This window comes from Oryctolagus cuniculus, chromosome 13 (genome assembly GCF_051225735.1).
Source record: "Oryctolagus cuniculus isolate XC-2025 breed Fujian yellow rabbit chromosome 13, ASM5122573v1, whole genome shotgun sequence".
NCBI classification, from domain to species: domain Eukaryota; kingdom Metazoa; phylum Chordata; class Mammalia; order Lagomorpha; family Leporidae; genus Oryctolagus; species Oryctolagus cuniculus.
The window spans coordinates 39,573,487-39,695,382 of NC_142879.1; the positions used below are offsets into that span (position 1 = coordinate 39,573,487).

A 121,896-nucleotide genomic window follows, 5' to 3' on the forward strand; every position below is an offset into this window, starting at 1 on the left:
AGTAAACTATGAGATGGGATATTTCTCTCTCCGCCTTTCAAATAAATTAAAAAAAAAAAATCATTTCATTGTTGTAGTATATTACCATGGGTGGCATCTTAGATTTGATGAAGAAATGTCCTCATTTTCCCTATCACTAAATCGCTGCTCAGTTTTGTCTTCTCATTTGAGATATAGTTGGATGTAAAGGTCTTTCCTATAGAAGAGGAGCTGCTCCTTTTTAACTTATCATTAAATCTTGAGTACCACATTCAGCCTTTTGAAAGGTCATTTTCACTGTACACACTTTCCTGAAAGAGTTCATTATTCACCATTTACAGTGGACTGACTGCCAGCAAAAGTCTTCAGATTTTACTGTGTGATCTAATGGGTTACTTTTGAGAATAGATGAAACCTGATTTCCTTTGATAAACACAAAGTCTACCATTTATTTAACCAACACCTTCCCCTGACCCCAGTGAATCAGCAAAATATATAGATACCCCTTTCTGGGGAGGAGAGTGGATCTTTTTTTGCTAGGGACTCTAATTTGATCTTCACACCATCTCTGGAGTTGTAAGGGGGTGATTTTTATGTTAGATGTGTATCATAAGAGCTTTATTGTCACTCAAGTCTTGGAAAAATGAGTGAAGGAATAGTAGAATAAAAGCTGGTTTGATTTGTTTAAAAAAGATTTTATTTACTTATTTGAAAAGCAGAATTACAGAGAGGGTGGGGGAGACAGTGGTCTTCCATGTGCCAGTTCTTTCTCCAAATGGCCGCATTGCCGGAGCCAGGAGCTTCCTGCAGGTTTCCTGCATGGGTGCAGGGGCCCAAACACTGGGCCAACCTCTGCTGCTTTCCCAGGCACATTAGCAAGCAACTGAATTGGAGAGGAGTAGCTGGGACTGAGACAGGAACAGGTGCCCGTATGGGATGCTGGGGCCGCGGGTGGCGACCTAATCTACACAATAGTGCTGGCCCCAGCTGATTTGATTTTCAGTGTTACTCATGGAAATTTTGGACTTGGGGTTGTAGTAAGAGCTGCTGGTTCAGGTCTCCAAACTCACGTACGTGACATTTTAGATTTTGGCCATAAATAAGTCAAGGTTCACTCCAGAAATCTAACAAAATAGCTTTTTTAAAAAAACAAAGATCAACTCGAGAGTGAGTCTGTCCTCATAGCACTTTAATATTTTTGGAAATAACAAAGTCATTGTTCTTTGAATACATTAAAACAATTAGAAGTAAACATTTTCATTCTTCACAGTACATCCATTATTAGAAGCAATTAATTTTTCTAAAAATATTAATTTATTTATTTGAAAGGCAGATTTACAGAGAGGCAGAGGCAGAGAGAGAGGTCTTCCATCCGCTGGTTCGCTCCCCAGATGGCTGCAATGGCCAGAGCTGAGCTGATCCGAAACCAGGAGCTTCTTCCAGGTCTCCCACCTGGGCGCAGGGGCCCAAGCACTTGGACCATCTTCCACTGTTTTCCAAGGCCATCAGCAGGGAACTGGATTGAGGTGGAGCAGCTGGAACTCAACTCGACCGGCACCCGCACAGGATGCCAGAGCTACAGGTGGAAGCTTAACCTACCGTGCCACAGCACCAGCCCAGAAGTATTAATTTTGACTTAAAGTCTATAAAGGGGGTTGGTGGATAGAACAGTTACAAGTCTATTGAATAGCATTTAAATTGGTTGAATTATGTAAGTGGGAATTCTGACAGTCTTAATTATTCAATTAGAATAGAAAGCATTAGGATTGTGGAATTAATAGATTCAGAGACATGGGAATCTCATTAAAATTAAGCTTTTTAATAAAGGTGCCTGTTCTTTTCTGTGGTTGTATTTTACTGTTTGGATTTTTATTGGAAAAATCATAAAAGGGAAAAAGCAACACTAAGAATTTGTTCAGGGATTCTATATTTCTGTTACTGTCCTTAATACTTGTTTTCTGAAAATATAGATGAACAATTTTATTAATTGCATTGAGAATGTATACAGATGGGGCCAGCATTGTGGCATAACGGGTAAAGCCACTGCCTGCTGTGTCAGCATCCCATATGGGCGCTGGTTCAAATCCTGACTGCTCCACTTCTGATCCAGCTCTCTGCTATGGCCTGGGAAAGCAGTGAAAGGTGGCCCAAGTCCTTGGGCCCCTGCGCCTGTGTGCAGAGACCCCGAGCAAGCTCCTGGCTCCTGGCTTCAGATCAGCGCAGCTCTGGCCGCTGCAGCCATTGGGGAATGAACCAATGGACGGAAGACCTTTCTCTCTGTCTCTCCCTCTCACTGTCTGTAACTCTACCTCTCAAATAAATAAATAAAATCTTTGAAAAAAATAAATGTAAATAAATAAACCTTTAAAAAAAATAAAAAAATGTAAACGGAATTAGATCTAGATGATTTTAAAATTCATAGCAAGATGTGGCGGATTAAATGAAATGTCTTCTTTCTTTTTTCCCCTCAGGTTCTTGGTCAGGAGACTATAGATTTATTGGCCTTCAGCTCCGTGGCAGAACTGGAGTCGCTGGGTTTGGAGAGGCTCAAGTGTGGACTGCTGGCCCTGGGACTGAAATGTGGGGGCACTCTGCAGGAGCGGGCGTCGAGGCTCTTCTCTGTCAGAGGACTGGCGAGGGAGCAGATCGACCCAGCTTTATTTGCCAAGCCTGTGAAAGGGAAGAAGAAATGAACTGGACCCGAGCTGGCTTCCTGTTTCTTTATATTCTGCCACTTAGAACCTGCCTAACGTGGACTCTCAGCCAATATTCGTATTGTTAATAAAAACTAACTTTTTAATAACTCAATTCTAACTCTCTTTTCATTATTGCATGTGTGGTATTATTGTGTGAGACCATTAGGCCCTGAAGTTTTTTTTGTGAGGTTTTTTTATATTAATAAGTATAGAGCTATTCAGATTTTTGGCTTCATACTGTGTCATTTAGGTAAGTTGTATTTTCAAGGAATTTATACATTTGACCCCTCGGAGTCAGGTTCATAGAGTTATCCACAGCAGTAACTTTTTTTTTTAAGGTTTACTTATTTGAAAGGCAGAGTTAAAGAGAGGCAGAGAGAAAGAGAGAGAGGTCTTCCATCCACTGGTTCACTCCCCAGATGGCCACAGTGGCTGGAGCTGTGCCAATCCAAAGCCAGGAGCCAGGAGCTTCCTCTGGATCTCCCATGATGGTGCATGGACCCAAGGACTTGGGCCATCTTCCGTTGCTTTCCCAGGCCATATCGGAGAGCTGGATCAGAAGTGGACCATCTGGTACTCGAACCAGTGCCCATATGGGATGCCAGCACTGCAGGTGGTGTCTTTACCCGCAGTGCCATAGCGCCGGCCCCTACAATAATTGCTTCTTACCCTTCTAATTGTCACAGCTGTTTGAAAACTTCTTTCTTCTGTTTTAAAAAATATTTCTTTATCTGAAAGGCAGTAATTGACATCTTCCATCCACTGATTCACTCACCAAATGGACCCAGTGGCTAGGACTGGTCTAGGCCAAAGCCAGTAGCCATTTGGGTCTCCCACATGGATGGCAGGGGCCCAATTACTTGGACTAATCCTACTGCCTTCCCAGACACAGGAAGCTGGATGGGAGGTGGAGCAGCTGGGACTGCGGTGCTCTGGTAGAGGTGCCAGCATTGCAAGCAGCAGCTGAAATCACCGCCACAAGGCTGGCCCTCGCCTTGTTTTTTTTTTTTTTTTTTTTTTTTTTAACATTTTACTGGCGCCAGCACTATGGTGCAGAAGAGAGGGAGAGAGATATCTTCCACCTGCTGGTTCTGTCCCTAAATGGCTGCAACAGCCTGGGCTGAATGAAGGTGAAGCCAGGAGCTTCTTCCGGGTCTCACAGGTAGGTGCAGGGGCCCAAGGACTTGGGCCATCTTCCATTGCTTTCCCAGGCTGTAGCAGAGAGCTGGATTGGAAGTGGAGCAGCCAGGACTTGAACCTGTGCCCATATGGGATGCTGGCATTTAGGTGGTGACTTAACCCATTACACCACAGTGCTAGCCCTGGCCCTGCTTTTTTTATATATATATATATATTTGGTACTTGTCTATCCTGCTTGGTCTGACTCAGGAGTTCATCAGTTTTGTTGATCTGATTTTTAAAAACTCAGCTTAAGACTATTTTTCTCAATTGTTTTCTATTTCACATCTTTATTTCCTTTCTTTCACTTGCTTTTTTTCGTTAGCTGGTTTTTAAAAGATTGATTTATTTATTTTGAAAGTCAGTTATAGAGAGAGAGGGAGAGATCTTCCATCTGCTGTTTCACTCTCCAGATGGCTACAGTGGCCAGTGCTGGCCCAGGCCAAAGCCAGGAGCGTCTTCCACATCTCCCGTGGGGATGCAGGGGCCCAAGGACTTGGGGCCATTTTCCACTGCTTTTCCAAGCACATTAGCAGGGAGCTGGACTGGAACTGGAGCAGCCACTACTTTAGCTACTTGAAAATTTTAATGTGTTATATTTTCATTATGATTCAGCTTTTTTTTTTTTTTTTTTTTTTTTTTTTGACAGGCAGAGTGGACAGTGAGAGAGAGAGAAAGGTCTTCCTTTTGCCGTTGGTTCACCCTCCAATGGCCGCCGCGGCCGGCGCACCGCGCTGATCCGATGGCAGGAGCCAGGAGCCAGGTGCTTTTCCTGGTCTCCCATGGGGTGCAGGGCCCAAGCACCTGGGCCATCCTCCACTGCACTCCCTGGCCACAGCAGAGAGCTGGCCTGGAAGAGGGGCAACCGGGACAGAATCCGGCGCCCCAACCGGGACTAGAATCTGGTGTGCCGGCGCCGCTGGGCGGAGGATTAGCCTAGTGAGACGCGGCGCCGGCCCATGATTCAGCTCTTAAGTATTGCTTGGTTTCCTCATTTGAGTATCTGCTCTTGTTTGATTAACAAAACTTGTTTTTTTCCCCTAAATGTCTCATTATGACTTGAGTTTTACTTTAATTCCACTGAGGTCAGAAAATGTCAGTACTTGGTTTTATTGAGATAGTGTTTTGGGTGCCAGTGCTGCAGCATAGCGGGTAAAGCTGCCAGCTGCAGTGCCAGCATCCCATATGGGTGTGGGTTTGAGTCCCGGCTATCCCACTTCTGATCCAGCTCTCTGCTATGGCCTGGGAAAGCAGTACAAGATGGCCCAGGTCCTTGGGCCCCTGCACCCACGCTGGAAACCCGGAAGAGACTTCCCGCTCCTGAGTTCAAATCAGATCAGCTCTGGCCGTTGTGGCCAACTGGGGAGTGGACCAGAGGATGGAAGACCTCTCTCTCTCTCTCTCTCTCTCTCTCTCTCTCTCGCTTCCTCTCCTCTGTGTAACTCAGACTTTCAAATAAATAAATAAATCTTTAAAAAAAGAAAGAGAGATAGTGTTCTGACCCAGTTTATGGTCTGTCTTGGTGAATGTCCTGTGGACGGTTGAGAAGAGTATCTGTTCCAAATGGCTGGGTGACTGTGTTGTATCATGTCAATTAGGCTAGCTGGTTGGATTTTGTTTATTTCTATGAAGTGCTAAGAGAGAGTGTTAAAATCTTCCATTATAAGGCCAGCACTGTGGCACAGTAGATTAATCCTCTGCCTGCGGTACCTGCATCCCATATGGGCACCAGTTTGAGTCTCGGCTGCTCCTCTTCTAATCCAGCTCTCTGCTGTGGCCTGGGAAAGCAGTAGAAGAAGATGGTCCTGGTCCTTGGGCCCCTGCACCCATGTGGGAGACCCGGAAGAAGCTCCTGGCTCCTGGCTCCTGGCTTTGGATCAGCGCGGCTCCAGCTGTTGCAGCCATCTGGGGAGTGAACCAGTGGATGGAAGACCTCGCTTCCTTTCACTGTCTGTAACTCTACCTGTCAAATAAATAAATAAAATCTCTTTTCCCATATGGGATGCTGGGTCATAGGCTGTGGCTTTACCCGCTATGCCATGCCAGCCCCGTGACTTCCATTTTCCCTGGAATATTGGTCCCAAGGGCCTTCAAGTCACCAGTTGGTGGATTGCCGACCCACCTACTTCCCAGTGGTGTTTCCTCAGGCCCCACGAGCTTCCTGAGCATCCGTTCCCTGGTCTCGCTAGGGTTGTCAGGGTCAAATCAAACACTAGCAGCTCAGGCACTGGAGACCACATCTAAGGCAGGGCAGTGAGCACGGCAGGACAGTCTGTGTACAGAGGAATCCACGCTGCCCTCAGCTGTGTGATCCAATGGAATCTGCCAGGTGTCACACAGCTACAAGGCAGGCGGCTCTCCCGCAGGGACTCAATGCACGCCAGGTTGGCACAGGGACAGAAGCAAGTGTGAGGTCTGGGCTCTGAGAGTCCCAGACTTGGGTTCACCAGGGCGGGGCTGGGGGACCTTACTTGAGGTCTCTGTGTACATTCCTGGATGGAGCTATCAGACATAGCTGACATTTCTAGGATGTGATAAATGAACCATTTAAGACTAAGGCATCTTGAATTGAAAATGTAGCAAAGAATTAGAACTTCGACAAATGCCAGTGAAAACAGGACTACGATGTTGGCTATTGCACTGGGCCCTAACTTTCGTTCCCTCGGTTTACCACGCTGTAGTGGAGGACAGCGATGTCCATTAGTCTGAGAAGGTGTGCCATGATTCTGCCTGTGAAAGTTCTGTTTATCTTGGAAGACAGCCCACATGCTACCAACTGAAGTCTCAGAAAGGAAACAGCAGGCTCGTTAGGAAGTGTATTCTGCAGATCTGTAGTCTCCAAACTTGACTATGTTTTACTTACTTGAGGGTTCCTGTCCACTGGTTCACTCCCCAAATGTCCACAACAGCCAGGACTGGGTCAGGCTGAAGCTGAGAGCCAAGAACTCAACCTGGCTCTCTCACAAGGGTGGCAGGGACCCAACTGCTTGAGCCATCACCTGCTGCCTCCCAGGGTCTGCACAGGAAGGAAGCTGGAACTGGGAGCCAGAGCCAGGAATTGAACTCCAGCACTCCAGTGTGGGATGCAAGTGTCTAACTGGCCTCTGAACCACGAGGTCAAACACCCACCGCTGCACAGTCCATCCACTGTGCACGTCAGTGAGACACTTGAAGGGGCACACCCTGGACAGTGTCCCTCCACTTGGATCCCATGTCCCTCTGAATACAAGCCCACGTGCCTGCGATGGCCAGCAGGCCTCTCCCCTGCTGACCTCACTCCATCTCAGCCATAGTGGCCTTGCTGCGGCTCCCCACTCCCAAAGCTCAGCCCATTTCTCTGCTTGGAACAGCTTTCCCCAGGTGTCCACAGGACAGCTTCCTCACCGCGTACTCTGATTTCAAATGGCAACAACGCCCTCCTCCCCGTGCCTCCGCCACACACACACACACACACCCCTCTGTCTCCTGGGGTGTATTTCCCGGTACTTACTATCAATGGCGGTGCTTTTTATCATACCTATTAAATGTCCCTCCATCCCTGTAGACAGGGTGGGTTTTGTCTGTTTTGTTAGTTCATAGAAAGTGCTTCATAAGTTTTTGTTGACTGAACTAAAATACTGCTGTGTTAATATGTTGTATTTCATAAAACAGTAAACAAATAGAACTCAAAATATGCTCACCATCCCTCAGTGAATCATAGAGCACATCAAGGCGTTCAAGGGTATTTCAAAAAGTCCATGGAGGGGCCAGCACGGTGGCACAGTGAGTAAAGCCGCCGCCTGCAGTGCCGGCATCCCATATGGGCACAGGTTCAAGTCCTGGCTACTCCACTTCCAATCCAGCTCTCTGCTATGGCCTGGGAAAGCAGGAAAAGATGGCCCAAGTGCTTGGGCCCCTGCACCCATGTGGGAGACCCCAAAGAAGCTCCTGGCTTCTGGCTTTGAATCGACGCAGCTCTGGCCCTTGCAGTCATCTGGGGAGTGAACCAGTGGATGGAAGACCTCTCTCTCTCTCTCTCTCTCTCTGCCTCTGCCTCTGCCTCTCTGTAACTCTACCTTTCAAATAAAAAAAAAAAATCTTTATTTTAAAAAGTATATTTTGTTGCTAACACACAGACACACAACTATGTACCTACTTTGAACTTCTGCTTATAGAAATGGATGCCTTCATAGGTTGTTGAAGAAAATGAGTGTAGCTGTTTTACCAAAATAAAATCTAGGCGGGCAGTGGGTGTTTGGGGTAGAGATACCACTTGGGACACATGCAGCCCATATCTGAGCCTGAGTTGAGTCCCATCGGCTCCCAATTCCATCTTCCTGCACTGCACACCTGGGAGGCAGCTGATGGCGCCCAAGTAGTTGGGTCCTCGCTACCCCCATGGGAGGCCTGGATGGAGTTCCCTGCTCCTGGCTTCAGCCTGGCCCCAGGCCCAGCTGTTGCAGGCATTTGGGGAGTAAACCAGTGAATGAGAGATCTGTGGCTTTCTCGCTTTCAAATAAATTAAATAAATAAATAAATAACAATTTTTTTTTCTAAAAACCTGGGAGCAACTTGCAGAGTGAGCATGAATGGCAATTCTGTGGAAAGGGGGTCTGTTGATGACTTGCTCTCCACCAGCCAACATCAGAGGCCACCTGTTTCCATGAGGAAGACGCTGCCTGTGGCCTGTAGGGGGCGCTGTGCACCAACAAATGCAAGCAGAGCAGGGTGGCTGCTTGGGGAGGAGGTGGGCCGGAGACCTGAAGAGCCCGGCCTGACTCGCCCCGCTAGGTCTGTGTTGGCAGTGCCAAGTGGCAGGCAGATGGTTAGGAGCAGCTGGCCCGGCTTTGATAAGACTTTTTTTTTTTTTTTTATGACTCCCGAATTCTCAGATTTCACTTCAGTTTTCACTCTATAAGTCATGAATAAGTCATTGACAGACTTGCGGAGCATCCCGTAACATTTCTACTTCTCACCAAACAGCTCCGTCCTAACCATTTGCCGTTGGTTTCTGCTGGAGGAATCTGAGCATCCTGATGTTTGCAACCATTGCTTTATTTTTGTGTTATCAAAAATGGCAGAAGTTTTCGAATCTACTTTCGGAGCTGTGTATTACAAAGCTCTGATGTATTGATTTCCAACGGCTGCCTGCATGTCACCTTAGTGACAAGGATCTACACTGAGGCTATGTTCAACTCCGTCACGACCAGCGACCTACACTGCTCTTCTATCAGCCAGCAGGGGGCCTCTGCCCGGAGCACACGTCCCGTCTGTTTCTTTGAAAGCTTGGTCACAGCTTGCATGAATGGGACTGCAGGAGAGAGAGAGAGAGAGAGAGAGAGAGAGAGAGAGAGAGAGAGAGAGAGAGAGAGAGAGAGAGAGAGGAGAGAGAGAGAGAGAGAGAATCAGGCTAGGAGATGGGGACACAACCCCGGCCTCTGCCCTGGCAGATGATAGAAACAATGGCTGATTCTGCTGAAGTTCATCACCCAAAGCAGGGGTCCAGGCAGATGGGATCCCCAGTCAGCCTTCCTCCCCCTCGTCAGTTTGCAGTAGGGAAGCTCCTCCAATGGCCTGGGAATCCCAAGTGAGCACAGGGAGGAGAGCCTACATGCCAGACTCCTCCTGGAGTTGGCAGATCTGATTTCTGGGCCTGCCCTGGGGGTGGGGCATGGGGGACAGCTCCCTGTCTGGGATGTCCTTTCCTGCTGTGCCTCGAGGGGGCTCCAGGCTTGACTTCACTGAACGCCCCAGTGCGCTGGCTGATGGACGTCACCATCAGTGAATGCCAGCCTGTGATTCAGAAAACAAGGGTTTGGTTTCTTTCTTTTTCTTTTTTTTTTTTTTTTTAAGTCACAGTTATTTCCTTGAATATCATGGTTCTACATAAGACTGTACTTATTACAGGGTTCCTGGATGAAAGTAGATCCGAAAGCTTCTGCCATTTGGAGACATGAATTTTGGGGAAATGGACAGTGCATGGCTGAGTCAAGTAGGGGAAAAGGAGGAAAATGACGCTGAAATACAATGAATGCTGCACCTGTTCTAAGGTTAAGAGTGCAGATATTGGTTAAGACACCGGCTAAAGGCCAGCGTCGCGGCTCACTAGGCTAATCCTCCCCGCCTTGCAGCACCGGCACACCGGGTTCTAGTCCCGGTCAGGGCGCCGGATTCTGTCCCGGTTGCCCCTCTTCCAGGCCAGCTCTCTGCTGTGGCCAGGGAGTGCAGTGGAGGATGGCCCAAGTGCTTGGGCCCTGCACCCCATGGGAGACCAGGAGAAGCACCTGGCTCCTGGCTTCAGATCAGCGCGGTGCGCTGGTCGCAGCGCGCCGGCCGTTGGAAGGTGAACCAATGGCAAAGGAAGACCTTTCTCTCTCTTTCTCTCTGTCTCTCTCTCTCACTATCCACTCTGCCTGTCAAAAAAAATTTTTTTTAATTAAAAAAAAAGGCCGGCGCCGCGGCTCACTAGGCTAATCCTCCGCCTAGCGGCGCCGGCACACCGGGTTCTAGTCCCGGTTGGGGCGCCGGATTCTGTCCCGGTTGCCCCTCTTCCAGGCCAGCTCTCTGCTGTGGCCAGGGAGTGCAGTGGAGGATGGCCCAAGTGCTTGGGCCCTGCACCCCATGGGAGACCAGGAAAAGCACCTGGCTCCTGGCTCCTGCCATCGGATCAGCGCGGTGTGCCGGCCGCAGTGCGCCGGCCACGGCGGCCATTGGAGGGTGAACCAACGGCAAAAGGAAGACCTTTCTCTCTGTCTCTCTCTCTCACTGTCCACTCTGCCTGTCAAAAAATAAAAAATAAATAAATAAAATTTTTTAAAAAGATTAAAAAAAAAAACCAGGTTTAAAAAAAAAAAGAGACACCAGCTAAGATACCTGCATCCCATATCGGATGGTACCTGGGTTTGATTCCCAGCTCTGGCTCCTGACTCCTGCTCCTGCTGATGCTGATCCTGGGAGGTAGCAGCTGATGGCTCAAGCAGTTGGGTCCCTGCCACCCACACGGGAAACCAGGATTGTGTTCCAGTTCATGGCTTTGGCTATTGGAGGCATTTGGGGAGTGAGTCAGCAGATAGGAGTTTCTCTCTCACTCACTCTCAAGTAAAAATGATCTATTAAAATGTTGTGTATGGAGCAGGTGTTCCGCATAATGGGTCAAGCTGCAGCTTGGGATGCCTGCATCCCATCTTGGAGCACCTGGTGTGAGTCCTAGCTGCTCTGCTTCCCACCAGCTCTCCGCTAGTGTGCATCCTGGGAGGCAGCAAATGGTGGCTCGTGTACTTGGGTCCCTGCCACCCCCTTGGAGACCCAGATGGAGTTCCAGGCTTCTGGCTTCAGTCTGGCCTAGTTCTTGCTGTAGCAGGCATTTGCAGAGTGAACTAGCAAGCAGAAGACCTCTCTCTCTCTCTCTCTCTGTTTCTATGCCTTTTAAACAAAAATTTAAAAAAGGTGGATAGATAGATAAAGTTGTAAGGAGACAAAAAGAGGAAAGAAAATTGTAGGATTCTAGATGAAATTAATTTTTTAAAAGAGTAATTTATTTGAAAGTCAGAGTTATACAGAGAGAGAAGAAGAGGCGGCGGCGGTGGGGGGGGGGGTGTCTTCCATCCACTGGTTCAATCACCAAATGGCTGAAAAGGCTGGAGCTGTGCCGATCTGAAGCCAGGAGCCAGTAGCTTCTTCCGGGCCTTCCACATGGGTGCAGGGGCTTAAGGCTTGGGCCATCTTCTACTGCTTTCCCAGGTCATAGCAGAGAGCTGGATTGGAAGTGGAGCAGCTGGGACTCGAACTGGTGCCCACATGGGATGCCGGCACTGCAGGCGGTGTCTTTACCCACTACGCCACAGCACTGGCCTCGTGAAATTAATTTAATATTCCCCCTTCTCTTCAAGTTTCAAAATAATCAGAAATCAGGCTGCTTGGGTGCTGTCGGCATAGTAAGGCAGGAGCAATGTGGAACAGGCGGCCTCTGTCCACCCTCCCTGGCCTAGCTGGCTGTGACTTACCCTTCACACATCAGGGGGACCAGACCTCCCCGGCTACACTAAACCTAGACACACTTCATTTTCTCTCAGGGTGGCCTGTTCTTTTCCTTCTTAGCACTTATTTCCCCCTTCTGGAACCAGATGGCTTGAGAGTAAATCTCAGGTTCAATCTAGGAACAAGTGACTTCACCACTCTACCTCAGCTTCCACCTCTATAAAATGGGGACAATGACTGCGTCCTCTGAGAGGGCTTTGAAGAGGAGTTCACGAATTGGCACTTGTAAAGGCACTGTAGTTTTGGTTTATGGTAAGTGCCACAGAAGTGCTGGCTGTGATTATTGTATAATAGAACACCATCCATGTACTCATTAAACACCATGTGTTTGAGGGGCCAGTGCTGTGGCGCAGTAGGCTAAGCCTCCACCTGCAGCACCGGCATCCCAAATGTCCCCGCTGCTCCTCTTCCAGTCCAGCTCTCTGCTGTACCTGGGAAGGCAGTGGAGGGTGGCCCAAGTGCTTGGGCTCCTGCACCCACGTGGGAGACCAGGAGGAGCTCCTGACTCCTGGCTTCAGTTTGGCTCGGCTCCGGGTGTTGTGGCCATTTGGGGAGTGAACCAGCAGACAGAAGACTTTTCTCTTTCTCTATCTCTGCTTGTCAAATAAACAAATAAATCTTAAAAACAAACACACACTGTGAGAGCAGAGGGTTGAGTCTGACACCCTGAGGGGAGCGGGACCTCACCAGCTACAGTCCCTCAGGGTGCCGCACGGTGGCAGCACTGTCCGAGCCCGCCGTGCTGGCTCTTCATTCCTCATCCCAGAGATGTCCAGAGTCAGTGTTCCTCTCACCTTCCAGGGGGACCGCAGGGGGCGTCCGCCTAGGAGGCAGACTTGTCTGAGGCTCTCAGTAGGTGGATGCAGGCAGAACTCAGCTTCACAACTCCAGCATTTATGCACTAGAAACAACGGAAAACCAAGTCAGTTTTTTTCTGATTAAAAAAGACTCCCAGGGGCTGGTGCTGTGCACAGCGGGCTAAGCCTCCATGTGTGATACACGTATGCCTTATGGGCGCTAGTTTGGGTCTCTGCTGTTCCACTTCCAACCAAGCTCCCTGCTAATGCACCTGGGAAAGCAGCAAAAGACGGCCCAAGTGCTTGGGCCCTGCACCCACGTGGGAGACCAGGATGAAGCTCCTGGCTCAGCCCTGGCCTTGCAGCCATCTGGGGAATAAACCAGTGGATAGAAGATCTCTCTCTCTCTCACTCTGTCTCACTCTGACTCTCAAATAAAGAAATATATCTTTTTTTTTATCTTTTATTTAATGAATATAAATTTCCAAAGTACGACTCATGGGTTACAATGGCTTCCCCCCCCCATACCGTCCCTCCCACCCACAACCCTCCCCTTTCCCACTCCCTCTCCCCTTCCATTCACATCAAGATTCATTTTCGATTATCTTAATATACAGAAGATCAGCTTCGTATACCTTAAGTAAGGATTTCAACAGTTTGCTCCCACACAGAAACATAAAGTGAAAAATAATAGATGATTTTTTTTAAATGATGATGAAATCAGATCAGACCTCTTGTCATGTTTTTTTTTTTTTTACAGAAGATCAGTTTAGTGTACATTAAGTAAAGATTTCAATCGTTTGCACCCCCATAGAAACACAAAGTGAAATATACTGTTTGAGTACTCGTTATAGCATTAAGCCTCAGTGTACAGCACATTAAGGACAGAGATCCTACATGAGGAGTAAGTGCACAGTGACTCCTGTTGTTGACTTTACAAATTGACACTCCTGTTTATGGCATCAGTAATCTCCCTATGCACCAGTCATGAGTTTCCAAGGCTATGGAAGCCCCTTGAATTCTCCGACTCTTATCTTGTTTAGACACGGTCATAGTCAAAGTGGAGGTTCTCTCCTCCCTTCAGAGAAAGGCACCTCCCTCTTTGAAGACCTGTTCTTTCCACTGGGATCTCACTCACAGAGATCTTTTTGCCAGAGTGTCTTGGCTTTCCATGCCTGAAATACTCTCATGGGCTTTTCAGCCAGATCCGAGTGCCTTTAGGGCTGATTCTGAGGCCAGAGTGCTATTTAGGACATCCGCCATTCTATGAGTCTGCTGAGTATCTCACTTCCCATGTTGGATCACTCTCCCCTTTATTTATTCTATCGGTTAGTGTTAGCAGATACTAGACTTGTTTATGTGCTCCCTTTGACTCTTAGTCCTTTCATTATGATCAATTGTGAACTGAAATTGATCACTTGGAATAGTGAGATGGCATTGGCACATGCCACCTTGATGGGATTGAATTGGAATCCCCTGGTATGTTTCCAACTCTACCAATTGGGGCAAGTCAGCCCGAGCATGCCCCAAATTATACATCTCTTCCCTCTCTTATTCCCACTCTTATGTTTAACAGGGATCACATTTCAGTTAATTTCAACACTTAAGAATAACTGTGTGATAATTACAGAATTAAACCAGTCATATTAAGTAGAACAGACAAAAAAAAATACTATGAGGGATAATGTATTAAGTTGTCCATTAGCAGTCAGGGCTATGCTGATCAAGTCACCATTTCTCATAGTGTCCATTTCACTTCAGGAGGTTTCCTTTTTGGTGTTCAGTCAGTTGTCACCGATCAGGGAGAACATATGGTATTTGTCCCTTTGGGACTGGCTTACTTCACTCAGCATGATGTGTTCCAGATTCCTCCATTTTGTTGCAAATGACTGGATTTCGTTGTTTCTTACTGCGGTATAGTATTCTAAAGAATACATATCCCATAATTCAAATAAAGAAATATATCTTAAAAAAAAAAAAAGAAAAAGAAAAAGCTCCCAGAAAATTTTCTGGAAAAATATATAAAGAATATAAAGTGAAATTAAAATCTCCCAGATGTCCTCAACTCAGTAATCATCAGTATGAAATACTTTGGTAAAAATCTGTGTTTGCTTTCTGTGCATGCTGACAGGGCCCATGCATTATAAATGATGGCGCATGTTCCTTTTTTTTTTTTTTTAAGATTTTATTTATTTATTTGAGAGGCAGAGTTACAGACAGTGAGAGGGAGAGACAGAGAGAGAGAGAGAGGTCTTCCTTCCACTGGTTCACTCCCCCGATGACCGCAAGGGCCAGAACTGTGCCGATCCGAAGCCAGGAGCCATGAGCTTCCTCCGGGTCTCCCACGCAGGTGCAGGGGCCCAAGGACCTGGGCCATCCTCTACTGCTTTCCCAGGCCATAGCAGAGAGCTGGATTGAAAGAGGAGCAACCGGGACTAGAACTGGTACCCATATGTGATCATGGCACGTAGGTGGAGGATTAATCTACTGCGCCATGGCGCTGGCCCCAGCATGTTCCTTTTAAACTTAACAAAATACAGTATGACAGTGTGAGCTATTTTCATGGTGTTTAAAGTTCTAACCATGTTTTTTTTTTTACAGATTTATTTATTTATTTGAAAGAGTAACACAGAAAGAGAAGGAGAGGCAGAGAGAGAGAGAGAGAGAGAGAGAGAGAGAGAGAGAGAGGTGTCTTCCATTTGCTGGTTCACTCCCCTGTTGGCCACAATAGTCAGAGCTGCGCCAATCTGAAGCCAGGAGCCAGGAGCTTCTTCCTGGTCTCCCACGTGGGCACAGGGGCCCAAGGACTTGGGTCATCTTCCACTGCTTTCCCAGGCCATAGCAGAGAGCTAGATCGGAAATGGAGCAGCCAGGACTCAAACCGGTGCCCATATGGGACGCTGGCACTGTAGGCGGCAGCTTTACCCATTATGCCACAGTGCCGGCCCCCTGACTGTGGTTGTTAATGGTGCTCTGAGAATTCTTTTCATGCAGGTTCCATCATTTCATCTTTATTTATGTAGGGCTTTTGCCATTTTCTTACTGGCATGCACCATTTTTCTTAATTTTTTTGAAACTTGTATAAAAGCTGTTTAACATCTTGTTACATCAACCTTTGTCTGAATCTCAAATCATTTCCCAGGACATTCACAAAAGGAGACTCACGGGGGCAGGGCTACGAATATTTTTAAGATCCTTGATACGTTTGACAGGTTAAAAACCCCAAATCCCATATGTGACGTGCACTAGAATCGGAAGGTTCCCGAGCACCCACGGGACACCGCAAGTGGAAAGTTCCACACCTGATGTCACCTGATGGGACCCAGTCAAAACACAGGTGCTCTACACAGATGATACTTCAGGATCTGTGTGCAAAGGTGTAAAGGAAACATAAATAAAATTTATGCTTAGACTTGGGCCGCATTCCCAAGATACCTCATTATGTGTGTGCAAATATTCCATAATACAAAAATAAATCTGGAACCAGAACCACTTCTGGTCCTGAGCAGTTTGCCTGAGGAAGTCTCAGTCTGTTCCGGTTCCTGTACAAAGAGGAGGCACCTGGACCACGCCCGCACGGCCCTGTCATCAATGCTGACTGCTAACCTTTCAAAAGAACGTTCTGCCAATGCGGTGCTTCCTGCTGCTCCCCCCAGCAGGTCAGGCTGCGTGCTCCACCGTGGGGGTCCTGGCTCAAGACCGGGGGCTTGGGCCGGGACCGCGGCTCAGTTGGCTAATCTTCCGCCTGCGGCGCCGGCACCCCAGGTTCTAGTCCTGGTTGGGGCACCAGATTCTGTCCCAGTTGCTCCTCTTCCAGTCCAGCTCTCTGCTGTGGCCCGGGAGTGCAGTGGAGGATGGCCCAAGTGCTTGGGCCCTGCACCCTCATGGGAGACCAGGAAGAAGCACCTGGCTCCTGGCTTTAGATCAGAACAGCGTGCCGGTCGTAGCGGCCATTAGGGGAGTGAACCAGCGGAAGGAAGACCTTTCTCTCTGTCTCTCTCTCACTGTCTAACTCTGCCTGTTTAAATAAATAAATAAATAAATAAATAAATGGCTGCGGGCTCGGGCCAGCACCTCTGGGAGTGCTCCTTTTCTCTTTCTTTTTTTACTTATTTACTTCACAGGCAGAGAAGCAGATAGAGAGACGTGATGAAAGAGGGAGAGAGAGAGCACACTCCCATCAATGCCTGCAACAGCTGGGGCTGGGCTGGACCAAAGCCAGGAACCAAGAACTCGGGAGATTGCTCTTGTGTGTGTGTGTGTGTGTGTGTGTGTGTCAGAATCCTGATTACTTAAGTCATTGCTGCCTCCCAGGGGTCTGCACTGACAGGAAGCTGAGTCAGGAACCGGAGCCGGGTAGCCCGCTCAGGCACTCCAATGCGGGCCCTAACCAGCAGCTTAACTGCCAGGCCCAAGGCACGGCTCCCGTCTCTTATTTGCTAACGGTGCTTCTCATGTTGTGGGAACTGCTTAAGAGCTACTCGGTGATTTAAACAGCCCTGCAAAGGTTCTATCATCATCCCCTCCTCACTCTGGAGATGTGGACACTCAGGCATGGAGGGCAGCCCAAGGTCACCTGGCTCGTGGAGTGGCGGCTCGGGACCCAGTGGGCTTGACCAGCCCTGCACACGGCCTGGGTGTGGATGCCGGGGCCCCCTGGAAGCGGGGGACAGTGGAGGCTGAAGGAGGGCATGTGCGTAGGAAGAAGCCAAAGTGCCTGATTCGGGTCCCAGCCACATGGTTTCTGACTTGATGCCTCATTGCTTTTAGGCGCCGTCTTACTTCTTTGGGTGCCCTGGTTCGTTGGGGCTTGTCGGTCCACAGTGCGGCACAGACCTGCAGCCTGGGGCTCGAGCGGAGCCAGGTGAGATGGGGTTCACCCCCTCCAGCCGCTGGCCTTCTCCAATCCCAGCCTCAGCTGTGCCTTCAGCAGGCACGGGCCGGCCCCTGAGGAAGGAAGGGCTGAAATCTGCTCGCCGGGAAGCTAATGAGAATCCACATTAGCGTTAGCACGGCCTGGGCCAGCCACACTTAGCACCTGTGCACTGTTTACCAAGCCTGTGTACTGAACGCTCACCTCCCTGGGGGTGGGGTGGGAGGATCCTCCTGTTTGCCCAGCTTCCCAGGTGTCTGAGGACGCACAGGTGCTGGGTAACTGCGCGTAGGGCGGGCCAGCTCCCGGATTACGAGATTGGACCCAGAGATCAAGGTGCTCAGGGGGCGGCCTAGGCTGCGCAGGAGCCCTGGGTTCAAATCCCACGGGGGCCCTGACCTTGAGGACATGACAGCCAGGCTGCACTACCTCGGACGACGTTAGTTTGAGGGTTTTGGCTTTAGTGTCCCTTTTTTTTCTTAAGAGGCTGGATTCTTTTCCTTTCTTTTCTTTTTTAAAATTAATTAATTTATTTGAAAGGCAGAGTTACAGACAGGCAGAGGCAGAGAAAGAGAAAGAGAGAGAAAGGTCTTCCATCCACTGGTTCACTCCCCAGATGGCTGCAACAGCTGGAGCTGGGCCAGTCTGAAGCCAGGAGCCAGGAGTTTCTTCCTGGTCTCCCATGCGGGTGCAGGGGGCCCAAGCACTTGGGCCATCTTCCACTGCTTTCCAGGCCATAGCACAGAGCTGGATCAGAAGTGGAGCAGCTGGGCCTTGAACCGGCGTCACAGGAGGCTTTACCTGCTTCGGCCCCAGCCTCAGTGCCCCTTTTCAAAGGCCTCCATTGTTTCGAGGGGAGAACCAGGAGTGTATGTGGAAGCAAGCAGCCCCTAGACGGAAAGCACAAGCACTGAGTTTGGGGCTGGGACCAGGGAGCCGCAGGGCCCCTCATCAGCTCCCCGCTTCCGTCGTCTGAGGACAGCTGACAGCTCCAGGGTTGACTCCCCCGTCCCTTGCCGATGCTGTTCCTAAATTGGGTGCAGCCCACCTGACTGGGCTCTCCGCTGTGGGAAGCTGAGGTGCAGACACTGCGGGCGGTCTGCCTGGAAATGTCCCTCACTGGGCCGAGGCTGAGCTCCAGGCCGCTGTGGGACCACCCCCCCTCCCCCGCCGCCGCCAAGTTGAGAAGCGTCAGGTGTAGTTGAGAAGCGGCAAGGTGACAGAAGGCGCAGGGCGTCAGAGGAGGTCTTATCCGCTGCAGTCCCTCCGGGAGCACTGTTTGAACCCTTTCCTCCTGCAACCTCATTTTCTGGCTTTCCCTGCGTGTTCCAGGGCCTCAGCTGGGCCCCCTGCTCTCCTTGGGGTGGGGACCAGTGCGAGGTCAGTGAGGCACTCACCTTGGATGCAAAACTTAAAGGAGCACGAGGGATGGGAGTTCAGCAAAGAGGTTAAGGCACCCCTTGGGATGCCCTGGGTTCAAGGCCCAGCTCTGTTTCCAATTCCAGCTTCCTGCTAATGCACACCCTGCGAGACAGCAGGTGATGGATGGCGCAAGCCCTTGGGGCCCCTGCCACTCTCACGGGAGACCTGGATTGCTTTCCTGGCTCCTGGCCTGGCTCTGGCTGTCGAGTGCACTTGGGGAGTGAACCCTTGGATGGGAAACGTTTGTCAGAGTGACAGAGAGTGAGCGACAGCGTTAGTTCCTGGGAGCGGAGGCCCCAGCCCCAGTGACGCCTTGTGTTGTCCACAACCCTGACCGACACCTTGACTGCGGCCACGCGGCTCAACGGCTCCTGGTTCCTGAGGGGACGACTGCTCGCCAAGCCAGAGGTAGTTCGCTGCACAGCAGTCTTTCTCACCTCTGGAGAGTCCTCGTGGGCTTCTCCGTAGAGCTCCCAATTGCCCTCCTCCTCCTCTGCCCCCCCACCCCGGTGATGGCAGCTGCTCTCGACCCGGCCCCCCCCCGGGGCCCAGGCGCCACTGTGTGGCCCAGGGCCTGCCCCCACGCATCTATGCAGAGTTCCCAACCCTGTCTTCTGCTGGGCTTCCCCTGGCTCTGCATGACTCAGAACCTGAGGTCTGCCCTCTGGAAGCCTGGACCCAGGCCCCTCGCTGGCGCCGATCCAGGAAGCCCAGCGTCTCCCTCCGCGCCATCCGGATGGCTCGGCCTCCTCCCACTCCCTACTGCGCCTGCCTCCTGGCCTCCATCCTCCTGCCCACACAAGGCCACGAGAGCTTCAGGGCAAAGCGGAGCCTGCTGGTGTGGTCCCCAACCCCACACTGTTGATGACTACTCGGGGGGTCAACAAGGACCTCCCTGGCCCCCTCACGGGTTCTTTTTTTTTTTTTTTTTTTTAACATTTATTCTATTTACTAGAAAGACAGAGTGACACAGAGAGGAGAGACAGGGAGACAGAGAGACACCTTTCATCTCTTGGTTCACTCCCCAAATGACAGTGACAGAAGCCAGGAGCCTGGAGCTCCATCTGGGTCTCCCACGTGGGTGGCAGGGCGCCAGGTACTTGGGTCACCTTCTGCTATTTCCCAGGTGCATGAGCAGGGTGCTGGATCAGAAGCAGAGCAGCTGGGACTCGAGCCGATGCTGATACGGGGTGCCTGTGTCGTAGACTGCAGCTCAATTCAGTGCACCACGACAGCCCCTGTTTTGTTTCCATTAAGGAAAGGGTCACTAATTAAATTTTAGAATTTATTTCAAGTTTATATGAAAAGCTACAATAGCTGGGGCTGGGTCAAGGCCAAGCCAGGAGCCTGGAACTCATCCCCAGGGATGGCAGGGACCCAACTCTCTGAGCCCCCACCTGCTGCCTCCCAAGGTGCACATTAGTGAGAAACTGGAACTGGAAGTAGAACTGGGACTGAACCCCAGGCACTCCGGCAGGGGAGGAAGCATCTCACGTAGCATCTTACCTGCTGGACCAAACACCGGCCTTACCTAACAACAGGTTGGTTTGTTTATCTGAAAGGCAGAGTTACAGAAAGAGGGAGAGACAGAGAGAGAGAGAGGGAGTCTTCCATCTGCTGGTTCACTCCCCCAGTGTCCGCAACAACCAGAGCAGGCCTAGTTTGCACACTGGAGCCAGGAGCTTCATCCAGGTCTCCCATGTGGATGGCAGGGGCCCACGCACTGCCTTCTCAGGCACATTAGCAGGGAGCCGAACAGGAAGTGGAACAGCCGGGACTCAAATCAGTGCCCACATGGGATGCCAGCATTGCAAGCCGCAGCTTAACCTGCGGCACCACAGCTCTGGCCCCAAGAATAGGTTCTGGTAGTGGAGACCCACAGGCCTTTCCCCAAGGAAACAGGTGATGACATGGGTTGTCCTCTTTGAAGAGCTGACTCTAGAGTAAACAAAGGTTACCTGGGAACATAAAATGCTTAAAAGCCATTATTTGGGGCCTGCGTTATGGTACAGCGGGTTAAGATGCTGCTTGCAACTCTGGCATCCCATATTAGAGGGCTCATTTGAGTCCAGCTGGTCTGCTTCTGCTCCAGCTTCCTGAAAATGCACCTGGGAATACATCAGAAGATGGTCCACATTCTCGGGCCCTGTCACCCATGTGGGAGACCAGGATAGAGTTCCTGACTCCTAGCTTTGGTCTGGTCCAGCCCTGATTGTTGTAACCCTTTGGGGAATTAACCAAGTGACAGAAGATCTCTCTCTCTGTCACTCTGCCTTTTTTTTTTTTTTAAAGTTTCTTTTGATTCCATTTTCTGGGTACCAGCGCTGTGGTGTAGTGGGTAAAGCCTTTGCCTGCAGCTCCAGTGTCCCACATAGGCGCTGGTTCAAGTCCTGGGTACTCCTGATTCAGCTCCCTGTTCATGTGCCTGGGAAAGCAGTAGAAGATGGCCCAAGTGCTCAGGCCCCTGCACCCACATGGGAGACCCAGAAGAAGCTCCTGGCTCCTGACGTTGGATCAGCCCAACTATGGCCATTGTGGCCATTTGGGGAGTGAACCAGCAGATTGAAGATTTTCTCTCTCTCTGTAACTCTGCCTTTCAAATAAATAAATAAATATTAAATCCATTTTCCATGAAGCTTTTTTTAAAGATTTATTTATTTATTTATTTGAAAGAGTTAGAGAGAGGGAGAGAGAAGTCTTCCATCTGCTGGTTCACTCCACAAATGGCTGCATTGCTGGGGCTGGGCCCAGCCAAAGCCAGGAGCCAGGAGCCAGGAGCTTCTTCCAGATGTCTCATGTGGGTGCAGGGGCCCAAGGACTTGGGCCATCTTCTACTGCTTTCCCAGGTGTGTTAGCAGGGAGCTGGATCTGAAATGGAGCAGCTGAGACTTGAACCAGTGCCCATATGGGATGCCGGCACTGCAGGCAACAGCTTTACCAGTTACACCATGAGGCCATGGTGTATTTCTAAATTCCATTTTTTTCTACAAACATTTTAAAGTCTTGTGTTAAGTGAGTAAACCAAGCTGCAGGACATTATGTGCAGTGTTATCCCAACCACATGAGAAAGGAAACAATGCGAAATAGAGGTGGGTATCTGCCGTTCCCCCTCTTCGTGGAGGAACGACAAAGGACCCTGCCTAGGTTTCTTATCCGAGTCACGGCACCATTATGTCGCTCCCCCTCTTCGTGGAGGAACGACACAGGACCCTGCGCTGTTCTTTTGTCTGCTCGGCCCTCCCCGGGTTTGCTGCTGGTTCTTCCCGGGTTGGCTACCGTCCCCTCCACCTCCGTGGAAGGGCGGTTCCCCCTGCCACTTTCCCCACTTCCGCAGGGGAGCGGCACACCGCACCGCCGGCCGGCTCTCTCGGGGGCTGCACAGGTGTTCCTTCAGATAGATGTTCCCCTTAGATGTTCCTGGTGCATGTTGTCTCTCTCCTCCTTTATAGTCCTCTTCCACCAATCCCAACTCTGCTACCCACACGCCGAGTACGCTGCTCTCCTCCAATCAGGAGCAGGTCCTGCTATTTATTGGTTGAACTGGAGGCAGCTATGTAGAAGCTGTTTCCTCCTCTCCCAGCGCCATATTGTGGGAGAGCAGATGCATAGAATAAGTCTTAATTCGAGTAACAGTCTAGTCCCTGTTGCTCCCCACAGGTATCTGGCCTCACTACTTAGACACTGGGGAGGAAGCCCAAATCCCACACTGGAGGTCCTGGGTTTGATTCCCAGCTCGGGCTTCTGACTCCAGCTTCCTGCTATTGCAGACCCTGGCAAGCAGGGTAATGGCTCGAGTAGCTGGGTCCCTGCCACCCACGTAGAAGACCTGGATTACATTCTCAGCCTGGGACTTCAGCCAGGGCCAGCCCTAACCATTGTGGACATTTGAGGAGTGAACCAGGAAATGGGCACTCCCTCTCTGTCTCTCTGCCTCACAAAATAAATAAAAACTTAAAAATATTGAAAAAGAATGAAAATATTCTATTTCTGCAGGTATATGTGAATGCATATCCATTTATGGAAAAAATGAAGGATGCACAGCAGAATGATAGCAGTGGCTACTTAGCTGGGGAGAATGTAAAGGGAGGCAGAGAACATCAAGAGGTTTCAGAACAGGGGAGCTCAGTTTGATCCTTGTTGTTTAAATCTTCCACGGTGAAAATTTATTTGCTTAATTTAAAAATGATATATAATGTTCCTTATTCGTTTCCAGGATTTAAAATCAACTTACAAACAAGAGACTGAACGGAATGTAAAGGTTCCCAGCTGTGACTTCAAAACAAGGAAATAGACGGTGAGGTCGGGAGAACAGCGACAGAAGAGTAAGTGGGTACTGAAGGTGTTTGGTTTGTCTCTTGGTCCTGGAGCCCTAAGAGGCCCCAAGTCATCGTCTTGTTTCACCTAGCAAGTCGCCGAAATGTTTCCTGAAGCTTGCGGAGCAAACAAAGAGATTTTAGTACTGTCATATGTTGCTTATGTCGGGGCGTATTTGGAGAAACGCTTCCCTGGGCTGTTTTGTCAGCGTGTGAACATCATGGAGTGTACTTACACAGAGGATCAGCACACGCTGTGTGTTAGTCTACCACGCGACCATCAGGAGATGCACACACACACACTCATCTTCCGAAAACTCATCAGCTCCCACCAGGAGCCTCTTAGAGCTCCAAGACCAAGAGGCAAGCCAAATGCTACAAGGACAGCTTGGAGTTGAACTGCAGAGGAAGCAAAAAGTGTTTCCAGGAGGTGTCGGAGCTTGGTGGCTACAGTGTCACATTCCCTAATAAACACGCAGGAAGGGGGTAAGACAGGCCCGTGTGGAGGGCAAAAGCTCGTTTCCTCCCTGTGATAGCTGCGGCTGAGCTGCTGATAAAATGCTGCCCTGGCTGGGGAGGGGTCTGTCCCAGCAGGACAGGGCTTATCCCAGCCATTCCCAAATGACCCCATATTCATTATTTTGTATTCTGTTTACCCAGCCCAGCTTTCCAATTACCTGTCAGAATGTGCAAATCCTGCTTCCCGCCTTATCAGCCCCTCTCTGAGATTAGGGAAGCGGTAATGACCCTTATTATCAATAGGGCCCTACTCAGGCTCTCCCTCCTCCCTCCCAGCTCAGTACCCCCAGGGTCTCCCAGGGTCTTCACAGAATTTTGCCTCTAGAACAGAGCTAGCCTGAAGACAAGCAGAGGGAGTGGGCATCATGCAGGGTTGGGGAAGAGTGCCCCGGGGGAGGGGAGGTGGCAGGGCCAGGAGGGGCATTCCTCCAGGCACCGTGTTCTCACACCTGGGCTTGAGCCAACGCAGGCACAGGCTCAGTCGTCCAGGGATGTATGAATCACAGCGCTGCTTTGGTGAAGCTAAGCAGAGGTTAGGAGAGGAACTTCTGGCTGGCTGTCCTTTCCTTTGCCAAGCATTGAGTTTGTTATTGTTTTGTCACTTTGAAATTGTATGGATTGATGGGTAGTTTGCAATGAATACTGGCTATTATCTGAACTAAGAGCTCACATCTCTAATTTCCCATTTCAAATTTCTTAGAGAATAAAGGCTCCTTCATATCTCTCTCTCTCTCTCTCTCTCTCTCTCTCTCTTTCTCTCCCTTCCTCCCTCCCTCCCTCCACCACATACCCAGCAGGCACTGTGCTTGATTGTAGAATGGAACAAGAGGGTCCTCCTGCGTGGAGTGGGTGCTCTGTTGGGACAGCTACACGAGCTCTGTGATGCCAGGGTTGGTGGCACCCGACAGCCTCAGGGAGAGAGGGCAACAGTCAGAACATTAGGGAAGGAGTTTCATGATGGAAGTAGAATTTATGCTGAGACTTGCCAGTTAAGACATATTTTTTAAAAATATTGATTGATTGATTTGAAAGGCAAAGAGAGACAGAGACCAAGATGGAGAGAAATCTTCCATTGGCTGGTTCTCTTCCCAGATGGCCACAACTGCCAAGTCTTGGCCAGGCTGAAACCAGGAGCCAGGAACTCCATCCTGGTCTCCTGCCAGGGCCCATGTACTTGGGTCATCTTCCGCTGCCTTCCCAGGCGCATTAGCAGGAAGCTGGATCAGAAGCAAAGCAGCCAGGACTCGAATTGTGTCCTGTTAAGCGATGCTGGCATTGCAAACAGCAGCTTAACCTGCCGTGCCTAATGCTGGTGGCTAATGAGAAACATTTTAAAGGTGAAGAAGAGATAGAGGGCGTTTAGGCACAGGGAAAAGAATGAGCAAACAGATGGGTCTCCGGGACATGCACGGAGAGGCCAGAATGCTAGGAGAGGCTTTGGTGACAGCAGCAGCGCGTGGGCTGAAGGCCCGGCTGGAGCTTCCAGGCTGGCTCAAGAGGAGCAGCCTCTGTCTGTAATAGGGGTGAGGCGGGCACCACGGTGCACAGCATGGAAACACCAGGGTCGGGGCCACCAGGCAGAGGGGCGGCCCGGAACCAGCACATGGGCTCCCGCCTCCTACACAGATATTAAAACTGGAGGGAAAGACACAAAAGAATTTTTTGCAAGAGCAAGAAGTAATAGAGAAGGTACCGAAATTTTCAGGAAGGTGGAGACAATTACAGTTTGACGGACCCACTGACCTACAGAGTCAACTTTAGAGCATTAAATACTTGTTGCTTAATTTGTATGCAACATGATTCTGTTCTGAGTACTTATTTAAAGAAGGAAGAAAAATTCTTTTATGGCTGATGTTGTGGTACAGTGGGTTTTGCTGCCGCCCGCAACACCAAATCCCCTACCAATCAGAGTCCCTTTTGCAAGGCCCGGTGACACTGCTTCCAATCCAGCTCTCTCTCTCTTTTTAAAAATATTTATTATTTATTGAACTGAAAGGAGAGTTACAGAGAGGGAGAGGAGAGACAGAGGGAGGGAGGTCTTCCATTTGCTGGCTCATTTCCCAAATGGCTGCAATGACCTATGCTGGGCCAGGCCAAAGCCAGGAGCTAGGAGATTATTCCAGGTCTCCCATTTGGGTGCAGGGGCCTAGGGTCCTGAGCCATCCTCCACTGCTTTCCCAGGTGCATTAGCAAGGAGGTGGATCAAAAGTGGAGCAGCTGGGACTCAACCACACAGGATGCCAGCTTCCCATAGGTGGCAGCTTTACTTACTTTGCCACAGTGCCAGCCCCATCAAGTACATTTAAAAAATTCTTTCTGTGCACCTGTTTTCAATCTCAGAATTTTCATCAAATCCAGAAAAGACTTCAAGGAAACAAACAGGGGCTCGTGCTGTGGTACAGCAGGTTAAAGCCCTGGCCTGAAGCGCCGGCATCCCATATGGGTGCCAGTTCTCATCCTGGCTGCTCCTCTTCTGATCCAGCTCTCTGCTATGGCCTGGGAAAGCAGTAGAAGATGGCTCAAGTCCTTGCGCCCCTGCACCTGCGTGGGAGACACGGAGGAGGCTCCTGGCTCCTGGCTTCAGATTGGCGCAGCTCCAGCCATTGCAGCAATTTGGGTAGTGAACCAGCAGATGGAAGACCTCTCTCTGTCTCTACCTCTCTCTGTAACTCTGTCTTTCAAATAAATAAAATAAATCTTAAAAAAAAAAAAAAAACAACAACAACAACAACAAAACAGTTTTTTCCCAGTTGTTTTCTTTCATCTCATCACAGGCTATCAGGGAACTAGGGCATCATCTAGAAGGGCCAGGGTGCACCTGTGTCGGTGGTGGGATTTCCTTTGCACTTGAACATTCTGACAGCCTCCTCAACAACCCCAACTCCACAGCGCTGCCACAGGCCCCCCACACCCTAGCCTTACTGCCCCTGCTTCTCAAACCTCACCAGCAGTGTGGCTCCTGGACGCTGCCTCCTCCACGTCTACTCAGGAGGCCTGGGTTGGGGTCCAGGAACCCACACTTACACAGGCTCAGACCCAGAGCTGCTGGGAGGCAGGGGTGCCGGAACCACGGGGCTGTGGAACAGCTGTCTGGTGGCTGAAGGAGGTGAGGAACAGAGATGCCAGCCCCAGAGCTCAGGGTGCAGCTTGCACTGGGCTCTGCCATGGCCCAGCTGTGTGGAACAGCCGGGCCAGGTGCCGCCAGGGCAGGGAGAGGCTGCCCGAGTCGCAGGACATGGTGCGGAGAGGACCGCTGAGCGGAGCAGTCTGGGTTATCTAAAGGCCATCTGGGCTGGAGGAGACTGGGTCCTAAGTGCCTCTGGCCTCAGCCAGCAAAACAAATAGCATGGAGAGCATTCCCATTCGCATTCGCATATGGCATCAGCCCAGTGACCCTCAGAGAATTCCCAGCACAATAAAAAGAATCTTTGCAACATTTAAAACCCCGTCACCCTACAGGTGAGTCAACAGTCTGGGCTGCTTCCACCCAGCTGTCTCTGGGATCCAGGGGTCTGGGCCAGACAGCTTTATGGGGAGGGGTCCCTGGTCTGCAAACATCTGCCCTCCCAGGGCAGCAGAAGAGGCTGTTTTGCCAGTGTCCAGCTTCTCCAGCCTGACCTGACCCCAGACCCCTTCCTCTGCTCGACAAAGGGCGGCTGCCCTCCCTCCTGCCCACTAATCTGCCCATTGTCAACAGCCTCCCAATCCACATTTGGAAGCTTCTCTTGGCTGTTAGCTAATTGCCCAATTACTTTATTTCCCTAGCAAAACTCTTCAGGCGGCTAGGAATCCACATTCGGAAGCCCTGGCCTGTGTCTTGGGAAAGCCTCAGAAGTCTGGGAGATCGGCCCTCTGTTTGTCTGTCTGTTTCTCCTGTACCTCCCCGCCCCCGCCCAGACGTGGCCCCTGGGTTAACTGAGTCTCCAGCCACCTGGGGCTGGTGGCTGAGCCTGGCTGGCTTCAGGGGGCACTGGAAGCAGGCCGAGGGTGGAAGACCCCACTTTGTGTGGGTCTCAATCACTAACTCGGGGACGTTATCCTCTCTCTGAGCCTCACTTCCACTTTGCACTGAAACTTGAGGACAAGAGCGTGGTCTGCATAGTCCGTTTCAGCTGCAAGCTTCCTGATTGCGCAGACTCACAGGGGCACAGAGGAGCTGGGGCACCTGCTAGATGAACCCTCTGTTGGTGCTAACTGCTCCCAGACACCCCACCAAGAGAGCACCCCACAATCAGAGGGATCTCTTTCCCAACGATGAACCGACTGCCCAGGATCCCAGAGGTCCCAGGACCCTGCGAAGCAGGCAGAATTGGTCTGCAGAGAGGCTGGACGTTGACTGGGTAGTTCCAGTGACTGTGGAGCCCAGGGAGGGCTCAGTCCCAGGCTTGCCTCTGTGCTAACAGGCTAACCCAGAAGCACCAGCAAGACTTCTAGGGGAGGCAAGGAGTGGAGCAGGGGAGGGTCCCTCTGCATTGCTGTCTCCTCTGGAAAATGAGTTTGCGGTTTAGCTGGTCAGTTACACCAGTGTAGGGGGACTCCTGACCAACCAGCGACGCCCTGCGATGCGCAGACCTGAGACGTCTCCTAGGCAGGAGGCATCTGCCAGTCAGAGAAGCAGTGGCACCAAGGGCCTGGGACAGCAGGTCCCTACAGGACCGCAACAGTGGTCCGCGAGGTCTCCCTGTGCATTGAGATGCTGGGGCTTGGGAGGGGGTGTGGCATGCAAGGGCAGCCTGAGTGTCAGATCCTTGGCACCGCTCCGGCTTAAGCCGCTCCGCTGGGGCTCCTCTCACCCCGCAGCAAGGCTGGGGGGCTTCTGCATGTTTACGGAACACCAGCCCCAAACAGCTACCAGGGCCTCAGGCCACCGGGCCTCGGTCGCCTGTAAATGTGACACTTCTGCACCTTTTGGCCTGACTTAAGACCCAAATGTTTGCACCAAGTAAGTCCTCTCCCTGCTAATCACTTGCAAAGAGAGGGCTCAGCTACTCTTGGAGGAAGGCTACACTTGTCACAAAGAGGGGCCAGATGCAGCCTCGTATTGCAGCGGACGTTCAGACTATGAGATACGAGCTCCAAGAGGGGATGTGAACGCCTCCTTGTGAGTCACACAATTTCCTGGGGAAAGGAGAGGGGCGCAGACAAGCAGCTGAAGCCAGGATTCTGTACTTCCCTAAGATTCCCTCCCCACCCCACCCCGGGGGTCAGCTGCCAGGATTCTGTGCTGCTTCTTACCTCTTACCGCCACACGTGACCGAATTCCTGTCTCCTTCCCTTCCACGTAGACTAGTGGTCTGGCCTTGGGAAGGGCATGGGACAGCTTTGTGCCCCAGTTTCGTGGGCAGCACAGCACAGCAGGTGCAGCTGCCACTCGGGACACGCACATCCCCTATCAGAGCACTGGCTCCTGTCCCTGCTGTTCCACTCCTCACCTAGATTCCTCTTACTGTGCCTGAAAAGGTGGCAGATAGTAAACCAAGTACTCGGGCGCCCGCCACCCACCTGGGAGAGCTGCACGGAGTTTCAGAATCCTGGCTTCAGCTGGGCCCAACTCCAGTTGTTGTGAGCATCTGGGGAGCAAACCACTGGTTGATGGCCGGCGCCGCGGCTCACTAGGCTAATCCTCCGCCTAGCGGCGCCGGCACCCGGGTTCTAGTCCCGGTTGCTCCTCTTCCAGTCCAGCTCTCTGCTGTGGCCCGGGAGTGCAGTGGAGGATGGCCCAAGTGCTTGGGCCCTGCACCTGCATGGGAGATCAGGAGAAGCACCTGGCTCCTGGCTTCAGATCAGTGCAGTGCGCCGGCTGCAGCGGCCATTGGAGGGTGAACCAACAGAAAAAGGAAGGCCTTTCTCTCTGTCTCTCTCTCTCACTGTCCACTCTGCCTGTCAAAAAAAAAAAAAAAAAGGCACTAGTTGAGCGATCTCTCTTTCAAATAAAATTTTAAAAATTAGAAAAAGAAATAATAATGGCAACTCTCTACCCCAGTGCTTGGGGGGTAGAGTTAATCACACCCATAAGCAAGCCTGGTCCCTCGCACTGTCAGTCAGAGATCATCGTCAGTGTTCTTATTCCTCCCCTCATCCAGGTCTAAGCCCCCTCACATACTGCTGGAGTCCCTCCATGCCTCTGCAGATGCAAATGCATGTGGACGGGGACATGAAGGGCAAGGTGTGCACAGGGGCCTTATTCCAGCAAAGGAGTGATGGCAGACCATCGAGACGCAGCTACGTGTCTGGATAAGTTCCAAGAATGCAATGTTTGAGGCGAGGCCCACATCAATCTACATGGCAAAACACAGCTACTGAGTCTATACCAGGAATGAGAGCGCTCCGCTTGGTCAAAGCTGAATGGAGCAATCCCGATAGGCTTGAGGGATTTGTTCAAAAACAACTTGGTTATATTAAAACCACTGATGCAGACAACGCTGGAAGTTTGCTGAGTTCAGGACCTTCCCTTCCGGTGAGTGCCCCCCCCCCCCCCGCTCTGATCCCTCTCCTCAAATTTGTGTCTGTATTTCCTTGCATTTGTCCCGGGCAAAAACCACTGTGCAGGACACGGCACATGATGTCTCTCATGTAGCAGAAACTCCGCCCAAGCACCGGCAGGGCCTCTCTCCTGCCTGGCACGCGGGAGGAGGACAGAGGCAGAGGGTGACACGAGTGACCTGGTCATCACAAAGCATAGCCACAACGGGGTCAGAACGCCCGCCTCACTGGGAAGAGCGGCCAGGGTGCTCAGCCCACTCTCGTCCTCCTCCACCATCCACTCGCCTACCCCCGACAGAATACGGGATGACATTGTCAAGTTGCAGGAAGGGCTTCCTCCTGCACATCCGCAAACCCCCTGTGCCAGCAGGGACCCCTGGAGCCAACCACCGACCTGCATTCACCTCCAAGCCAGCAGGTCCCTTCACCTCTGCTGCAGCACTATGACGGATACACCTGCTCCTCACACTGTCTGATCACCTCTTCAGAGCACGGAACAATGCCCAGCACAGAGTGGGCATTCAAGGCTGCGTGCTGCCCCTGTTCCTGAGGGTTTTAGGAAGCCCCAACCTTGGGAACACAGACTTCAGGCAGAGACTAACGATACAGCAAACCCAAATAGAGCTTGCACCAGTTGCCCAGCCCTGGGCCAAACAGCTCCCATGTATTGAGCCAAAGAACCTTCTTCCTAACCGTGGAGGTAGCCCCGATTACCATCCCTCCACTCCTTCACCTGAGCCAATGGAGGCACTGAGAAACTGGGTATACTAGCCGGTCAAACGTCAAGTAAGCAGCAGATCCCATATGTAAAGGCAGCCATTCCGGAATGAGGGTTTGAGGAGGCACTGGGGGTCTCCCACTCCAAGGGGCCCCCAGCGCCTGTGGCTTCCTGATTCCTGTCCCTTATCCTATGTCTAGGAACAACCTGGACTCCAGCTGAGCACCAGTGTTGAGAGCGGCCTGGCCAGAATCCTGCGGCTCTCTGCATGGGAGTCTCACCCTGGGCTGAGTCACTGACAAGACACTTGCAGGGTTGCTTTCCCTGGGACTGCCAGGTTCCCTCCTTCCTCTGTCATGGGTGAGGTCGAGGGCTGTGACACAGCCCTAAGGGACCTATGCAGAGCAGAAGAACAAAGGGGAGCTTGCAAGGGCTGAACGGTGGCATGGGATGGCGCAAGGGGCTTCTGTGACAGCGGGCAGAGCCGGCAGGAATGCATAACCCTTTCACTCCTTGCTTCTTGGTGAACAAACCTACACCCAGACCGGCCTCCAGGAAGATTAAGCAGCTGGCTGATGGGACTCTCCTTTCCATCTAAGAGACTCGGTTTCTCATAGACCAGGACTAGGGTAGAGCCCAGGATATGGAACAGGCACTAAAAATGTTGAGCTGAGACAGCACGCCCGAGTGGCATCCACACCGCTCTTTGAGTCTTTTCCAGACAGCCCCCTCCTCAGGGCTCAGGGACCTGTCTGGCTGCTGGGCTCCCAGGAGGTCTGAGGGGTGTGACCTCCCTCCCTCCCTTCCTCACTCCCTCCCACCACCCCAGGCCAGCCCAGGCCCGGCTATAAAGCTGGCCCAGCCCTGGCTCTCAGCACACGCAGCTGCACCCCAGGCCCTCCTGCAACCTCTGAGACAGAGCACCATGTGGCCCCTGTGGCTCTGCTGGGCACTGTGGCTTCTGCCCCAGGCCGGGCCCGGATTGGCCCTGACCGGGGAGCAGATCCTGGACAGCCTGCTGCAGCAGCTGCACCTCCGCCAGGCGCCCGTCCTGGACAGAGCCGACGTGGAGGGCCTGGCCATCCCTGCCCATGTGAGGGCCCAGTACCTGGCCCTGCTGCAACACAGCCGCCGAGACCGCTCCCGCGGGAAGAGGTTCAGCCTCAGCCAGAGCTTCCGAGGTGAGCCCCTGCCCGGCTGCCCTGGGCCCAGGGGTGGTGTCGGAGGGCCCTGCTTTGTGGACTCTGGCGAGGTCCATGGAGCCCCGTGCAGTGAGGAGGAGCCGTGGCTGGGAGGATGGCAGCCTGGGCCATCTGGACTCTGGCTGTGCACAGAAGGTGCCCTCGTGGCCAGGACCATGGACAGGAGGAGAGCCCAGCGGGACACAGGCAGGACCTGCTGGGGCCCCATTCTCCCCCGGAGCACTCTGGTCTGGGCCTGTCTGGGAGCATCTCCCTGCCACCTGGTCCTCTGGGACATCTGCCTTCTGTCTCCCCTTGCTGTGCGCACTGGGGACAGAGGTGTGTTTGAAAAAATACTTGAATCAAAGGCCAAGTTACTCCCGTTGGGGCCAACCCAGCCCCTGCGCTGGGAGCCACCCCCAGGGCTTCCAAGGCCAGCAGCCTGCAGGAGGGTTCTGAGCCTCAGCCTCTCCCCTGAGGGGACCTTGGCAGCCCTCCTGCTGGGTGCAGATGGCCAGGCCCGAGGGCGTCCTCAGCTATCTGGCCATGCCCAGAGCGCCCGCTGACCCCGCTCCTGTCCCCAGAGGTGGTGGGCAAGTTCCTGCTGTCGGACGCCTCCACGCACCTGCTGGTATTCGGCATGGAGAAGCGGCTGCCGCCCAACAGCGAGCTGGTGCAGGCCGTGCTGCGGCTCTTCCAGGAGCCGGTCCCCAAGGCGGCGCTGCGCAGGCACGGGCTGTCCCCGCGCCACGCCCGGGCGCGGGTCACCATCGAGTGGCTGCGCGTCCGTGAGGACGGCTCCAACCGCACCTCCCTCATCGACTCCAGGTGGGAGTCGCGGCGGGGACGGCGGGGGTAGGGAGGTGCGCCGGCCCGGGGGCGGGGGGGGGGGGGGCAGAAGGGTGCGGCGCGGGGGTGGGGGGGGCGGGTAGGGAGCGTGGGCGTGCAGCGCCAGAGGGGCCGCCCTGGGCCTTCGGGACTGCGCGGCCCAGCCCCGACCGCTCAGACTGGGCTCTGTCTCAGGCTGGTGTCCCTCCACGAGAGCGGCTGGAAGACCTTCGACGTGACCGAGGCCGTGACCTTCTGGCAGCAGCTAGGCCAGCCCCGGCAGCCGCTGCTGCTGGTGGTGTCTGTGCACAGGGAGCACCTGGGTCCCGGGGCATCCAGCGCACACAAGCTGGTGCGTTTTGCCCCGCAGGGGGAGCCTGGCGGCGTGCAGGGCGAGCCTCAGCTGGAGCTGCATACCCTGGACCTCAAGGATTACGGGTAGGTGCCAGGTGGACGCGGTGAATGGGAGTCCAGGCCCCTGTCCCCTGGGCTGGCTGCTGGGGCGGGGCAGCGGGGCGGTCTTCTAGTGGTAGAAGTTTTATCAGTTATTGAAAAACATCTGAAATTTTTCAGGGGACTTTCATGTTGTCGTTGAATCATGCATTTGATTGCAGTCTTCTGTTTTTATTTACTGTTCTCCATGATGAGTCTTTGGAAGAACATTAGCGTTAGTTACCAGGGTTGAACACCTTCCTCCGGGTTTTGGCGACTGCCCTCTTCCTGGGACAAAGGAACTCTTCAGAGCAGACAGTGCTGTGTGCGGCAGGCTGCCCCTTGCCTGTGGATTCTGCATTGTGGTTTCAGCCAGCCTCGGATGGCCAATATTCAGAATAAAAATACAGCTGGAACGGACATGTAGAGACTTTTCCTCTTGCCAGTACTCCCTAAACAATATAGTAGAACAGCTAGAGATGAGGCATCTACATGACATTATTATAAGTAATCTAGAGGGGCCAGCGCCGTGGCTCACTTGGCTAATCCTCCGCCTGCGCCTCAGCATCCCATATGCACGCTGGGTTCTGTCCCGGTTGCTCCTCTTCCAGTCCAGCTCTCTGCTGTGGCCCGGGAAGGCATCTGGAGGATGGCACCAGTGCTTGGGTGCCTTCACCCGCATGGGAGACCAGGAGGAAGCACCTGGCTCCTTGCTTTGGATCGGCGCAGCGCTGGCTGGCCTTAGCGGCCATTTGGGGTGTGAACCAACGGAAGCAAGACCTTTCTCTCTGTCTCTGTCTCTCTCTTTCTCTCTCTCTCTCTCTCTCTCTCACTGTCTTACTGTATCTGTCAAATAAATTTAAAAAATAAGTAATCTAGAGATGATTTAAAGCATACAGAATTGCATGTGTTATATGCAAATACTATGCCATTTTATTTAAGGGACTTGAGCACTGGTAGAGTTTGTTATCCAAGCGGGGGGGGGGGGGGGGGAGGGGAGTCCTGGAACCCATCCCCCATGGATACCACTACACAAGTCCAGCTCTGCCTTCAGCCTGCTGCAGCCTCCTGTCATGTCACCGAGCACATCGGGGTCTCCGTGCCCGACACGGTTCACCTGAGGATGAAATGAAGGTGTCACCTGAGATAACATCTGGGAAGCACCTGGCTCCCTCAACAAACCGTGGCTGATTTATCCTTGATGTTTGTTCATCCTCTATCATAAATACCCAACTTTGTGAACCTAATGAGAGAAGGGTCATCATAAGCCTCCCTCCCAGATGCCCCACTTCTGGGTCTCCTGCCCTCAGCTGGCCTCTGACCCTTCCTCTCTTTGTCCCCACAGAGCTCAGGGCAATTGTGACCCTGAGGTGCCACTGACCGAGGGCACCCGCTGCTGCCGCCAGGAGATGTTCGTGGACCTGCAGGGGATGAAGTGGGCCGAGAACTGGATCCTGGAGCCCCCAGGCTTCGTGGCCCACGAGTGTGTGGGCAGCTGCCGGCAGCTGCCAGAGCCCCTGTCTTTCAAGTGGCCGTTTCTGGGGCCACGGCGGTGCATCGCCTCGGAGACTGCCGCATTGCCCATGATCGTCAGCATCCAGGAGGGAGGCAGGACCAGGCCCCGGGTGGTCAGCCTGCCCAACATGAGGGTGAAGCAGTGCAGCTGTGCCTCGGACGGGGCACCTGTGCCCAGTAGGCTGGAGCCATAGCCTCCCCAGTGTAGCTCCTGAGGCCTCTGCCCAGACACGGCCATAGCGGCAGTCTTAACGTAGGTCTTATCTGTATACTTAGTTACCACTGTCCCAATTTAGTGCCCCCATGTAGCCTTTGCCCTGTGTTCTTCCACTTCCTGTCCTTGTCCACCGCCCATCCTAAGCACTTACGTGAGTAAAGAATGCAGCTGTAGTGGGAAACCCTGGCCTGCTTATTAAAGGACCAAGCTGAGCAATGGACAGATGTTCCGCGGAGAAGTTCTGTTCTCTGGCTGGTTAATTCTCAACTGAGTGTGGGACAGCAAAACCTTATGACGAGAACTGAGGAAGCTGAACTGGTTTACTCTATTCTATGGTGAAACAAAGGAACAAAAATCCCTGCTTCTCCTAGACAGGGAGAATGTCTGAAAAAGAGGCCCCTGTCCTCCCAGATACTGACCCCTTCGGGACTGTTGTAAACACACCCAAGTTCCCTCTCCCCAGATAGGGTACCAGGAGGAAGGCTGAGGGCTTCTGGCTGGGGCAGTGGGCATGGAACCAGGCACTTGACTTCTGCGTCTGGTGGGGCTGCACGATGGGACTTCAAGCACATGCAGAAGACTTTGGGCCACCACATTCTCTTGAAAAGGGAGGAGTGGGCTCCGGCTGCAAGACCTCATTGCTGCTAGGACCTGCCCTGCCCTTCAGAAACTCAGCACTGAGGGTGCTGCCCTGTTGTAGGGAACTTAGCACCAAAGACCACTGGTCTTTACATTTTTTCTTTTTAATGTAGCAAAAACAACTGAAGGTAGAAAAGCCGAATAAATAAAGCAAAACGATGTTTCACTCAGTGTATTTAATTTCTGGCACTCCTTACAGAGGAGAGAAGGGAGCAATATTGGGGAATGAAAGCAACGTAGTGATCTCAAGACAGGGTGGACCAAAGACCCCCCAGCTTCTAGAGGGCGTTGAAGATGCTAATAACTACATTTAAAGTTTTCATTTCGGATTTTTCTCTTTTCCCACACAAGTCTCATTCCAAAGGGAGTCTTGCATGCTCTTTGAAAGCACTTTAACCCTGCACTGGTGGCCATGAGAACCGGTGTGTGTGTGTGCGACAGCGGTGTGGGAAGCAAGTTAACCTTCACTAAACACTTCCTGTGAACCAAGGCACTAAGCTAGGCAAGGTCATGTCCATTCTTCCACAATTCTTGTAACTATCCCTTGTGGTAGGTGCTGTTACTCCCATTTTCCAGGTGAAAAAACTGTGGCTGAGTCCATACAAATGTGTTGGATTTCTACACTGTAGAATGGGTAATAAATAAACTTTCCCACCCTATTCCCTGGTCTGTGTTTTGCTGATGACACAGGCATTTGGTTAAAATCTCATTTGAAAGCTGTCATATCTGGCAATTCCCCTCCATATACCCTTCCCCAAGAGTTGGGTTTCTTTCTGCCTGGCTATGGAGAAAGTTTTGCCTCTAGCTCGTAGACTATGTCTTACCCAGAAAGCTAATTAATACCAACTGAACAGTGGAAGAAAAATGGAATTTAAAAATGTCAACATCCAGGACTTGAGGACACAACTAGAGTATTGTGGAGGGGCGTGCGCTGTGGTGTGGCGTGTAAAGCCTCCACCTGCAGTGCCGGCTTCCCATATGGGCACCAGTTCTAGTCCCGGCTGCTGCACTTCTGATCCAGCTCTCTGCTATGGCCTGGGAAAGCAGTAAAGCAGTAGAAGACGACCCAAGTCCTTGGGCCCCTGCTCCCGAATGGGAGACCTGGAAGAAGCTCTTGGCTCCTGGCTTTGGATGAGCGCAACTCCAGCTGTTGTGGCCAACTGGGGTGTGAACAAGCGGATGGAAGACCTCTCTCTCCCACTCTCTCTCTCTCACTGTCCGTAACTCTACCTCTCAAATAAATAACTAGGGGCCAGCACCGTGGCTCACTTGGTTAATCCTCCACCTATGGCGCCGGCATCCCATATGGGCACCAGTTTCTAGTCCCGGTTGCTCCTCTTCCAGTCCAGCTCTCTGCTGTGACCCAGGAAGGCAGTAGAGGATGGCCCAGGTGCTTGGTGCACCCGCATGGGAGACCAAGAGGAAGCACCTGGCTCCTTGCTTTGGATCGGTGCAGCCCCAGCCGTGGCGGCCATTTGGGGAGTGAACCAATGGAAGGAAGATCTTTGTCTCTCTCTCTCACTGTCTATAACTCTACCTGTCAAATACAAAATAAATAAATGAATAAAATCTTTTTAAAAATAAAAAGAATTCTTCTAGCCACTCTGCGCTCTATCTGTGGCTCTGAAAGGGCTGTGGACCCCAGCCAGTCGCTTGCAATCAGTGGTAAAAATGGGCCTGCTGAACCAGGCTAAAAACCCAGGAGACCGGCTTCAGCTCAGACTGTGAGGATGTGCTCCTTAGCGCAGGGGAACGTGTGGAAGGAAGGCAGAATGTTCTCTCCAAAGACATCCATGTCCTGATCCTTGGAGACTGCGAGTGTGTTACATGGCAAAAGGAACTTTGCAGATAAAATTATGGTCAGGAACATAAAACAGACTATTTTGGATTATCTAATACCTTACTGCAGGAGCCCTTCCAGGTGTAGACTTCCCCTGGCTGGAGCTGTGAGAGATGACATAGACATGTAGGTCAGGGCGCTATGCTGGTAGGCGCTAGGGTATAACAGGTAAAGCCATTGCCTGTGATGCCAGCATCCCTTATGGGCACCTGTTCAAGTCCTGGCTGCTCCACTTCTGATCCAGCTCCCTGTTAATGCACCGGGGAAAGCAGCAGAGGATGGTCCAAATGCTTGGGCCCCTGCACCTCCATGGAAGACCTGGAAGAAGCTCGTGGCTCCTGGATGCAGATCATCCCCGGCACTGCCCTTGTGTTCATTTGAGGAGTGAACCAGCAGATGGAGACCTCTCTGTCTCTGCCTCTCCTCCCTCTCTCTCTCTCTAACTCTTTCAAATAAATAAACCTTTTTTTTTTTTTCCTTAAAACAAAGTGTGAGGCGTGAGAAGGACTCGACCTGGCATTGCTGGTTTGAAGGAAGCCATGAGTCGGGGAAACTGAGTGGCTTCTAAAAGGTGAAACAACTCCCTGCCGACAGCCAGTAAGGAAGGGGGCGTGCAGACGCACATTCTGAAACACCTGAGTCTGGCTGGCTCTTCTCCCACAGAGCCTCAAGCTGAGAGCCCTGACCGGGTGGCTGATCAGGAGCAAAGAACCGGCTGAGCCTACTCAGACTCCTTACCTACAAAACGTGAGACAGTTAAGACCGAGCAGGATGCCCACAGCCGATATCGGAGTGCCTGGGGGGAGTCCCAGCTCTGCTCCTGACTCAAGCTGAGACAGCAATGATGGTCAGGTTCCTGCACCCAATAGAAGATGAAGATTGGACTCCTGGTTTCCACCTGGCCCACCCCCAGCTGTTGCTGGCATTTTGGGAGTGAACTAATGGATGGAAGATGCCTTTCAAATAGATGAAAATAAATATTTGATCATATATAAATAAAAATCAGGTTTAAGATGTCTCTGTCTAGGGGCCAGCACTGTGGCATAGTGGGTTAAGCCACCGCCTGCAGTGCCAGCATCCCATGTGGGCTCCGGTTCTAGTCCTGGCTGCTCCACTTCTGATCCAGCTCTCTGCTATGGCCTGAGAAAGCAGTGGAAGATGCCCAAGTCCTTGGGCCCCTGCAACTAGGTGGGAACCTGGAAGAAACTCCTGGCTCCTGGCAGCTCCTGCCGTTGTGGGAGTGAACCAGTGGATGGAAGACCTCTCTCTCTCTCTCTCTCTGCCTCTCCTTCTGTGTAACTCTTTCAAGTAAATAAATAAATCTTTAAAAAAAAATGTGTCTTACTGCATAGAAAAATAAATGTAGAGTTATACTCCACAGGGCCACATGGTTCCATTTAATTGGGATTACAGGCAGTGTTTCCTTTTCCACTGGATGCAATTCCTGATCTCTTCACAATATGCATGTGTTATTTGTATAACAAAAATAAATGCAAAAAAAAAAGTATGCCAGACACGCCAGCCCCCGTGAGCTTCCTGCATCACAGAGGGCTTGGGTGGGGTCAATTCTCAGAAGGGATGGGCCTGCTACTTAGAGATAAGCAGGGAGGGAGGGCCCAAGGCCTGAGATCTAGGAACCTGGGCAAGTGAACAGAGGTGCGGCCTCGTCCACTTTGCCAGAGACAGCAGGCAGGAGACGGCAGTGGGCCGGGAGGGGGAGGGAGGAGGCAGGGCAGATGCTCCCTGCGAGCGCTGGCTAAGAGGGCCGCAGCGGAGGGGCCGGGGAGGCAAGTCCTCCTCGGTCTCTAAGGACGGCTGAGGCCCACCGCCAGAAGTAAAAATACGCAACCGCCGCAGCGGGGTTGACGCCAACTTCCGGCCTAGGGCAGGGGGCTCCCAGCAGGCGGAGCGGCCAGCTTCCCTGGGCCGCAGCCAAGGTCCCGCCCGCTTGTTGCGAGCGGAGGAGGCGGGCGCACAGCCCAGGCGCGGCTGCCGATTGGCCCTCCCCGAGCCGCCGACTGCTGATTGGTCGCCAGGGTGTGGCGGGGCCACGTGGCCTGCAGCGTCGTCTGCGGCCCGCGCATCCCGCGGGGAGTGAGGGGGGTCGCGGGACCGCGTCAGGGGGTGATCCCAGCCTCGGCTGGAAGCTGCTGGGAGCTCCCCGGATCCGGCCTCGTCGACGCGCCGCGGGCGGGCCCCGCACTCTCCGGCCTTCTTGGGCCGGCGCCGAGCGGGTTGCTGCGGGGAGACGCGAGCCAGGCACCATGAGCGTGGGCTTCATCGGCGCCGGCCAGTTGGCCTGTGCGCTGGCGCGGGGCTTCACGGCGGCAGGTAGGCGCGTGGCGGCAGGCGTGGTAAACGGTCCTCCGCGTGGATGATTTGAGGCCAGTGGGGTTGATGAGACAGCTGTTAAGCGCAGGTGCGTCTTTGGTGCGCGCGGGAGGTTGACGGGGTGACAGAACCTGGCACTGCAGGCGACTGTGGGTTTTGATTCTGCGATCCCGGGGAAGGCGTGGGAACGGGGCGGGTCTGATCCCCCGCTGAGAAGGCATGAATTCTGCAGGCATCCTGTCGGCTCACAAGATAATGGCCAGTTCCCCGGAAATGGACCTGCCCACGGTGTCTGCGCTCAGGGTAGGCGGGGCAGGGGGTGTGGGGGAGCGCGAGGGGGCTCAGGCCACGGATGGCTGGAGCTGAGCTGAGTCTGGCCGGGCCGTGGCGCCGCTCACCTCCCCAGCTGCAGCCTCACACAACTCTTCCACCTTCCCCGGGGCAGCGCTTGGGGTGGGACATAAAGGGAACCCAGCGAAGGACTCATTTTCCCTCAGACCAGAGTTGTGTGATTTTACAGTCTGAGCTCACCCGGAGGCTGCTTCTTCATGTAGAATAATAGCCGCTTTGTTGTTACTCCAAGGCACAAAGAGGAAAGAACGCTGCAAATGAGTTGTTTCTCTTTCCACATAAAATCCCGACTCTTCACCCAAACTCTGAGCCCTGGGGGAGAGGGTGGGTAATGAGGCAGGGGACAGGGTGACTGCCTAGGATGGGCTGGTGTTCCCAGCGCGGGGAGACTCTGCTCCTCAGTTGGCCGTCTTCTGGCCCACATGGAGGCCGTATGGTCAGATGAACAAGGAGCTGGAGTTGGAGTAGGGCCTGACCCACCTCTGCCCCACCCACTGGGTGCTGACGTGTCTGCTTCCCTGTGCCACGTTCCACCATGCAGAGGGTGCATTAGGTGTTGGAACACTGTGTGTGTAGGGGGGGAATAGCTGCTTCCTGGTTGCCATGGAGAAGTTTTACAGGACTTCTGCCTGTGCTTACTTGTCCAGTAGCAGCAGTGGAAAACTTTGTGTCAGTTGAGGGTACTGGGCAAGGAATTGCAGGCTGCAGCTGGCAGAGTGAGCTTGGTGAGGGTTCAGCTGCTCCAGGGAGGCCTGGGCCCAGCCAGGCTGCCCCAGCTCAGTAAGCCTGGCCATCTCCTACTGCAGAAGATGGGTGTGAACCTGACCCGCAGCAACAAGGAGACCGTGAGGCACAGTGACGTCCTGTTCCTGGCCGTGAAGCCGCACATCATCCCCTTCATCCTGGACGAGATCGGGGCCGACGTGCAGCCCAGGCACATCGTGGTCTCCTGTGCAGCCGGGGTCACCATCAGCTCTGTGGAGAAGGTGCCCTTCTTAGCTCTCATGCCCCTGGGAGTGGCCGCCGATGGGTGGGTGCTGGCGGCAGCAGGGGGCGCGGGCCACTCACTGGGCCCTGTGTCTTGCTGCAGAAGCTGATGGCCTTCCAGCCGGCCCCCAAAGTGATCCGCTGCATGACCAACACACCTGTGCTGGTGCGGGAGGGTGCCACAGTGTACGCCACGGGCACCCACGCGCTCGTGGAGGACGGCCAGCTCCTGGAGCAGCTCATGAGCAGTGTGGGCTTCTGCACCGAGGTGGAGGAGGACCTGATCGACGCCATCACAGGGCTCAGCGGCAGTGGGCCTGCCTATGTGAGGCCTTGCCTGCTCTCAGCTTTCCGGGAGCCTGGGCAGCGGGAGGGGCTAGGATGTGGCTGGCCGGTGGAGGAAGCTGACCCTCGGAGCTAGGTCCAGTCTCAGAAAAAGCAGACCTGGGGAGGGCATTGAGTGCCTGCTTCCTGGGGCTCAGAGAGTGTCTCCACAGGCGTTCATGGCCGTGGACGCGTTGGCTGACGGCGGGGTGAAGATGGGTCTGCCGCGGCGCCTGGCAGTACGACTGGGGGCCCAGGCCTTGCTGGTCAGTATCTTTCCCCTGCACTTTTGGGATCAGGGTGTGAGATGTGATTCCTGTGGGTCACCGAGTTGGGGGCAAGGCTGGGTTAGGAAGCTGGGACAAGGATGGGGCAGGTGCAGTGGGTATGGGGCAGCGTGTCCCAAGTGCACCAGCGGCGCCCTCCCCTACTGCTCCCTTCCTGCCACAGGGAGCTGCCAAGATGCTGCTGGACTCGGAGGATCATCCAGGCCAGCTCAAGGACAACGTCTGCTCCCCCGGGGGGGCCACCATCCACGCCCTGCACTTCCTGGAGAGTGGGGGCTTCCGCTCTCTGCTCATCAATGCGGTCGAGGCGTCCTGTATTCGAACACGGTGGGTCCAGCTCACACTCATTCACACTCCCTGGGCTGGGCTCCGCCTGGCAGAACCTGCTGCCTGGGGTCCCGTTAGTGGTGCTGGAGTCTGTGCTGTTTTTAGCCACAGCCTGTTAGATTTGGTTCCGCTAAGGGTCTGCGGACATCACTTACTTCTCACCACGTTTCTGATCGCTGGGATTCATTTTGATTTGTAAACGAGGAAGTTAGGACTCATTTTCCAAGGTCAAACAGCTATTAAGTGATGGAGGCAGGCTCCAACTTCAAGTCTGTGGCTCCAGACCTGTAATTTCCCACACTCTTTCTTCATAGGATCACAGATAGTGCTTACCGCTCTGTCTAGCTCAGAGCAACCGGGATAAACCAGGGAGGAGGAGCTGGCAGGAGCATCTGGTGTGGGCTCCGAGCCTTGGTGGTTGTCAGAGAACAGGGGCTGGGGGTTCCCTGGTTGTGGCCTGAATCTGGGCTCTGTCTGCAGAGAGCTGCAGTCCATGGCTGACCAAGAAAAGATCTCCCCGGCTGCGCTGAAGAAGACGCTGCTGGACAGAGTGAAGCTGGAGTCCCCCATGGTGTCCACACTGGCCCCCTCCAGCACAGGGAAGCTCCTCACGAGAAATGTGGCCCCCGGGGGCAAGAAGGACTGAGGCCGCCCCTGTGCCCCAGAGCCCTCGGCCCCGCCCCGCCACGCCACCACCCCTGCGCTGTGCAGGGAGGGGCAGGGCGCTTGGAGGTCTTCGCGGTGAAAACTCCTTTACTGTTGAGACTGAGAAGCCCTGCTTTCCCGCTGTCGCGTGGTGGAAGCTCAGACACAGCCCTGCACACCTCCCACCGCTGGCTCAGGCCGGGCACTGAATTCAAGTCAGAACCCGGCTCGCTGGCAGGGTCGGGCAGGGCCCTCAGTGCGTCCTCCAGGCGGAGCCCAGGGCGGGCCTGTCTACTGCCGAGAATAAGCGTGCTAGGACTTCTGGGAATCGATCCGTGAAGTGAGCAACCTAAGATGATCACAGTCAGTCAGGGTATGGAATTAGACCGTGCTTGTATTTAACTCTTGCTTTAAAAGTATACCATTGGAGAAAGGCTACTCCTAAATTTAGCTGCTTTAATAAAGTTTATTTTTCATTATCCTGAGTTTCTCGTGCTTCATCCAAGGCATCATTGTAAAGAACTGTCAGGTCCTCGCTACCTCTGTGGGAGCGTGCCATCCACGGAGGCAAGACGTGGCGTCCTAGGGTGGGCCGAGGCGAATGGCAGAGCTGTGCAGCGGCCCTGCCGGGGTCTGGGCAGTAGCCAGACGAGGGCACCGAGGGGAGCGCTGTCGGCCCCGCACAGCCTGTGACACAACTGCTCTCTGAAGGAGAAGTGTTCTTTTTCTCTAATCTTTCCTAGGAATGTCAGAGGCCTGGCAGGGAAGCCGCGTGCCCCTGCTGTGCTGCTGATTGGTGGGGGGGCTGCGTCCCTACCCACAGACCCCTGCCAGCCTCCCAGAAGCCAAGGCTGGGGCACAGCACCCTGAGCTCGAGGCTGGTGCTCATCCACAGGAGCGTGCTGCCTGCATGCCGCAAGGCTTTGGTGAGGAGGCGTGGGCGGGGCCAGCGCCAGGACAGCGGGTTAAGCTTCTGATGCCGGCATCCCCTGTCAGAGTGCCAATTCGAGTCCTGGAACTCTGCTTCTGATCCAGGTTCCCACTAATGTGCCTGAGAAGGCAGTGGGCAGTGATCAAGTAGAGGGCTGCCTGTCACCCGTGTGGGAGACTGGGATGGAGTTCCTGGCTCCTGGCTCTCGCCTGGCCAGCCCTGGCTGTTTGTGGGCATTTGGGAAGTAAACGAGCAGATGGAAGATGTGTTTCCCCTCCCTTTCTGTCAGTCTTCCTTTTGAATAAATAAGTATTAAAAAGAGGGAAAAGGCATGGGCACTGACCTGGGCATCAGCGTGAGCTCAGCTCTTACATCTTGTCACTTCCAGAAACGCCACCGCCTTGGAGAAGTCCTAGATGCTCTGACCTGCATGGCTCATCCCTCATAGATACGGAGGCCAAGCTTCAGCAGCAGGTTCTGGTGGGTCTTCAGTGAGACCACATGGACTTGCTCAACAGAACGTCTAGAACATGATGGACCCCTCCCCCCAGCTGAGGGGAGCAGAGCCTTCCTGTTCCTCCCACCTCGCCAGGGCAGCCCAGCGCTCCAGCCAAATCTGACAGCCCCTGGAGAGCTCCTCCCAGCGACAGCAAGCCCAATACTCACAACTCTTTTGTCAGCACTTTGTGTACCACCTCATCCTGGCCATAGGCACTGCTTATAATCATGTATTTTTTTTCCCAGAAGAGTAAAGGAAAGCTCAAAAGAGGTTAAATAATTTGCCCTAAAAGATAGGAATAAACATTTCACCAAAGTAGATCTGCACGTGTGGAGCAGCACGTGAACCTTTTAGGGGAAATGCAAAGCAAAACCCGCTGAGATGCTACACACTCACTGGTGCGATTATTTTTGGTTAAATAAGACAATAACAAATGTCAGAATATGGAGACATTGCAGCCCTCATGCATTGCTGACCGCGATGCAAACCGGTCCAGCCACTTTGAGAAAACAGCCTGGCAGCTCCTCCAAAGATTAAACAGTAACTCTAGGATCCAGTCATTCCACTCCTAGGCAGGTACCCACGAGAAAGGAAGCACGTGCCCACACAAAGCCTTGCAGTGAGTGCGCGTGACAGCATTACTCAGAATAGCCCACGTGGCACAGCAGGCTAAGCCACCACTTTGGACACCTGTATGTCATATTGGAGTCCTGGCTCCAGGCTTCCCATCCAGCTCCCTGCTAATGCACTGGGAGGCCTACCACCCACGTGGGAGACAGATGGAGTTCTGGGCTCCTGACTTACCTGGCCATTGTGGCCTACTGGGGAGTGAACTAGCGGATGGAAGGTCTCTCTGTAACTCAAATAAAATAAATCAATAAAGGAGGGAGGGAGGGAGGGAGGGAGGGAGGGAGGGAGGGAAGGGAGGAAGGAAGGAAGGAAGGAAGGAAGGAAGGAAGGAAGGAAGGAAGGAAGGAAGGAAGGAGAGAAAAGAAAGGGGCCAGCACTGTGGCGCAGTGGGTTAAAGCCCTGGCCTGAAGCGCTGGCATCCCATATGGGCGTCGGTTCTAGTCCCGGCTGCTCCTCTTCCAATCCAGCTCTCTGCTATGGCCTGGGAAAACAGTAGAAGATGGCCCAAGTCCTTGGGCCCCTGCACCCGCGTGGGAGACCCAGAAGAAGCTTCTGGCTCCGGATCAGCGCAGCTCCGGCCTTTGTGGCCATCTGGGGAGTGAACCAGCAGATAGAAGATCTCTCTCTCTGTCTCTACCTCTCTCTGTAACTCTGTCTTTGAAATAAATAAAATAAACCTTTAAAAAAAAGAAAAGAAAAGAAAAGAAAACCCTACCTCTTAATCATCAGGGGCTGGCACTGTTACGTAGCAGGTAAAGCCTCCGCCTGCAGTGCTAGTATCCCAATGGGTGCCAGTTCAAGTCCTGGCTGCTCCACTTCTGATCCAGCTCTTGGCTGTGGCCTGGGAAAGTAGTAGAAGATGGCCCAAGTCCTTGGGCCCCTGCACCCATGTGGGAGACCTGGAATAAGCTCCTGGCTCCTGGCTCCAGATTGGCGTAGCTCCTGCCGTTCTAGCCAGTTGGGGAGTGAACCAGTGGATGGAAGACCTCTCTCTCTTTCTGCCTCTGCCTCTCTATAACTCTGCCTTTCAGGTAAAATCTTTAAAAAAAAAAAAAAAAGAAAGAAAGAACGAAAGAAGCCAGTCACAGAAGGCTACATCTTATTCCATTCATATGAAACATCCACAAAACGCAAATGTAGAGACAGAAGCAGTGGTTGCCAGGGCTGGAGTGGGAGTAGGAAGAGCAGTTTCTGTTTGAAGCAATCAGAATGATTCAAATCAAGATCATGGTGAAGATGCGACTCAGTATTTGCAAGGCACTTCAAAAAGTTCATGTAGAGGCCGGCGCTGCAGCTCACTAGGCTAATCGTCTGCCTGCGGCACTGGCACACCGGGTTCTAGTCCTGGTCGGGGCGCCGGATTCTGTCCCGGTTGCTCCTCTTCCAGGCCAGCTCTCTGCTGTGGCCTGGGAGTGCGGTGGAGGATGGCCCAGGTCCTTGGGCCCTGCACCCGCATGGGAGACCAGGAGGAAGCACCTGGCTCCTGGCTTCAGATCAGTGCAGTGCGCCAGCCGCAACGGGCTGGCCATAGTGGCCACTTGGGTGGGGGTGGGGGGTGAACCAGGAAAAAGGAAGACCTTTTTCTCTGTCTCTCTCTCTCACTGTCTAACTCTGCCTGTTAAAAAAAAAAAAAAATTTCATGGAGAAATGGAATTCAAAGGTAAGTTCATTTCAGTGTAAAATTTTTTGAATTCAATCTGTGCATGGTTTTCTGATAATATGCACCCCATGAACTTTCTGAAGTACTCTCACACATAGTCATTGAATTGTGGGTTTTTTTTTTTTAATTGTGTTTATTTATTTGAAAGGTGGAAAGAGATTTTCCATTTGCTAGTTCACTCCCCAAATGTTTGCAACAGCTGAGGCTGGGCCAGGATGAAGCCACGAGCCAGGAGCTTCATCTGGGTCTCCCATGTGGGTGCAAGGCCAGCACTCGGCTCATCTGCTGCTGCTTTCCCAGTGCATTAGCAGGGAGCTAGATCAGAAGTTGAGCAAGGCCAGCGCCGCGGCTCACTAGGCTAATCCTCCACCTAGCGGCGCCGGCACACTGGGTTCTAGTCCCGGTCGGGGCGCTGGATTCTGTCCCGGTTGCCCCTCTTCCAGGCCAGCCCTCTGCTGTGGCCAGGGAGTGCAGTGGAGGATGGCCCAGGTACTTGGGCCCTGCAACCCCTGGGAGACCAGGAAAAGCACCTGGCTCCTGGCTCCTGCCATTGGATCAGCGCGGTGCGCCGGCCGCAGCACTGGCCGCGGCGGCCATTGGAGGGTGAACCAACAGCAAAGGAAGAAAAAAAAAAAAAAAAGAAATTGAGCAGCCAGGACTTGAACCAGCACCTGTATGGGATGCTGGTGTCGCAAAGCCCAAACTATGTGCTTAAAAAGGTGAATTTTACCCTTGAATGTAATGTAAATTACATTCAAAGGTTTTAAAAAATAAACTGCCCAGATCTCTTAAAAGAAACATATATTTATTTATTTGAAGGGCAAATGACAGAAAGAAGAGACAAACACATACACAGATCTTCCATCTGGTGGCTCACTTTCCAAAGGCCAGCAACCCCAGGGCTGGGCAGGCTGAAGCCAGGAGCCTGGAACTCCATCTGGGTCTCCCACGTGGGTGCCAGGAAGCAGGGAGTGGAGCCATCCTGTGCTGCCTTCCCTGGCACGTGAGCAAAAGTCTGCAGCAGAGCAGCTGGGACTTGAACCAGGCGCTCTGACATGGACGCTGTCAGCCCAGGCAGCAGCTTACCCTGCTGCACCACCGTGCCCGCCCCTTGCCCAGGTCTTAACACAGTATTTTTTTTTTTTTTTTTTTTTTTACAGGCAGAGTGGACAGTGAGTGAGAGAGACAGAGAGAAAGGTCTTCCTTTGCTGTTGGTTCACCCTCCAATGGCCGCCGCGGCCGGTGCGCTGCGGCCGGCACACCGCGCTGATCTGAAGCCAGGAGCCAGGTGCTTCTCCTGGTCTCCCATGGGGTGCAGGGCCCAAGCACCTGGGCCATCCTCCACTGCACTCCCTGGCCACAGCAGAGAGCTGGCCTGGAAGAGGGGCAACCGGGACAGAATCCAGCGCCCCGACCGGGACTAGAACCCGGTGTGCCGGCGCTGCAGGCGGAGGATTAGCCTAGGGAGCCGCGGCGCCGGCCTTAATACAGTATTAAGTCCGGCCCGCGTTCGCACTCACCTCTTACCCGAATGCCGTCCTTTCTGCACTCATCCTGCTGGCCGCCCTCATCTTCCTCTCCACCGCTGCAAGACCACCCCTGCCCAGGCCTAAATCCACGAAAATACATTTCCTGAGCACCTACTCACTGCCAGGCCCCAGCTTACCTCTTGGTGCCTGGGGTTGGCCTGGCTCAGGCGAGCCATCACCTGCCAAGGACCACTGCCCTCCACTTCGGAATTTCCACAGGGTAGGGTCAGGGCCAGATTTGACCCAGGGTGACTGGAGCCCTGGCCCTCCCCCAGGGAAAAGTCAGAGGGTCGCTCCTTCCAGAACAGCACTTCCGGTCCCCTCCCCACTGCCAGAGCTGGGGTCTGAATCAGGGCTGGCAACTCCCGGAGGGTGTCCAAGGCGCCCCCGTCCCCGCCCCCTCTCCTGTCAGGCCCTGGGCAGAGATCCCAGAGCTGGCTCCCGGTGCCCCCAGGGAAGGCACCGATAGGGCTGGGGGAGGGGCGGCGCCGATGAGGTACCCAGTGCGTGCTGCTGCACCTGTCACGTGGTCTGCGAGGCCCATGTTCCTCCTGGGTGGAGGGTAGCTGTGGACACAGAGAGACGTGGCAGACATAGCAGCAAGAGGACGAGGCGAGCAGAGAGGGCGAGAGACCAGGGAGTCAGCCGCGGGGGAAGTGAGCTCTCAGCGGTGTGAGGCCGACCTCACCACCACACCAGGAGTCCTCACAGCCCGGGCTGGACAGGCACCCCGTGCGGGTGTCTCACCGGTCCAGGCTCAGTGGCTACCCTGAGCAGGCTCTGCTCCGGGGTGTGTGTGGGGGGTGGCACCTGGCCAACCTCTGCCACATCTATCCCCAGCTGGGGGCCGGGTGGCTCTGCTGCAGCACCAGCCTGCCTGGCCGCCAGGCACACGGCCGGCCGCGGAAGCTGAGCCGCCGTCTCCTCTGTGCTAGCATAGCCTCCGCCCAGTGCGCGTCCAGTGCGGGTCCAGTGCGCGTCACTGCCGTCTGTTGCCCAGGGAGACGCCGCCAAAGGCACGCAGTGGGCAGCACTTAGCGCTCCTGGTGAGAGCAGCACCCGATCCACACTCCCTGACCACTGCTCCCTGCTGCCCTCAGTCCCCGGGGCTCAGGACCCCAGAGGAAGCGTCCCCGTTTCCTGCCTGTTTTGCTCTTCTGCCCCAAGTGTTAAGGACACTTCTTTAGGGAAATGAGGTTGAGGCTGACTTCTCCCTTGCATGCTTGCTTTATTTTACTCTTGGATGTTAGTTGACTTATTTTTTTCCACAATTACTCACTCTGGGCCCTGTGGGAACACAAACACACCCTCCTCTGGTCCCCGCAACCCACGTGACTGTTGCTAAGCAACGCTCCCCAGAGGGCTGCGTTTTCCCTCCCCATTCCCCCAATGTTCTGCGAGCCTCATCAAACCATCAAAGCCTGCGCTCTGCTTTTACCAACAAAGCGTCTGGACCGAAGTGGACATTGTTGTCACCATGTGAAATCAGTAACATTTTGAAAATGAAACGCACCGCTTTTCAAGGCCCGTTCCTTGGCCGGCGCCGAGGCTCACTAGGCTAATCCTCTGCCTGAGGCGCCGACACCCGGGTTCTAGTCCCAGTCTGGGCGCCGGATTCTGTCCCGGTTGCCCCTCTTCCAGGCCAGCTCTCTGCTGTGGCCCGAGAGTGCAGTGGAGGATGGCCCAAGTGCTTGGGCCCTGCACCTGCATGGGAGACCAGAAGCACCTGGCTCCTGGCTTCAGATCAGCGCGGTGCGCCGGCCACAGCGGCCATTGGGGAGTGAACCAACGATAAAGGAAGACCTTTCCCTCTGTCTCTCTCTCTCTCACTGTCCACTCTGCCTGCCTGTTTAAAAAAAAAAAAAAAAAAAAAAAAAAAAAAAAAAAAAAAAAAAAAAGCCTGTTCCAGTGTGGCTAGCACAATATCTTAACGCAAAAAAGAGAGAATGCAAGATTCAACTTGGGGCCGGCACTCTGGCATAGCGGTCAAGCTGCCGCCTGCAGCTGGCATTCCATATGGGCACTGGTTCAAGACCCAGCTCCACCTCCGATCCAGCTCCCTGCTAATGTGCTTGGGAACACAGCATAAGATGGCCCAAGTGCTTGGGTCCCTGCACCCATGTGGAGACCTAGATGAAGCTCCTGGCTCCTGGCTTCAGCCTGGCCAGCTCTGGCCATTGTGACCATCAGTAGATGGAAGATATATCTCTCTCTCTCTCTCTCTCTCTCTCTCTCTGGCTCTGCTTCTCTCTCTGTAACTCCGACTTGCAAATAAGTAAATAAATCTTTTTTAATTTTTTTTTTTTATTTTTGATAGGCAGAGTGGACAGTGAGAGAGAGAGAGACAGAGAGAAAGGTCTTCCTTTGCCGTTGGTTCACCCTCCAATGGCCGCCGCTGCAGCCGGCGCACCGCGCTGATCCGATGGCAGGAGCCAGGATCCAGGTGCTTTTCCTGGTCTCCCATGGGGTGCAGGGCCCAAGCACCTGGGCCATCCTCCACTGCACTCCCTGGCCATAGCAGAGAGCTGGCCTGGAAGAGGGGCAACCGGGACAGAATCCGGTGCCCCGACCGGGACTAGAACCCGGTGTGCCGGCGCCGCAAGGTGGAGGATTAGCCTATTGAGCCACGGCGCCGGCTCAATAAATCTTTTTTAAAAATTAGATAAACTCTAGAAGCTCTAGAAGGATTCAACAAGCAACCAACAAAAGGGGTCTCCATTCTGGGGGAGAGGCAGGAGGCCGTGGCAGATGGAGCAGGACAGGAGCGAGGCATTGCATCACACACCCTGGGTCCTGTGTGGAGTTAGGAGTCACGCGAGACTGTTGCTTAGTCACAGGTTAGTTGGGCCATGCCCAGGCCGTGCCATACTCCTGCAGAGCCCCTGGCCCTGAGATGATCAAGGCTGGCCCCTGGGGCTCCCACCCTGGTGTAGGGCTGGGTCCAGAACCCTCAAGCAAAGATGAGCAGAAGGGTACCCTCTGCCCACCTCTTCTTTCCTCCTAAGGCCACCTTCTGTGCAGCTGGTCCCCAGGGTGGACTGGGAGCGCCCACCTAAGCCTCCTCTCCAACAACACCCCCAACATCCACACTGCAGGCTCACCTGCTGTTCACCTGCCTCCCCCACCAGCCTGGGAGCTCCAGGGGCCTGGGCTGGGCTGGGCTGGGCTGGAGCTGGTGCCCATCATCTGTTAATGGGATTGGAATGCCTGCTGTCAGTCCTGGAAGGGCTCGTAAGCACAGCACAGCTGCGCGTGCTAGCCAGAGACACAGCTGAAGGCAAGCATCGGTGAGGACAGCGCCCCTGCCTGCCTGCCTGCCTGCGTGTCAGGTGTGCCTCCTTAGGCCTCTGGTCACTGGGCTGACACCCCGTGCAGCTCCCAGCCTGCTCTTGGGCCCGAGGCTCCGGGGTTCGGAAGCCATTCTGTTACGCAGTCTTGCGAGTCCCATGGGCTGGGTGTGAATTCCTGGCCTGGCCTGGCCTCTCTGTCTCAGGGAACCTGGATCAGTGTAGCCCACACCTGCCCAGTTGGCTGCCCGAGAGCCTGTTCAGGGCGTGGACCCCTTGAAGACATCCTGCCAACTCTTACAGCTCTGGGCGTCTTCGGGTAAGAGGGAAGCAGTTGAGGGCCGTGTGGGAGAAGCAGGGCTGGAGAGCAGTCAGTGCACAACCGTTTTAGGAGGAGTTCTGTGGGTGAATGCTCTCTCTGAGAACAGAAGCAGCTGGGAAGGCGCGGTGGTGGCTGGGTGACTGAGAGGGGTGTGCCTCGTGGGTACCGTCCCACCCTGAAGCCGCATATATGTGAATATGACATTGGAATTTCACTTGCAGTGAAAAAAGAGTGGCAAAGAACGCTCTTTTTCTGTTAGATTAGTTAACACATTTCTGGTAACAGAGAGAGCCACGGCCCTCACTGGCTGTGTGACCTCAGGCGAGTCTGAGTCTACTTCCTTTTCAATGTGTTACTGTTTCATTAAAGTGGGAAACAAGTAGCCCTGGCAGGTGCTCCCAGGGTGGCCAGTGGATTTGCCTGAAGCCCTTGAGGTCGCCTGGGTCACCACGCAGCTTGGAGACAGCTCGGCAGCTGACTATGTGGCGAGGTCCCCCGTTCCCTAACACGGGCGGCCGGCTCGTGGTTCCGGTGGAGCACGGCTCCGGATGTAGAAAGCCCCTTACCAAAGACGTGTTTCCCTCCTATGGGCCAGGCTCAGTATTATGCATGCAGGACACACGATCTCCTGCAGTCTTCTTTATTTCTTAAAGATTTATTTATTTGAAAGGCAGAGTTACAGAGACAGGTTCACTCTCCAAACGGCTGCAGATGCTGAGGCTGGGCCAGGCCGAAGCCAGGAGTCAGGAGCTTCCTCCAGCTCTCCTGTGTGAGTAGCAGGGGCCCGAGCTGTCGGGCCATCATTGCTGCTTTTCCAGGCCATTGGCAGGGAGCTGGATCAGAAGTAGAGCAGCTGGGACTCTGTGGCTTAACACCACAACACCAGCCTCAGTCTCTGCTTTTTTATATAATTTTTATTTATTTGAGTGACATGAAGAGGAAGCTCTCGTCAGCTGGTTTGCTCTTCAAATGCCCACAACCTTGCAGTCCCACTGGGAGCTGGAAACTTGATTCAGGTCTTCCACGTGAGTGGCAGGAGCCCACTCACTTAAGCCACCCCCGCTGTCTCCCAGAGCCTGCTCTGGCAGGAAGCTGGGGTCAGCAGCCGGAGCTGGGTGAACCCAGGCACTTCACTGTGGGCCGTGGGCATCTGAGCCACTGTCTTACCCACTAGGCCCAACACCACCCTCATGGAATCTTAATTATGATGTGGTTGTCACTTTCCAGTTACACTCACGGGGAAACTGAGGCTTGGACAAGTTAGGAACACAGCCAATGAGGGTGAGGCAAATCCAGGCCCAACGCTGAGCTGTGCTGCCTCAGTTTGGCTCTGCCAGCCCACTGCCTTCAAAGGGCGGGCACTCGGGAGCACAAGGAGCAACTGGAGAAACAGGCTGGGTCGGGGCCAGTGCTGTGGCATAGCAGGTGGAGCCGCCACCATCAGTGCCAGCATCCCTTATGGGCACCGGTTCAAGTCCTGGCTGCTCCACTTCTGATCCAGCTCTCTGCTGTGGCCTGGGAAAGCAGTAGAGGATAGCCCAAGTGCTTGGGCCCCTGCACTTATGTGGCAGACCTGGAGGAAGCTTCTGGCTTCAGATTGGCACAGCCGGTGGGGCCACCTGGGGAGTGAACCAGCGGGTGGAAGACCTCTCACAGCCTTCCACAGTGGTGGGGGCCTTGTTCCCAAGGGCACTGAGAAGTCTGGGGAGGTGGAGACCTCATTCCTGTCTGAGAAATTTTTTTCAAGTTAATGGAAATAAGTCTTTATTAAGTAACTTTTAATATCAGAAAACTAAAAAACTCATAATTCTCTTTATAATAACAGTGCTTTGGCCATCTTAAGTTAAAGGCTCTTCATCATAAAATATGTGGTTTTAAACTTAAATTGAATTTATAATCCCTAGGACATCCCGACATATATATAACAAGAGTGCAGTAAAATTAGCAAAATACTGAATTACATTGATAATTTATCATTCTTCATTTGTGGTTTTTAGAAACAGTACACACATCTAATATATATAGATTCCTTGGCTTATTAGTTGCAGCGGGATGCCGGTGCTGCAGGTGGTGGCTTTACCCGCTATGCCACGTGCTGGACCCAACACACCCTCAATTATCAACCAATACAGGTGCATCCCAAAGCCCTTCCTGAAATAGGAAAACCCAGGTGGCCATTTCCATATTCACCAAGCGAGGCACTGGATAGGAATTCACAACTGAGATAATTGCAGTCCTTGATCCCTGAGAAATTTTTTTAAAGGCTTATTTATGTATTTAAGAGGCAGTTACAGAGAGAGAGAGACATGGAGAGAGAGGTCTTTCATCTGCTGGTTCACTCCCCAAATGGCCACAATGACCAGAGCTGGGCCAATCTGAAGTCAGGAGCTTCTTCCTGGTCTCCCAAGCAGGTGCAGGGGCCCAAGGACTTGGGCCATTCTCCACCGCCTTCCAAGGCCACAGCAGAGAGCTGGATTGGAAGTGGAGCAGCCGGGACTCGAACCGGCGCCCATATGGGATGCCGGCACCGCAGGTGGCGGCTTTACCCACTACGCCACAGCACCAGCCCATGCCTGAGAAATTGAGCGGAAGGAAAAAGAAGCGATCTTCTGTGGAGCTCCTTCCAACGCCATTACCCCCCCCCCCCCACAGTTCCCCTGTGTCCTCAGCCTGCCTGCCCTGCGCCCCACTGGCTTGCCCACCTCCTCTCCCTCCCCCATGCCCAGCCACCCGGGTCCTTGGCACCCTGCATGGTGGGGTATTTTCTCATGAACGCAATGCTGTGGTCTGTTGTAGCACTTTTGAGCTGACAAGATGCTGTCATCCTGTCCCACAGGACCCCACACCCCTCTGGGACATGGGGCTGGGAGGCATCCCCATCTCACACACAGGAGCACTGGGCACGTGTACAAGGCCACTGGGGAGCTAGCGCCTCCCCAGCTTCTGGATCAAGTCCTCCTGCCAATTCTCCCCATCAACTCACGCCCGAGCCCTCAAGGGCAGCACTGGTGGCTCCTTAAAATGCTCCATCAGCCGCCCCAGGTGCCCAGTCCATGTGTCCCCACGGCCCAGCGACAGAAGAAAGACCCCTGGCCACGAGAGGGCGCCAGGAGCCAACCGTTGAGTCCCAGCGAAACCCCAGAGGCCTGGGTCCTGGAAGACAACGGAATCAAAACACATGGCCAGCTTGGCGTCCGCCGGCCAGGTGTGGCAGGTAATTTCGTGCATCCACACAGCCAAGGAAAGTGCCTGGATCCATTCTCACCCCCTCCAGGACTGGCAGGCCCACAGAAACCTGCAAACCTTAGCCTGGCACTGCAAGTGTCCACCGTGTTCAGGGCCCTCGTGGGTCACCTGTTCAGGGGCCACCAGTGTCGCTCGGGAGCACCCTTGAACGTCACTTCATTAACTCAGGAGCTGCTCTGTGAAGTGAGGCTGAGCAGTCCCCAAGGAAGGGCGGAGAGGAGGAGGAAGTGAGCTAGGGCTCCGCCTGGCGGCTGCTGTGTTTACTACAGTTATTGAGGAGCCTGGGGCTCCAAGAGCTGAAAGGAGCTGCCGCCAAGGCTGAGGGGCGGAGGGCCAGGAATCAGGCTCCGGCTGGGTGGGCCCTGGGCTGTCGTTTCCCACTGGTTCCAGATGGGGTTCTTAACGCAATCGAGTGTCTGCCTTTTGAATTAAGGGAATGGAGGGGAAGCAAGCATGTATTAGATTCCATTTCCAACCTCATTACCCTCAACTCGGCAAAAGGCCCGCTCAGCCTGAACCCCAGACCTACCCTAACCCCGTGCGTTTCTGCTCACCATCGTCTCCTCCCTGTCTCTGCCCCATGGCAGACTCTCAGCTCCCTCCCCAGACCTCTCTGGCAGCTCCACTGCAGACTCAGGCCTCGGCCAGGTGTGGGAGCCACTGCCCGGGCACTGTCCTGGGAGCTGGACAAATACTTGGTAAAGTGAGTTGGCAGGGGCTGGCACTGTGGCACTGTGGGTTAAGTCTTCATTTCATAGCAGAGTCCTGAGGTCCTGCCACCCACATCGGAAGCCCAGATAGGGGGCCTGGCCCAGCCCTAACTGTTCATCTGGGGAATGAACCAATGGGTGGAAGCCCTCTCCCTCTTCCCCTCCCCCTCCTTCCACCTTCCTCCTCCCCCTCCCCCCTCCCTCCCTCTCTTTTCCATCCCTCTGCCTTTCAAATAAACAAATCTTGTTTAAGGAGTGATTTAAGCTGATTGTAGCCAGTAGCCAACATTCCCAGGTGTCCAAGGTGCTAGCCCAGGTAACCTACACTTATCCAGGTCTTATTTTGGGCACTTGAAGTATAAATTATTCACATACCAGCCCCGATGCAAAGGTGTCACTACCTGAGACATTCGGGTCAGCCCTGGGACGTGGCGGTGAAGGGAAGCTGGAGGTGACCACAGGTGAGAAGGCAGGGAGTGGGGGTGGGGGGATTGTGTGTTGGCCTGCCTAGACACGTGCATGTGCTCAGCTGTAGAGGTTAGCTGAGATGAGATGCGAACCACCTGCCTCAGTCCCACTTGAATACATTGATTCATTGAGTCACTTATTCAGTCTTCACGTTGAGCACCTACTATGTGCCAGACCCAGAGCTAAAAACAACCAGACTTGATTGCATTGTCCCCTAATGGCTTTCCCAGTCTGGCAGGAAGCACAGGGCTATGAAGAAACCATTGCCAAGTCCATGCAACAAGACAAGGCATGCGGGCTTAGGGCTCCCCTGAGCAGAGCCGGGGTTGGGGAAGCCTCAGTGAAAGCCACTGTGTGTTTGGAAAGATGCGGGGCTGAGGGGCGGGGCTGGCTAAGGAGTGGCCCTCCTGTGACGGGCACTCCCTGTGTCCACGGGTGCTGTGGGCACCATGTCAGGGCGGGTGAGGTCTTTCCCACTGTGAGTGTGAGGGGAGAGGAGTGTGTGTGGCTGGGGCTGGCAGGGACTGGGCGACAGACTGAGTGGTGGGAGAGGCTGGACCTGGAAGACTCTGGGTTTGGCCTGTTGGAAGGCAGGTGCAGCTCCCAGAGCTGGGGAAGCAGAGAGGGATGGAGCCTTGGTGTTTGCCTATGAAAGCAGACTCTGTGTGGGACACCAGTACCTGTGTCTTGTAGCTGGCGCGTGGGGAAAGGGTGAGGGGGCTGGTGGAAGAGGGTAATCTCCCAGGCTTCAGGACCCCTGGCTCCCCCAGGTCACCCAAGTGTCCCTTGCTTGGTTAAAGATCCGTCTGTCGGTGGGAGACCAGGAGAAGCACCTGGCTCCTGGCTTCGGATCAGCATGCCGGCCGCGGCAGCCATTGGAGGGTGAACCAACGGCAGAAAAGGAAGACCTTTGTCTCTGTCTCTCTCTCTCACTATCCACTCTGTCAAAAAAAAAAAAAAAAAAAAAAAACAAAACAAAACAAAACACCTCAGTCTGTCAGCCATGCAGATCAGCAGCACTTCCTCCTGTCTGTGGGCTGCGCCATTTTTGGCCCTTAATGGGGATTAGTAGGTCCTTAATGGGATGGTTGACCCATGAGATGGGGGCAGGTGAGGGAGAAGCAGGTGCCGAGGCTGGCCAAGGCTTCCATGACCTGCCCTGGAAAGTACTGGAAAAAGATGGAGTGCTACACCTGGGGCTGGGCCCCCGCTGGCCTGCAGTTGGCCGCCTCCTGCCTGTGTCCTCCCGTGGTCTGTGGATATACCTGTGTCCTGATCTCCTGATCTCTTCTTAAAAGGACCCTGGTGGTGTTGGGTCAGGGACCCCCCAGCAGGCTCATTGCCACTGAATTTCTTGTGTAAGGATCCTCTGTCGGTCAGCCCCATTTGGAGGGACTGCAGTTAGGGCTTGACACAGGGACTTGGGAGTCTGGGGCTCCTGGAGATTCCAGGGCTGAGGGGAGGGGAGGAGAGGGCCCGCGGAAGCTGAGGGGCGCTGGTGGGGGCCGGGCAAGCTGGGAGAGCAGGAGCCTGGAGAGGTGGTGGCTGCTCAGCTGGCACTGAAAGGCCCTGAGCACTGAACCGCTGACCCCTAGACCCAGAGCGCCAGCCCAGGGCTCCTCAACCCCACCAGCGCCAGAGGCGCCGTCTCCTGCTTCTGCCCTGTGTGGAATCTGCCTCTGGCTGCTCCCACCTGGTGGGAGGCCCGTGAGACCTGCACAGGCTGTGTTGCATCACTGCGCACGGCCTGGGGCTCTCGGGTGCCAGGCAGGAGGCCCGACCCTTCCCAGGGACCTGCATCTCCCATTAACGAGGGCAAAGCGTTTCCCGGGATGCAGCCAAGCCCACGCTGTGGGGTTCGTTGTCCAGCGCCACCCAGGGAAAGGACCAGACACGTGGCCAAGCTCATGCCTGCAGCCCGCTCACAACACAGACGGCTTCTGTTTACTCCATTGCTCTGGGCACCAGCCCAGCACCCCCGGAACCCTCCGTGGAAACTGCCGGCAGCAGGAAGGGTGAGCATCGGGCAGACATTTCTCAGATGGCTCCTAGTTGGTGGGGACAGCGTGGTGTAGGTGTGGAAGCCAGAGGGTCCTGAGCGTGGTGCAGATCATACCCCGTGGTCCAGAGAGGGTCCCACGGCCCTGCACGGCCACTCCCCGGCAGTCCCCCTTAGCCGCTGCTCAAGGCACAAAGGTGCACTCTGGTCTCCCTCCCACGCTGACCCACAATAGGGCTCCCTGGTGCTCGGATCCCAGGCGGGGCTGTCCCAGCCAGATGGGTGACTGCTCCCAGCCTCCAAGCTGCCTGCTGCTGTCCCCATCACTTTTGGGAAGCCCCCGGCAGGAAGTTGTAGCACATGTTGGGCAGGGAGAGGCTAGCCCCCCATTAGCCGGGGGACCTGCTTCCTCCTCCCCCTCCTTGGGATTTGGCTTTTAATTGCAGTCCCTAGGCGCAGGGCCTCCCAGGCTGAGCCACGAAGACTCAGCTTTTTAATTTGATTCTTGTGCTCCCGGAAGGAAAGCCTGCGGGCCCGGCATGGATGGGGCAGGGGGGCAGGGGGCAGGGCTCAGGGCCTGGGCCTGGATGCTTGACCCCAGCCCAGCTCTACCACCAACAGGGGCCAGTCCAGTAGGCCTCAGTTTCCCCATCTGTGAAATGAGGTCTCAGACCAAAGCTTCCTCCCAGCGCCTTCCCCGCTCCCCACTCCCCACGTGGGCAGCTCTGCAGCTTCCCTGACCTCTCTCTGTTTCTCAGCTTTCATCTGTCACTGGAATGATAAAAATACCCTCCTTGCCGCCTGTCTCTGATCCCGGCACCGGCCGTGCCGGGGGAGGGGTGCCTCTCCACCCCCCCCCCCCCCCCGCTCAGTTCCTCTCTGTCTCATCCACCTCCTCCCCTCCCCCAAGCCCTAGCCGCTAGGCACGCCCCTGAGTGTCCCTTCTGCCCCTGTCCCTGGTGTCTCCCCACTCCTGCTGTTCCCACCTGCCCCAGGACCCCACCAGGTTCGTGGGTGTGGCCCCCTGGACTTGCCCTGGCTTCTCAGACTGCACCTGTCCAATCTTCTCCCCCTCCCTGAGTGTCCTGCCCTGCCCCCGCCTCCAGGACAGTGCCAGCCTGGTCAGCGCCCGGGTCAGGAAGTCCAGCTTCTGGCCCCAGTAATCGGTTCAGAGAGGGAACAGACGGCTACACTTGTTCTTCAGTGGGCTAAGGCTAGTCCAAAGAGAGTTCAAGAGAAGGCCAGGATGGATCAGCTGAGTGGAGGGAGAGCCAGAGACTGTGTGCAGTGCTTGTAGAATCAGCGAGCCTCGCTCTCCACTAAGTGTATGCAAGTCAGGGGTTGTTCCTGTAGACAGGGAAGGAAATCCAGGTCCTGGCCATTACCGGTCACGGAGGGGAGGGCAGTTGCTGGAGCCAGTCTCCTAGCTGGGGGCCAGTGCTGTGGTGTACCGGGTAAAGCCACCGCCTGCACTGCCGGCATCCCATATAGGAGCCAGTTTGAGTCCTGGGTACTCCACTTCCGATCCAGATCTCTGCTGTTGCCTGGGAAAGCAGAAGATGGCCCAAGTCCCTGGGCCTCTGCACCCATGTGGGAGACTTAGAAAAAAGCTCCTGGCTCCTGGCTTTGGATTGGAGTAGCTCCGGCCATTGCAGCTAACTGGGAAGTGAACCAGCGGATAGAAGACCTCTCTCTCTCTCTCTCTCTCTGCCTCTCCTCCTTCTCTCTGTGTAACTCTTTCAAGTAAATAAATAAATCTTAAAAACAACAACAACAACAACAACAACAGGGAAACAATTGGCAGGCAACAGAGAAAGCGTCTGGTGCAAGAAGAGAGCAGCAGAGTGCCCGAGCGGGACACTGGCTTCAGGAAGTGTCCTGGGTTTCTAAGGCATTGGTGTCTGTTCACTGGGTCATCCTACTGGGGGTGCCCATTGGATAGGGGGTCTCACATACGTATGTTGACTGGCTTGGGGCTCAAGGAAACAGCGAGGGTCTCCAGGAGACTGTCTGTCTCTTAAGGGCTCAGCCCCCTCCTCTGCTAGCTCTGGGTGGAAGATTGCAACTAACTTGAAGACGCGATTTAAAACCACAAGGTCACATGAGATAGCCAGGGTCTCTTGGAGCCGGTCCAACTCTCCCCTCTCAGCCCCTCCCCTGCCAGCTGAGGGTGAAAGGCTGCAGCCGCCGGGAAGGTGTGATTTCAGGCTGCAAGGTCACAGGTGCAGCACAAGAGGCTGTTAGTGGGGGAGACGCCAGTCGGCCTGGAGACAGCTTTCCAGCCACAGCCGACAGCTCGCATGTGTAGGATGTTCTACCTACGTCTGCAGGGGCCCACAGACCCCAGCCCCGCTGGGCAGCCTCATGGAAGACATTGAATGTATGGCTAAAAAGGGAGATCCAACTGTGAAAATCGACTCCCTGTGCCCCAAATCTAAAGTGCTGACCCACATCCTTGTGTCAACGATTGTTCTAATAATCAGCTTTTTAAATTGTTGATGTAAGCAGTTGAAATAACGTCCAATCACTATGTAATAAGAACGTCAACAACAAAAAGATGTGTCCCACAGGCATCACGGCTACTAGAATCTGAATGCATTTGAGTCCTAGCTGCTTGTATTGCTGAACCAAGACCTTGACCAAGTCTTGGCCCAGTCAAGGTCCTTGCTTCATTCTCTGTCAGCTAGCCCCAATCACTGTAGAACTTTCCGTTCCCTTCCCAGTTTGTAGGGCTTTAGATACAATAGAGAAATACAAAGTTAACAGAATAATTTGGTTTTTGTGTTGCAAAGCCCATGTAAGAGAAGGCACAGCCCACACTTGATCTGAGGAATTAGCCCCAGGGTGGTTGCTGGAGGCCAGCCCACACTCAGTGTCGGGTCAGGAAACCAGGACACCTGGTCCTTCTGCCCTGAGGTTCCACTCCCTACACATCTAAGTGTAGGGTATGCTGCAGCCAAGGAGGAAGAACAGAGAAGACGGGATGAGAGCTACTCCACGGCCAGGGTCTCAGTCCTGGGAGCTGACTCGACCAGCTGATTGTCAGAGGAAGCAAATGCCAGACCCCGTGGAGAGCACAGCGTTTGCCCCTTAGCAGTCAGTATGCTCCATCTGACCTGGTGCCCTGGAACACTTCAGACACACACCCAGAAGCCAAGTCCCCTGGGGCCACACAGGCACCTATGGCTCCAGCCTACTGGGCACAGGTGCCCCGTCCGAGGCACAGCTGCACTGCTTCACCCTCATGTTGGGCAGGCTGACCACCCGGGGCCTGGTCCTGCCTCCCTCCTGGATGCTGACGATCATGGGCAATGCGGCAGTCTCCGAGGCGATGCACCGCCGTGGCCCCAGAAACGGCCACTTGAAAGACAGGGGCTCTGGCAGCTGCCGGCAGCTGCCCACACACTCGTGGGCCACGAAGCCTGGGGGCTCCAGGATCCAGTTCTCGGCCCACTTCATCCCCTGCAGGTCCATGAACATCTCCTGGCGGCAGCAGCGGGTGCCCTCGGTCAGTGGCACCTCAGGGTCACAATTGCCCTGAGCTCTGTGGGGACAAAGAGAGGCAGGGTCAGAGGGCAGCTGAGGGCAGGAGACCCAGAAGGTTCCAGCTTAGTGTATGCTGGATGTAAGGGCAGGTGTTACGGAGCAGCAGGTGAAGCGGCCATTTGCGGAGCTGGCCTCCCACGTCAGGGTGCCGTTCAAGTCCTGGCTCTGCTGCTTTCAGTCTAGGTCCTGCTGATGCACCTGGAAAGCAGGTACTCGGGTCCCTTCCATCCCTGTGGGAAACCAGGGTGGAGTTCCTGCTGCTGGCTTCAGCCTGGCCGGGTTCTAGCTGTTTGGGAGTGAAACTGAATATAGAAGATCTCTCTCCCACCCACCCACCCCCCTTTTTTTTTCTTTTTGTCATTCTGTCTATCAAATAAATACATAAAATAAATGTTTTTAAAGAAGGTAGATATTTGTGATGAAGACCTACAAATAACTTACAAACAAGAAAGTGCCATTTACTGGGGCCTCCCAAGAGGGGAAGAACTGTGCACCTGTTGTCTCATTCCTCCCCCATAAAACTGAGCTGCCCACTTCAAAATAAGTTTAATGCCCTATATGTCTTTGTATTTGAGATCCACAGATTGGCTTATTGCACCTACCCATAATCCTTGAGGTCCAGGATATGCAGGTCCAGCTGCGGCTCCCCCTGCGGGGCAAAACGCACCAGCCTGTGTGCGCTGGACACTCCAGGGCCCACGTGCTCCCTGTGCACAGACACCAGCAGCAGCAGCGGCTGACGGGGCTGGCCTAGCTGCTGCCAGAAGGTCACGGCCTCGGTCACGTCGAAGGTCTTCCAGCCGCTCTCGTGGAGGGACACCAGCCTGAGACAGAGCCCAGTCTGAGCGGTCGGGGCTGGGCCGCGCAGTCCCGAAGGCAGGGGTGGGGGTGGGGTGGCGCTGCACGCCCACGCTCCCTACCCGCCCCCCCACCCCAGCCCGGCGCACCCTTCTGCCCGCCCCCCGCCCCCGAGCCCGGCGCACCTCCCTACCCCCGCCGCCCCCGCCGCGACTCCCACCTGGAGTCGATGAGGGAGGTGCGGTTGGAGCCGTCCTCACGGACGCGCAACCACTCGATGGTGACCCGCGCCCGGGCATGGCGCGGGGACAGCCCGTGCCTGCGCAGCGCCGCCTTGGGGACCGGCTCCTGGAAGAGCCGCAGCACGGCCTGCACCAGCTCGCTGTTGGGCGGCAGCCGCTTCTCCATGCTGAACACCAGCAGGTGCGTGGAGGCGTCCGACAGCAGGAACTTGCCCACCACCTCTGGGGACAGGAGCGGGGTCTGCGGGCGCTCTGGGCACGGCCAGGTAGCTGAGGACGCCCTCGGGCCTGGCCATCTGCACCCAGCAGGAGGGCTGCCAAGGTCCCCTCAGGGGAGAGGCTGAGGCTCAGAACCCTCCTGCAGGCTGCTGGCCTTGGAAGCCCTGGGGGTGGCTCCCAGCACAGGGGCTGGGTTGGCCCCAACGGGAGTAACTTGGCCTTTGACTCAAGTATTTTCCCAAACTCACCTCTGTCCCCACCCAGTGTCTGCAGTGCGCACAGCAAGGGGAGACAGAAGGCAGATGTCCCAGAGGACCAGGTGGCAGGGAGATGCTCCCAGACAAGCTCAGACCAGAGTGCTCCGGGGGAGAACGGGGCCCCAGCAGGTCCTGCCTGTGTCCCGCTCGGCTCTCCTCCTGTCCATGGTCCTGGCCACGAGGGCACCTTCTGTGCACAGCCAGAGTCCAGATGGCCCAGGCTGCCATCCTCCCAGCCACGGCTCCTCCTCACCACATGGTGGTGGTGGGAGGGAGGGAGGGAGGTCACACCCTTTGACCTCCTGGGAGCCCAGCAGCCAGACAGGTCCCTGAGCCCTGAGGAGGGGGCTGTCTGGACTGAAGGCAGCTGCCTACTACTATCTGTTCAATGGCCCTGAGCCCCTTCTTCACCTTCAGTGTTAAGGTCAAAAGCTCATTTCCTGGGAGCTGGCGCCATGGCGCAGTCGGCATCCCATATGGGTGCCAGTTCTAGTCCTGGCTGTTCCTCTTCCAATCCAGCTCTCTGCTGTTGCCTGGGAAGGCAGTAGAAGATGGCCCAAGTCCTTGGGCCCCTGCACCCACGTGGGAGACCCAGAAGAAGCTCCTGGCTCCTGGCTTCAGATTGGCGCAGCTCCTGCCGTTGGATTGGCGCAGCTCCTGCCGTTGTGGCCATTTGGGAAGTGAACCAGCGGATGGAAGACCTTTCTCTCTCTCTCTCCCTCTCACTGTCTGTAACTCTACCTCTCAAATAAATAAAAGCTTTCAAAAAAAAAAAAAAAAAAAAAGCTCATTTTGAAGAGGTGGGGACTCTCATCTCTGCCCCCAGCCAGCCCCAGGTTGCTCAGGTGCTCTCTGTGGGCAGAGAGTCCTGTTGCTTGCTGCCCCCAGACCCTAGCAGGAGCTCAACTGCCCCATCAGCCTCAATGCTCCGGGAGCTGGCCTGCCTGCAGACATGAGCATCCCCGGCCCGAGCCCAGAAGGCTCATGGGGACCCAGGCTGTTGGTCCTTGCTGTGGATTTGTCCCTACAACTTCTCCACTGCCGGGCAGGGGCATTCCTCCACAGGAGTGACTGGTGGTGCTGACGCGTTCCGTCCAATAAGGAGCCGCATCCTCTCCCTCCTCCTGCGGCTGTTCGTAGAGTTCAGAGTTGGCCGTCTACCCTTTTCCCTTGATTTTTGAGCAGAGAGAAGGGAGCCTCTGCGTGGCCACAACTTCCCCAAGTTCACACAACTCGTGCTCTGCTCCACGTCGGAGGTTGGCCATTCCCAGCCCAGAGTGCTTTCCCCGCCCTCACACTGCTTGCTGCCAAATCCTGCCCTGACCCCCTGAGGCCAGCCAGGTGGACTTAGTCCAGGTGACCGGGTCTGGGCAGGGGGCCAAGGGGCCACCCCCCATCCAGAGGCTTCCCCTACACAGAGGCCCCCTCTCCTGAGTGTCGATTTGGCGGCTGGTTGAAGCCAGGGGTAGAGGTACCAGGTAAAATAAATGGAGCCACCTGCATCTACTGATGCCAGCAGATTATTGGCTGTTTTTCTGAGGCTTAGATTTTACCACAGTCCTTCCTACATTTCTATTTGCCAAACCTGCAACCCTAGCCAGGGGCCAGAAGAAGAAATCTGGTGTGGATTGAGGCCTGCTCCAGGGCTGAACTGTTGTCAGGGAGCAGGCACCCCACCCTTTGTTATGTAGAAGGAGCCACTGGGCAGCCTTGGGCTTGAGGTGCTAAGGTGGTCTCACAGGGGCGTCTCCTGCCTCAGGGCTGATTTGGACCTGGCCTGGACCCAGAGCTAAGAGGGTGAAGGGTTGGGGATACAGATGAGGAGCAGGGCTATGTGCTCCTGACCACTTCCTGCCCTTGGAGGCCAGGATTTGACCCCAGCCAGGGACCAGACTGCCAGGTGAGGGCCATGGGAAAACACAGAGGTCAGAGGTCAGCCTGCGGCCTGAAGGATTGGGAAAGGGATGAGCTGGACCCAGGCCTGAGCGCCTATAATTGGGGCCCTCTGACAGGCCTCTGGGTGGACCTTCCCTGGGGCCCAGGAGGGTAGGGGACAAGGCAGGAATAAGGACCCACTTTTTTTTTTTTTCAATATTTAGTTATTTATTTGGAAGGCGTAGTGACAGATTAAGAGGTAGAGACACACAGAAAGAGAACTTGCATCCATCCACTGGTTCACACTCCCCAAATGGCTGCAACAGCCAAGTCTGGTTCAGACCAAAGCCAGGAGCCAAGAACTCCATCCTGGTCTCCCACGTGGGTGGGTGGCAGGGGCCCAAGTGCCTGGGCTGTCTTCCGCTGCCCTCCCAGGTGCATCAGCAGGGCAAGCAGGATTCTAAGCAGTGCTCTGGTACGAGTTGAGAACGTTGCCCTACACACTGTGCATGTCAGCCCCGGGACACACATTCTGTTTGTCAGGTCTGTTCTTTGACAAGGAGGAGTTCAGGGGCAGGTGTTGTGGTGCAGTGGGTCAAGCTGCTGCATAGGATGCCTGCGTCCCATGTCCCTTAGCAGAGTGTCTGGGTTCGAGACCTGCTTCTGCCTGCTGCGTCTCACTCTCATGCACACTCCATCCACCGTGAGGCCCCCACCAGAGCCAGTGCCACGCCATTTGCACTTTCAGCTTCCAAAACTTAGAGCTTCATAAACCTCTCTTTGAAATAAAGTACCCAGTCTTGGGCATTTTATCACAGAAGTAGAAAGCACCAACACCTTTTCCAGGGGCCGTGTCCTCCAGGAGGTCTGGGGGCCGGAGGGGGTTGGTCGTCCTGATTCCAAAGGCCAAAGTCACCGTCAGTTCCTTTACCGCTTCCTTCTGCTCCAACTCCCCAACTTGCAGGCTGCAGTTGTGCCAGAATTTTTGTTCTGTTCTGGGTTTTTGCCCTGATTTTAGAGATGTATCTCAGGAGTGTGACTTTCCCAGTCTCGGCTGTGTGCCTCTCTGGCCAAGCTTCCACTCAGATCCTAGCGAAAGCACGTGAGAACTGGCAGGAACTGCAATCTACAAGAGTAACATGTACCCAACACAAGCACGCCTCCGGACGAGGCAGAACACAACAGGCTGAGTTTCACTTCGCTTGGCTGGTTCTCTTCAGGGTTCATGTACCCCTGTGCTCCAGCTGCCCATGAACCACTTCCCGTTGGGGAAAGCACCTCAAAAGCGAGCAGCCAGAGTGTTGATGCCGCCTCTTCCCTGGTCTATGCAGTGTAAATGTGCAGGAAAGCCCGTGCCCCGAGTAAACAGCCCCGTGACCATGGGGCTGTGCCAGCCGTGCTCTGCCCGCTGCTGTGGGCTCAGCCCTGCCCCTGCCTTGCACCACCCCCCACCCGAGGGCTGCTCCTCACCCCTAGCAGCCTGCAAACCCCAGCTGTCCAGGCTTTGGAAAATCAAATCAGAACTGCCCTGTTAGGGCACGGCTGTATCCAGGGTTTTCTTTGGTGGAGGCAGGGCGGGGAGGGGGGATGGTATGATCAGGTGACAGTATCAGGCTCTCACTGGCTCCCCAAACAGAAAATGCTCCAAATGGAAAACCCTCACACAAACCAGTCTCTCTGCCTAAACCTTGCCCAGAAGAAGAAACTTCTAGAAGACATCCATCACCAGATCTCCTCTTCCTACCTCCCTTTCGCTTCAGTTCATTCAGTGTTTGTTGATTTTTCCCCTTTTTGGGGTAGCGTGGAGACAAGGAGGCCACGGCAAGGACGGCAAGGTCAGGTGCAGGGTGGGGTCCCTCTGCAAAGGGGCCCAAATGCCCCCCCCTCCCCGGGCCTGCTCCACCCTGTCCCACACCAGGGAGGCACTGGCCTCATCCCTGCTCTCCCAATATGTTTCTCACTCACTCTGCCCTGTCCCTTTCACGGGGAGGCTCAGAGCAGTGAGACCCTGGCCTAAAGCCACAAGAGCGCCTGAGGGGATGGATCCTGGCCCAGTGACCTTGGACATGTTCAACACCAGCCTGCACCTTGTTGGGAACATTCGTAACATCTGTGCCATGAGCTCATAGTGAGGGCCAAGTGATCACCAAGCAGAGGCCCAGGGTCAGCGGCCAGACAGCATCAACTACTGACGGCTCCTTCCTGCCCCTCTTTTCAGAAGCCTGCCTCTCCGGGACTCCTGGCACTGCCCCATCCCATACCAGAGCACCTGCTTGTCCCACCACTGCTTTGAATCCAGCTTCCTGCTAGTGCAGAACCTGGGAGGCAGCAGATGCTGGCTCAAAAACTCGGGTCCCTGACAACCACATGGGAGACTTCGATGGAATTCCAGCCTGGCCTGGCCCCAGCTTTGGGGGACATTTGGGGAGTGAATCAGTAGATGGAAGTTGTCTCTCTCTTCCTTTAAAATAAAGAAAAATAAAGGCTTTGTGGTGTAGTGGGTTAAGCCACAGCCTGCAGCTCCAGGATCCTATATGGTCACCGGTTCAAGTTCCGGCTGTTCCACTTCCGATCCAGCTCCCTGCTAAAGCACCTGGGAAAGCAGTGAAGGGTGGCCCAGGTGCTTGGGCCCCTGCACCCACATGAGAGACCTGGAAAAAGCTCCTGGCCCCTGGCTTCAGTGTGGCCCAGCTCCAATTGTTGCAGCCATTGGAGACTGGACCAGCAGGTGGAAGATCTCTCTCTCCCTCTGTAATTCAAATAAAGAAAAAAATAAATCTTAAAAAAAAAGTGACTTAAAAAGAAAAAGAACATCCTTCTTTGTTTAAAGAAAGGAGAGTCCTGCCTCACACAGTTGCCTGTCACAGTGGGGTTCGTTGGCTTGTCCCAAGGCTTGTCCCAAGCCACACAGCCACACAGTCGGGACTGAACTCCGGGCTCACACTTGCCCAGGGGAGGCTGCCCGAGCTGAAGCCTGAACTGAAATGTGCTCCTAGTTCCTGGGGCTGGCAGCGGGGAGTGGGGGAAGGAGGGAGTTGATGATGTGCGGCAGCCCGGGGTGTCTGAGTCTGGTCTGGTCTGGCCTTGGGGTGTTTCCTGAGCACTCACAGGAGTCTCTGCCCCTGAGCAGGCAGGGGACAGCTGCCTCTCTGCTGAGCCCTCCCAGACGCTGCGCCCTAACCTGAAGGAGACCTCTTCTGGACTCCCTACCAGGCCCAGAGCCCCTTTATTTCCCAGCTTAGGCCTGGGTCCAGCTCAACCCTGCGGAGAGGCTCAGGATGACCTCGGGCTGGGGTCAAATCCCAGCTGGGAGGGACAGAACAGCTTCCCCACCCTGGCCTCAGGCCCAGCCCCACCCCCAGGGCTTCCGCTCGCTGCCTCTCCTGCATGACAAAGGGCGAGCAGCCCTCCCTCCGACAGTGTGGGGTGAAGGGCCTCCAATCCACACTCACTTTCTTCTGGCTGCTCGCCCAATTCATTTAATTCCCCAGCAGAACTCTTGAACCCATCTGGAGTGCACTTGCAGGACGGAGACCTATGTTTGCAGAGGGATATTAGCCGCCCGCTGTCTGCGCTATTTGCTTTCTGTCTGTCCCTGTGATCCCCTGGCCAGGCACATACCCAGCAATCCCCTGCATCTGTGACATCTCACCTTCTGCCCAGCCCTGGCCAGGAAGGCCCCAGGGTCTGATGTGCAGGTTGCAAACAGCTGGAGGTCGTGGAAGAGCCTGGCCTGCTGCCCCCCCCCCCCCCCCCCCCCGCCTTTCTAAAGCACTCGGTGGCTCCAGGGGCCAACCTTTCCCAGCCGCATCCCAGGCTCCTCCCTCCAGCTGGAGGCCGCATTCAAACGTCTTTTGACACTTCAGGTTCAGCCAGGCTCCATACCCGGGAGTCAGTCTGGATTCTGCCCTATCCATATCCCTCAGAGTCCATCCCTAGCAAGTCCCTTGGGTCCAAACACATCTTGCATCCATTCCCGACCCTCCATTGCCTGCCAGGGCAATGCGACTGCCTTGTCCCACTCCCATTCCCCAGCCCACAGCCAAGGGTAGGCTGTAGCGGACATTAACTAGAAAGTGGGCTCTCTTAGTCAAAATCATCCAAAAACTAACTCAGAATGGATCACAGTGGGGCCAATGCTGTGGCTCAGCAGGTTATGCTACCACCTGTGATGCCGGCATCCCTTAAGGGCACAGGTTCGAGCCTCAGCTGCTCTACTCCCTGTTAATCCATCTGGTTCAAATGCTTGGATCCCTGTCACCCATGTGGGAGACTCAGATGAAGCTCCTGGCTTCTGCCTTTGGTCAGGCTGTTGCAGCTATTTGGGGAGTGAACCAGCAGATCGAAGATTTCTCTGACTTATCTGTCACTCTGCCTTTCAAATTAATAAATAAATATTTTATAAAAACAATAGATCATAGGGGCCGGCGCTGTGGTGTAGCGGGTAAAGCTGCTGCCTACAGTGGCAGCATCCCATATGGGTGCCGGTTAGAGTCCTGGCTGCTCCACTTCTGATCCAGCTCACTGATGGCCTGGTAAAGCAGTAGAAGATGGCCCAAGTACTTGGGCCCCTGTACCTGTGTGGGAGACCCAGAAGAAGCTCCTGACTCCTGGCTCCTGGCTCTGGATCAGCCCAGCTCTGGCCATTGCAGCCATTTGGGGAGTGAACCAGCAGATAGAAGACCTCTCCCTCTCTCCCTCTGCTTCTCTGTAATGCTGCCTTTCAAATACATAAATAAATCTTTAAAAAAAAATCATAGATCTAAAGGTAAAACTATGAAACTCCTAGAATATAGAAAACACAAATCACCTGGGGTTTGGCAATGACTTTTTAGATACAACACCAAAGGTATGATTGATGAAAAAAAAAATAAGCTAGATTGCATAAAATTAACTTCTGCTCTGCAAAAGATATGGCCAAGAGAATGAGAAGACAAGCTATAGACTGGGAGAAAGTATTTGTAGAAGACATATCTGATAAATGACTGTTAATCAAAATATACAAATATGGGTGCCAGTGCTGTGGTGTACGGGTTAAGCCGCTACCTGTGATGCTAGCATCCCATGTGGGTAGCCAGTTTGAGTCCTGGCTGCTCCATTTCCAATCCAGCTCCCAGCTAATGTGCCTGGGAAAGTGACAGAGAATGGCCCAAGTGCTTGGACTCCTGCCACCCACATGGGAGACCTGGATGGAGCTCCAGGCTCCTGGCTTCAGCCTGGGCCAGGCTCAGGCTCAGCTCCAGCCACTGTGGCCATTTGGGGAGTGAACCAGTGGATGGAAGATCAATCTCTCTCTTTGTAAGGTTTCAAATGAATAAAAAGACCTTTATAGGCAACAATTTGATGCTACTACCCAACTATTAGAATGGCCAAAATCCAAAACACTGACAACACCAAGGGCTGGTGAGGATGTGGAGCAACTAGACCACTTACTCATCACTGGTGGAAACGTGAAATGGAACAACCATTTTGGAAGACAGTTTGGCTGTTTCTTACTCAATGAAATATACTCCAGCCACAAGATGTAGCAATAATCATGCTCCTTGGTAGTTACCCAAATGAACTAAAACTTATGCTCACACAAAACCTGCAAGTGTGTGTTTGTCGCAGCTTTATCCGTAACTGTCAAAACTTGGACGATGCCCTTCAGTGGGATAAGTAAACTGTGGCGCATCCAGACGATGGAATGTTATTTAGCACCAAAGAAAAAAAATGAGCGATCCAGCCATGGAAAGACGCAGAGGGAGCTTAAAGGCATGTTACTGTGAAAGCAGTCAATCTAAAAAGGCTACACTCTCTCTGATTCCAAGTCTGTGACATTTTGGAAAAGGCAAAACTATGGAGACAGTAGCAAGATCTGTGTTTGCAGGGGTGGGGGGAGACAGGAGGAGCAGGCAGAACATGGGGGTTTAGGGCCCAGAAACTGCCCTGCAGGTCCACGACATCATACACGTGTCCCAATCCCCACGGCTCCAACACCGAGGCTGACACTGATAGGCCAGCGTGGGTTCACTGACTGTAACAAGTGCAACGCCGGGGCGGGGGTGTTGACAGTGGGGACATCAGGCACTTGGGGAGTAGGAGGTACATGGAAATCTTTGGTACCTTCTGCTCAATTTTACTGCAAACCTAAAACAGCTCTAAAAAAAAAACAAAGTATGTATTCAAAAAGGAAGACACCCTGCGAGGGCTTCTTCTTGCACTCTGGAAAGAATTCAAAATTCTTTCCCATGTGCATGCCGCCCAGGCTGAGCCGGGCCAGGTGTCCCCTCGGATCCCATCTCTGTTCAGGTTCAGCCTGAGGACTGGCCCCACGGCCTCCCCCACACGCCACGCCTGTCCCCTCAGGGCTTTTCATGAGCTGTTTCTTCTGCCAGCAAGGCCCTTTCTCCAGACTTTGGCAGGATTTGCTAATTTTTTTAAAAAAGATTTATTTTATTTATTTGAAAGACGGAGTTACAGAGAGAGGTAGAGAGAGAGAGGTCTTCCATCTGCTGGTTCACTCCCTAGATGGCCGCAACTGCTGGAGCTGAGCTGATCTGAAGCCAGGAGCCAGGAGCTTCTTCTGAGTCTCCCACGTAGGCGCAGGGGCCCAAGGATTTGGGCCATCTGCTGTCCCAGGCCATAGCAGAGAGCTGGACGGGAAGTGGAGGAGCAGGGACTTGAACTGGCTCCCATATAGGATGCTGGCAGTGCAGGCGGTGGCTTTAACCTGCTGTGCCACAACCCCAGATTCACTAATTCTTATCACTCAGATCAAATGTCACTTCCTCCGAAAGCCCTCTCTTGCCCATGCATGGATGTCTGTGTCCCTTCCCGCTCCTCTTCCCCTTTTATCCTCCAGTTTGTCTGCTTTGTGGCACTGAGTACTGCACACATTTCCTCCATCTCGTAGCTTAACCATTTACTCTACCCCCGCAGGTGTGTGCTTCCACAAGCTCAGCCCATCTGTGCAATGTCCTTGTGCCAAGACAACACCCAGTTCCTGGCAGGTTCAAAACCAAAATTTGTTGAAGGAATGAACAAAACGATGAGAGTTTTAGCTATGCAAGCCTAAACTACGGGGAGAGAGAGGCAAGGGAGCTGGGCTGCTCTCTGGACAAGGCCTCCCCAGGCCGGGAGCCACCGTGGGCCACCTCCCCAGGAGCCCTCTGCACACCAGTCCAGGGCTCAGTCCAGCAAGGGAAAGAATGCCAGGTCCACACAGTGGCCTCAGGCAGCTCTGCCCTGTGGGGCTGACTACCACCTGCTGGCTCTGTCTTGGTGAGGGGCAGGCCCAGCTTTTTGTTTGAGTGTGAGATTCCGCAGAGGGCTGCCATGTGGGCAGGTCCTTGCTGAAATGAGGCAGGCAGGGGGCTGGTGTGAGCAGAGGCTGCTCAGAGAGACCCCTGCCTAGGAGTCTGGCCCTGTCACTACCTCCTAGACAGACACTTCTGCCTTCTGGGCCCGAGGGACAGACAGGTGCTGCACCTCCATCAGAAGTTTGTGCCCACTCCCCCAGAGCAGGAAAGCTGCCCAGGGTGGCAGAGAAGGCAAGTGGGGCAAGCCGTCGGTGGACAGTGGGGAAGAGGGTTAAGTCAGGCCCATCCTCCCAGTCCCCGGATCCAGGACGCTGACCAGGCAGGCTGGCACTGTCCTGGAAGTGGGGGCGGGGGAGGACACTCGGGGAGGGGGAGAAGATTGGACAGGTGCAGTCTGAGAAGCCAGGGCAAGTCCAGGGGGCCACACCCACGAACCTGGTGGGGTCCTGGGGCAGGTGGGAACAGCAGGAGTGGGGAGACACCAGGGACAGGGGCAGAAGGGACACTCAGGGGCGTGCCTAGCGGCTAGGGCTTGGGGGAGGGGAGGAGGTGGATGGGACAGAGAGGAACTGAGGGGGGGGGGCGGAGAGGCACCCCTCCCCCGGCACGGCCGGTGCGGGGATCAGGGACAGGCAGCAAGGAGGGTATTTTTATCATTCCAGTGACAGATGAAAGCTGAGAAACAGAGAGAGGTCAGGGAAGCTGCAGAGCTGCCCACGTGGGGAGTGGGGAGCGGGGAAGGCGCTGGGAGGAAGCTTTGGTCTGAGCCCTTGTTTTGCGGATGCGGGAACCCAAGCGTGCGTGGCGTGCACCCCGGGACGGAGGCTAATGAGGCAGCCCACGACCCGGCTACCGTGCCGGGAGCGCGCGGAGCCATGGGGCTGGACGGGGCTGAGCGCCCCTGGCTCGGCTCCGGGGAGCTCTGGCCGTGCGGCGGCCCGCGTCGGGGGCCGGATGCTGGGCCTCAGGGTTCCACGGTCCCCGCTCCTGACAACTGCAGGGGCTGCCCCAGCGGCGTTGCAGACAGAGCTCCCCGACCTCCGCCCACCAGCGCGGGACCCAGAGCCCGTCGGCGAAATTCAGAGCAACACAGGGACCTTCCCGCGCCGCGTGCGCCGGGGTCCTAGCCCCTGGACGCCAGCACACGGCGGAGAGGGGCGTTGGGGCCGCTCGGGCGCGGGCGCAGGCTCAGACTCAGGCTCAGGCTCAGGCTCAGGCTCCGGCTCCAAATTGGGCAAGAGGCGGCCGCGGCTGTGCGCATGTGCAGGAGACGTCCGAGTTTCACTTTGTAACTTTTAAGTGGTGGGGACGTCGCCCCGCCCGGCCAGGTGCGGAAGGACATCTGTCCCCGCTGCCACCGCCGCAGGTAAAGTGGAAGGGGCGCCGGGGAGGGGCGCCGGGGAGGGGCAGGGGCGCCGGGGAGGGGCAGGAAGCAGCCGCCGGAGCCCGGGGTCTGCCGCCAGCCTCGGCGTTCCGCGCTTGCAAGCCAGGGGGACTCCGGGGCGCCCCGCGTTCGGCCCCGCGCTCCTCGGGACCCCTGACAGCTTCTCCGAGGCTGCGGCTCTCCGCCTTGGCGGCCGATCTTGCCTCTTCCCCAGTCCCGTCTCTGGGGTTTGTGGGCTGGAGTCGGACCTTGCCACCGGGCCAGGAGCACGACCCCGGGTGTTTTTCCGTTCCCAACCCTGGGCGAGGCAGGGTTGGGAAGAGGCCGGGCGGGCGAGGAGCCTGCTGACGCGGGGATGGCTCGGGCCCTTCGTGGCCGCTGCCTGCAGCCCTGCCGCGGCCGGGGGCGGGAGGCCGGGCTTTTGGGGAGGGGAAGGTCAGCAGGGAGAACGAGGGGCGCTCTGCCCAGAAACCGAATCCGCAGAGGTTCTAGCACCTGGTCCACCCCAGGCGCCCTGAAGGGCAGGGGGCCGCTGTGCGGGGACCTGCACTTCCCCGATCTCTGCCCGCGCGGCCGCTCAGCCCCCATGGCCCACGGCTTTGTCCTGCTCCTACCTGTTGAGGGTTTGGAGCTAAGCTGGGAGATGGTGGTCACCAGTTCACACGCGGGGGACACAAGGAAGCATCCTGGGGCTTCCCTGCCTGGCTGCCGAGGCTTGTGGACACTCACGGTCACCCCCAGGGGAAAAGTAGCCCTCCTTCCCCTCCCCTATGGCCCTCTGTCTTCCTTCTCTCTGACCCCTGCCAGGGCACCCTCAGGCCTGCTGTACCTTAAGGTGGATGTGGACAAAAGCCAAACCCTCCTTTTCCCTCCACGTACCCCTGTCACCTGCTTACTGTTGGGGCAGATGCCTGTCTGGGTTTTTGGGGGCCCCTGTTTGCTGCTGCATTTCTATTAGCCTGAGAGGTGGGGCCAGGCCCAGAGCTGAGTGCTTTACAAGGATTGTCTCAGGTGTGGGCCGGCAGCAGCATCAGAAAAAGCCCATGACTCCCCTTTTATGGAGAAGGAAGCCAAGGCCGGGAGTGGTTAAGCTGATTGAGTGGTGCCTGATGCTGAGACCCGACCCCAGAGCCTGCTCACAGAACCCGCAGCAGGCCGGGCTGCCTCCTGGGTCTGCACCACCTGCTGCTCCAGGTTCAAGTGCAGGCTCCTGCTCATGACAGTGCACAGGAGAAGTTTGTGTTTGCAACTTTGTGAAGCGCCTGCAAGATTAGAATGAGCTTCTGAGGCAGAAGGGCCAGAGCTGCTAAGGAAATTCAAAGACTTGGTGGTGATCCAGGTGCCCGGAGTTGGCACAGGGCCGTTTTTGCCAGAACCTGTAATGCCCCCACACTTGCTGCAGCCTGTTGCTCGTGTTTCTGGAAGGGAGGCTTGGAGATCGCCCAGTGAGCTTAGAGCTGGGCCTTGCTGCCGGCTCAGGTGGACAGGGTGCGTGGTGCTGGTTTACTTACTTGGCAAGTTGAGAAGAGCTGTTGGGTTCAGCCCTATTCTGCAGGCCACAGTCAGCCTCTTGGGTGCTCCTGGGCTGAGCTTTGGGTTGGGGGCCCGAGTTCAGAAAGCAACTCTTGGCTTCACCTTGGGGCATAAGTTGGGGCGGCGATGACGGAAGAAGAGATGCATGCTTTCTGGAAGGCACGGGTAGTGACTGGCATTCCCACGTGGTTCACACACACGCAGCAGTGTCGGTGGGGGCGGGGGCTGAGCCCGCTGGGGAAGACCCACAGTGTGGCCCATGCAAGCCAGAGGGGCCCAGATGCCTCAGCAGAGTCTGGACACGTCGTCCGTCTCGGGGTCAGGGATGGGCTGTGCCCTGGCTGAAAGTTCTGAGAGACGCAGTGGACCCCCAAAGGCGTGCCCTCCCCTGGTGCCTGCGTCCTGGGGCCAGGCCGGCTTCCCTGCCTGTTTCTCATCAAACTTGTTAAGCCCACGTTGGGGAGCCTGCTGGGCCAGAGCGAAGTGATTGAGAGGAGGCGCAGGCCGGCCTGCCTTCCCGCCCCTCTGCCACCGCAGGAAGCAGCTTCGACCAAGGGCCCTGGCCCCCACCCGGCACCGCCCCGGCCGCCGCGGCCTGCTGGGGACAGTGCGCCCTCTGTGAGCATTTGGTGAGGGTGTTTTTTCCTTTCCACTCACTTTTCAAGCCTTCCCTGTTTTCAGCTGAGTGCCTGATTCTGGCCTCGGGAGCAAAGTCCTCCCTAGCAGCCGCAGTCCCGGGGCCTGTGTGAGGCCTGACCTGGAGGTCTCGCTGAAGCCCACAGCCACCAGTGCATCTGGAGGTGAGGACCCTTCCTTTCGCCCCAGCAGGGCCCCCAGCCGTGGATGCTGTGGGTGAGGAGGAGTGGGCAGCTCAGGGGTGCACCCACCGAAGGGAGCCACTTCTGTGAGTTTAGGGGAGACCCAGGGAGGAGGGAGCCCACTGGGGGGCACAGGAGCTCCATGGGAGCATCTGAGTCCTACGTTTGCGCAGGGGGAATGTGCGGAGGGGGTTTCCATCCAGGACCCTTAAGCTGGAGAAGGGCAGTGCCCCTGTCCCCCTCGGGGCAGGGACGGCTGTGGAGGCTGGGACCGCAGGACACGAGTGGCAGGCCCGGGGCCAGGCTCCTGGCTCCCGGCTCCGGAGGTGGCCAGCGCTGCCTTTGCCTTTCTCTGCTCCCGCTGAGGGCCTCTCTCATGGACCTGCCCCGGCGTCTGGGAAGTGTGGGACAGGCCTTGACTTCAGCGCGGGCGCAGTGCTGCATCCCAGTGGTGCCCCTGGTGGGGTTGCGGGGAGGGAAGCTGCCTGTCGTGCTTCACATCCCTGCCGTCACGACCCCTGCCACCTACAGCGCCTGAGGAAGTGACTGGGCCTTCCGGGCAGCCTTCCCATGCCCTCGGGACTGCCACCTACCCACCCATGCTTCCTGCACTTCCTGTGGGTGGGTGCACCTGCCCGTGTGTTGTCAACAGCTGTGTTCGCTTTGGAAATACGGGGCCTTCTTGGAGCCCTTGAGGAGGGCCTGAGACTTCCTTCCTGTCCCCGTCCACGCCCTTGGCTGCCCCCTCTGCCTTCTCCACTGTCCTCTCATGCTCTCTGGCTGCCCCCTCTGAAGCCAGGTGCTTGGTTTCAGTGAGTTCACACCTGTTTGTGAGTCGCCTGGTGTGGAAGGAAAAGAGTGTGTTGTCTGGGAACTGGTTGAGACTCTGTTCTATCTTGGGGCTGGTTTGTCAAACTCTGAGCCGCAGTTTCCAGGTGCATGGGATTGGCCCATCCCTGAGGCCCCACCTCTGATGTCCTGTGACAGCAGCAGTGAGTGAGGTCTTGTCTGTGGCTCCGACGGATCAACATCAGCCTCGCTGCTCCCTCCCCCTGGGTCGCATCTGTGTTGTCCTCTTCCCTGCCTTCGTGTCCCCAGCCCCTGTCCCACAGGACCCCAGCAGCAGTCCCTGAGGCCAGAGGAACTCCAACAGCTTCTGTCCCTGCCACCTCCTTTCTCCCTGTTTGCCTTCCTGGAGATCCGCCCACTGTGTCTCGAGTGAGCCATTTGCGCCGGCCATCTGACTCTCTGGGACTCTTCCTACAATGGAACTATTCTCTGCGGCCACTGCCAGGCACGCGAAGGGCCAGTGTCCAGCTCTCCCTGGTCCTGGGTTGCCGGCCCCTGCAGGAGCCACGGAGCAGCTCCAGCCCTGACCACCTGCATCGTTCTGTTCTCCAGGGAGGGCAGGCGCCATGACCGACTCCCCATTTCTGGATCTGTGGCAGCCCCAGGCCGTGTCCATCCGGGAGCGCCTGGGCCTCGGGGACCAGCCCAACGACTCCTACTGCTACAACTCGGCCAAAAACAGCACCGTGCTGCAGGGGGTCACCTTCGGCGGCGTCCCCACCGTCCTGCTCATAGACGTCAGCTGCTTCCTGGTGAGAGCTTGGGTGGGCAGGTCCCCTCTTTACTCGTCTGTCTGAATCCTCCAGCCAGGGCTCTGGGGGAGACACGGGTGAGGAGTCAGACACACATCCCTGGGCTTACGTCCCAGTTCTGCTGCATTCCAGCTGTTAGGAAAATGGAGGTAACGATTCCTACCCAGGAGAATTTTGGAGAGGTCTGGCCAAGCCCTGGATGTGGAGAAGACATCCAGCCGCCCCTGGATTGCTCCAAGGCCCTTGGGAAGGGTCCCTCTCAGAGCGCTGCAGGTGTCAGCGTCACCACCAGTTCCCCTCTAGGATCCCTTGGGGCCCTGTGTCTCAGAGTTGACCTTAGTCCTCGTTCAGCATAAAACTTTTGTTCACAGAGAGCCCCTCAATTTGAAATATGTTCTTCCTTGTACGGCCCTGGCTAGTTGGGACTTCCTGGGGTTAAAGTGCACTTGCTGTTCCCAGATGCCTGTGGGAGGGTCGGGCACTCCTGATGCCATCTCCTAACATGGAACAGAGGCTGGGTGGGGGAAGCTGGGGAGGGGGAGTAAGGGGGAGTTCCTGAGGGAACGGGGCCCTCAGAGGCAGGAAGGAAGGGCAGCGGTCACAAGTTTGCTGGCCTCAAACATGTTCATCAGAAGGGGGCGGGGGGTTCCCCTTCTCTTCCTGTGTTTTGTTCCTGGGTGTAAGAACCACATGATCTTGAGTTTTGCTGCATTGTTGCTCCTTTCCGGACTGGGGACCTGCAGGCCACCCACTTTGCTTTCCTGGAAAAGGGCTCTGTCCGTACCACACGGACCCATTTCTCAGAGCTCCAGTCTGCTGTCAGTGGAGAGCCCTGTGGTATACATCAGTCTTGGTGGAGAAGCAGGGCCAGGCAGGGCGCTGGCGGTGGATTTGGGAGTCGGATTCATGGAGGGGGTGGCCCAGGTCTCCAGGGTGACGACAGAGTCGGGAGAGGGGACCTGGCGGAGATGGTATGGCTACAGAAGGGCTCGAGAGTGTCCCCCTCTGGTGCAGTGAGCTGGGCTGGGTGGGTTTGTACTGCAGGAACCTAGCGGACTGTGGGGGAGGTGACAGGGCCAGGAGGGCCTGGGGAACACGGACGTGTGAGAGGTGTCCACACCCCATGTGCCAAGACAGTAGCTGTCCCAGGCAGGCTGCCATGACTCACCTGCCTCTGAGCGACCAGCACTGACTTCCTGATTCACCTGGAGATGCGACCCTCCCCTTAAAACCCCAGTTTCTGACTGGAGCTAATTTTGGGGTCCCTTTCCACCTCCCTGGTCAGAGAGCCGAGGTGGGAGTGGGGAGCAGGCTGGAATTTGTGGATTTCTAGAACCAGGGGATAAAGAGAGACCTTCAGCTGAGCTGCCTGTGGGAGACCTGAATTCGGAGAAACCGGGCCACTCCTGGCTCAGCCTGGGGATGCTCTGCTACCTCTGTTCTTAACTAAAAATGAAATTATGCAAGGAGGGGGCCAACCCTGCCCCCTGGCTCAGGGCCTGCTGGCGGTGGGTCAGGGCCTCAGTGCTGACACTGCCTTGAGAGCAAAGCACAGAGCTGATGCGCTTGGCTGGGCAGGCTCCAGCACTGAGCGCCTGGGTGCTGGGAGCAGCACATCAGGCCCCTGGGCTGTGTGACCTTGGGTAGCTAGACGCCCTCTCTGGGCCTGGGTGACCTCCTGCTAGCCCTGCTGAGCCTGGGCAGGGGTCTCCTCTGTTAGAACGTCGGATGGATTTTGACTTGGTTTCTTTTCTGCTTCTAGATTTTAATCGGGGTTTTTTCCATCATTAGAAGGAGATTCTGGGATTATGGCCGCATCGCCCTGGTGTCAGAAACAGACAGGTAAGAAAGGCAGGGAGCCTACGCTGTGGGCGTGTGTGTGTCTCTGTGTATGTGTTAGATACACACACACACACACACACACACCACACACATACTCTGGAGTGGGCCGGGTGCTTGCAAGGCCCGCTGTGCAGCCAGCGCCCACACTTGACTGTGGCAGTAGCCTGTGTTCCCTGAGGTTGTGTCCTGTCCACTCCTCGCCTCAGACCCTGAGGTCACCCCGTTGCCTTCACTGTGCTCCTACACAAATCAAGGCCCAGGCGCCCAGCTCTCTCGGGGCTTTCTGGCTGGGCCGTGGCTGTGACTGAGGAAACTGTTCCCTTAGGGCTTTCGGGGTAACTGAGGGAATCTTGCTTTCTGTCTAGGACTCAGGGCGGGGGCTGGCGGAGCGCGTCATGGAGAGCAGCTGGGCCGTAGGGAGCTGCCCGGCTGGGTCAGGGCGGGGATTGCGGGCTCCACGCTGCCAGCTCTTTGTTCCCTGCTTGTTCCCTGCCTCCGAGTGGGAAAGAACTCCCGGTCTGCTCTGCGCAACCGGACTTTCCAGCTGCAGCTGGCCGTTGCACATGCCGGATCTTGTGTCAGATGCAGCAACAAGAAGCTCGTGGGGGAGAAGTCAGGGAGGCTGGGAAGGTGGTTACTTAGTATCAAAGAGGAGGCTTGCACAGGCTCCTGTGGAGGTGTGGCCCATGGGGTGTCCCCCTCTCTCCCGGAAAGAGGAGGTATGTCTGTAAGTGCACTTCCTTCCCCAAGTTCTCTCTTCTGGCATTGGTGAAAGCCCAAGGGGATGACCTTGAAGTTGGGGGAGAACCTTCTGGCACGTCTGCTGTGCCTGTGACCTGTTCAGCCTTGAGCAGGCCAAGTGTACCTGGGCTTCAGGAGGCCCTGCCGCTTCCCTGGCTGAGATCTCGGCCGGCCGAGTCCCCACGCCACCTGGGGTCTGTCTCCTCCCTCACTCCCCCGTGGAGTGAGTATGAGATAATGGCTGGGTAAGTGCTCTGAAAGTGAAGTTGTGTCATGTTTTATGCCATTCGAGGAGGGACTGTGGAGCCAGGAGCAGGGGATAGAGACGAGTAAGCAGTCACATATTGAAGATGCCTTGGCCGGCGCCGCGGCTCACTAGGCTAATCCTCCGCCTGCGGCGCCAGCACACCAGGTTCTAGTCCCAGTTGGGGCGCCGGATTCTGTCCCGGTTGCCCCTCTTCCAGGCCAGCTCTCTGCTGTGGCCAGGGAGTGCAGTGGAGGATGGCCCAAGTGCTTGGGCCCAGCACCCCATGGGAGACCAGGAAAAGCACCTGGCTCCTGGCTCCTGCCATCGGATCAGCGCGGTGCGCCGGCCGCAGCGCGCCGGCCGTGGCGGCCATTGGAGGGTGAACCAACGGCAAAGGAAGACCTTTCTCTCTGTCTCTCTCTCTCACTGTCCACTCTGCCTGTCAAAAAATAAAAAAAATAAAATAAAATAAAAAAAGAAGATGCCTCTACATCCGAGAGAACAGGGGATCTTCCCGGGGTGCTGGGGGGGGGGTCCGGTCAAGGTGCCGCAGCTCAGCAACTCTAGCGTCTGCGTGCTGGCATTTTCTCACCTCTGACATTGGGATGCATCTTGTGATCGGTGGTGATCAGTCTAATTGGCAGGATTTTATTTCTTACTGGTTCATAAAATAGTTACGTACTGTACACATGTGGTGTCTTGGATGTGGGGAATGCAGTACTCATTCTCAGCTTTATTTGCTATGTTATGAAATGCATTGTGAGCAGACAACACTTTGAAGTCACTTTAGGTGGACGAGTTCCAGAGGCTGAAGGGTGTGGGCTCAGGGAAGGCTTTGAGCCCGTGTAATCACCCCAGGTAACAGAGCTTTGCGCGGCACCTGGGAACCAGCATTTCCCTCATCTCACTTCCCACATGGGAGGCTGCTGGCTTTGGTCCTGAGCCCTGAGAGGCAGCAAAGTCCTGGACATCATTTCTGGATTTTTTTTTACAATTGTATTTTTTTTTTCTTTTATGTCTCTAGTGAGTCCAGATACCAGAGATTGTCATCAACTTCCTCCTCAGGGCAGCAAGACTTTGAAAATGAGCTGGTTGGTATCCCAGGCATGGTCATGGCTGGGGGTGGGGACTGGCCGTGGTGATGGGCGGGGCGGGGGGGGCAGCTGTCCTCTTGGTTCCACAGTGAATTTAGTCCCTGAGTAGCAAGTTCTGGGGAAAGCACCTTTCTGAACTTGGAAGAATCCCCGGGGGGAGCCTGCAGCTCCATGAATGTGAAAGCAAAATGGGCACAGCACCCCCTGGGCTTTGGCTCTTACCACACCTGTGACTTTGGTGGCAGTTAATTATTGACTGGTCTGCTAGATTAGGAGCCAAGTGTGGGCAGGGGCCCTGCCTGCTCCTGCTCTGTTCTCTACTGGGACCTGGCAGGGGCTTAGTCATTGTTGAATGAATGATAGGCAAATATTTGTCTTTTTCCAGACTAGGAGCAGCACCTCTCTGGCGAGGATTAAAGGTGGGAAGGACAATAGAACCCCCAGATACGCCTTTTCCTCTCTGAACCCCACTCCACGGGGCAGTCCAGAGCCATAGGCTGGACTCTTCTCTTCTGTCCCACCGCTCATTTCAGTCACTTTGAAACCATCAGACGTGCGCCTGTGTGCTGTCTCCTGATGTCACCTGGGGCTTCAGTGATTCTACAAGTTGTAGAGCTTGAGAGATTTTCTCAAGAATTCTAGGCAGGGCATGCAAGTGGCAAAGGACTGGTTCTCTGTCATGACTGGGCGGGGGCAGCTGGCAGGAACAGGGCAGAGATACAAGAGGAGGAAAGTGGTTACTTAGTATCAAAGAGGAGGCTGACACCTGCCTCCCGGGCACAGGTGTTAGAAGCTGATCCCCACTCTCTTTGCAGGGATGCTGCCCCTGGCTGACTGCCATCTTCCGTCTGCAGTGAGTACCACAGGCAGCTGTTGGGGCCTCTGCTGGGGCCTGACTGTTTGGGTATTTGGCCAGCTGGGGAAAGAGCCGAGGTGCTGATCCTAAGATGGAGTCTCCTGGATATGTCTCAGTTCAGGTCCCAGACAGGACGTGGGGGCTGAGAACGAAGGTGACTCAGGCAGCCCTCAGCATCGGGGACACTGGGAAAAGAGGCCTTGAGGATGGGAGCCTCGGTGCTGGAGGGCACGCAGAGCCTGCTGCAGGTGGATCCCATGGGTTCTTGAAGGTGGTCATGAACTTTATGTCAAGCTACTCAGTGGAAACCCTGTGTTCATCTTTTTTTTTTTTTTTTTTTTTAAGATTTATTTGCTTACTTGAAAGGCAGAGTGCAGAGAAGGGGAAAGACACACACACACACAGAGAGAGAGAGAGAGAGAGAGAGAGAGAAAGAGAGAAAGACAGAGATAGAGATAAAGATATCTTCCACCTGCTGGTTCACTCCCCAAATGTCTTCAACAGCCAGGGTTAGGCCAGGCTGAAGCCAGGAGCCTGGAACTCCCTCTGGGTCTCTCATATGGGTGGCTGGCAGAAACCCGAGTACGTGGGCCATCATCTGCTGCCTTCCCAAGTGCATCAGCAGGGAGCTGGATGGGAAGCGCGGAGCAGCCAGCGCTCCATCCAGGTGCTGTGATGGGGGGTGTGGGCACCCCAGGCAGAGGTGTAACCTGCTGCACCACAGCGCCCGCCCGGCACCTGTTCCTCTGTCATAATCCTGCCTAAGATGACTTATTATTCTATTTAACACATTCCTTGTGGACGGAAGCTCTTCTAGGCAGGTTTCCATGTCTTTGAAGTAGTGGAAAGTGGAGAAATAAAATACAGTAAGCTCATTTGGTTTTTCTCAAAACTTGGGGTCCATGGAGAGAAGTCTGAAAGATGTGTCTGGTGATTAAGCGCTGGTGAAAGTCGTCTCTCGTGGCAGGAGCTGGGAGTCGGGGCCCAGATATGGGTCCTGGTCTGTCCCCTTGCCCCATTCCTTTGCATCTAAGGAGGCTTTTTTCTAGGGGGTGTGTTAAGTTGCACAGCACCAAGAACAGGAAAATGCAGCCGGTTAAGCTACCAGCAGCTGTAGCTGCAGGTGCGGCCCATTTACGAGGTGTTGAAATAGGAAAAGGGCATCTTAGAATTGATGAACAATGGGGGTTGCAGGACCCTGGGTTACTCCCTCTCCCTGGGCCTCAGTTTCCCCAGCTAGCAGAGGAGGCTGAGGATAACCCACGCTTTAGTAAGTCAGGTTAACCAGTACATGATGGGGGAGGGGTGCTGTGTATGGGCAGGTTGGCCAGGGCTTGTCCCCGAGACAGAGGCCTGTGGGAAGAGCCGGTGGACTGAGCAGCTGGCCGAGCCTGGACTCTGAGTTGGCCCAGAGCCTCCTAGCACTGGCACAGAGGGGTGGAGCAGATTGCCTCCCCTCCCTGGGGCTGGGGGAGTAGAAGACCGGGTTCACCTCTCTCGCCCAGTGGCCTGAGGGGAGCCAGGGGACTGGGTGGGGCCTGGGGCTGGACAGATCCCAGCCACATTCGGCATGAGACCAGCAGCCGTCTGGCTGTGGAGCAGGAGGTGCAGTCTGGGATGCAGTTCATACGCCTCGCCTCTGGCTCGGAGTGGTGGCCGTGCCTCCGCCCTGGGCGTGGTGAAGGGGCTGAAGGGCCGGGCTCCGGTACACCGCAGCCCTGCTGTGACCCTCCACTTGTTTGCTTTCTTCACACGTGAAAACACAGAGGGCTTAGTTTCTAGGACTGCCGTGGGGACTGGACGGGGTGATCTAGGCGAGGCCCCAGGGTGCCTGTCCTGTGCTTGCTAAGGTGGTGCCTGTGTCTCCGGCAGCGATGACCAGATTCTGCAGTGGTGTGGGGAGGACGCCATCCACTACCTGTCCTTCCAGAGACACATCATCTTCCTGCTGGTGCTGCTCAGCCTCCTGTCCCTGTGCGTCATCCTGCCCGTCAACCTCTCGGGAGACCTGCTAGGTGAGCTCCTGTCCCTGCCTGCGCGCCTGGGACCCGGGGTGGGGGGCACAGCTCTCGGGAGGGGGCCCGTGGCGGCCAGCCTTTCTGGTGGGGGAAGGTGTCTGGAGGTGACCATCTGGTTACAGATCTGGGAAAAAATGTGGCCGGTGCCCCGGCTCACTAGGCTAATCCTCCGCCTTGTGGCGCCGGCACACCGGGTTCTAGTCCCGGTCGGAGTGCCGGATTCTGTCCCGGTTGCCCCTCTTCCAGGCCAGCTCTCTGCTATGGCCAGGGAGTGCAGTGGAGGATGGCCCAAGTACTTGGGCCCTGCACCCCATGGGAGACCAGGATAAGCACCTGGCTCCTGCCTTTGGATAGGCGCGGTGCGCCGGCCGCAGTGCGCCGGCGGCGGCCATTGGAGGGTGAACCAACGGCAAAGGAAGACCTTTCTCTCTGTCTCTCTCTCTCTCACTGTCCACTCTGCCTGTCAAAAAAAAATCTGGAAAAAAATGTACCCCAAACTCGGGATAAGAGCTAGGGCCCCTAATATCAGTTTTTAGTCCTATCTAAATAGTAGGGAAAAACCCCAAGACTTAGAGAACCGGGGACTTTAGGTGGGTGTTTTCTACTTTCTCGCTCTCACCCAAATTAGGAGGTAGCAGTTGGGGGTGCCGGGGGATGTCGGTGGTGCTCAGTGGAATCCGAGTGTGGCTGTGGGTACCCGCAGGCATCCGCCGCCTGAAACACCGTCCTGCGCCCACTTAGGGTGTCCCTCGTGCCCAGCCTTGGAGTTGGCAACAGCTTAGGGTGTTTGCCGTTTTCTTGAAACATCTTCAAAACAAAACAGAACACCTGAAGGCAAGATGAGTCCCCTGCCTTCGCCCGCGACAGTGAGTTGAGAAGTTGCTGGAGGCACCTTGCAGTAGGCAGGAGCCCCGACTGGGCCTGGCGTCCCTGCACTGGGCACTGATTCTCCTCTGAGTTCCGTGCACCAAGGCCAGCCCCTCCTGCTCCTGCGCTGCGGGCCTGCCACTAAGTCTCTGCTTCCCGGCAGACAAGGACCCTTACAGCTTCGGGAGGACGACGATAGCAAACCTGCAGACCGAGTGAGTGTCGGTGTCTGCCGCGGGCTGGAGGGGGTGCGTGGCTGGGTCCCGGCGGAAGGAAGGCCCTGGAGCCCCAGGGCCGCCGGAGGAGGCCTGGAGCAGTAGGCTGGGGTCTGCAAGCCGCTGCGGCTGCCGTGCCCCTGGGCCTGGGCCTGGAACACCGCAGGCTGCTGCCATGGCTGGAGGAGGGGGCTCCAGAACAGGGAGGCCCCGGGGATCTGGAGTTCATTTGTCAGCACTGGCACTCTCGGTGTTCCTGGTGGGCAGAGGGGGGTAGGCCACACGGCCTCTGTTGGAGGCACCTGTTGGGGTGAAGCTATTCGCCCCCCGGTTCAGGGCCCGCTGGGAGCACCCTGGCCCCGCCACTGCTGACGCAGGCGATGTCCCCTCAGCAACGACCTCCTCTGGCTGCACACCGTCTTTGCCGTCGTTTACCTCCTGCTCACCGTGGGCTTCATGTGGCACCACACCCGGTCCATCAAGTACAAGGAGGAGAGCCTGGTGCGTGTGGCTGGGGGCTGGGGAGGGAAGGGCGTCGCAGCCCGAGACCGCGGTGCCAGGACAGCACCAGCCAGCCTGCACACTCGTGCTCCCACTGGGCTGTGACAGGCTTTTTTCATGTTTTAATTTCCTGGTAGGTTGTTGTAAATTTGGAACACCCCACCCCCCCACCCCCGGGCCCCACCCCGTCCTTTGCCCTTTGACCTGTGGGGTCTGGGCAGTGCTTGCTGAAGTTAAGTAAAGAAGTGTGGGGTGAGAGCAGCCCCTTTGCCTCACAGCTTGGCGGGACGGGGAGTTTGTGCCACGTGGGGCCCTGCATGGGGCCTGCTCTGATCTGCTGGGGGACCCCATTTGAGTAACTTCCTCCCCCGAGTGCCCTCTCCATCTCCTGCCACGCAGAGGGGCTCCCGCGCATTTCCAGTGCTGCCTTGGGAGAGGCTTGGCTGGGGTGGGAGCCTGGCCCCTCGCGCTGGCCGGCTCCCATGACTTTCCTCGCTGCTGCTGCCTCCTGCAGGTGAGGCGGACCCTGTTCATCACCGGACTCCCCAGGGAGGCCAAGAAGGAGACTGTGGAGAGCCACTTCCGGTGAGCAGGACTCCTGGATGGAAGGGTTGCTGAGTCTCTTCCAAGTGGGGCCGCCACAGTCCCTCAGGCAGGCACCTTACAGGAGCCCTTGCACCTTCTACCTGGCATCCAGGTGACATCAGAGAAGGACCTGGCCCTGCCACGCTGGTGTCAAATGGCTGCCATGTGCTGGCTCTGCTGGGACTGTGAGAGAGACGAGGCTGGGGTGGCCCCAGTGCAGGCTGGGAGAGGCACAGTATAGGGGGAGAAAACGTCCCCCCCCCTCCAGGTTCTCAGTGACACCTGAGGGAGTCACCTTGCAGAAAAGGGACATGGGAGTGGAGGCTGTGTGCCAGCCTGCAGGGTGGGAGCCTGAGCCGGGGCAGGGCCTCAAGGCCACGTGTGTCTGCGGGTTCATCCAGAGCCGCCTCTCCCGCAGCCCCCGGGGAGTGTGGGCACCAGCAGCGGCTGTGGGTGGAGGATGGCTTGGAGACTGGGAGGAAGGCCTGGCATCCTTGTGGGAGTAACGACTGGTGCTGGGCTGGGGGTCTAGTGCCCAGAGGGCTCCCGGATACCATGCTAGAGGACTCGAAGACCTGCCTTGAACGCTGCGGATCAGTTCACTGGGCGCAACCACTCACTTGTTGTCTGCATAGGTTCCATTTAATTTTGTGCTGCTTATGAGGAAAGCACTCAATGAGTTATTAGATATTAATAGAATCATGCAGTGGATGTTGAAAATGCATTCTTCAGAAACCCCAAGTGATGTAGAGATGCTCACTTAGATGCGAATACTCGATACGGAAATCGTGTTGCCCAGAGTCGCCTGCTGTGTACCGTCTGGAAACCGTAGTCCCACTTAGCTGTGCATTGAGCAGAAAAGAGTCCCCTGCACCCCAAACATCATTGAGTCCCTCTCTCCCTGTTCAGGAAGCTTCTTAGCTCTGCTGTGGTCTGTGGGGAGTGGTGCGTGGATTGCTTAAACTGCGGCTCGCTCTCAGTGCTCTTATGGGGACCTAAGACTGTTCCACTGATTTTTTTTTTTTTTTTTTTTTGGACAGGCAGAGTGGACAGTGAGAGAGAGAGACAGAGAGAAAGGTCTTCCTTTGCCGTTGGTTCACCCTCCAATGGCCGCCGCGGCCGGTGCGCTGCGGCCGGCGCATCGCGCTGATCTGATGGCAGGAGTCAGATACTTATCCTGGTCTCCCATGGGGTGCAGGGCCCAAGTACTTGGGCCATCCTCCACTGCACTCCCTGGCCACAGCAGAGAGCTGGCCTGGAAGAGGGGCAACCGGGACAGAATCCGGCGTCCCGACCGGGACTAGAACCGGGTGTGCCGGCGCCACAAGGCGGAGGATTAGCCTAGTGAGCCGCAGCGCCGGCCTCCATTGATTTTTAAAAAAAAATTTTTTTTTGTTAAGATTTGTTGATTTATTTGAAAGGCAGATTTAGAAGGAGAGTGAGAGAGTGCTTCCATCCACTGGTTCACTCTCCAAATGGCTGCAATGGCTGAGGCTGGGATAGGCTGAAGCCAGGAGCCTGGAACTAGCTGGATTGGAAGTGGAGTAGCTTAACCCCCACCCCACAGTGCTGGCCCCTGCCCCAGTAATTGAGTGACTGACATGTATGTGGGCTGTGTCTCTCGTAAAATGTGAGTTTGTCCAGGCTCTGTTCCCAGCACCTAGAATAGTAATAGGTTGCGATTTATTTATTTGTTTATTTTTAATATTTATTTGAGGGGCCTGCACGGTGGCACACTAGGTTAATCCTCCGCCTGCGGCACCAGCATCCCATATGGGTGCCGGGTTCTAGTCCCGATTGCTCTTCTTCCAGTCCAGCTCTCTGCTGTGGCCCGGGAGGGCAGTGGAGGATGGCCCAAGTGCTTGGGCCCTGCACCCGCATGGGAGATCGGGAAGAAGCACCTGATTCCTGGCTTTAGATTGACGCAGCGCGCCGGCCGCAGTGGCCATTTGGGGGGTGAACCAACAGAAGGAAGACCTTTCTCTCTGTCTCTCTCTCACTGTCTGTAACTCTACCTTTCAAATAAAAAAATAAAAATCTTAAAAAATATTTATTAATTTGAAAGGCAGAGTTAGAAAGGGAGAGAGAAATCTTTTATCTATTGGTTTGCTCCCCACAATGGCTGGGGCTTGGCCAGGTTGAAGCCAGGTCTCTCTCGGGTGCAGCTGCCCAAGCACTTGGGCCATCCTCTGCTGCTTTCTCAGGTGCATTAGCAGGGAGCTGTATTAGAAGTGGAGCAACTGGCACATTAACCAGTGCCCATATGAGATGCCGGCATCTTGGGCTGTGGCTTTACCTGCAGTGCCACAGTGCCGGCCCCATGTAGGTTGGGATTTATGTGGTTCTGTGTTTGTGGTGAGGGGGTGATGCGTGGGGGCTATGACCATTGACCTTGGGCACAAGCCGCTTCACCTCTGTGGGCCTCCACTTTCTCATCTGTAAAATGAGGGCAAAACCTCACAGATTATGATGAGGATAAATAAATCAGATCGCGACGACACCTGGTCAACGGCGAGTATGTATTTTGTGGTTGTTGCTATGTGCATAGACGTTTTCTGGTTTGAGAATCTCTTGCTTTCCTTAGACCCTCTAAAAGGTCTGTGACGTTCAAAAAGGTTACAGCCTTGGTAGTGCTTCAGCGATGGCCTGGCAGGTGCTGACCTGGAGCAGACGATGACTCTGCTGGGGTGGTCGGAGGGGAAGGGAGCCCGCTGGCTGAAAGCCGAGTGGGTGGAAGCATCCCCACCACCAGCAGTGACTGCGTACCCTTGAGAAAGGCCTATTTGTGTTAAATTCCAAACTGCTTCCCTCTGGGAGAATAAAGAGTGAGGCGGTCTCGGACGGCCCAGAAGCAAGCTTGGAGATGAGGGCACTCTCCTGCTGAGGGTTCTCTTTTACAATGGCTGCTTTTGCTTCTGGCCGGCGCTGGCCCCAGAGACGCGTACCCCACGTGTGAGGTGCTGGATGTGCAGTTGTGCTACAACGTGGCCAAGCTGATCTACCTGTGCAGAGAGAGGTAAGGGAGCGGCGGTAGGCAGGCTGGGTGCTTTCCAGCCCCGCCCCCTGCCCTGATGCCCACCTGCTCTTGCTGGCCCAGGGTCCCCCAGCTGGGAGGGGAAGAGGGGGGTGCCCTGCCTCCTTGTTTTGGAAAGCTGTTCTCTCTTGGCCACTGGTGGTTGAGCCATAGATGTGGGGTCCGAGCCACAGGACTGGATCTGAAGTTTGTGCCCCTCAACTCCCCCCCCCCCCCCACCCTGCAGAAAGAAGACCGAGAAGAGCCTGGCCTATTACACAAACCTGCAGGTGAAGAGCGGCCGGCCCACCCTCATCAACCCCAAGCCCTGTGGCCAGTTCTGCTGCTGCGAAGTCCGCGGGTGTGAGCGGGTAAGGGCCCCGCGGCCTCCCCCGCTGGGAGTGGGTCCCCGACCCCAGCACGGGGCCGCCTCACCCCCCGGGGCTGTGTCTGCCGGCAGGAGGATGCCATCTCTTACTACACACGCCTGAAGGAGAGGCTGCTGGAGAGGATCACCGAGGAGGAACGCCGGGTCCAGGACCAGCCCCTCGGGATGGCCTTTGTCACTTTCCAGGAGAAGTCCATGGCCACCTAGTGAGTGTGGGCATCCCGGGCCCTAGCTTGGCCGACTCCCTGTCCCCCTCTCTTGGGTAGAGATGGTGCCACCTTCACTCCTTGTGTATGAGACAGCTGGTAGGGGCTGGGCATGGGCGGTGCACATGGACTGGGCAATTCTAGCTGACCCCTCCTGGATTGCTATGCCACCAGGCTCTTGCCAGCAGCCCCAGGGGTCCATCCCGGTGGCTCTGTGCCCCATACTCTGCCCCCTCCTCTGCAGGTACCTGCTCGGGAATGCAGGGCCTCCTCCTGTCTCTGGCCCCTGCCTCCCACAGATGACACACTGCGGGAGAAGGCCTCTGGTCTGCTTCAGGGCACCCTTGACTGCGGAAGCCTGGAGCTCAAAGCTCATCAAGTGTCCCCTCACCCTGGGAGCAGCAGGGGCTGGGGTGGGGATAAAGGTGCAGAAAGGGCAATCCGGTGCCCCCTCCCCAGCCCTCGCTGGGTCAGGCATGGTGGCCCTGGGGACCGTCTCCCAAGGTTCCCTGCAGGAGTAGTAGGAGATGGTTCTCTTTTTCGAAGATTTATTTTATCTATTCTAAAGGCAGTTACAGAGAGAAAGAGCTCTTCCACATGCTGGCTCATACCCCACATGGCTGCAATGGCCAGGGCTGGGCCAGGCTGAAGCCTGAAATTATCCATGTAGGAACATGGATGACATGGGACCGAGCATTCGGGCCACCTGCTGCTGCTTTCCCTGGCACATTAGCTGGGAGCTGGATGGAAAGCAGGGAGCCAGGACTGGAACCAGCGCTCTGATCTGGGGTGCCATTGTTGCACACGGCAGCGCAGCTCAGTGCACCGCAGCGCTGGCCCAGGAAGGGTGTTCTGTTACTGGAGTCAGGGCTGGCGGCTTCTTCTTAGGAGGCTAAAGAGGGAGCGAGGGGGAGCCACTGAGACGAGATGGCTGAGGCGGGAGTGCTGCGGAGGGAAGTTAGGGAGTAGGACGTGTGGTCTGGTGCTGTTCTCGGGGCCGGGCCCCCAGAGAAGGAATGGGAAGGAGAAGGCACTGGGCTTGCAGCAGGGTTGAGTCAGAGCTGCAGCTGCGTGGGCAGAGTGGAGGGGCTGGGCCCTAGAGGAGCCCTGTGTTGGGGGAGCTGGGCTCAGACCAGTAGTGGCACGGCACCTGCCTTGGAGAAGCCTCCCTTTCCTTACCTGCAGGTGCAGACGGTGCGCTCTTGGCTGCAGGGTTGTCCTGAGGGTGTACGGAGTTGCCATGCTGTCCCTCTTTGGGAGTGTTCATTATAGCGATAGAACAGGAAGGAAAGATCCGGTGTCTCAGCGCCGGCCCTCTCCCCGGTCTGTGTCTGCCACGAGTGTGCGTGGTGCCCCAGCCACGTCTGCCTTTCCACAGCATCCTGAAAGACTTCAACGCCTGCAAGTGCCAGGGCCTCCACTGCAAAGGGGAGCCCCAGCCGTCCTCCTGCAGCAGGGAGCTGCGCACCTCCCAGTGGGCCGTCACCTTCGCTGCATACCCTGAAGACATCTGCTGGTGAGCTCCGGGGCTGGGGAGGGGGCCTCGAGAGGCCTGGGCTCCTGGCGGGGGCTGGCGTGTCCCCTGGAGCACAGGTACAAGCTGACCTTGTGTGTCACAATGACTGGGTGTCTGCCCCTGGTGCGTCCCTCCCTTGTGACTCCCTGGCCAGCAGAAATGTGATACAAGCTGCCCATGTCATTTAAAATTTCCCAGGAGTCTTGCTGGAAAGTGAAAGGAAACAGTTGCAATTAATTTTCATCCTGTATCTCTCCCAGTACAGTGTGTCTCTTATCTGCAAGGGATACATTCCCAGACTCCGGGGGATGCCTGCGATTGTGGGTAGCAGCAAGCCCCATTTGTATAGCACTCTTACACTCTCTGGGGTACCCAAATTGCCAGCATTACCACTCCTGTGCCTCTGGGCCATTATTAAGGAGATGAGGGTCACTTGAACGCGGTAAGCACTGTACCACTGTGACGGTAGCCCTGACAACCCAGGCAGTGATTAAGTGGCTAGTGGACAGATAGTGAATATACTGGACAAGGAGTGATTCACATCCCAGACACTGAGATTTCATCATACTGCTCAGAACAACGTGCAACTTAGAACATGCATGTTTATTTCTGGAATTTTCCATGAACATTTTTGGACCTCAGTTGCCTGGGCTGAAACCATGGAAGATGACACAGCAGATAATGGAGGACTACTGAATACTCAAAATGTTAATCATCTCAACATAGAATCAACTTTGTTTATTTAGGGTTTTTTTTTTTTTAAGATTTATTTTTTTATTTGAAAGAGTTACACAGAAAGGAGAGGCAGAGAGAGAGAAGTCTTCCATCCAATGGTTCACTCCCCAATTGGCTGCAACAGCCGGAGCTGTGGTGATATGAAGCCAGGAGCCAGGTCTCCCACGTGGGTGCAGGGGCCCAAGGACTTGGGCCATCTTCTACTGCCTTCCCAGGCCATAGCAGAGAGCTGGATTGGAAGTGGAGCAGCTGGATCTCGAACCGGCACCCATATGGGATGCCGGCGCTTTAGGCCATGGCATTAGCCCACTGTGCCACAGCACTGGCCCCTGGTGTTTTTTGTTTTTTTTTGTTTTTTTTTTTTTTTTTTGACAGGCAGAGTGGACAGTGAGAGAGAGAGAGAGAAAGGTCTTCCTTTGCCGTTGGTTCACCCTCCAATGGCCGCCGCGGCCAGCGCTGCGGCCGGCGCACCGCGCTGATCTGATGGCAGGAGCCAGGTACCTATCTTGGTCCCCCATGGGGTGCAGGGCCCAAGCACTTGGGCCATCTTCCATTGCACTCCCGGGCCACAGCAGAGAGCTGGCCTGGAAGAGGGGCAACCGGGATAGAATCCAGTGCCCTGACCGGGACTAGAATCCGGTGTGCCGGCGCCGCAAGGCAGAGGATTAGCCTAGTGAGCCACGGCGCCGGCTCCCTGTTTGTTTTTTAAACACTCCTTTTCATGTTGTTTTGGGAGTTTGTGTCTTTTACTCCCGAGTGCCTCTCAGTTTAGACCAGTGACTTTCCAAGTGGCTGTGGCTATCATTTTGGACAGTGCAGTCTGAGGTTGGGCAGCAGCCTGGGGTCAGGCTGGTGAGGGGCCCATGTCCACACTGCCATGGGCAAGCCAAGGTGCCGTGCAGAGGTGAGGGCAGCCCCAGCAGAAGCCCTGGCACGTCGGCCCTGCCTTGGTCGTTATATAGAATAGATGTGAGGTGCTCAGGTACCCAGGTGCTGGCTCAGCCTGTCATGGTTTTGCTATTTGGTTCAGGGGCTTCCCGAGCTTGGGTTTGGGGTGTGGGTGTGCTCTGGGTAGGAGTGAGAGGCGGGGGCAGCTTCCAGCTGTGTCTTGTTCCTCTGTCCCTGCCTCCCTGGCAGAGACACCAGGCCTTGTTGGGAAGAATGTGCCACTGGCCACAAAGCATTGCAGATGTGTCCAGGAGCTGCCACACAGGGGCTCATGTGGTCTGTTTGGGTGCTCATGGTGTCCCCTTCAGAGGGTCTGTAGCTGGGGAGCTGGGTCAAGGGGCAGTGATGTGTTTTTCCTCTGAGCTCCCTGGGGCCTGAGATTTGGCCTTTCTGTGGACAGGCCTTCCTGGAAGTCGGGGTAGAGAGCTTGCCTGTACCCCTGAGGCCCAAGGGAGCCCCCAGCCAGGGTTCCTGGGCCTGCCTATATTTGACTTCTGTGTATGTGTGTATGCACGTGCACTTAACTGACAATGTACAATTTTTTTATTTATTTACTTGAAAGTGTTAGAGATCTTCCATCTCTGCTGGTTCACTCAACAGATAGCCACAACAACCAGTTCTGGGCCAGGCTGAAGCCCGGAGCTTCATCTGGGTCTCCCATGTAGGTGTCAGGGACCCAAACACTTGGGCCATTAGCAAGGAGCTGGATGGGAAGTGGAGCATCTGGGACTTGAACCAGTGCCCATATAGGATGCTGGTGTTGCAGGTGGCAGCTTTGCCCACTGTGCCATGATGCCAGCCCCCATATATCTGACCTTCTGACACCCTGAGCCATATGTACTATTGGCCTCACAGGGGCCTAAGTGTGGGCGATAAACCTGCAGGCCCCTGTGTGCCCGCCCTCTGCAGGAAGAACCTCTCCGTCCAGGGCCTCCGCTGGTGGCTCCAGTGGTTGGGCATCAACTTCGTCCTCTTCGTGGGGCTGTTTTTCCTGACTACGCCTTCCATCATCCTGTCCACCATGGACAAGTTCAACGTCACCAAGCCCATCCATGCACTGAATGTGAGTGGCCATGCTGGCAAGGGCTGGTAAGAAGAGGGTGGGTAGGGGGTGGACAAGGCTGAGGGGCATAAGGGAAACTGAGCCTGGAGGCCACGTCCCTGAGCTCACGTCTGCATGCATGGCTCTGTTAATTATGACATCTTTTAGTAATGCCCAAAATATGTTTTTAATGAAATCAGTCAAATGCTCAGCAGTGGGAACGAGTATGTCCAGACAGACAAAATGTTAGGCACCCATTAAAGATTGTGTGGGCTTTGTGGCACACCCGGGCTTCAGGTAAAAGCAGAATGCAAAGTTGTCTCAAAGCAATGGTTCCAGCCAGTGACGTGGACACACGGGGACACCACGGGGAGGGACCGAGGAAGAATGAACAGAACTTCTGTGTTTGGGGTGGGCTGGAACACACATGATTCCTCCTAGATTTTAGTTTCTGTTAATCATTTGTATGACTTGTGTTCTGTTTGCCAGTTATTTCCAAGAATCTTACATGGCTCAGCGAGACCGCAGCTTAATGCCCTGTATCTCTCTTTTCCCTCTTCCGTTGACATTTGGCTGATCATTCTCCGAGAAAGCCCCCTAGCAGGGGACCTGAGGTCCCAGTTGGTCTTTGCCACTCCCCCCGCCCCGGGGAACTCTGAGCCTTGGTTTTTCACCCCAGACAGGAGCTGAGGTGGCAGCGGCATTACACCCACCAGGTGGTTGTGCTGACGGTCGAATGGGCCGGGGTGCTGGGTGCCTTCACCTGACCTGCGGTGCGATAGCAGCTCCCTGGTGTACCCGAGGCAGATCAGCGTTCACTCCTCTGCTGATCTTGTGACGTGGGGACAGGCCTGTTCTTGTGAGGAAGGGTCTGCTTTGTCTGTTTAACACAAAACACACACTCTTCTTTTGTTGATTCCAGTTTTGGTTTCTTTTCTTTCTTTTTTTTTTTTTTTTTTAAGATTTGTATTTATTTATTTGAGAGGTAGTTAGAAAAGAGGGAGAGAGAGAGATCTTCCATCCACTGGTTCACTCCCCAAATGGCCGCAATGGCCAGAGCTGGGCTGATCTGAAGCCAGGAGCTTCTTCCAGGTCTCCCACGTGGGTACAGGGGCCCAAGCACTTGGGCCATCCTCCACTGCTTTCCTAGGCCATCACAGGGAGCTGGATCAGAAGAGGAGCAGCCGGACACAAACCAGCACCCATATGAGATGCTGTTGTTGCAGGCAACAGCTTAACCTGCTGTGCCACAACGGCAGCCCCAGTAAAGCAAAAATTTAAAGATGATTGCAAAGCCACTCTAAAAATAGAAACTTGATTTTCTATAATTTACTTACTTTCATCTAATTCAATGGTATTAGAAATGGGCCTTAATTAAGTCCTCTCAAAGTATACAATTCAGTTTACAAAGAAAATCTTTTTATCTTTGAAAATTTATTTTATTTGTTTGAAAGGCAGAGTTACAGAGAGAGGGATTTTGATTCATCTTCCATCCATTTGCTGGTTCAGTCCCCAAATAGCCGCAACGGCTTGGGCTGGGCCAGGCTATAGCCAGGAGCTTCATCCAGGTCTCCCGTGTGGGTGCAGCGGCTCAAGCACTTGGCCCATCTTCTGCTGCTTTCCCAGACACTTAAGCAGGGAGCTGGATTGGAAGTGGAGCAGCTGGGACTTGAATCAGTTCCCATGCGGATGGCAGTGTCTCAGGTGGCTGTTTAATCAGCTAGGCCACAGCGCTGGCCCCAGAAAATTTCCTTAAGTTCATTTGATCAGTGAAAGTAAGTTACCCAGGTCATATAAGTACAGTAGCAAATATAAGCGGCATCTGCAGGATTTGGGACAAATGCCGGAGTCCTGTAAGCTGCAGCTGGGCCGGGGGAGCCGGGCAGGCGGGCGAGCAGCCCTGGCCTGGAGCAGGGGAGCCGGGTGGGCAGAGGGCAGCCCTGGCCTCCCAGAGTTCGCTCTGCCTTGGCATCAGTGGCTTTGTGTGAGGAATGGAGGTTCTCTAATCTGTCCATCCGGTAAGAGGAATTGAGTTGAAGGTGCAATTGCTTCACTGCCGAGAACCAGGCAGGCAGAAGGTGGCGCTATGGTGTAGTCCACCACATTGAGCGGGAAGGGTGACCCAGCCCTGCCCCGGGTCACTCAGAGCTCCTGCAGGCGCGCTCTGACCTTGTCTTCCAGAACCCCGTCATCAGCCAGTTCTTCCCCACCCTCCTGCTGTGGTCCTTCTCGGCCCTGCTGCCCTCCGTCGTCTACTACTCTACCCTGCTGGAGTCCCACTGGACCAAGTGAGTGCCTGCGGCCTCTGGCCCTGCCCCCGCCCTGAGCAGCGGGCCCCCGGTGTTTGTGGTCACCTCTGACTTCCCACAGGTCGGGAGAAAACCGGATCATGGTGACGAAGGTGTACATATTCTTGATCTTCATGGTGCTGATCCTGCCCTCCCTCGGCCTCACCAGGTACACAGTGCTGCCTCTCACATTGACCTAGAGACTCAGGGTCATGGTGGGGGGGGGTGTGGAAATGCCTTTGGAGGCAGGGGGTCACGCTGTGCATGTGAGTGGTGTGGCTGAGAACCTGCGCAGGTCTTGAGAGCCAGCCTGTTCAGAGGAGAAGCAGTGGAAGACACATGCAGGGGTCACACGGACTGTCCTGAGACGATTGCTTACGGGGTGCGTTTGTTTTTCAGTCTGGATTTTTTCTTCCGGTGGCTCTTTGACAAAACTTCCTCAGAGACCTCTATCAGGTTGGAGTAAGTATATCAGCCAAGTTGTGTTCTGGAGCTGTGAGCCTGGGGAAAAGTCTCAGAGGGGCTCCAGCGTGGGCCATGGTGGGGAGGGTGTGGCCGGGCCTCAGAACAGCATCTGACACCCCCATCCCATCCTCCCAACCCCCCAACCCAGCCCTGAGAAAGCAGGGGGGTCCAGCGCTTCCCCATCCGCCTCCCAGGCTCTGTGCACACTGCGAGCTGACCCACTTTGCACTGCAGAAATGTGTCTGATCCCTCAGGCCAAAACGCAGTTAGAGGCAGTCTCAGCCATGCTTCCTGAGCCTCTGGGGAGAAGGGCCGGCGGGGTCTCAGTGGGGCGGGGTGTGTGTGTGTGTGTGTGTGTGTGTGTGGCAGGGAGGCGTGGCAACAGTGCCATGTGACCCTGATGGCCATTTGAGCTCACCCCACACCCACCTAATGGGGAGAGCTAAATGCCTTTTTTTTTTTTTTGGGTAAGATTTATTTATTTATTTGAAAGAGCTACAGAGAGGCAGAGAGAGAGAGGGAGAGACTCCATCTACTGGTCCAGTCCCCAAATGGCTGCAAAGACCAGGCTAAAGCAGGGAGCTGGAAGCTTCATCGGATTTCCCATGTGGGCACAGGGGTCCCAAAAACTTGGGCCATCTTCCACTGCCTTCCCAGATTTGTTAGCAGGGAGCTGGATTGGAAGTGGAGCAGCCAGGACTTGAACCCACCCCCACATGGGATGCCAGCACCTGCTATGCCACAGTGCTAGTCCCTAGCTAACTGCTTTATACATCTTTAACTCATTTAGCCTTTTTTCAAATTCAATTTAAACAAAATCTTTTTATGTGAAAGGTAGCGATATCTCCTATCTGCTGTCTCCCAGGATACACATTAGCAGTAAGGCAGATTGGAAGTGAATGGCAGGGACTTGAATCAAGCACTCCAGTGTGTGATGTGGGTGTCCCAAGTGTTGACTTGACTGCTGCACCAGACGCCTGCCCCTTGGTTAACCTGTACAGCTGTGAACTAGACACTCTTACCCTGTTTTATGGTTTTTTTTTTTTTTTTTTTGACAGGCAGAGTGGACAGTGAGAGAGAGAGACAGAGAGAAAGGTCTTCCTTTGCCGTTGGTTCACCCTCCAATGGCCGCCGCGGCCGGCGCGCTGCGGCCGGCGCACTGCACTGATCCGATGGCAGGAGCCAGGAGCCAGGTGCTTTCCCTGGTCTCCCATGCGGGTGCAGGGCCCAAGCACCTGGGCCATCCTCCACTGCACTCCCGGGCCACAGCAGAGAGCTGGCCTGGAAGAGGGGCAACCGGGACAGAATCCGGCGCCCCGACCGGGACTAGAACCTGGTGTGCCGGCGCCGCTAGGCGGAGGATTAGCCTAGTGAGCCGCGGCGCCGGCCTGTTTTATGGTTTTTTTAAAGATTTATTTATTTATTTAAAAGTCAAGTTACACAGAGGAGAGGCAGAAAAAGAGAGAGAGAGAGAGTTTTTCCATCCAATGGTTCATTCCCCATTTGGTTGCAACGGCCAGAGCTGTGCCAATCCGGAACCAGGAGCTTCTTCCAGGTCTCCCACACGGGTGCAGGGGCCCAAGGATTTAGGCCATCTTCCACTCTTCCACTGCTTTCCCAGGCCATAGCAGAGAACTGGATCAGAAGTGGAGCAGCCGGGACTTGAACCGGCACTCATATGAGATGCTGGTACTTCAGGCCAGGGCGTTAACCCACTGCTCCACAGTGCCAGCCGCTCTTACCCTGTTTTAAAGATGAGGAGACTGAGACTCAGAGGTACCCAGCTAGCTGGTTACGAGAGCTGGAAGTCAACCCCAGCCCCAACGGCACTGTTCTGCGGGTCCCAGCGTAGGCCCTAGGGCTTGGAGTGGCCTCTTCCCAAGGACCATGGATAGGAATCTGGGGCTTTCCTGGAGGCAATGGTGAATTCCTTCGAGTGTGTTCTGGCCAGGCAGGCTGACGCCACGGAAGCTGGCAGTCAGACGCGCATCCACTCTGCCGGCCCTTGTCTGGCTTCACGATGACTTCCAGATGGCCAGACCCTGCAGCCACTCTGAGCCCTGCTCTCGGCCCCTCCTCGCTGAAATGCTGTCTCTCCTGGCCCTGCAGCTCGGCCCTCGGCCGTCCCTCCCAGCCTCACCTCCACAGCCCCTAGTAGGTTCTTTCGCATCTCACAACTCCAGACCTTGCCTGCCCGAGGGCTCAGCCCTCTCTGGGTGGCCCCAGCTGGACCCAGGCCTTCAGCACTGCACCACTACTCCTGAGCTAAAATATGCAGTCGGCACCCCCGTCCCTAACTCCAGCCTGCACCCCACGTGCTCTACCGCCTGCATTTCAGTTCCCTGCATGTGGAGTTCTAGACTTTACCTCCCCTCACCAAACTCCTGACTTTTAGCCCCAAATCTGCTACTCCTCCATGTTCCCCACTCCGTCGTGCTTTCCAGCGGGAGTTTTTCTTGTCTCCTGTCCTTCCTGCCTCACCGTGTATGTCAGCAAAGGCCCCCAGCTCTGCATGGGCCGGGTCCAGAACTCGACCTGCCTCGCCACCTCCACACGACTGCCCCCTTGCTGCGCCTGGATGGTGTCCATAGCCATCCCCATGATCTTCTGCCCGGCCGTGCCCTCTCCCCGACCCCTGGCCCCCTTTAGCCTCATGCTCAGGCTGTGCTGGCCTTGGTTTTGTGTTCAGTGCCAGGTGGAGAGATGGGCTGAGTGAGGGGTGGGGCTAAAGCCTCCCCATGTGCTGGCAGCCCCTGCCCAGCCCAGGGCCCTTCCTTTCCCTCTGCTCTCAGCTCACAGACCCCACCTGGGTCCCCAGGTGCGTCTTCCTCCCTGACCAGGGTGCCTTCTTTGTGAACTACGTCATCGCCTCGGCCTTCATCGGCAATGGCATGGAGATGCTGCGGTTGCCGGGCCTCATCCTCTACTCTTTCCGCATGGTCATGGCCAAGACGGCCGCCGACCGCAGGAACATCAAGCAGGTGCTGCCCTGGGGGTGTGGGTGGGGTTGTGCCTCTGACTCGCCTTGGGCCAGGTGTTGCGCTTGGTACTTCAGGCCAGGGGGCTCCTGCAGGAACATACCACGTACCCCCCAGCCTCTGCTCCCACTCACAGGCTGCAGAATACAGTTTGCAAGTTTTACGTTTTTTAAGATTGATTGATTTGAAATGCAGAATGATGGGAGAGACAGTTATCTCCCACATACTAGTTTACGCCCTCAGATGGCTGGAACAGCCAGGGCTGCGCCAGCCTGAACACAGGAGCCAGGAACTCCATCTGGGTCTCCCACATGGTGACAGGGGCCCCAAGTCCTCGTGCCTTCCTCTGCTGCCTTCCCGGGCCCACTGGCAGGATGCTGGATCAGAAGAGGAGTAGCTGGGACTGGAACCCACACTCCAGTATAGGATGCCAGAGTTGCAAGTAGTGATTGAACTCACTGTGCCACACTGAAGCCCCAGGATTTTTGCATGTTCACGTTTGGTCACATACATATGTATGAACAACTGGGACGCAGACTTCCTTTTCCACAGCCCACCCCCCCCAATTTGTATACTTAGGATTACTGTGGATGTCGGAGCCCTTTTGGGCTTAGGGCAGGAGTCCCTAAAAGGGGTGGCGTGGGCTCTCTCTCCTCTGCCAGGGGGGTGCTGTGAGTGGAGAGGGGGCAGCGGCTGCCTCCTTCTGTTTGCTCCTCAGCGCCCCTCGGGATGCAGGTGCTGTTCATGCCGCTGTTTTGCAGCCGTGCAACTGAGCTGGCCCCGGGCTGGGGGGCCGAGCTCATGGCAGTCTGATGCCCAAGGCTTTGGGGAGTCGCTCTACAGCCCCTCCAGGGCTCACAGACCTGCTGGGTAGAATGATGAGAACAAGGAAACACTAGGAAAACGCGGCTCGCTCTGCCTCGGGAGGGATGGTCAAGCGGGAGAGGGCAGCCAGCTGTCTCCTGTTTCCCAAGCCCATTCCCACCCTCCACTCCCTTCAACCCCCTCCTCACCTCACCACCTGGTGTGTGTGGAGGGTGTCTGGATGGAACCAGCCTGTGAACTGCTCACCAATCCTCCACCCCCAGAACCAGGCGTCTGAGTACGAGTTTGGAGCCATGTACGCGTGGATGCTGTGCGTCTTCACTGTCATCATGGCCTACAGCATCACCTGCCCCATTATCGTGCCATTTGGTGAGTGCCACGGAGCTGGTCCCAGGGTACACAGACAGCTGATGTCACCCAGCCAGCCCCCTAGGGACAGTGGGAGCCCCCCGAAAACAGGGTGGATCTCTTGTAGGCACCAGAACACAAGCTGCCAAGGACCACACGTGACACCAATTTCATTTCATTGCAAAATGCATTCCTTCCACTGGCCTCCTGTGCGACCCCTCTCAGTACTTCTGCTGCTGGCCCGAGGTTCTCTGTCCAGTGGCCACATTGTTCTAGGTGTTTTGTTTATTTATTTATTTATTTTAATGATCTATTTACTTGAAAGAGTTACAGAGAAAGAAGGAGAGACAGACAGATCTTTGATCTGCTGGTGTACTCCTCAAATGGCTGCAACAGCCAGGGCTGGGCCAGGCCAAAGCCAGGAGCTTCATGTGTGTCTCCTGTGCAGGTGGCAGGGGCCCAGGCACTTGGGCCATCTGCTGCTGCTTTCCCAGGTGGATTAGCAGGGAGCTGGGCTGGATGCGCAGTAGGCAGGCCATGAACCAGCCCCCACAGGGGATGCTGGAGTTGCAGGTGGTGGCTTCCCCTGCTGCGCCACAGTGCCGACCATTCTTGGTTGGTCTTTAACAACATGTAGGACGACATAATGATTGAAGCTCTCAAGTTGTTGCTCTGGTTCTGGCCAGATGCCAGTGCCTCCACATGGGCAATCCTATTTAAATCTCACCCAGCCCCACCCAGGCAGGTCTTGAAGAACTTAAATTAGAAAGGAGGAGAGCCAGGACTTGAACTTGGGGACTGTTTGACTTTAAGGGCAAAGGTCTTGCCACTAAAATAAAACATCAAGAACTGGCAGACTGATGGAAGAAAACACAGGAAAACCCAGAACACCCAACAGACTCTTGCCCGTGACAGCTGTGGTTTAGGGATAGGAGGAGGTTTGTTTTCCCTGTAGACTCTATTGTGTGATTTAAAATATATATGTAATTCTATATATAGAATATATAAAAATACATAAAATATATACTCCTTGAAAACATTTTTAGACAAAGTACTTTTCTATTAAGCCAAGACCTCACCCACCTTCTGTCCCAGGCTAGGAGTCAGACCTGTGGGTGTCTGACTGAGGGCAGAGGGGGCAGCCTGGGTGGGAGAAGCACGGGGTGGGGGGCCTCAGCATGGGAGGGGTCCTGGAAGACAGTCCAGGCATCTGCGAGTGACACCACCCATTTCCCAAGGGGATCCTGGGATTTGAGTCCCACGGGGACAGAATGACAGAGAAAGGGGTGAGCGGGGGGAGGAGGGAAGCAGACACCAGCAGCCAGGCTGTGCCTTTTGCCTGCAGTAGAGTGCAGTCAGCCCCAGCCACAAGCAGGCGAGCTGCCCCTAAGAGCAAGGGGCAGAGGCTACTGTGGTCCAGTGAGGTCCCGGCCCCTGGCCCCCTCTCTGCAGGCCTCATCTACATCCTGCTCAAGCACATGGTGGACCGGCACAACCTCTACTTTGTCTACCTCCCGACCAAGCTGCAGAAGAGGATCCACTTTGCTGCCGTGAACCAGGCTTTGGCTGCTCCCATCCTCTGCCTCTTCTGGCTCTACTTCTTCTCCTTCCTGCGCCTGGGTGAGGGCCCTTTTGGAGCCAGGATCCCAGCCCTTGGCCTTGGCTTTCCCACCTCCACATGAGCCACTCAGATCCCTTACAACTTGGTATCCAATCAGAACATGTGCCTGGCGTGAGGGCTGGTTGGGTGTCCAATCAGAATGTGAAAACCCAGCTCCTGAGCTCCAAGCCTGGTAAGGCCAGCTCTTTGCCCCAGGCAGCCAGAGAGAGGGCAGCCCCAGAGGAGATGGACAGCTGATCCAGAATGCTCTGTGGGGATGGTGGCAGAAGACACATGGGGTATCCTCTGCCAGGGGAGTCCCCATCCCTGGGTACCCAAGACCGGAGGGGACAGACCCAGCAAGGGTGCTGATGTAATGACATCACTTGGTGTCCCAACACCTGAAACTTGAAGAGGAAAAATGGGAGGGACACACCACATGCCCCTGGAGCGAGGGGTTGGGGGAGACATCCCCCCAGTTCCTGTGCTGGGCGTAGCCCTTTTCCTCAGCAGGGTGCTGGTACTGTGGGTTGCCTCCAAGGCGGGCATCTTTGTCCCCAGGGATGAAGGCCCCTGCCACTCTCTTCACCTTCCTGGTGGTGCTGCTCACCATCCTGGTCTGCCTGGCCTACACCTGCTTTGGATGCTTCAGGCACCTCAGCCCGCTGAACTATAAGGTAAAGACACCTGCCGCCGCCCAGCCAAGACCCAGGAAGAGACAGGGAATGGGGGAGGCACAGGGAGAAACCCCACTATTGGTACAGTAGCCAACTTCTGGAGATTTTATCCCTGGGACAGGCGTGGGTCTGGATGTGATGTGCGGCTCCTCCTCCCCCGCACCGCCCAACCGTTTCTGCTCCTGTGCGCCCCCAGCCCCCACCTTGGGCTGCTGCTGGGAGCCTGGTGCAGCTGGGACAATTAATCTGGGTGTTAACAGTCTGTTGGGAGGATCTTAGCTCAGGGAGATCAGTTTTTGGTTAGTGTTGCAAGTTTTTGTTGTTGTCTGCAGACAGAAGAACCAACAAGTGACAAAGCAAATGAGGCTGAGGTCCATGTGCCCCCACCGTTCACAGTAAGTGACCTACGCTCCTTACGGCCCAGTGCGTGTCACCTGCCCTTGCTCTGGCTGTAAACCGGCTCCAGCCAGATGGGCCCTGGCACATGTGCCTTGATCCTCTCTTGCTAAGGTAGAAGTCCCTTGACCACATGGCAGGCAAGTTCTGAATTAACGTCCGTGGAGAAGGCACCCTTATGGCCTCTGGAGGTCTGGGCCTGCGTGTTGGAAACCCCCTCGCGAGGGAGAAGACAATCGGTCCTACCCGGATGGCTGCCCCTCCCTCTGGGTTTCGGTTCCCTGCTCCGCATATTTCATGCTGGGAGTCTGGGGCTCAGTGAAGTCTGATCAGCAGGCCCTGTGGTTTGATGAAGCTTTGTCACCAGACTTGCCTGCCCATGTGAGGGCTGCCACTCAGCACCAGGAGGCTAGCAGACACGTTTCCCCTTGACTTCCATGAACGCACGTTGCACCTGCTTCGTTGGAAGGCAGTGTGTGGGAGACACCACACTTTGCTTTCTGCTTCTCCCTGCTTCCAGGAAGGGCTGCACAGCAGAGCCACAGGGTCCGGGGCCGTGACCACCCCCTTCCTGGCAGACCAGAGGCTCCTGTCAGCAGTGCTCACCCCAGGCGCTGCTGCCCAGGTGTCAGGCACTCTTATCCGCGTCTGCCCTTGGACAAGCCCCAGACTAGGCCCCTTGGGAGACTCACTGCCCACACATCTGCGGCTGTACCCACAGGGCAGGTGTAAGCCCCTCAACCTCAGCCTGGCTTGGGGGCCTGTGCTGAGTAGGCAGCCAGGGCCTGGACTGGGAGATCCACTCGGCACGCCCAGTCCCACGGACTGTGTCCTGCCTGCCTGGAGCCCAGTGCCAGGATGTCTGGCTTCTCTGTGGCACTCCCTTCGGCAAGACCACGAGCACTGTGCCATCTGCTGTTTTGCACACTTGACCTCTCTGGGCTCTTGATGCCCTACACGGACAGACGCCACTTCTTTGAGGACGGGCACTCACTCTCCCTTCTGCTGACAGCCCTACGTGCCCCGGATCCTCAGTGGTTTCGCCTCGGAGACGACAGCCCTGTCCCCGCAGCGGCAGCAGACCTATGGCGCCATCCACAACATCAGCGGGACCGTCCCGGGGCAGGACTGGGCTCCGAGCCCTGCGGACGCTGTGACTGCTGACCACCAGGAGGCCTGAGCACAGGTGAGCTGCGGGGCAGGGCCGAGCTCCCCCCACCCCACCCCTGCCGGAGGAGACAGCGGTGGAGAGGAGCCTCCAGCCCTAACTGGGTTCCCAGCATCTCTCCATCTGCTTCACAAGCTCCCCCTGCTCTTCAAAGGCAGCACAGGAGCGGCCTCGAATCTGGGCTCAGGGGGAGGGGAGGGGTGGGGCGGGGCGGGGCCGGGTTGGGGGGATGCTTTCTGAGTCACAGCAGCTGCAGTGGGAGTACACATTGCTCCCTCCCCTCTTTCCCAATTCCCCTTTCGTGCCAGAGTTTCCAGCTCTGGAGCTGGGGCTGTGTGTGAGGATCTGTGCCTCCTCCCCCTTTCCCCCCCCCCCCAGCCAATCAGCCCTGGTCACTGTGTAGGGTAAGCAGGGGAGTACCCCTACATCTGAGCACCAGACAACGCCCATCCCTCTGCAGGCCCCCAGCCAGCCGGTAACCAAAGATCCCACAGTGGCCGGGTCTGGATGGGAGTCCGGCCCCCTCCACGTGCTGCGTCTTTCACCCACTGCTGTCAGATGGACTGTGGGGGAGCTGGGGGTGCCGTACGGTTGCTGCAGCAGCCCCCACCCGCCGTGCACGCCTCCGCGGGCGGAGACCACCGGGACGACTTAAAAAGCACCCTCTGGGCTGGATGAAGCCTCTCCTGCCTTGCCAAGAGCTAGGTGTCCCAACCTCCAGGGTTAGGGGCAGCCCAACTCTTGCCCTAGATGCTGCCTCCCTTCTCCCCCAGGGGGCGCCAGAAGCACAGGCTGGTGGGGCCTCCTTCACACTCTGCCTGGCGTGCCCAGCAGAGCCAACCCCCCTGCCCATCACTGGGGTCCAACCACTCATGGGAGTCAAATCATTTATCAGCCACGCCATGGGGGTGAGACAGTGAGTATGGAGGCCTGAGGTGGGTTCCAGCAGGCCAGGGGAGGAGGCAAGCCGACCCCTCACCCCAGGCAAGGCTGGGAGGCATCACTGCCGCTCCACCAGCCCCACGAACTTGCAGATGTCCCGGGCCAGCAGCTCCGGCTCCTCGAAGGCGGCGAAGTGGCCCCCGCGGGGCATGTAGGAGTAGGAGATGAGCTGCGGGTACTTGGTCCTCACCCACTTCTCTGGCACATGCATTATCTCACACGGGAAGGCTGCGAAGCCCGTGGGCACGTGGACCTTCAGCCTGCAAAAAACACAGCCACCGCTGAGGATGGAGGCCAGGCCTGCTGCCGCCCTCACACAGCCAGGGAGAAATGGGCGGGCAGTGTTAAACTGGTGCCCGGTTCGAGTCTGAGTCACTTCACTTCCCACCTAGCTCCCTCACAACTCCAGGAAAGCCATGGAAGATGGCCGCTGCCATTGTAGCCACTTGTGGGGGTGACCCAACAGACAGAAGCTGACTCTGTCTCTCCCTGTCACTCTGCCTTTCAAATAAATTTTTTTTTTTTTTAAAGAGGCCCTGGGCTCTAACCCGTCCTTGTGTTCAGATCTCCAAGGGCCCACGCTCTCCTAGGAGGCCATGGGGGCAGGCCCACGGACTGAGTCCGGTGCTCTCACTGTGTTCCCTTCTCCAGGACGAATCTGGACGTCTCAGAACTGTCAGGGCCACACCAAGCCCATACCCGAGCTGGGGCTGGGCCCTGTGGGACAGCCAAGGGCAGTGCTCCTGTCCACACCCCAGGCAAGGCTGTACCTGTCCTGCCCCCATGCCCTCCCTGGAGTCCAAGAGCAGGCCACACCCCTGCCTCCAGCCTTGGAGGCTCCCGTGTGCTCGGGCAGGCTCACCGCTCATGCTTGTGGGCCATGAAGCCCTGGCCCAGGTTCTCCTTGTAGTAGCGCTGGGAGGAGACGATGGAGCCAGTGGTCCAGTAGATCATGATGTTGGTCAGCAGGTCCTGCAGGGAGAACTTCCTGGAAAAGCAGAGCAAGGAGCACACTCAGGCCAGGCGCAGCTGGCCCCAGAGCAAGCCGAGGCCCTGTCCTGCACCACACCACCAGGTGGGCCTCGATCCCCCTGCCGCGGGGAGGCTGCTCCACTGCCCAGAGCACAGTGCTGACCCTGCACAAGGCAGTGCCTCCGGAGCCCCTTCGGCTGTATCCGTTCCTTTACCCCTCTCAAGCGCCGATGGGGCACAGGTCCCGTCACCAGCTCCATCTGCTGTGGCAAGGGTCCAGGATGCACACCCCACGGCTCCCGCCTCCATCTGCCTGCACTCGACTCCAGCCCACCAGGGGCTTCTGTCGCTCCCCGTCTTCGTGGAGGAACGACACAGGACCCTGTGCTGTTCTTTCGTCTGCTCGGCCCTCCCCGGGTTTGCTGCTGGTTCTTCCCGGGTTGGCTACTGTCCCTTCCACCTCCGTGGAAGGGCGGTTCCCCCTGCCACATTCCCCACTTCCGCAGGGGAGCGGCACACCGCCGGCCGGCTCTCTCGGGGGCTGCACAGGTGTTCCCCTTAGATGTTCCTGGTGCATGCCGGCTCTCTCCTCCTATATAGTCCTCTTCCACCAATCCCAACTCGGCTGCCCACACGCCGAGCACGCTGCTCTCCTCCAATCAGGAGCAAGTCCTACAGTTTATTGGCTGAACTGGAGGCAGCTGTGTAGAAGCTGTTTACTTCTCTCCCAGCGCCATATTGTGGGAGAGCAGATGCATAGAATAAGTCTTAATTCCAGTAACAGTATAGTCCGAGTTGCTCCCCACAGCTTCTCCAGGGCAGTGTGTGTCGCATTCCTCAGGAGCCTAAGGGACTTGGAACTTGGAGGCGGCCTGGACATGGAGCTCATGGAGGCAGTGAGCCCAGAGGGCCGGGGGTCCAGGGTCTCATATTAGCCACTGTGCTCAGGAGCTCTGGGACTTGGAGTCGTTTACCCTGCCTCTGCCTCCATTTCTCCTGTCCTGACAACAGGATCTACACCACCTGGAAAACATCCGGAGGGGATCCACTACATGGATCCCAGGCCCATTTATGACTGCGTGTCCAGGCAGGAATTGGCTCAAGTTCGCCGCTGATCAGAGGGTCCCTGCTGTACCGGTGCCTCACTGATGATGCGTTTACTGAACGCCAGCTGGCTGCCAGGTGCCAAGCGATGCACTAGGTTGGCTGCCTGCCTGGAGGAAGGAACAGGTGGTCCGACAGGGAGACTGTGACATAAGCCACACTGGCTGCACTGTCCTGGGGCAGAGGTGGGAGTGGACACAGGCACAGAGACAAGTCTGGCCTGGATGATGGAGAAGTCAGAGAAGGCTTCTCAGAGGAGGTGACCTTGGCCCTCAGCCTGGGAAAGGATGGTAAAATGGGGGCAGGCTGATCCAGACAGAGTTAGGCATCCAAATAGGAAGACGGGAGGAATGCACGGACAGAGGCTTCCTGGGAGTGGAGTCGGTTCCCGAGACATCTGCACACCCAGGAACGTACACTCCTTACGCTTGCCCCTCTCAGTCCCTGTCCCCAGCCACAGCAGTGCAGAGCAGGGACCGTGACAGAACACCCTGCTCAGTGTGGTTTTGCAGTTTTGATGGCAAAATCAAACTCCCCTCTGAGAAACCGGGAACCACCGCAGTAATGACAGACTCTGCGAGCCAGCGTTTGCCGAGTTGGCCCAGTGCTTGTGTCTCCCTGGCGGCTCTGGACACAGCGTGAGGACCACCACGGCCACCGTTTCTACCGGCTGGTGCCAGTGGTCGTTCTAGAACACAGCCGTGATCCTGTCTGCTACACCCCGTTGAAAGCCTGGGGCTCCCTGGCGCTGGGTGGCAGGGAGGCTCACATCAGGTTCCTGGCCCCCGTGTGTGAGAAGCCCTGGGACATCCCAGGGCGAGGCCTGTCCCACTGCAGGCTCTGCGTCAATCACCCTTCCCGAACATGCCTTGCATCTCACACTCGCTCTGAAATCCCATCTTCTGCCTCTCACCTTTCCCCACCTGGCAGACTCCTACACGTCCTGCCACGTTCTCCCAGTCACGTCCCCTCTTCTCGCTCAAAGTCAATTCTCCTTTCTTTGGTCTCCCAGAGAGCGCATTCATTCCACATCTGTTTCCTGAGCACCTACTATAGCCTGGCACCATTCTAGGTGCTCAGACCAGAGCATGGCCAAGACAGAGTCCCTACCGCAAGGGGGGAGCCAGTCTCCCCACAGCCTCCATTCCCCACCCCGCACTGTGCCCGGTGCTCCCTGAGGAGCACCTGTGCCTCCCCAGGCCTCCTGCAGCCTCCCTCCCTAGATGGTTTCCACAGACTACAGGGTCACGCGGTGCTCTTGGCAACACAGGGGTGCTCACTGCCCTCTGGGCTCCTGGATGCCACAGGGCAGAGGTGCCGTCAGCCCTCGTCCCACATCTGCTCGCCCCACCAGGAAGCCTGGGCCAATCATCAGAACCCCCTAATCAAAACCGAGGGCTGTGCTGGTCATGGGGTGAACACCTGTGCGGAGGCCAGCAACAGCAGGAACTTGCTCACCACCCTCCATAGCATCAGCAATGAGCAGGAGCGGGGTGGCCGCCAGGACCAGGTCCCCGGCAGCGCGGACAGACAGCTCTCACCTCTCCAGGCCTCCGTCCTCCAGGTCTCGGAATTCTGAGTTGGTCCAGGTGGAAAATTTCTCTAGAATGTATGCAGCCAGTCCCACAGGAGAGTCATTCAGAGCACAGCCTGGTCGGGAGGAGCAAGGGCAGGGCTCAGGCCTGGGTCCCCAGGGACTGTCCATCAGGACGGTGGCGTTCTGGCAGGACACCTGCACCCTAGCCCCTTTGGCGCTTCTGTGCCCACCTTCCTTAACCTTTGACCAGGCATGCCCATCTGACACCTGGGGATGCCAGCTCCCCCACCCTGTGTGCGTGGCACTCTTCAGACGGAAGGGTCCCAGCTGTTTTTAAGAAGGTGGGGTTCTCTGGTCTGTGTGTGTGCTCTGATTCGTGACACTGAGAAGCAGCCCAAGAAGCCAGGATGGGGATCAGTAGGCCCATAGCTAGGTAAGTCATGACTGTGACACGGAGCCAGCGCAGCGGACCCCGGTGTGCTGACCCTGTGACCCCTCCGCGGAAAGAGTGCGGAGTGAAAACCACGCTGTCAGGAGTCCGGGGGTGAGCAGCCCCAGGGGCACAGAAAGATGGCGTCCAGGGTTCTGGGCTTCTGCCTGTACGGCAGGCTCAGGGCGTGAAAATGAACCAGCCACGCCATCAGCATGCTCCTTTCAAAGACAGGAGGGGTGGAGCAGGGGCTACAGGTGGATGGCCTTTGCCATCATGTGCTGTTTGAACGTGCGTCTTATACTCAGAGGGGAAATGGCTTAATAAACTGCAAGCAGGGACTCGCCTACAAGACTTTAAAATAGGCAGCACAGCTCCTGGCTGTCCCCTGATGGGGCCTGGAGCCGTGCAGTGGGCCCTTCCGGAGGTGTCTGATCCCCTGGGGGCAGGGGGGCACACTATGCCCCACCTTTTGAGCTTGGTGAGTTACAGAATTCAGATGTGTCAGTCAGCCTGTAACAGGACCCTCGCAGCAGAAGGGTCGAGGAACTGGCTCCAGGCCCTGGGCCACCCTCTTGCCTTCCTCCACAGCCCAGAGCTGCCAAGCGTGGAGCCTCCTCTTGCTCCACATCGCCCACCTCTTCCTTCGGCCTCTTCAGGCAGGACTTGGGCTCAGGGGCGGGTCAGGGGTCAAATCACTATGAATATGGAGCCGGCTCAACAGATGTGGCAGGATGGGCCTGGGAACTTGACACTCACTTTCGTGGCAAGGTGCAAGTAGGGGCCTGACGAGCTCTGTGTTCCCTACAAGTGAGCCTGAGGCATGTGCCACCCTGCACCCCCACGCCCAGTGGAGCCCCCGGCCGGCCAGCTGTGCTCACCCACAGTGTCGGGCTTGGTGGCCTGGATGTGCATGTAGCCGCTCTCCCTCATCAGACTGTAGAACACCTTCTCCTTGAAGGGGTACAGCAGCTCCATGTCCCTCTCAGTGTAGCCAAGAAGTCCCCCGATGCGCCGTCCCAGCAGGAGGGTCAGAGTGTAGTGATTTCTTAAAATCAAAGCCATGTTCAAGTGCAGACCTTTCACGTGGCTGAGGGCAGAGAGGGGCCAGGTAGGTGAGCCTGGGCTGCTGCCAAGGCAAGGGGCGGGGGGTGGGGGGCAGAAAGGGGAGAAAGGCCAGCCACAGAGGGAGGGGAACAAGGCTGGCCTCCTCTGGCACCTATCCCAGGGATGGACACAGGAGTCACGGGACAGGGATTGGGGGCAGAACACAGAGTTTCCAGAACGTTCTGGCTAGGGCTCTTCCGGACTTGGTCTATCAGGAAGGTCTAATTCCCCGCCACCCCTTCTCACCGGCCCTCTCTGAACACCTGGCCCGGAGTCACTAACCCTGCATTATGCCAAGTGGGAGGACCCAAGCCAACGCACTCCAGCCCCAGCAGGGACAGGGACCCTTCCTATTCCACAGGCCCACAAGCATCCCTTCCTGGGTGGCCTCTGACAAGACGCTGCGCCTCGTGTCCTGGGGGGATGGCTGCCCCGCACACATATGCTCCCAGGGTCTGTTCCCTGCACACGCGGCGGGTGGCCTCACCTGGGCACCAGCTGGGCCATGTTCGTGCAGACCAGGGCCCCCCAGTCCCCGCCCTGGATGTAGAACTCCTGGAAGCCCAGCCGCAGCATCAGCTTGTAGAAGATCCTGGCGGTGCTCACCGAGTTGAAGCCTGGGGGTGGAGGGCAAAGTCACGGGCAGCTGAGGGGGCAGCAGCCCCCGTGGGGTGAGAGGGAGCGCAGAGGCAGGGGCTCCTGCCCCCTAAGGGCTGTGCCCAGTGCTTATCGCAGTCGACGGGGCAGAGTGGACCGCCGCCACCCTGCGGGGATGTGTGGGTGCTCATGGGCTCACACTGGGCTCCCTAAACGGGGAGCTCATGAGGACACGAGTGCAGGGCTTATGCAACACTGAGCAGCCTTGGCAGCTGCTCTGCCCACTCCCTGAGACGCACAGCCCTTTAGCACCCCCGTCCTGGCCTCCTCGGCCACTCCCCGCCCGATCCTCAGGGAAGGACAGCACCGACGGAGCATGGCCCAGGACAGGGTGGGCCCGTGGGCCCTGGCGGTCTCCGTACCCTTCTTGGAAGATGCCTGTGAGAAGCCATAGCCTGGAATGGAAGGGCAGATGACTTCAAAGATGTGCTCATCGCTCAGGCCGTGGCTCTTGGGGTCAGTCAGCAGCGGGATGATTTTGTAGAACTCGAAGAAGGAGCCGGGCCAGCCATGCACCATCAGCAAGGGCTTGGGGGTGCGGCCAGGGGGCACCTGCGGGGGCTTCACGTGGATGAAGTGGATGTCCAGCCCTGGGGGGACAGAGTGCAGTCAGGTGGGGGTGGGGATCCAGTCAGCCCCTGCACCCCACAGAGCGCCAAGGGCTGGTGCTGTTCCCCACCGACTGTGGTACTGAGCGCAGGAGCAGCAGGCAAGCCACCGAGCACCTGCTGCACTCAACCTTCACAGCCTCCCCGCAAGTGTGGCACCATCACCACTCCCAGTCACATCAGAATGCTCGCTCAGGAGGACAGGGCCACCCTGTGCAGGCAGCGCTGTAGGCTCAGCGCAGTGGGATTCCATGAACACTTGTTCAATCATTGAAAAGTCAGGTGTGGGGCCGCCTATGGTGCCAGCATCCCATATGGGTGCCAGTTCGAGTCCCAGCTGCTCCACTTCCAATCCAGCTCCCTGCTAATGGCCTGGAAGATGGCCCAAGTGCGTGGGTCCCTGCACCCATGTGGGAGACCTAGAAGAAGTTCCTGGCTCCTTATCAGCCTAGATCCGGCCATTGCAGCCAACTGGGGAGTAAAGCAGCAGATGCAAGATCTCTGTCTCTGTCTGAAACTGTGCCTTTCACATAAATAAATAAATCTTTAAAAAAAAAAAAGTTGGGGTTAGGGACCCTGTATATCCAGCAACACAGGAGTCATCAAACAGATAACAGTTTAACAGTGTCTTAGAATACAAAGTAGTCATTTACGATGACAGTGTAGCTGTGAATCTACTGAACACAGAAAACAGTTCAAGGGCAGGTGTTGTGGTGTAGCACTGAGCCACTGCTTGGGATGTTTGCATCCCATTGGAGTGCTTGATTCCAGTCCTGGCTACTCTTGCAATACAGCTCCCTGCTAACATGCTGGGCAGGCAGCAGATGATGGCCCAAGTGCTCGGATCCCTAGCACCCACATGGGAGACCAGGATGAAGTTTGGTCCTGGCTTCAACCTGGCTCAGCCTGGTTTCAACCTGTTGCAGTCATGTGGGGAGTAAACCAGAGGAGAGAAGATGTGTCTCTCCCTCTCCTTCTGTCACTCTGCCTTTCAAAGAAATAATACTTAAAAAAAAAAAAGTCAGGAATTATTTAAAAAAAACAATGTCAGCAGACATTAGTAGGTGGTAAAATCAAATTACCAAGTCATGCCTATTGCATGATCCAGTTATGTATGCACGTTTATACTGCGTACATGATTTCAGCAGTCTGGAGGGTGAACTCAAACATAAAAGGCAGTTTTGGAGTAAGATCAGGTGCTTTCATGTTCTTAGTGTCCCATGTACTTCGTAATTTTAAACATTTTTTAAATGAGATGTTGGAGGGGAGAGGGAGTGCATAGGGAGAAAGATCGAGTGCCGCCCCATCTCCTGGTTCCCTGCCCAAACACCAGCAACAGCCCTGGCAGGGGCTCCAGCAAGGAGCCAACAATTCAGTCCAGGTCTTCCATGTGGGTGACAGGAACCTGACTACTTGCACTGTCACTGTTGATCCCCTGGGTTTTACAATAGCAGGAAGTGGGACTCCAGAGCTGGAGGCGGGCACGGAAGCTGAGCCCTTGGCGGCCTCACTGCTGGGCTGTGCGTTTAGGAGCTGCACACAGAGGGAATCACCTGCCCAGTGCGCTCGGCATCCAGTCCTCCAGGCCCACCTGTGCCGCTGCACGCTGCAGCTGAACGCTACCCTGGGACAAGCAGCCACTGGCGCATCACCGAGGTTCGCTCAGCTTTCACCCAAGGACCCCTCCCGCCCCAGGATCCCAGGCAGGACACAACGTGGCATTAGCTGTGTTGGCTCTTTAGACTCCTCTTGGCGGTGACAATTTAAACTCTGAGAAATACTTCGAGAACATAACTTCCTTTTAGCAAAAATAGAACCCTACATGCATTCTATTCTGGAACCTCATTTTTGTCACTTAACAATGTATCTTGGGTGTCCTTCTATGTTGCTAAATTTATTCCTATTCTAAAGCTTTTTTTAGTAGGTATTCTTATCTCTTGGAACACACTGAATGATGCAAGATGATTTTTTTCTATTAAAATTCTACCACATTATCCTTTAAGCTTAGAAAAACCACACACACATGCATACACACACACACGATTCGTGTGCCTTGGCTCGTCCTGAAGTACAGGCGAGTAAACAAAGCAGAAGTGTCTCTGGGAGTGAGAGGGAGACCTCCTGTCCCTGTATTTCCTTACTGAACTTTCTGAATCCTAAATATTTGGATTTATACATTTTTACAAGCCTCATGGTCCCCCTGGGGGCCCCACTTCCCAGTAGGAAGGACACGCTTGCTGGGCTGCTGGGTCAGAACCCAGGAGCTGAGCTGTGCTGCGCTCCAGGAGGCCTGGCCTGATGGGGGCATGAGACAGCATGGGGTGGAGGGTGTCACGGCCAGAGGGCCCAAGTAGCCGGGTGTAGGAAAAGCAAGGAGCTGTGAACAGCCAGGAAGGCTGCAGACCAGACTGTGGCCCTGCACCTGCACCCCTCCTGCCCTCTGCACAGGCTGCAGTTGGACTCACCGGGGGCCTCGGGGAGCCCCCGTGAGCTCCCAGACTCTAAGGTCAGTCTCCTGCTGTTGCAGGATGTGGGTTAGATCTGGATGCTCACCACAGAACAAGGAGGGAAGAGGCGGGAACAGGGAGGCTGAAGGGTGCAGCCAGTGGGGCCAAGCACAGAACCCTGGAGCAGTCAGCAGCGGGGACACAGGGCTCAGAGTAGGCCAAGAGAGGACCCTGGGAAAGTCCGTGATGAGAGGGAGATGGCAGCACACGGATAGCAGACGGGGCCTCCTTGGACCAACTTCAGGCTGGGGAAAAGACACACGAAGGTTTGCTGGGCTGGGGCTCAGAGGCCAGCAGCTGGCACCATGGAGGCTGGGCAGAAGACAAACAGACCCAGACCCAGTGGAAGGACCCCACAGTGCAAGGCCAGGCTGAGAACGAGACCGACGCCATGCCCATCTCTGACTCTCCTTCTCAAGGACTGCCATATCACTGGACTGGATTCTCTATTTCTTTGGCTTTTAAGTTTTTTTTTGTGTGTGTGTTTTTTTGTTTTTTTGTTTTTTTTTTTTTTTTTTTTTTTTTTTTTTTTTTAATACGCTCCTCTGTCCAGCTCCAAAGACCTTTGGAATTGTAGGGACTCAGCATTACCGTAAGTCCCAGCTTACGAATCCCTGCGGGAACCCGCAGTCAGCTGCCAGGCCCCCAGCTCTGAGCGACTCTGAACCTCACACGTGAAGGCTGCTCCGGGCGGAGCGGGGGATCTGGAAACAAACCTTCGATCTTGGTCTTGAAGTGAGGGTATGAGTTCAGAATCTCCACTTGCTTCTTCCAGTCGAATTCGTGCCTCCAGTAGGAGAGGATCTTCTTCAGGTAGTTGGAGTTGAAGCCGTAGTGGAAGCGGCTGTTCTCCAAAGGTGGGGTCAAGCGGATCCTGTCGATCCTCTGGTGTAAGTCCTGGAGCAAAGGAGAGGGGGCTGGGTGGGGCGGAGCGAGCACTGCGCAAACCCTCCCACCTCACTGGCTGCCCCAAAGCACAAGGGTTCTTTGCTGTAAATCTCAGGCTTCTTTCCATCTTTTATTTATTTATTTTTTAAGATTTATTTATTTGAAAGTCAGAGTTACACAGAGAGGAGAGGCAGAGAGAGGGGGAGGGGGGAGAGGGGAGGGAGGGGGAGGGAGGGAGGGAGGGAGGGAGAGAGAGAGAGAGGTCTTCCATCCGATGGTTCACTCCCCAGATGGCCACAACGGCCGGAGCTGGGCCGATCCAAAGTCAGGAACCAGAAGCTTCCTCCGGGTCTCCCATGTGGGTGCAGGGGCCCAAGGACTTGGGCCACCTTGTCCACAGTGGCTGAGGCTGGGCAGGGGCTGGGAGCCGGGGACTCAATCCAGGATCTCCCATATGGGTGGCAGAGACCAATGACTTGGGTCATCACTGCTGCCTCCCAGGGTCTTCGTCAGCAAGATGCTGGAGTCAGGAGCTGGACGCAGGTACTCTCATGTGGGGTGCGGGCACCTTCACTGATGTGTTACCCGTAGGCTAAACGTCTGCCCTATCTTTTATTTTTAAATGTTTGCACACTATTGATATTGCATTTGATTTTAATTTCATAAAGCATAGTCCAGCTAGGGGTTGGTGTTGTGGCACAGTGGGTTAATCCATCACCTGCAACACCAGAATCCCACATGGGCAGCAGTTTGAGTCCTGGCTGCTCCACTTCTATTTAAGCTCCCTACCAATGGCTGGGGAAAGGCTACAGAGGAAGGATGGCCCAAGTCCTTGGGCCCCTGCCACCCACATGGGAGAGCCAGATGAAGCTCCTGGCTTCGGCCTGACTCAGTCCTGGCCGTTGTAGTTACCTTGGGAGTGAACCAACAGATGGAACAGTATGCTCTCACTTGCTCACTCTAACTTTCAAATAAATAAATCTTTTAAAAAAATTCACTTGTGGACAATGAAACTTGAATGCCATATAATTTTCACATATCGCAAAATATTCTTTTGACTCTCCCTCAATCATTTAAAAATGTAAAAACTGGGGCAGGCATTTGGCACAGTGGTTAAGATGCCTGCAACCCCTACTGAGGGGCTGGGGCGAGTTCCAGCTCTGCCTCCAATTCTAGCTTCCGGCTCATGGGCACCCTGGGGGAGGGGGCAGGTGATGCTTCAAGTACCTGGGTCCCTGCTACCTGCATGGGAGATGTGAACGGAGTTCCGGCTCTGGTTCAGGCCCGGCCCAGACCTGGCTGTCACTGCCATTTGGTGAACCAGCAGATAGATTTCTCTATGTCTGTTTCTATCTCTCTGCCTTTCAAATAAACAAAGATTTTTTTTTTTTTTTTTTTTTTGACAGGCAGAGTGGACAGTGAGAGAGAGAAACAGAGAGAAAGGTCTTCCTTTGCCGTTGGTTCACCCTCCAATGGCCGCCGCGGCTGGCGCGCTGCGGTCGGCGCACCGCGCTGATCCGATGGCAGGAGCCAGGAGCCAGGTGCTTTTCCTGGTCTCCCATGGGGTGCAGGACCCAAGCACCTGGGCCATCCTCCACTGCACTCCCTGGCCACAGCAGAGGGCTGGCCTGGAAGAGGGGCAACCGGGACAGAATCCGGCGCCCCAACTGGGACTAGAACCCGGTGTGCCGGCGCCGCTAGGCGGAAGATTAGCCTAGTGAGCCGCGGCGCCGGCCAAACAAAGATTTAAAACATAAAAAAGGTCAAAATTATTTTTTGGCCTAAGGGCTTTGCAAGAGCAGGTGGCGGGCTACATGTGGCCCCTGGGCTCTGGTTTGCTGACCCCTGATATATACATGAGACCTCAGCTGAATAAAACTGACAGACCAGGAGAGAGGGCGTACGTCCAACGGGCACGGACCAGGCTACAAGCCCCGTGCCGGCTGGGGACAGTTCCAGGCAGTCATGATGCCTCCTAAGTGTCACCATTCCCAGGGCTTCCTCTCCCATGTTCCAGTCGCCCCCAGGGAGTCCAAGATTCCACTGAAGGAATCGTCCTCAGGCCGCAGCGGCCACCTGGAATAGGCAGGCTGTAACAAGTCCTAGCCCCAGCTTCTGTTTCTAGACACCCTCCTCCTCAGAACTCCTGTCTTGCCGTGGGCACTGCTTGCAGTATTTCTCTCTGGTCGCCTTTTCCTCACCTCTTGTTCGCACACCTTCCCTCTCTCACCTACGGGACTACCAGTGATCTGAGGGGTCTCTCTCTCCTCCCGCACACTCAGCAGAGCCCCTGCACACAGTAGGTGTTCCAATACCACAGAAGGAAAGACAGACCGTGCAGGGCTGGGCCCAGCCTTGCTCCTCCAGGAGGCTGCCCGCTCCCTGCCTCCAGCCCTGTGTGTTGCAGGTGGACCTGGGTTCAGCTCCTTCCGCCTGTTAACTCGCTCACCGCGGACAAACCACTGTCCCTCTCTGAGCTTAAGTCTCTGCCTGTGTGAGACCGGCAGGCATATTCCCCCACCAGGATTACCACTGGCACACGGTGGGTGCCTTCTCAGCAAGACAGCACTTCTGCCCGCAAGGCCCCGCTTTTCCCACAGGATCTCTGCCTGGGCCCTGTGGGGAACCCACTCACTTTCTCCTGCACGTTCACTCCCAAGGTTTCAGGTAGGGCTTAGGGGAGGTGAAAGCAGGTGCTTCCTGCGACCTTTGAAGCTGGCAGCTGGGGCCAGCTGGCGCTCCCTCTCCTGCCTGGGCACGGCTGGCCTTGGGCAGGGGAAAGGGTGGGGAAGCCGAGCACGCCTGTCTGGAGCCACCTGCACCTGCAGCTGCACCTGGGTGAAGTGGGGAAGAAAACACTGCCGAGACGGGCTGCTCCCCTTGCCGCATCCCCTCCCCCACCCAGCGCGGTCTCAGCGCAATCCCAGCCTGCTGGAAAAGGAGCCTCACGTTGATCTCTTCGTCCGACGTCTCCACCTTGAAGGGCCGGATGCTCTCGTCCTCCAGGCCTACGGGCCTCGACCCCGGGCCCCACCACCCATCCTCCAGTGGCAGACTCTCCTCCTTGTCTCCAGAGACGAACCAGTAGATGACGAAGCCCAGCACCGAGGCGAGAAGGAGTTCCAGCAACATGGCTCCTGCAAGTCAAGGGGTGAGCCCTTAGCCATGGGCGCCACCTGGCCAGGCCCCGTCCCAGCCCCTGCCGCAGAGTCCATGTCCCCACCTGTTCCTCCACAGCTTCTCTCTCACTCAACCCCCAATTTGATTTACGTTTATCCCAGAATTCAGGTATGGTACACTAAAAATGGACAACAGAAGAAGGCACAGCACTGTAACTAAGCTATGGCAATCATTAATCACTTTGGGAAAACACAGGCCCACGTTGGCTGCTGAACAGTCTGTGCGGGGCGTTCTGTTCCTGAAGTTTCCGAGAGGACTCCCTCCCCTGGGGCAGGAGGGACAGACTTTCTGAGTGGCCGGCCCAGGAGAAGCAATGGCGTCTCATGGCTCCGCCCCTTTCTCTTGGAGCAGGGCCTGTACCCCCTCAGGTATCCAAGAGGCAAAGGGGTGTCTTGGAAGCGCTGAGAGAGGACACTCAGCTGGGCAGCAGTAAGCCCAGGCACAGCGGGCATCTGAGCTGTGTGACACTTTACCAAATTCTGAATCATATACGACGGCACTTCAAAAACCTGATGCAAGATGCACGTTAGCTTTTAATCCCACTTCCCACGAACTTTTCATGGTGCCTACTGCACAGCTCACCCATCTAAGCATGCAGTGCACACCCATCCACTCACGACCACAAGCCCATTTCGGAACATCTGCGCCACCACAGAGAAATCCTTACCCTGAGCATGGCCTCCTGTCTCGCCCCAGCGCCCCCGGGGCCCCAGGCAAGCCTCATCTACCGCCCGCCTCCAGGGACTTGCCTCTGCCATTTCACAGGCACCCAGCTGCCCTCCTTTCCACTCCTCCCCGGACTTGCTTCCCAGGAGGTCTGGTGAGGACCCCAGCCCAGCACTGCCACATCCCAGGGAGGTAACCGCTGAATGTCTGCGGTCAGGACCTGGCAGGGCAGCCAGCATGGAGCCCAGCTTGGTCCTGGAGGCCCCTGCCTGCGAGCCTCCGCTTGTGTGCCCTCTGCTTGCTCCAACTTACGTGTCCCAACCCTGCTGGGTGTTTACAGAGGCCCCAGGCTTGCTGCCGCCCAAAGCTGCCTCCCTAAGCTTCAGGACCAGGGTCATCCCCAGAAATCCCACCCACAGAGCTCCCCAGAGAGCCAGCAGGGCCTGGCACCTGCCCCCTTCCTGCAGCACAGCGGATTCTGACTGGGAAAATCGGCCCGGAAACACAGTTTTGTCAGTGGCATTACCGACCTCCCAGCCCCCCGTGCAGCCCCTGGCCCAGTCTGATTCCACACTCCCCCCACCCTCGTCGCAACTTTCCTCCTCCGTGCTGATGCCACCCAGAGCCAGCCTCCTCCTCTGAACCAAGCCCCCTCTCCTCAATCGGAGATGTCATCCCACAGTGAGATCACGGCAGCTTTCGAGAGGTGACCCCCAGCCCTACCTCTCCAAGTCACTCTCAAGTGCACGTCTCAGAACCCAGGCCCAGTAAACCCAGCCTTGAGCCTCTAACACCTCTTTGGGCTGTAAAACATTGAACTGGCTCAAGGTCTCACTGACTCAATGTTTACTGAAGTCCCCGATGTGCCAGGGAGCTGGTCTCCAACATCTCCACCAGAGAGGTGGTATGGGATGTGGGTCCCATCCCCAGGCAAGTCAGACTGTGGGCCATGGCTCTTATCTCACAATCCCAAGTGCCAACAGTGCCGGCCCCAGCTACTTTGATCAGCTCTCCTGCAGTAAGAACAAGCCAAGGACTGCTGGAGATGAAGCCCTGTTGTTTCAGAGTTCAGAAAAGAAAACTTGCATGGGCTTTTTCCATGCTCAGAGAGGCCCTCCGCCCCTTTGAGAAGATGGAGAAGCACCACCCTGCAGGCTCCGTGTGCTGTGACTGCGGGGCTCCTGGGTAGTGTGTAGGAGAAGGCAGAGAGCAGGGCTGCCACCTACAGCGGGAGCAGATGGGTGCTGCTCACCCGGCAGGCAGGTGGGTGGTGAGAGACCCTAGCCCAGCAAGGCAGGGACCGGGTCTGTCCTGGTCTCAAACCCCGACTCCAGCACAATGCCCAGCACAGCAAGGCATTCCACCAGTATCTGCGCCAACTGCACAGACCCTGGAAGCAAATAAGGCAGCTGGCAGGCATAAGGAACAACAGTGGGCCAAGTGCACCACCATCACCTCCCCATGGACACACAAGGGCACTTCAAAAAGTTTGTGGGAAAAATGGGATTGGAAGATATGCTTATTTTGGTGCAAAAAAAAATTTTTTTTTGAAATCTATTCCTAGTGTTTTTTTTTCCATAACATGCATGTTCCATGAACTTTTTGAAGACCCCTTGTAACTGTCCATCTTCCCCATTTCCCTGGGCAGGGTGCTTTTACCTGTCCACAAGGGCGCTGTGTTGTCAGCCTCTGCTCACCTGCTTGGGAAGCAGAGCTGTGGAACTCTGCGCACGGCGACACTGCAGAGCTGCGGGAGAGGCGAGACAGCACTGTAGGCACTGGCCCTGGGCCCGCCTTTCTATAACTGCACAGTCCTGCTGACTCAGCTGATTTGATGTCCGCACAGGTCGGTTATCTCCCTTGGACTTCAAACAGCAAATTGAACCCAGTTGGCCCCAGGGAGGCAGGGCTGAAATGGTTAGTGCTCCGGTCCCACCCAAAATCAGGAATCCAGGCCAAGGGGCATTATGGTAGCCAATGCCAGC

At 55.6% G+C, this 121,896-nt stretch overlaps 6 protein-coding genes across 14 annotated transcripts in view; 4 read left to right on the forward strand and 2 right to left on the reverse strand.

Annotated features, from left to right (window-relative positions):
• SDE2 (spliceosome associated SDE2) overlaps positions 1-2,787 on the forward strand; it is a 20,809-nt gene extending 18,022 nt beyond the window's left edge. The window contains exon 7 of the mRNA XM_002717480.6: positions 2,451-2,787. Within this exon, the coding sequence (XP_002717526.3) occupies positions 2,451-2,672 (222 nt within the window). The 3' untranslated portion in view covers positions 2,673-2,787. The remainder of the gene's footprint in view (positions 1-2,450) is intronic.
• A 29,811-nt stretch (positions 2,788-32,598) lies between these two features.
• LOC100101568 (left-right determination factor 1) lies at positions 32,599-35,973 on the forward strand. The gene is made up of 3 exons (XM_017347762.4): positions 32,599-33,004; positions 33,200-33,442; positions 34,782-35,973. Exons 1-3 carry the CDS (start codon positions 32,817-32,819, stop codon positions 35,143-35,145), a joined length of 795 nt encoding a protein of 264 aa, XP_017203251.4. The 5' UTR covers positions 32,599-32,816; the 3' UTR covers positions 35,146-35,973.
• A 3,726-nt stretch (positions 35,974-39,699) lies between these two features.
• PYCR2 (pyrroline-5-carboxylate reductase 2) lies at positions 39,700-43,378 on the forward strand. 2 transcript variants are annotated; one of them, XM_002717478.6, is made up of 7 exons: positions 39,700-39,978; positions 40,211-40,281; positions 41,136-41,315; positions 41,420-41,641; positions 41,814-41,906; positions 42,091-42,254; positions 42,735-43,378. In XM_002717478.6, exons 1-7 carry the CDS (start codon positions 39,912-39,914, stop codon positions 42,898-42,900), a joined length of 963 nt encoding a protein of 320 aa, XP_002717524.1. In that variant the 5' UTR covers positions 39,700-39,911; the 3' UTR covers positions 42,901-43,378. The 2 variants fall into 2 exon arrangements, with proteins under 2 accessions (XP_002717524.1, XP_089168394.1); XM_089312268.1 differs by lacking the exon at positions 39,700-39,978 and adding an exon at positions 40,042-40,066.
• A 17,327-nt stretch (positions 43,379-60,705) lies between these two features.
• LOC100352694 (left-right determination factor 1) lies at positions 60,706-66,344 on the reverse strand. The gene is made up of 5 exons (XM_070056206.2): positions 66,263-66,344; positions 65,955-66,125; positions 62,745-63,093; positions 62,329-62,550; positions 60,706-61,724 (listed from the first exon to the last, which is right to left on the reverse strand). The coding sequence occupies exons 1-5, from the start codon at positions 66,342-66,344 to the stop codon at positions 61,361-61,363; spliced, it is 1,188 nt and encodes a 395-aa protein (XP_069912307.2). The 3' UTR covers positions 60,706-61,360.
• A 7,301-nt stretch (positions 66,345-73,645) lies between these two features.
• On the forward strand, positions 73,646-106,789 carry TMEM63A (transmembrane protein 63A). Of its 8 annotated transcripts, none has more exons than XR_016218899.1 (25): positions 73,654-73,784; positions 76,017-76,135; positions 77,555-77,754; positions 79,517-79,596; positions 81,609-81,675; positions 82,494-82,531; positions 84,407-84,549; positions 85,583-85,634; positions 86,027-86,135; positions 86,650-86,720; positions 89,656-89,736; positions 89,981-90,104; positions 90,194-90,327; positions 91,706-91,843; positions 94,436-94,589; positions 96,750-96,856; positions 96,939-97,025; positions 97,256-97,318; positions 100,114-100,302; positions 101,388-101,493; positions 102,925-103,092; positions 103,634-103,749; positions 104,082-104,144; positions 105,158-105,331; positions 105,774-106,789. XR_016218899.1 is itself a non-coding variant. In XM_070055402.2 (25 exons), exons 3-24 carry the CDS (start codon positions 77,569-77,571, stop codon positions 105,323-105,325), a joined length of 2,418 nt encoding a protein of 805 aa, XP_069911503.1. In that variant the 5' UTR covers positions 73,654-73,784; positions 76,017-76,135; positions 77,555-77,568; the 3' UTR covers positions 105,326-105,331; positions 105,774-106,789. The 8 variants fall into 8 exon arrangements, 6 of the variants coding, with proteins under 6 accessions (XP_069911502.1, XP_069911503.1, XP_089167585.1 ...); XM_070055402.2 differs by having other exon boundaries at positions 100,140-100,302; XM_089311456.1 differs by lacking the exon at positions 73,654-73,784 and adding an exon at positions 75,151-75,290 and having other exon boundaries at positions 100,140-100,302.
• On the reverse strand, positions 106,187-121,688 carry EPHX1 (epoxide hydrolase 1; the record flags this gene model as incomplete). Its single annotated transcript, NM_001082275.1, is given in 9 exon segments — positions 106,187-106,515; positions 107,118-107,243; positions 109,873-109,981; positions 111,180-111,388; positions 111,893-112,022; positions 112,425-112,652; positions 115,894-116,074; positions 119,015-119,202; positions 121,571-121,688. Coding segments are annotated over 8 exon segments (1,368 nt in total). The 3' UTR covers positions 106,187-106,313.
• Between the last annotated feature and the right edge of the window lie 208 nt (positions 121,689-121,896).

Coding starts and splice junctions, on each gene's coding strand:
- LOC100101568 (XM_017347762.4), top strand. CDS start 32,817: ATGGAGAAGCGGCTGCCGCCCAACAGCGAGCTGGTGCAGGCCGTGCTG. Junction 33,005..33,199: donor ACCTCCCTCATCGACTCCAG/GTGGGAGTCGCG, acceptor GCTCTGTCTCAG/GCTGGTGTCCCTCCACGAGA. Junction 33,443..34,781: donor CTGGACCTCAAGGATTACGG/GTAGGTGCCAGG, acceptor TTGTCCCCACAG/AGCTCAGGGCAATTGTGACC.
- PYCR2 (XM_002717478.6), top strand. CDS start 39,912: ATGAGCGTGGGCTTCATCGGCGCCGGCCAGTTGGCCTGTGCGCTGGCG. Junction 39,979..40,210: donor GCGGGGCTTCACGGCGGCAG/GTAGGCGCGTGG, acceptor TGAATTCTGCAG/GCATCCTGTCGGCTCACAAG. Junction 41,316..41,419: donor CCATCAGCTCTGTGGAGAAG/GTGCCCTTCTTA, acceptor GTCTTGCTGCAG/AAGCTGATGGCCTTCCAGCC.
- LOC100352694 (XM_070056206.2), bottom strand. CDS start 66,344: ATGAACCCTGAAGAGAACCAGCCAAGCGAAGTGAAACTCAGCCTGTTG. Junction 63,094..65,954: donor GGACACGGCCCCTGGAAAAG/GTGTTGGTGCTT, acceptor CTCTCCCCTGAG/GGGACCTTGGCAGCCCTCCT. Junction 62,551..62,744: donor ACCTCCCTCATCGACTCCAG/GTGGGAGTCGCG, acceptor GCTCTGTCTCAG/GCTGGTGTCCCTCCACGAGA.
- TMEM63A (XM_070055401.2), top strand. CDS start 77,569: ATGACCGACTCCCCATTTCTGGATCTGTGGCAGCCCCAGGCCGTGTCC. Junction 77,755..79,516: donor TAGACGTCAGCTGCTTCCTG/GTGAGAGCTTGG, acceptor TTCTGCTTCTAG/ATTTTAATCGGGGTTTTTTC. Junction 81,676..82,493: donor AAGACTTTGAAAATGAGCTG/GTTGGTATCCCA, acceptor CTCTCTTTGCAG/GGATGCTGCCCCTGGCTGAC.